The 144,179-nt window shown below is 44.8% G+C and overlaps 1 protein-coding gene and 1 long non-coding RNA gene across 6 annotated transcripts; one reads left to right on the forward strand and one right to left on the reverse strand.

Annotated features, from left to right (window-relative positions):
- Window positions 1–5,253: 5,253 nt before the first annotated feature.
- Window positions 5,254–86,556, forward strand: TMCC2 (transmembrane and coiled-coil domain family 2). 5 transcript variants are annotated; one of them, XM_073587197.1, is made up of 7 exons: window positions 5,254–5,927; window positions 11,875–12,462; window positions 56,194–56,334; window positions 58,030–58,293; window positions 61,558–62,249; window positions 72,621–72,756; window positions 84,584–86,556. In XM_073587197.1, the coding sequence occupies exons 1-7, from the start codon at window positions 5,742–5,744 to the stop codon at window positions 84,893–84,895; spliced, it is 2,319 nt and encodes a 772-aa protein (XP_073443298.1). In that variant the 5' UTR covers window positions 5,254–5,741; the 3' UTR covers window positions 84,896–86,556. The 5 variants fall into 5 exon arrangements, with proteins under 5 accessions (XP_073443298.1, XP_073443299.1, XP_073443302.1 ...); XM_073587198.1 differs by lacking the exon at window positions 56,194–56,334 and having other exon boundaries at window positions 5,257–5,927; XM_073587200.1 differs by lacking the exons at window positions 5,254–5,927; window positions 11,875–12,462 and adding an exon at window positions 47,032–47,105 and having other exon boundaries at window positions 56,190–56,334.
- Window positions 54,728–65,623, reverse strand: LOC141099101 (uncharacterized). Its single transcript, XR_012234411.1, has 3 exons — window positions 65,603–65,623; window positions 57,724–57,922; window positions 54,728–56,501 (listed from the first exon to the last, which is right to left on the reverse strand). It is a non-coding gene; the product is annotated as an uncharacterized lncRNA (long non-coding RNA).
- Window positions 86,557–144,179: the final 57,623 nt, after the last annotated feature.

The raw sequence follows: 144,179 nt of genomic DNA on the forward strand, positions 1-144,179 counted from the left end.
GATACATTGGACCATTCAAGGTCCTTGAGCGACTTAGCTCGGTGGTCTACCGCCTGGCTCTTCCTCCACATTTGGCCATCTCGGACGTGTTCCATGTGTCCCTCCTCAAACCAGTTCACATGGCCCGGTTTTCCGAGCCATCTGCCGGAACATCAGACTTATCGTCTGACGAGTTTGAGGTTAACGCCATCGTGGGGCGCAGGTTTGTCCGTGGCAAAAAAATTTTATTTGGTGGACTGGAAGGGTCATGGTCCCGAGGCTCGGACCTGGGAGCCGGTGGAAAACATTCACGCACCGCTCCTGATCGCGGCTTTTGAGCGCGGTGGTGCTCAGAGGGGAGGGGGCCCTGGGGGGGGGGGTAATGTTAGGCGTCGGATTCCTGGCACTGCACAGCGGGAATCCAGAGCCAGACATCCTGCGGTCTCCCATTCTCCTCCGACCGCTCAGACTCCTGCTCAGCATTCTCGGCGAACCAGGCATTTTCCTCAGACTTGCTCTGTGAGCCTGGATGTTGCTGCCACCTCTGGTGCAGCAATGGTGGCGCAACCTGCTTTGCAGGGAACTGCTCCGGAGGCTAAGTCCTCGTGCCGTGCTACTGGGCATGCCCACAACTTGTCTTCTCAGTGGAGAGCAGGGGTCACATGTGCAGGTCCTATGTCGGATCTGATTGGTCCTTCCTATAGTACTGGAAGGTCCCGGAAGCGCATGGCTATAAAAAGCCCGCATGGCGGCTCGGCCATGCGCTAGTGTAGCATATTATGCTGTGTGTGTATGGTGATGGATGCATGGACTGGTGGCTGACTTATTTGAAACCCCTTCCCTCGGTTATTACGAATGGTGACAGATTGTTGGGTAGTCAGCTCCAGATTGTGGCAAGCTACACGCCACTGTGCCTCCTGAACTGCACACTAGCGTCCGACGGTGCTCGGTCATTCCGGCGCCGTCGTTCAGCGGCCATAGTAATTGCTGCGCTGCAGTAGCAGCGTCCTTGGCGTCTGCGTTTGCAATGTCACTCGCTGGTTAGCCTGTGGAGTGAACAGGGCCAGCGTCCTCATAAGTCTTTTGTGTTAGCGACTCTGTGTGTGAACAGAGCCGCTCTTAGCGTTCGGGTGACGTTAACCCGAGCGCAGTACTTCACCTTTTGGTGCATTCGCCATTACTCAGCAGCGGTCTTGTCACCTACCGCACGGTGGACCCCGGGCGGAGAACGCACCCCCTATTATTTATATCTGGTTCGTTCCGCCGACCCTAACAGTCGCACTGAAAGGAACCCTGACAACTACAGTTCCTTCAAGCTGGAGTTCCTCGCCATAGTCTGGGCTGTGACTGAACGATTCAAGCATTACCTAGCTTCAGCCAAGTTTACCATCTTCATGGACAACAACCCGTTGACTCACTTGGAAACTGCAAAACTAGGTGCACTGGAGCAGCGATGGATGGCCCGGCTGTCTAACTATGAATTTACCAGCAAGTACTGAGCCGGGCACAAGAATGCCAATGCTGATGCGCTGTCCAGAATGCCCAATCTGCCAGATGCAGGAGAAGACCCTGAGGCACTCGAAGAAATAGAGTTACCTGCCTTCCACCGGCCAAGTGCGGCCCAACGTGCCCAAGGAGTGAGAAACAGACGGTCTGTCATGAAAGAGGCCACCCTAAATCCATTGCCTCATCATGACTGGGCAGAAACCAAGGATAGCGACCCCGCAGTCCGCCTGGTAAAGGAGCTACTGTCACAAGCTGACTCATGCCCAGGTCCAGATGCTCCTGAAGAAACCCAGCAGTTGTGGAAGGAAAGAGGCAGGCGGTTCCTCTATGAGGGAAAGCTGTGTCGGAGGAGTATCAATGCCCGCACTCATGATCTGGTCTGGCAAGTGGTAGTCCCAAAGAGGGAGGCATCAATGGTCTTGGAAGCATACCACAATGGAGCTGGACACTTCGGATAGGAGAAGTTGGAGGCCTTGCGACGGGAGAGATTCTATTAGGCTGGTATGAAAAAAGCCATTGAAAATTGGTGCCGGGAGTGTGGAAAGTGCAACCTGCGCAGAAAGGACTGTAACAGCCAGTGTGCTCCTTTGCAGCCAATAATAACCAAACAACCACTTGAGTTGGTCGCCCTGGACCATGTGAAGCTGGTTCCAAGTCGTTCAGGCTACATTTATGCTCATACTGATACATACTGATACATCTTAATTATATGGGTCCACTGTATCCTGGAGGCCTGTACGGGTAAACCTCTTTGCTCTTTTTACATTTATGCTCATACCATGGTTGACCACTACTCGAGATTCCTGGTAGTCGTGCCTGTCAAGGATCAAACAGCCAGAACAGCAGCCAGAGCATTCCAACAGCACTTTTGTCAACCACACGGATATCCCGAGCGAGTGCTTACAGATCAAGGTCCAGCCTTTGAGGCAGAAGTGTTCCAGGAATTCTGTAACTTGTACGGTTGCAAGAAGATCAGGACAACACCGTACCATCCACAGACCAATGACATGTGTGAAAAGATGAATCAAGTGGTAATCGATCTACTAAAGACCTTGCCTTTGGAAGAGAGGAATCTGTAGCCAGAGAAGTTGCCAGATCTGGTCGACCTCTACAATCACATTCTTGTGAATTCCACCAACTGCACTCCAGCCTACCTAATGAGAGCGAGGCCTGGCAAGTTGCCTATTGATTTGGATATGGGAGTCCTGACACCTGAGGTAACATCACCAGATGCTGACTGGGATACAGAACGGCAGCAACAGTACCGTAGAGTACAAGAGTGTGTTGAAAAGAGTCTAGCGCAAGCAAGACAAAAACAAGAACTACAATCAACATGCACCTGCAGTTCCCTTGTCACCAGGAGAACAAGTCCTAAAGAGAAAAAGGAGGATGCATAAATTGGATGACCAATGGGAAGCTGAACCCTACACCGTCTTACCATCAAACTTTGACAACACCAAAGTGTGCCTTATCAGTAAGGATGGAGGAGAAACCTCATCAGCAGTATCGAGGGATCATCTGAAACTGTGCCCTGACCAACTAAAGGACAAAATGGAAGAACGAAACAACCTTGAACCCATAGAGGAAGAAGAACAAAAGGTCAGTACTGTACTCGGAGAATTCCCTGCAAATTGGACTAGAGCGAATCAAGCCATAGTGGTGCCAGTTTTGACCTTTCCCCAACTGGTAGTGCAAGAAGAAGTGACTCAAGACCACTCTGAAAACCAGCAAGTACAAGCAGCGGAAGCTACACCAGCAGTGGAACAACAGAATTCTCATCCTGCCAGTGGTGAATCTGTCATGCCCACAGTGAGTAGAAGTGGTCCTAGGAAATCTAGCATCCCTGTTCTATGCAGAACCAGCAGAAGTGTAGCCAGTCCAACACACACTACACCGGTAGTTAACACAAGGCATTCAGTAAGTTCTCCAACAACACCAGTGCTACGTAGGTCTGTCCGTAGTACCCAAGGTATTCCACCCTTAAGGTTCCGCATATAGATAAGTTTTGTAAATGTTAATCTGTAAATATGCAACGTTTCAAGTTTTGTGCCTACAGAGACTCTGTAAGACTTTTTGAATATTTTATTTTCTTTCAATGGACAGTTGGACCACAGGACTATGTGTGGTCAAAACAATCTTGTATATAGTTACCAATTGCTCAGGAATTGGACCATGGACACTGACGCATGGACTAATCGTCATCAGGACTATTTTTGAGCTTTGGGTTTTCCTTTTTTTTGTGTTTTTTTGTATTTTTTCACTTTTGGAAATCTTGTTGCATTTATAATTGTTTATATGTTTTTTCTTCAGTCCGGGAGTACTGAATTGCACTAGGGGGGAATGTGGAGCTCCCAGGTGTATGGTCGCCACAATGGCATTACCTTCCTCCTAGGGAGTGTGATGTCATGCTTGCAAGCAATAAAGGATCTCTCTGGCAGTTAAATACAACACACAACACAGCTCCCACTCCAGGCCAGCAGAGGGAGCTCTGAACCCAAAACTGGGGGAAGAGCTGCTCTCTGGGGGCCAGGAAGGGGAAATTAGGAGTTCGTGTGAGGAGGGCAATGTGTGTGGATGTGAGGAGAAGAGCTGGGAGATAGAGCAGAGAGTTCAGGCTCATTCCCAGCTATAGCGCATGATCTGGAGCCCGGTATCCAAGGTTGTATGGATACTGATGTTCCTGCAACAGAAACCGGAGGAATAGGAAGCTGTAAATGCTCTATTCCCACATAAGACTTGGAGGCACAACAGCGACGTGTGAGCCAGAAGAAGAAGGCTACAGCTGTCTGCCATACGAGGGAGTTCTAAAGAGGATAAACAAGTGGAACTTCAGTGTAACACAGTACTGCAAGTACCTAAAACTAAGCTCTAGGAAGAAGACTACACAACCCATCTGCCTAGAGAGATTCCTAAGTTGCTTCCAGGCTAGCCAGCTCCTGTGCCATCTGTAATCTGGACCCTGGACTGCATTTGCCAAGCAAAGTAAAGGTAAAGAAACTGCACCCTGTTGTGTCCTTGCCTTCTTCCTGCAAACTCTCCAGCACTGCTACATCTCTGTGCCAAACACTGCACCCTCTTCCTCAACACCTATCCTCTTCATCTACTCTGCCCTGGGACTGCAGCCCTGCCTGTGGAGAGCTACACCATCATTACTGCACCACACCATCTGTCCCAGAGGATCTGTCCGCAGCGTCGGCTTAACATCTTCATTGCCGAACACCACAGGTGGCGTCATGAATCATTCACTCATAAACTTTATTCCATCACTTCATCCCTTTTACATGGGCACCCAGGGCCACGGACCGGGTCACCGCTGCTGTGACATTCCCCTCTGAGAGACCGGCCCGGTTACGAATACCCCACAGCCCTGGGAGGGCAACCCATAAGCACACCTGTAGCAGCCAAAATGAGGTCCACTGGGTTGGGAAACCTGGTTTCCTGTGCTATCTAGCGCCCCCAAGCTGCTTCTTCTGACATGTCAGCCAGCTAGCCTTTTTTGGTTGGCTGAGGGAGTTATGCCGTTTGCCTTATCTGTTCCCTGTGAATAAAGCAGGGGCTTATTCCTGACTGTTATGAGACCCTATAAATTCTAGTGTCGCCCTAAATCCCATAATGACCCTCGCAGTCCGCACAGAATCCTTCTCACTAAAGCCCGTACAGCACCACCTTCTTGTGACAGCTCCCGCATCTCAACCCACCTTGAAACGTGCCAAGTTCCCGCCCTCATTCTTGATTGGACGAGCTCAGTAAAGCTTTCTCTTGCCATTGGGTATAAGCAGTGTCGCTCTCTTGTGGAAGTTAGGTTGAGCGCTGGTCACCCCAGGCTCTGCAGAGAGAAGTGTGGACGTAGGAGCCGGGGCCCCCGGGAGCCGTTGGGGCCTGGGGGGCATGGAGTAGACGTCAGGGCCTCTTCCGCCTTCCAGCGCTCCTATGGCCTAGCCCGCCGTGTGTAGTGTCTGCTGTGTGTGAAGCATCTGTGTGACGTGTGGATGCAGCGGAGCACATTGCACATAACGGATGTGTGTTACTGCTGGCAGCCGGGAGGGCCACTGTGCGGACAGTAGTGCTGAGGTGTGTGGCTGAGCTGGGTTTGTCATGTGAACTTGTGGCTGACCCCGTTTCTTCCCCCGTGCTGTGACCTTCTCCCCTTCCTTTGTTGTCCTTCTACCTGTGCATTGCTGGCCTTCCTTCTTTCATGGTGCCCTGCTCCATTGCGTCCCCCACCTGCCCCTCTACCCTGAACCCCCTCCGGATACATGAAGCGCTGCCAGTCAGACGAGCTGCACCCTGAGGAGGTGGCTGCACAAGATGCTCTTTTGCCACCTACTGTCATGGAAGTGCGAGGCTCAGACAGCCCAGTTCCTGGGGATTCGGGCTCTGCAGGAGCAGCTGTCAGCCCAGCAGCCCCTGTCATCACTAGGAACAAACCTCCAGACCTCAAGGTAATGTGACTGCACGAACTGCATAGAATGCAAAGTATCGGGGCGGGAAATCAATAAACTAGCATGTATAGGGCTCCAGTATAGGACGTCTGGGTAGTGCGCCTGTATAGTGCTCCTGTGTAGTGCTCCTGTGTAGTGCTCCTGTGTAGTGCGCCTGTGTAGGGCTCCTGTATAGTGCGCCTGTGTAGTGCGCCTGTTTAGGGCTCCTGTATAGTGCGCCTGTTTAGGGCTCCTGTATAGTGCGCCTGTTTAGGGCTCCTGTATAGTGCGCCTGTTTAGGGCTCCTGTTTAGGGCGCCTGTGTAGTGCGCCTGTATAGGGCGCCTGTGTAGTGCGCCTGTATAGGGCGCCTGTGTAGGGCGCCTGTATAGGGCTCCTGTATAGAGCGTCTGTATAGGGCTCCTGTATAGAGCGTCTTTATAGGGCTCCTGTATAGAGCGTCTGTATAGGGCTCCTGTGTAGTACATCGCTATAGGGCTCCTTTATAGGGCGTCTTTATAGGGCTCCTGTATAGGGCGTCTGTATAGGGCGTCTTTATAGGGCTCCTGTATAGAGCGTCTTTATAGGGCTCCTGTATAGAGCGTCTTTATAGGGCTCCTGTATAGAGCGTCTGTATAGGGCTCCTGTGTAGTACATCGCTATAGGGCGTCTGTATAGGGCGTCTTTATAGGGCTCCTGTATAGAGCGTCTTTATAGGGCTCCTGTATAGTGCGCCTGTGTAGGGCTCCTGTATAGTGCGCCTGTGTAGGGCTCCTGTATAGTGCGCCTGTGTAGGGCTCCTGTATAGTGCGCCTGTGTAGGGCTCCTGTATAGTGCGCCTGTGTAGGGCTCCTGTATAGTGCGCCTGTGTAGGGCTCCTGTATAGTGCGCCTGTGTAGGGCTCCTGTATAGTGCGCCTGTTTAGGGCTCCTGTATAGTGCGCCTGTGTAGGGCGTCTGTATAGGGCTCCTGTATAGAGCGTCTTTATAGGGCTCCTGTATAGAGCGTCTTTATAGGGCTCCTGTATAGAACGTCTGTATAGGGCTCCTGTGTAGTACATCGCTATAGGGCTCCTGTATAGAGCGTCTTTATAGGGCTCCTGTGTAGTACATCGCTGTAGGGCTCCTGTGTAGGGCTCCAGTATAGGGCTCCTGTATAGTGGGTCTGTGTAGGGCTCCTGTGTAGTACATCGCTATAGGGCGTCTGTGTAGGGCTCCTGTATAGGCGCCTGTGTAGGGCTCTGGTATAGGGAGTCTGAATACATAGAGATTACTGCCAAAGTCTCCATAATACACACTGTGGAGTCTTTGGTAAACCTACTTTATACCAAAACATGCTTCGTAGTCCCCAATCCATATACCTAGATCAGCGGAGGGTAACTCGACTTCAGTACCAGTATACAGGTGTCATGATGTGATGAGTTACACAGATTATAATGCACTAATAATTCCGTACTAATAGTGACTTTTATCTTTTGATGACCCAAGTTCATTAATGTTTGTTTTGGTAAAATCTGTACTTTATCCAACAAAGCCGAACAATATAGCAAAGGAGACGCTTCAGCACAATTGATCAAGCACTCTCTCTACATTAAATGGCGATCAATGTTTTTCTCTGCATCTAATATGAATATATAATGACCAAAGACGTACAGATTAACCAGAAGGAGCATTACAACCATACGGTAGACAGTTGTCAGGAAATGCATTCCTCTGCAGAGCATCGCAAGGTGGTGGAGTGCTGAACTTATTTGGCTCTGCAGCTGTTTCCATAGAGACGCTGGAAAGAGAATAAAGTTTTGCTGGCTGTCTTTGGTGTGAGAGCTGTGGAGTGGGCTGTTAGTAAGATGCATGATATGGAAATCAAGTTAATAAATATCATGCTTATTTTTTTTCTTCTTTAATTTATGTATTTTTGTACGTAAACAAGATATCGCACAAAAATCGTATCATCATTATGTTTGAGGTTTTTTTGTCATATTGCAGTGCCACCAGAATCAATTGGGCCTTATCCCTTCATTTTGGAGGAGAATTTCAATGCAATTTTTAGCACTTGTGGTTGAAGATGCATAGTTCGCTTGGCCTGACTGAACCAATAGACTGAATCATTAAAGTCACCAATTTCTGCGCTAACTAGTCATGCTTGAGGGTGTTACAAGCTTAGGCCACGTTCACACGTTCAGTATTTGGTCAGTATTTTACATCAGCATTTATAAGTCAAAATCAGGAGTGGATGATAAATACAGAAGGTTTAACCACTCTGTCATAACAGTTTATTGGCCCTTACGCCAACCACTAGCCCGTAATATCCAACACAACATGTAACATGTAGGCAGATATGAGTCGCTAGGTCTGGAGCTTTTCTAATCCTCATACATCAGACTGAAATGGGGGAAAAAGTGCACGTGAAAGCAAAATATGTAATTTTTAATCTTATTGCAAATGTATACTTCCAACAAGATTTATTAAAGGGGATCTGTCACCCTTTTTATCCCCTATTAGCTGCCGGCATAAACATCGGGGGCTTATCTACAGCATTCTGTAATGCTGTAGATAAGCCCCCTATGTAACCTGAAAGAGAAGAAAAACACGTTATATTATACTCACTGAGGTGGGCAGTCCAGTCTGATGGGTGTTGCGGTCCGGTCCGATGCCTCCCTTCTTCATGAGATGACGTCCTCTTCTCCCATCCTGAAATGGCTCCGGCGCAGGCGCATTGCTCTGCCCTGTTGAGGGCAGAGCAGAATTCTGCAGTGCGCAGGCGCCAGACCTCTCCCGATGCCTGCGCATTGCAGGACTCTGCTCTGCCCTCAACAGGGCAAAGCAGTGCGCCTGCGCCGGAGCCATTACAGGATGGGAGAAGAGGACGTCATCGCATGAAGAAGGGAGGCGCCGGATGGGACGGCGACACCCATCGGACCGGACCACTCACCTCGGTGAGTATAATATAACGTGTTTTTCTTCTCTTTCAGGTTACATCGGAGGCTTAGCTACAGCATTACAGAATGTTGTAGATAAGCCCCCCGATGTCTATGCCAGCAGCTGCAGAGCCAAAAAAAAGGGTGACAGATTCCCTTTAAATCTGGATGAAGCTTAGTTGTCGCACAAGGTGCCGTATTCAGCTAGATGCAGATAGAAACTGTAGGAAGAAAGCCAACACTCATATCTAACACATTTTTGCGTAGGGAAATGTGACAAGGAAATTTCTGCCATAGGCTGTTAATATGTATAACAATTGTGTAATACTAAATATACTTGGCACAGCAAAAATTGCACATCCAGAGCTTACATAAAGCGCAGTGTGACAGTAACGTTGTCAGCCTTCCAGTCTAAATAGTGTCCGTGGAAAAAAATGGATGTGTCCATGATATTGGAAGGAGGCTGTGAATATGATTAATTTACAGATCGCATAAAATGCTGCTAATTGGTTAATACAAGGGCCGTATGCATGTCACTTGGAGTCTGCACCCTTCATTGATTTAATATGTCCATACAAATATTGCAAATACTGCACGTTTCAGACAGATTTGTACTGGAGAAAGCAAAAGTACCTATAAATATCCCTGTACTTAATGGCCAGGACTTGTCAGAGAGAATCTGTAACATTTCAGTCCTTGCTTAGTATCCATACTGTGGTCACACTTGACTAGAGAATGTCATTTATTGTAATGCTAGGAAGCCAATGACCTGCAGTGAAATTGCCATTCTCACAAATCGCACATGGCTGTAATGCTATAAGCACGTCTAGTTTTCATATAACACTACAAAATTATATCAGATAGGACATATTAGGCTTAAAAATGAACACTAATTTCTGAGATATCCTTCTATCCCATGTGACATGTTCACGGTGAAAAAATGCACCATATAGTACTAGTAAGGCCCTGTGCACACGGTGCAGATTCTGTGCAGTTCTGCAGCAGATTTAGCCCTGCAGAACCGCAGCAGAACTGCACGTGATGTACAGTACCATTTAAGGCTATGTAAAACAAAAAAGGCTGTGCACATGCTGCAGATTTTTCTGCGCAGATTTGGTGCAGAATAAAAGAAGCAGCATGTCGCTTCTTTTGTGCGGTTTTGCTGCAGTTTTCCACCTGCTCCATTATAGAAATCTGCAGGTGGAAACTGCAGGGGAAATCCGCACAAAAACTGCACTAAATCTGCACTAAAACTGCAGGTAAAACGCAGGTCATTTTACCTACAGATTTAGCAAAATCTACACGGAAAATTCCACAGCAGAATCCGCACCGTGTGCACATAGCCTAAGAGTTTTACCTTATAATTTCATGCATCAATTACAAACTTTGGATTATATGAAACTTGTTAAGTGATACATGCTGCCCAAACCGTGGTCAACATGTACAGGTGCTTCTCACAAAATTAGAATATCATCAAAAAGTTAACTTATTTCAGTTCTTCAATGCAAAAAGTGAAATTCGTATATTATATAAAGTCATTACAAAAAGAGTGATCTATTTCAAGTGTTTATTTTTGTTAATGTTGATGATTATGTCTTACAGCCAATGAAAACCCAAAAGTCATTATCTCAGTAAATTAGAATAATTAACAAAACATCTGCAAAGGCTTCCTAAGCATTTAAAAAGGTCCCTTAGTCTGTTTCAGTAGACTCCATAATCATGAGGAAGACTGCTGACTTGACAGATGCCCAGAAGGCAGTCATTGGAACACTCCACAAGGAGCGTAAGCCACAAAAGGTCATTGCTTTCTTGACTGGTCCACTTTTGGCTTCCTGCACACTGCTGGATTACCGATGATGTGTACCTGTACAATACTGCACCCTCAGACTCCGAAGGGCTTACTTATTTATTACGAGGCACAGAGATGCTTCTTCTTACAAATTTGATTTGACAGAAATAGTGGCATGTTCCAACATGTTCCTTATTAAGGTTTTCCTTGCTCAAAAGGGCCCATACATTCAGCTGTAGCGCCTTATTCTAGCAGAATAGACGCTAATCCTACTTCCATTTTCTAATTCTTTCCGTGGAACATCTAGTTTGCTGCTAAGAAGGATGAGATGGGTACAAAGAGATGATTACATTAATGTATGCACAATATATTTTTAATATATATTTTTTGTATTTAATAGAAATGCACGGTGACCTTTAATGTCTGAGTGCTGGGGAGCAGGAATCCTGTTGAACTGCTGCTTTCTTGACCAAGCCATCATGATGTATTAATTATTCATGTGTGCTTGTCTGTGGTTTTTTTTTTTTTCTCGTCACACAATCCTGTGTTCTTTTGTCATACAATTAATCTCTCGGCTCACTATCACTTTCTCAGCTTTTCTCGCACACTTCCTCACACTTGCTTTCTCAGTCGCTAGTGCTATATCTTCCTGTCTTCCTTGCTTATGTTCAGCTTTTTCCACTGATGCTCTGTTTCGCAGACTGTCACGCCTTGCTTTACATCCCTCTGCTGTCCTCTTCTGTCGGCATCGCAGGTTAGCTTAGACACCAGACTGGGAATTTGATAGCTGACTGTAAATTTTTCATGGATGTAATGTGACATTCTCTTGCTGACTCTGGCCAGCTGTAGACTCTCAGACTGCAGGATTTCAGGTCTGACAAGCTCCAGTGCGTATGGAGCTTAAACAGTTAGCACTCTAGTAGGGCACTATATTGCAAGAAATAGGCCTTGTTATTAGAGTTAGGGTCTATACCAAAGCTTAGCCCAATTTGAAGAGCACATTTTCCAGACTTGATAGCATAGGAGTATGTACACTGTATTGTAGTGCAGACTCAGCTTCGTAGCTCAAACCAGTGTTCATGTATGAGGCTGTGCTTCTTTGTACCCGATGTAATGGGCTTCTTGTATATATGGAACTGTTACTGCTTAAATAGACTGTAGTTCTTATTGTGTCATGCGTGGAGCTTATTAGCTTTGGTTAATTATCTTATAATACATCATTGATAAAACACTAACTGTCTAACAAACCATGCTTCCCTACAGAAAATCCAACAGCTTTCTGAAGGATCCATGTTTGGACACGGACTGAAGCACCTCTTCCATAGCCGTCGTCGTTCAAGAGAGCGTGACCATCAGGCAGCTTCAGAACCCACTGCCGTTTTCTCAACCCCTGGACCTCAAACTCCACAAGCATCCATAACGGCCCCCCTGTCTTCTTCAGACCACGACTCGGCAGATGAAAAAGAGCGATCTCCAGAAATGCATCGAGTGTCTTATGCTGTCTCTTTGCATGATTTACCAGCACGTCCAACTGCCTTTAACCGTGTACTACAACAAATCCGCTCCCGTCCATCCGTCAAAAGAGGCTCTGGTCAGCATGGTGGAGGACGCCGGAGCAAGAGTGGTCCTGGGGACACAGCTCACCATCATCATCATCAGCAGTTGCGTGGAGGAAGCCCTCATCTTCCTCGACGTCCACCACCCATGGATGTCGGCTTAGCTGCGGTGTTACACCATCACCAAGGTCGACCTAGATCATCTTCTACTACTGATGCTGCAATGTTAGCTGGAGGTGATGCTGCTGGAGCTGGAGGATTTTCACATGAAGATCAGGATAGAGCAGCAGAAAAGGTATGGTGGGTGTGATTCTATAATAAGAAGTTGTATGTATTCACATCACATTTTGTGAACACATTTGACACGTGCAACGCGAAGGACCCAGGTTATACATGGTCCATAGCTATCTGCCCCATTCACCTGTTGGAGACCATAAGACAGCGCTTTATTTTTGATAAACTGGACATTCGTGGAAAAAAAAGTGTGTTGTAGGTATTTGATTATTTTTATATTGTGACAGCGATTCTTGGGTCTCAAAAAAAAAAAATGTCTGTTGCCCATGGCATGCTATCACATATTGGTTTTAATCTTCTAAACTGCACTGTAAAAATAAAACCTCAATATCTGTTTGGTTACTACGACTCAGGAGCAGGCACAGACAAAGATGGCACCTATGCCAGGACATTTGGGCCTTTGCAGTCCAATAGCCCATATAATGCAGAATTTCACCTGCTTTAGAGATGTCAGTGGGCCTCCTTACCTGTTATGCCCCTGTCTGATGATTTGAGCTTCAAGTCTCCTAAAGGTACTATTAATCCAAGTGAAAAGTTAAAAAAAAAAATAGTTTTAAAAAAATATATTTATAAAAAAAAAACAGACGTTCAAATCGCCCCTCCTTTTTTTACCCCTTTTATTTTTGAAACAGTGTGAAATATGAAAAATTCTTTAAAAAGTTTTGATATTTTAACCCCTTCCTGACGTTAGACATACTATTCCGTCCATGTGACCCAGGCTAATTTGACCATGGACTGAATAGTACGTCATCACGATCGCCCGCGCAAAAGGGGGGCCGAGTGTCAGCTGATTCTCACAGCTGACACCAGGCACTAAATGCCAGGAGAGGTCACAGACCGCTCCCAGCACTTTAACCCCCGAATACTGCGATCGAACATGCACGCAGCATTCCAGGAGCAGGCAGAGGGCTAACAGCCCCTCTGCCTTTGGATCGGAGACCCAAATTACACATATTTGGTATCGCCGTGTTTGTAATGACCCGACCTACAAAACTGTCCCACTCCTTAACCCCTTTAGTGAACACCATAAAAAGGGCAAAAAACAATGTTTTATCATCATACTGCTGAACAAGACTGATAAAAATAAACATGGTACCGCTGAAAACGTCATATTGTCACGCAAAAAAACGAGCCACCATACAGCATCATTAAAATAAGAGTTATAGCTGTCAGAATAAAGTGATGCAAAAACAATTATTTTTTCTATAAAATAGTTTTTATCATATAAAATCGCCAAAACGAAAAAGATATAAATGAGGTATCGCTGTTATCTTACTGCCTTATCAATTTAACAACACTTAGAACGGTATAAACGCCCCCCCCCCCAAAAGAAATTCATGAATTGCTAGTTTTTGCTCATTCTGTCTCCCAAAAATTGGAATCGCAAGTGATCAAAAAATGTCATGTGCCCGAAAATTATACCAATAAAAATGTCAGCTCATCCCGCAAAAAACAAGACCTCACATGACTCTGTGGGCCAAAATACGGAAAAATTATAGCTTTCACAATGTGGTGATGCAAAAACTTTTTTGCAATAAAAAGCGTCTTTTAGCGTGTGACAGCTGCCAAACATAAAAACCCGCTATAAGGCCTCTTTCACACGTCCTGGTATTTCCGGTATTGGAGATGTCAGTGTCCGTGTGTGTAATACTTGCAGCACAGGTGTGGCATGTGTGTGCCGCATCAGTACTACACGGACGGCCGCCAGGGAAGAAGCGTTGCAGTGAGCGCTGTTCCCCGGCACCAGGTGCTGAACACAGCTCTCATCATTCTCCCCTGCTCTGCCGGCGATCAGCACGACCAGGGGAGAATGACGAGAGCTACATTTAACCCCTTTACGACTGCCGATACGCCTTTTAGCGGCGGCAGTTAAGGGAACATGATTTGGGTCGGTTTTTACCAAATCCGGTGTTGCAAACAGTATAACGGCGCCCCATTTAAGTTCTCTCTCCTCTGATGTGATCACACAGATCACCCCTCGTCCACAGATCACCCCCTTGATATCTCCATTGTCCCTGCAGGCCCCCCGGGCTGCCGGCTTCTTCCGGCGGGTGCATGCGCAGTGCGCCCGGCGAGATCTGACTGCCGGCACTCGGCAACATTAGGAGATTTTTTTTCCTATTGGTTCATTTTGAGCACTGTGATAGGGTCTATCACAGTAATCAAAATAAAGTAGTAAATCAAACACCCCTTTATCACCCCGTTAGTTAGGGGAAAAAAAAATAAAATGTGTATTTATTTCCATTTTCGCATTAGGGTTGGAGCTAAAGTTAGGGATATTGTTTGGACTAAAGGTAGGGTTTAGATTAGGGTTGGGATTAGGGTTAGAGGTGTGTTTCTCCTGTTACCCTTGGGAAAATAAAAAATTGGGGACGAAAAGATCATTTTTGTGAAAAAAAAAATGATTTTTTTTTAATTTTTACGGCTCTACATTATAAACAGCACTTGGGGGTTCATAGTGCTCACCACACATCTAGATAAGTTCCTTAGGGGGGTTTACTCTCCAAAGTGTTGTCAATTGTGGGGAGTTTCCACTGTTTAGGCACATCAGGGCCTCTCCAAACGCGACATGGCATTCGATCTCAATTAAAGCCAATTTTGCATTGAAAAGTCAAACTGCGCTCCTTCCCTTCCGTGGTCTGCCATTCGCCGAAACAGTGGTTTACCTGCATATATGGTGTATCAGTGTTCTTAGGACAAATTGTACAACAACTTTTGTCATCCAATTTCTCCTGTTATCCTTGGTAAAATAAAAAAAAATTGGCTCTGAAGTAATTTTTTTTTGTGAAAAAAGTTAAATGTTCGTTTTTTTTTTTTTTTTTTAACATTCCAAAAACTCCTGTGAAGCACCTGAAGGGTTAATAAACTTCTTTAATGTTGTTTTGAGCATCTTCAAGGTTGTAGTTTTTAGAATGGTGTCAATTTTGGGTATTTTCTAACAGACCCCTCAAAGTGACTTCAAATGTGATGTGGTCCCAAAAAAAAAAAAAAAAAAAATGGTGTTGTGAAGATGAGAAATCGCTGTTTAAAAACCCTTATAACTTCCTAACAAAAAAAAATATTTTGGTTCCAAAATTGTGCTGATGTAAAGTAGACATGAGGGCAATGTCACTTATTAAAGGGAATCTGTCACCTATTTTTTTCGTATATAAGCAGCCGTCACCGCCATCAGGGGCTTATCTACAGCATTCTGTAATGCTGTAGATAAGCCCCCAATGTAACCTGAAAGATAAGAAAAATTAGTTAGGTCGGCTTCACATTTGCGGTTTAGTCCGCTGCACTTGATGCGCATACATCTGCATGCATCCTGCGTACCTATCTTTAACATGGAGTACGCAAGGATATGCGTTTGTATGGGTTAAGGTGCGTTTGTGTACTGTAGCGCCTTTTTGCGGTATGCGGCGTCAAATATCCGCAGTCATCCGCATGGCAGTTGACCGCGGATGACGTGCATAAAAAAAGGCATTACTGGCTATGTAAACGCAAGCGTACGCAATGACATGCGTACGCTTTGCGTTTGCGTACGCAAGAATTTGCATAAGACACACCTATTGGGCGTGGCTTGTGTAAATTCAAAAATTTGCTGGGAAAATGGCACTTGCCTATCGTCCGCAAACGCATGCCCACTGAATAACCCACTGTGTGCCCACTGAATAACTTAACACACAGACATTAATGAAAAAAAACGCTGGCAACAAAAGTTAGTACACCCCTAAGTGAAAATGGCCAAATTGTGCCCAATTAGCCACTTTCCCACCCCAGTGTCATGTGACTCATTAGTGTTCCAAGGTCTCAGGTGTGAATGGGGAGCAGGTGTGTTAAATTTGGTGTTATTGATCTCACACTCTTACTGGTCACTGAAAGTTCAACATGGCTCCTCATGGCAAAGAACTCTCTGAGAATCTTAAAAAAAAAAAAAAAAAAAAAAAAGAGACTTGTTGCTCTACCTAAAGATGGTTGAGGCTATAAGAAGATTGCCAACACTCTGAAACTTAGCTGCAGCATGGTGGCCAAGACCTTACAGCTGTTTAACAAGACTTTTTTCACTAAGAACTAGTATTTCCATGGTCAGCTAAAAAAGTTGAGTGCACCTGGTCAGCGTCATATCCAGAGTCTGTATTTGCAGAATAGATGTATGAGCGCTGACACCATTTCTGCAGAGGTTACAGGAGTGGTGGTGGTCAGCCTGTCAGTGCTCAGACCATACACCGCACAGTGCATCAAATTGGTCTGCATGGCTGTTGTTCCAGAAGGAAACGTCTTCTAAAGATGATACACAGGAAAGGCCACAAACATTTTGCTGAAGACATGCAGACTAAGGTCATAGACTACTGAAACCATGTTCTATGGAAACGTATTTGGTTCAGATGGTGTCAAGTTTGCATGGCAGTAACCAGGTGAGGAGTACAAAGAGTCGTGCGTCATGCTTACAGTCAAGCATGGTGGAGAGTGTCATGGTTTGGGTCTGTATTAGTGCTGGTGGCTGTGCATTGCTGCAGTTCATTGAGGGACCCATGAATGACAACATGTACTGTGATATACTGAAGCAGAGCATGATCCCCCACCCCTCCCTTCGGTAACTGGGCTGCAGGGCCGTATTCCAACATAACAACCACAAACACACCTCCAAGACTACCACTGCCTTGCTGAAGTAACTAAGAGTAAAGGTGATGTACTGATCAAGCATGTCTCCAGACCTAAACCCTAATGACATCTGTGGGGCCTCTTCTGACGGAAGGTGGAGAAGTGCAAGGCCTCTAACATCCACCAGCTCTGTGATGTTGTCATGGTGGAGTCGAAGAGGATTCCAGTAGCAACCTGTAAAGCTCTAGTGAACGCCATACGCTTGAAAATATTGGTGGCCACACAAAATACTGGGCATAATTTGGCCATATTCACTTAGGGGTGTACTCACTTTTGTTGCAAGCGGTTTAGACATTCAAGGCTGTATGTTTGAGCTATTTAGAGGGCACACCAAATTTATACTGTTACACAAGCTGTACACTGACTATTTTATATTGTACCAAAGTGTCATGCCTTCATTGTTGTCCCTTGAAACGATATAATAAAACATTTACAAAAATGTAAGGGGTGTACTCACTTTAGTGATATACTGTGTATGTATTGTAGGGATCCTACTCGCTTAGGTGCGACGGGAGACAGGAGGCAGGTTCCATTAAAGTTCATGCGGTTTATTACATCATAAACCAAACAGCATGTCACCAAAATAAACAGCCTTCTGTTCAGGAGACAAAATAACATCAAATGTCCTTTCCTTCAGGCTCAGTCCGCGAGCCTCAGCGCACACAGGAGGTGTATAACCCCATCACATACAGCTCCTTGGTTCAGCAGCTGGCCACATTATAAGGGTGTAGCCACACCCACGAACCCAGCAGCTGACTGGTCACATGACTGTGACCTCACCAAAGGTCCTTGCAAACAATAATAATATCTGTTATGCCTTATATTATGGAGACAAGCCATCTATAAGACATATCTCCCATCGATTTCATGACCCTTAGCCCTGCCACATACCTCCCCCCTCTGCCTAAAGCCATGGGGCTTGGCACTTTCACCTACCAGGCAAGGGATTCTGGAGAGGGCATTGGCTTTCCCATGTAGCTTCCTGGCCCTATGCTCTACATGGAAGCTGAAGTCTTGTAGGGCTAAGAACCAGCGGGTGACCCTAGCATTCTTACCCTTTGTTTCCCTCATCCACCTGAGTGGGGCATGGTCGGATATTAATCTAAACTTCCGTCCCACCAGGTAGTATCGTAATGTATCCACTGCCCATTTTATGGGCAAACATTCCTTCTCTACAACTGAGTAATTTTTCTCACAAGAAGACAACTTCCTACTCAAGTAGAGAACAGGATGCTCCTCCCCACGTATCTCTTGGGAAAGGACTGCTCCTACCCCGACATCTGAGGCATCTGTCTAGAGGACAAATTCACGTTTAAAGTCTGGGGCCACCAAAACAGGTTGCTTACAAAGAGCGCCCTTCATTTCTTGGAAGGCTGACTCTGCCTCTTCGGACCAGCTAACCATCACTGACTTTGTCCCCTTAAGCAGATCAGTTTGAGGTGCAGCCATTGTGGCGAAGTTAGGGATGAACCTCCTGTAATATCCCACGATCCCCAGGAAGGCTTTAACTTGCTTCTTTGACAGAGGTCTCGGCCATGTTTGAATTGCCTCCATTTTATTGACTTGGGGTTTGATCTCGCGACGCCCCACTACATATCCGAGGTACTTGGCTTCCTCCTTACCCAAGGCACACTTTTTCGGGTTTATTGTAAACCCCGCCTCCCTTAGAGTGTCAAACACTGCTTGGACCTTTTCCAGGTGAGACTCCCAGTCTGGGGTAAAGATGACTATATCATCCAGGTATGCAGCAGCGTATAGCTTATGCGGTGCAAGTATTCTATCCATAGCCCTCTGGAAGGTTGCTGGAGCTCCCTGCAGGCCAAACGGAATCCAGACATACGTGGAAGCACCCGTCTGGTGTGGAGAATGCCGTCTTCTCCTTGGCTCCCTGTGCCATGGGAATCTGCCAATATCCCTTTGTCAGATCCAAAGTGGTTATGTACCTGGCAGGTCCAAGTCTCTCGATGAGCTCATCAACGTGTGGCATGGGATAAGCGTCGAACTTGGAGACCTCATTCAGCTTCCGGTAATCGTTGCAGAACCTCCATTCACCATCAGGTTTTGGGACCAGGACAATCGGGCTCGACCAGCTGCTCTTGGATTCCTCAATGACCTCGAGCTTCAACATACGCTGCACCTCCTTGGAGATTACATCTTGCCGGGCCTCAGGTATGCGATATGGTTTCACGTTCACCCGCACATGTGGCTCGGTCAGAACTTCGTGCTCCACCACCTTCATGCACCCCGGCAACTCTGAGAACAGGTCCCTGTTTTTCTGGAGTAACTCCCGGCACTGCTGTTTCTGGGCCTTCTATAGTGTCTCCGCTATGGTAACCGCTCCAATCTCCCCTTCTAGGTTGCCTAGCAAGCACGGAGTTATCGTTGGCTCTATCTTGCCACGGCTTAATGAGGTTGACATGGTAAACCTGGTATGGCTTCCTTCTTACGGGTTGGTGGATCTTGTAGTTTACATCTCCCAGCTTTTCCACCACCTCATACGGCCCTTGCCACTTGGCCAAGAACTTACTCTCCACCGTCAGGATCAGCACGAGAACTCGGTCTCCCGGATTGAACTGCCTCACTCTGGCTGACCGGTTCTAGACCCTGGCCTGAGCCTCTTGTGCCTGGTGGAGATGTTCTTTAACAATGGGCATCACCTTCGCAACCCTCTGCTGCATCAGTGCCACATGCCCAATGATGCTTCTGTGGGGCGTGACTTCGGCTTCCCAGGTTTCCTTGGCTATATCTAGGAGACCTCGCGGATGTCGGCCGTACAGAAGCTCGAAGGGCGAGAACCCCGTGTAGGCCTGGGGGACTTCACGGATAGAAAACAGCAAATACGGTAAGAGAGAATCCCAGTCTCTACCATCTTTATGATTTTTCTCAGCATGCTCTTCAGTGTCTTGTTAAACCTCTCAACAAGGCCATCTGACTGTGGATGGTACACTGAAGTCCTCAACTGGGAGATTTGCAAGACTCTGCACAATTCCCTCATCACCTTGCTCATAAAAGGTGTCCCCTGGTCAGTCAGGATCTACTTCGGCAATCCCGTCCGTGAAAACACATGGACCAGCTCGCGGGCTATACTCTTCGCAGAGGAGTTTCTCAGGGGAATGGCCTCAGGAAGCGTGTGGCATAGTCCAGGATGACTAATATATACTGATTGCACCGAGCTGATTTAACTAAGGGACCGACCAAGTCCATGGCAATTCTCTCAAATGGCACCTCAATAATGGGCAGTGGCACAAGGGGGTTCTGAAAATGAGATGTGGGGGTAGTTAACTGACATGTCGGGCAGGACCTGCAATAGTTTGCTATTTCCCGGTGACACCCAGGCCAATAGAACCTCTGCACAATCCGTTCCTGTGTTTTTTCCACCCCCAGGTGTCCCCCCAAGAAGTGTGAATGGGCCGTGTCCAACACTTTCCGTCTATAGGGGCCTGGTACTATTAACTGCTTTACCACCGCCTCCTTTATTTTCGTGACCCGGTATAACAATTCCCCACTCAACATAAAATAGGGAAACCGTGTGTCTGCTCCCGGCTCTTGTGCAACCCCATTAATGACGGTGAAATTGTTAAAGGCTTCCCTCAGCGTGGGTCCCTATGTTGGGCCATCCCAAAATTCTCCCCAGCCACCCCTAACTCCGGGATGTCAGGTTCAGGGGACCCTTCCTCCTCATCCCCCAACAAGGACACATAAAGGAAACCCGTCGGCCTCTGGTGGTGGCGATACCTCAGTGGGGTGGATTGGTTCCCTGCTCTTGCTAGCACACTCAGAACCCTTCCCCCACAGATCCCAAAACAGACAGAAATCCCGTCCAATAATTATAGGATGCAACAAGTCTCGAACAACGCCAACTTCATGCTACTCGGTGCCATAAGTCGTTTCAATATTCACCCTGGCCATAGGGTAGTCCTTTGCATCGCCATGTATGCACCGAACGCCAATCTTTTTACCCAGGAGTATGTTGAGAGGAAAACTGGCCCTGACAAGGGTCACCAAGCTCCCGGAGTCCAGAAGCACCATTACTGCTTGACCGTTCACCTTCACGGGACATGCTTGTGGCCCCTCGTTAGGTGGTGAGTTCACACTGCAAGCCGGATATGCATACTATGAACTACGTCGTCCCATGCTGCAGTCCATCTGCTCAGTGGTCTGGAAACAACGGGCAGCTATATGTCCTGGCCCGTGGCACTTCCAGCAAATAATATCACCCGTGGAGACCTTGGGCACCGCCTCCCCCGCCCCTTTTGACCTTGGACACGCCGCCCCTTTTTGGGACTCCGCCCCCTGCTGGGACCCCCAATACGGAATGGACTGCTTCCCCAATGAACCTTCCATCCCCTGGTATCTCTCGACCAGCCCAACCAGTTCATCGGCATTTTGGGGATCGCCCTGGGCAACCCAAGTCTGTAGAGGTCTCGGCATGGCATGCACAAACCGATCCATCACCACTCGCTCTACCATCTGCGCAGGCGTAGAAGACTCGGGCTGCAGCCATTTCTGGACCAGGTGCACCAAGTCGAACATTTGGGAGCGAGGCGGTTTGTCCCGGTGATAGGCCCAGCGGTGAACTCGCTGTGCCCTGACAGTCATTGTCACCCCCAAACGTGCGAGAATCTCGGCTTTTAGTTTGGGATACCCCTTGGCATCTTGCAAAGTCAAATCAAGGTACGCCTTCTGGGGCTCCCCCGTCAGGTATGGGGTCAGTACCTCTGCCCACTGCTCTGGCTGAAGTTTTTCCCTCTAAGCCACCCTCTCAAACACTGTCAGGAAGGCCTCAACATCATCCTCAGGGGGTCATTTTTTTGCAATGTGCGTCTTACCGCCTTCCTGACGTGGGTGTCATCAGCCGGACCTGTGGTTGGAGCGCTCGTCCTGCCCTCGTGTATGGCGGTAGCCAGAAGCTGCATCTGCTGCCGTTGCTCCTGCTGGCTCTGCTGGAACTGCTGCCTTTGCTCCTGCTGGCTCTGCTGGATCTGTTGTAACAGCCTGTAGTTGAGACTGCCTGGACCAGGTGTTTCAGCAGGTCCTCCATTTTTCCAGGCAATGCTTGCTGGCTTGTTGCAAACTTGAACCAAGACAAGCAGCAACAGTCTCACAGCTCTGCTGGGAACTCTGCCCGCACGTCTAGCACCAATTGTAGGGATCCTACTCGCTTAGGAGCGACAGGAGGCAGGTTCCCTTAAAGTTCATGCGGTTTATTACATCATAAACCAAACAGCATGTCACCAAAATAAACAGCCTTCAGTTCAGGCGACAAAATAACATCAAATGTCCTTTCCTTCAGGCTCAGTCCGCGAGCCTCAGCGCACACAGGAGGTGTATAACCCCATCACATACAGCTCCATGGTTCAGCAGCTGGCCACATTATAAGGGTGTAGCCACACCCACGAACCCAGCAGCTGACTGGTCACATGACTTTGACCTCACCAAAGGTACTTGCAAAACAATAATAATAATATCTGTTATGCCTTATATTATGGAGACAAGCCATCTATGAGACACATCTCCCATCGATTTCATGACCCTTAGCCCTGCCACAGTATATACATATCAGGATGGGGGGTAGAAATCTTGCATTGGGGCCCATCACCACTGTAGAGACCTGGCAATCACCAGAAGCTTTGCGTGGAGAAACTTCAAAATATGTTTTCTGTGGCACACATAAAGAGAGTCCATTAAAAGGATCCACCCTCTTTAAGCTGTCTATATGGATATGTAGCTGTTAGAAGTGTTTAATATGACAAAGCTCAGTCCTGTTGTACTGCCCCCTAACCCCCTCCACTGTCTGCCATGATGAAAGCTGAACAAGTGTTAATACTCACACTCCTCTCTGCTCTACAGTCATTATGTTTCACACTGAGAAACCCACTCATGTGGGTTATCATGGGGGCGTGTTCTTTTTCCCTGCGTGTTGCTACTTGCTTAGGATTGGGCAAGTTCATACAGGGGAAAGAAGTACATTATCGCAGAGGCAGTCATGTCCTGCCATAGATTTTATCAGCTCATTTACATATTAAGAAAAACATGGATTTCTTTGGAATAAGACATCAGATTGCAGATATCAATGTATCCTCTCATTCATCTCTTTATGAACTTCATGCCTATGTAGACAGCTTATATATTTGATCCATCCCTTTTAGACTACGTTCTCACTTTGAGCTTTTGTTGAGTTTTAGACGTTGCACCATTTCTGCACCTATTTTGATTAGGCTCTTTTTTTTTTTTTTTTTTTAAATTGTGCTTGTGTGCAGATTTCATTGTGTTTGACGCTGTGGTTTATCTTTAGTTGGTGTGTTGTTATTATTATTATTATGCATTTATATAGCGCCATTTATTCCATGGCGCTTTACATGTGAAAAGGGGAAATATAGACAAGTATAATAAACATGTGCAAGACAAGGAACACACAAGTACATAAGGAGAGGGGACCCTGCCCGCGAGGGCTCACAGTCTACAGGGATGGGTCAGGATACAGTAGGAGAGGGTAGAGCAGGTCTTGCTGTGGTTCAGTAAACCGAGGATCATTGCAGGCTGTAGGCTTGTCAGAACAGGTGGGTCTTCAGGTTCTTCTTGAAGGTTTCTGTTGATGGTGAGAGTCTGATGTGTTGCGGCAGAGAGTTCCAGAGTATGGGGGAAGCACGGGAGAAGTCTTGTATGCGGTTGTGGGAAGAAGAGATAAGGGGGAGTAGAGAAGGAAATCTTGAGATGATCGAAGGTTGCATGCGGGTAGGTACCTAGAGACCATGTCACTGATATATGGAGGAGACAGGTTGTGGATGGCTTTGTATGTTAGGGTTTTGAATTGTAGCCTCTGGGCAATAGGAAGCCAGTGAAGGGCCTGGCATAGGGGGGAGGCTGGGGAATAGCGGGGAGACAGGTGGATTAGTCTGGCAGCAAAGTGTAGGAAGGACTGGAGCGGAGCCAGAGTGCTAGAGTGGAGGACAGAGAGTAGGAGGTTGCAGTAGTCAAGGTGGGAGATAAGAGCATGCACTAGTGTTTTTGTGGTTGAGGAATGAGCGCATCTGGGAAATATTTGAGTTTGAGGTGGCATGAGGAGGCGAGGGCTTGGATATGTGGTTTGAAAGAGAGCGCAGAGTCGAGGATCATCCCAAGGCACCGAGCGTGCGGGACTGGGGAAAGAGAGCAGCCATTGACATTGATGGATAGGTCTGGTGGAAGGGGTAGAGTGAGATGGGGGGGAAAGATGATGAATTCTGTTTTGTCCATGTTCAGTTTGAGAAAGCGAGCAGAGAAGAAGGCTGAGATAGCAGACAGACATTGGGGGATTTCAGTCAGTAAGGAGGCAAGGTTGGGTCCAGATAGGTAGATCTGCGTGTCATCGGCATAGAGGTGATACTGCAAACCGTGGGATTCTATGAGCTGTCCCAAGCCAAAGGTATAGATGGAGAATAGTAGGGGTCCTAGGACAGAACCTTGAGGAACACCAACAGACAGGGGGCGAGGTGAGGAGGTGGTGTGTGAGAGGGAGGCACTGAATGTTAGGTATGATGAGATCCAGGGTAGGGCCAGGTCTGTGATGCCAAGAGATGAGTCCGTAGCAGGATGGAATGGTCTACAGTGTCGAAGGCAGAGGACAAGTCCAGGAGAAGGAGGACAGAGTAGTGTCGCTTGCTCTTGGCGGTTAGTAAGTCGTTAGTGACTTTAGTTAGGGCAGTTTCAGTTGAGTGATGCGGTCGGAAGCCAGATTGTAACCGGTCAAAGAGGGAACAGGAGGAGAGGTGGGAGGACAGTTCAAGATATACATGCTGTTCCAGTAGTTTTGAGGCGTAAGGGAGAAGAGATATTGGGCGATAGTTAGACACAGAGGATTGGTCAAGGGAGGGCTTTTTGAGGCTGGGTGTGATTGAGGCATGTTTGAAGGATGAGGGAAAGACACCATTTGTAAGTGAAAGGTTGAAGAGGTGTGTTAGAGATGGGATGAGGACTGTGGCCAAGTTAGGGATGAGGTGAGACGGGAGTGGGTCGAAGGCACAAGTGGTGAGGTGTGATCTTGACAGAAGGGTGGAGAGCTGATCTTCTGTCATGGTGGAGAAGCTGGCTTTTGCAGAACAGGGCTGAGCGGCTAAGAGGGGCATTGGGGACTGCAGGCCAAAGTTTTGTCTGATCGTGTCGATCTTCTGCTTAAAGAAAGAGGCAAAGTCTTCAGCAGAAATGAGAGGAGGGGGAGGAGGTGTTGTGGGACGGAGTAGAGAATTGAAAGTGTTGAAGAGCTGTTTAGGGTTGTGAGACAGGGAGGATATGAGAGATGCAAAGTAAGTTTGTTTTGCGGCAGAGAGCGTGGACTTAAAGCTGGCAAGGAACTGCTTGTATGCGTTGAAGTGCTCAGTAGAATGGGTTCTCTTCCATCTCCGCTCAGCGGCCCTGGAAACTCGTCTCAGTTCTTTGGTCAGGCTGGTCAGCCAGGGCTGCCTGTTGATTGTTCGAGTTTTGCTCTGCGTGGGGGGGCAGCCGAATCAAGTGTTGCTGTTATTGTGGTGTTATAAAAAGTGGCAGCAGCATCTGTGTCACGAAGTGAAGCTATGTCTGTAAGAGGGAGAAGGGACTCAGAGTGATTTGTAAATTGAGGTGTTTGAGATTCCTGCGAGGGTAAGCTGCTTCATTTTTGATGCTTTCTGGTATTTGGCTTTGAGAAAAATGTATTGACATACTTTAGGTGTGGATTAACGTGTTTTTGATGCTTTCCTGCCGCATGTGCGTTTTTTACCTACGGATCTTCCGCATTTAATGCAATTAGAGAAGGGAGGGAACAATTCAAATGAATTTATTTGACTCAATAATTTCAATATAGTGAGCACTTATGTGAACAAAGTGCCCTCTCCCAGACAAGTGGATGGCAGACCACCCGGTATTGATAAGAAGAACCAACTGAAGATGGTGAGTGAAGAACCTGGTAAGGACCGTGAATGTGGATGGAAAAAAGTGAGGAGAATAAAATATTCAATAAAATTGCCTTTATTAATTAATGTTTTTTTTTTGGCACAACAAGATAAGTTATATATAAAATATCATGAAAAATTAGTGCGTAAGGCAGTTGAACCGCTGAAGACAAATGAGTGTGTATAAATAGTCCAATTTATACAAATAATTAATTTGACAATTATTTACTCAAATATTAGTAATCTCTGTGTACCACACAACCTGTCAGTTTAGAATGAACCCATAGTAAATTAGTAAGCAGCATGAGGTTGTGTAAGGCACAAAAAGTGCAAGAAATGGTGCTAAAAACAATAACCTTGAAGATGCATGAACCTGTATCTTGAATGGATACAGCAATAGATTTTTTGCAAAATATGCAAAGTATGCTGGAGGTGCCAAAAACTGCTGAAATGTGCAAATTGTGCAAAAATGTAAATAATTGTTAAAGAAATGTGAAATGTATACCACAAAAGAATATATATGCAAATTTCACAAAGTGTGCAATGGTTACAAAGTGCAAAGGATCTGCAGAGTTTACCTGTGAATCAAAAATATGTATATCCGGGCAAATCACAATAGTGAATATCACATGTGCAAGGAATATGCAGAGTTAACTATAGTTAAAAGCATATATATCCAGGCTAGTAACAAGTGTGAAAGTCACATATGCGCGGCTGCCTTGATAACTGGGTCAGTCAATAGGGCCATGAAGGGCTGTAATAATAGAAATGATTACCTGCAAATGCCAGGAGGGTGGGAGAAGCGGTGTGCCAATGGAACGCGCCCCGACGCGTGTTTCGGAGGTCTCCATCGTCATATATATTCTTTTGTGGTATACCTTTCACATTTCTTTAACAATTGTTTACATTTTTGTACAATTTGCACATTTCAGCAATTTTTGGCACCTTTTGCACAATTTGCATATTTTGCAAAAAATCTTTTGCTGTATCCATTCAAGATACAGGTTCATACATCTTTAAGGTTATTGTTTTTAGCACTTTTTGTGCCTTACACAACCTCATGCTGCTTACTAATTTTCTATGGGTTCATTCTAAACTGTGACAGGTTGTGTGGTACACAGAGACTACTAATATTTGAGTAAATAATTGTCAAATTAATTATTTGTATAAATTGGACTATTTATACTCATTTTTCTTCAGAGGTACCGTTCCACTGCCTTATGCACTAATTTTTCATACTATTTTATATTTCATATATATAACTTTTATCTTGTTGTGCCAAAAAAAACATTAATTAATAAAGGCAATTTTATTGAATATTTTATTCTCCTCACTTTTTTCCATCCACATTCACGGTCCTTACCAGGTTCTTCACTGACCATCTTCAGTTGGTTCTTCGCATTTAATGCAAGTCTATGAGGAAAATCCGCATAGAAAACTCAGGGTACCCGCAAGAGAAATTGACATGCTGTGGACTTGAAACCTACACCGCAGGTCAGTTTACGCCGAGTTAAAAGCAATAACAATGGGCAGGAAATTTATTTAAATCCCATCTACTTTTCTGGATGCGTAAAGCGCTGTGTTCTTGACGCAGCAAAAATATGCATCAAAAACTCATTGTGGTAACGTAGCCTTAAATGTGCATTGTCACAAAATAGGTGCAACTGGGTACTAGGTAAATATTTGTTTGACACCTCCATCTACAAAAAAGTATAAAATTGGAATACTGTTGACATATATACTGTAATTGTCATACTGTATTTCGCCCTTTTTCTCAAATGGATATAAATGCCTGCTTTGTAAAAAACATACCTAATACATTTGCATCTTTCTGGATTTCCATAAAAAAGCAGTATAGTTTTAATGGAAATATGTCAGTAGGATCATCCCTCCTAAGCCGTCTATATGGGAATGCAGGACGGACATAGGAAGCTGAATAAAATGATACCTTTATCTGTGATCCCAATGTTTTATTCCAGAAAAATTGACGTTTTTCTTTCATGTAAATGAGCTGGAGAGCTCTGTTATCTTTATCGTAGGTACACTTCACCTGTGAGACACAGAAACTAAAACTAAAAAACCAGAAAATCACGTATGATTTTTACTTTTTTTTTTTCTTTACGATTAATTTGCATTTTATTGCATGAAATAAGTATTTGATACAATAAAAGAACAGAACTTAATATTTGTTACTGAATTGTAGAGGTCAGACATTTCCTGTAGTTCTTAACTCACACTGGTATTGTCCCCTTTTATTAAAAATAGTCCTTGGAGACTAAATCTTAAGGAGATCACAGTGCTGAGCAGCTCATTTACATATAAGAAAATCGTACATTTCTCTGGAATCAGATCAAAGATATCAAGGTAACATGTTATTCAGCTTCCTATGACCTACACGCTCATATACAGTAGACGACTCGGGAGGATTGAACCTACTGACAGATTTAATGGTAACGTGTTTGTGTTTCAGAAAACAGAGCCATACCTTCTGGGGTTGAAAAATGAAGAGTGTTAGACATAAAGCTGCCACACCTTTTGCTGCCATGTGACAGCACAGTATATATTTGTACATAAGTAATTGTTGTATACACATCTGTTACATGGGCTAAAAATGTGATGTGGAAAAGTCTGAAAGACAGAGGTTAACTCTGCATACTTGTAGTGTCAGTCCGTTGATTGGCGGAGAGGCTGTAAGCTGTAATATATGGAGTCTGCCTGTTCTTCACTCCTGTACGTAATCCCATGTAGAAGTGTGTTTTTTACCGCTACCAGACTAATTGACAATTAATAATTCAGTTGTGTATACTTGTCAAGCTACTGCTGAAACACTCCATGTCTACATGCATGATGGTGTTTCACCTATTCTCATGTAGGTATGTTGGGTATGGTGTCAGCGATGGATTCAAAGAAACGCAAATGTGTTCTACTTCATTTAACCTTTGCCAGACCACCGATCCTTGAATTTGATGCATGGACAATTTGCACATCTTATATTTTTTTTCTGCATAACCATTTTATTCAGTATTCATTGTGAATGTACATTATGAGTGATGGACAAAAATAAAGTCTAACATGATGGCTTCTCAGTTTCTATAAGAACATGTCGGCAGTTAAAAAGCACAAATTCTCATTCATGGATCCGTGTGTACTCCAGATTATGACTTGTGCCTGAGAGGCACCATGTGGCCTCATCTGGAGTACCACCATCATTTACCTGCTGTTTTGGTGATCATACAGTTCCTTTGGGCCAAATACACATAATCGGCATGCTCTGCACTTTTCAGGTGCAGCTTCATACACTTTTTCGCCTGTTGGTATATCCTGCTGGTGATAGTCTCATTCAGATGTCCAGGCAAACTGCTGTAGTTTAACCCAGTCAGGGAAAGACAAGATGGTGTTTATGTTGCTGCTGTTTATGTTTTGTTCCCTGCACCTATTTTCTGTTTCTTTTTAGGAAGTAGACAACATATTCTCTAACAGTACATACTTAATTCTTTATTTTGTATTTCGTGGTTTGTTTTACTCACTCTGGAAACTTTTTCTATTTCTGCACACTTTCCTTTTTGTAGGTATATTGGTATGTAAAAGTTTGGACATCCCTGGTAAAAATGACTGTTATTGTGAACAGTTAAGCAATTTGAAGATGAAATATTTGATCTCTAAAAGGCCTACAGTTAAAATTGATATTTATTCGGTCGTCCATGACAGCACCACCTGAGAGGGGATCCGCCCTTTAGGAACAGGAAACCTACAGATACAAAATGGGCGGCACCTCTCCCACGCATCAGTTGGTTTCCTGTTCCTAGAGAACAGGACTCCCTACAGATCGTCCGTCATGGAGTCGATGAGGGATTCCCAGGCCGGCTGACCGACTCAGGTAGCGGGGGGGATCTCCTACCTCGGTCCAGTTCGGGGCCCCTGGAAGCACGGTGGGGCCGGGTAGGTGGCCATGGCTGTGGTTGGAGCAGGTGGAGCATAGGGTCCGGTGGACAGCCGTCTCCAAAGTGCGGGCACCAGGTACGTATGCAGGCCCCTCCTGAGTCTGCCGGCTCAGTTCCGCGCGCTCCCGCGGTCTCTGACGCATGGCGGAAGTGACGCGGCGGAAGGGGCGGGGAAGGGGACGCCGAAACCGGAAGTCGGGTGCCGGCCGGCTTTCCAGTGTGCGCGGCTGTCCGGGGGGACGCGCTGTGCCCGTGGCGGGGGGGGGGAGGCGGAGCATGCGGGGGGGTCTCGGATGCTGGGGAGGTGCCGCGCCAGAACCCTGCTGACCCGGGTACAGGGAGGCCTTAAAAGGCAGGAGACAACGCTGCGGGTGTGCTTCTGAAGGCCCAGCGATGGATACGACAGAAGCCCCCATAGAGCAGCAGGACGAGATACAGGAGAGGCCACAGAAGGAGGCCGTGGCGAAGCCTCATGTGAGTAGCCAGCAGAAGAAAAAACGATCGAGTGAACAGAGCCGTGGAAGTTCCTCCCGGCTAAGGCCTCTTTCACAGTGGTTTTCGCCGTCAGGCGCGATCCGGCGGTTTTGACAGAAACCGGATCCGGCGAAATGCAATGCCGGATCCGGTTTCCCCCCCATTGACTTGCATTTGCGCCGGATAGCGCCGGATGGCCATGCGTTTCATCCGGTTTTCGCCGGATCCGGCAATGTGTCGCAATGTGTCGCGATCCAGCGTCTGGAAAAAACGTCTACTGTAACGTTTTTTGTCTCCGGCGAAAAAGCCGGACACGCCGGATCCGGTGCGTCCGGCTTTTTCACACAATGAAAGCCTATGAGCGCCGCAATGCGCCGGATCCGGCGAAAGCCTGATCCGGCGGCCGGATCCGGTTTTTTGGTCTGAGCATGCTCAGTAGCTCTGCCCACAAGACATATATAAAAGCAAGACAGTGGGACCCACAGCCACACCCAACATGCCACCCAAGACAGCAACTAGGCGCAGGAGAAGGCAGGAGACATCTGCAGCAGCACCATAAGCACCACCCCAATTGGAGCAGCATGCTGAACAACGGGAGGGGAGTCCAGCAGCAGATGAGAGACGGTAATTATCAAATCACCCATTCCTCCAAACTAGGGCTATTGAATATCAAGATATTCATTGGCCCTTTGTTTCTCTTTATTCAACAGCCGCCCAATAGATGCAGCAGCAGCAGCAGCAATGGCAGCAGCTGGAACACCACCCACAGGCATGGAGTGTGGCCACCAGGAAGACAGCACATCATCTTCTGGGAGCCCTCCCTCGCATCGTCAGCGTTTGACGGTAAGTTTTTATTTCCAAAATCCATCTTCTCTGTAATATATGTCTATTCATGGCCTTTTATTTCAAAACAGGAATCACAAGATGAAGAGGAGCTCCCAGAAGAAGAAGGAAGGGGTGGACAGACACCTGGAGTGGGCTCACAATTGGTAAGTTTTTTGCATCAAACGCAGAAACACAACATCACACTACACACAACACATAGAAAACAATGTTCTGCAGACCACACACAGCAAACAAATGCCTACATCCAAAGACATAACATTTTTTGTTTTCTTCTCTAGTCTTCCCAATCTGGTGCTTGGCCAAGAGGTCCTCGCAGTGCCTCCCAGGGTCGTCGGCGACAGCAACGCGGCGGTCACCAGCGTGTAAGTATAAATATTTTTGCTTTGTTTTTTTGCACTTTTTATTTCATTTCTTTTGTGGAGGCTAATTATGTTATTTTTGTCTTTTTCTTTAACAGCCTTCACAGCGTGCTCCCGACTCTGACGTTGAGGATGGAGGGATTGATGTGGACCGCCTCATCGATCTCGTCAGAGAAAGGGAGCCGCTCTGGAATATGGCTGACCGCCGCCACGCTGACCTGATCGTTACCCGACGACTCTGGGAGGAAATCTGTTCGCTCCTTGTGGGCCGCTGGGAGGACCTCGATGTTCGGGCCCAGATTACAGAGCGTAAGTATATACAGTACCGGTTGCTTGATTTAAACCAGTGTTTCCCGAACTCCAGTCCTCGTGGTCCCCACGGATCATGTGTTCAGGATTTCTATTTACTATGGAAATCCTGAAAACATGACCCCTGGGGACCATGAGGACTGGAGTTTGGGAAACACTGATGTTGTATACTAACCACTCCTTTCTCGTTTCAGGGAACAGAATTGTGAATCGGTGGCGGTCTGTGAGGGATCGTTTCAAGAAGGAGTTCAATAAAGAGATGCGGGCCCCGAGTGGATCTGGAGGAAGCAGGAGCAAGTACAAGTACGCAGAAGCCCTGTCGTTCCTCCGGGAAACAATGGTCACCAGAAGGTAAATATTACACACCACATGTGAAAAAAAAATGTTAGATGTAAATTTTTTTTTCAGCCAGGGCCATACCATGTCAGTATTTTAATTGTTTTTTTTTCTCTTTATTCCACAGCACGGTGAGCAGCACTCGGGAGCCGGCACGATTGGACCCTTCTGAGGCGATCCCTGAGGAGACCGGCACCGAGGGACACTTCGACCGCCCCGGTACATCTGCACCTTCCCAGCCTTCCCACACATTCGACCCATCTGTCCCATCCACCAGCACAGGAGCATCGTGGCCGCCTACATTACATGAAGCTGCTGGTGAGGAGATCGCTTTCCCTTTACCCCACCCTTCTGCCCCTGCCACCTCTAGTACACCTGCGGGTACTGGGCGGCAGCGGCAGAGTGGTCAGGAAAAGACTTATGCGCCAGAGTTCTTGCATCTGAATGCATCTTTCCAGAACTGTCTAAAAGTCTTGTCAGAGCAAATCTCCGCAGGCTATCAGCAGATCAACTCCAGCATTCTGGAGGTGAAGACACTTCTGCAAACCATAAGACACTTCTGCAAACCATGCATTCAGAAGCAAGATCTTCGCCAAACCACACCTTTTTCAGGTCTGTTGTGGAGCGCATGGAAACGCTCTCTCCTGCCCAGCAGATGCATGTAATGCATTCATGCCACGCTGCTCTCCAGCAAGTTACCTCCCAACCTCCTCCTCCTCCCACCACAGTAGTTCCTCCACCTGCACCCCCTCCAGCCACTTTCCATCCTCCCCCTCCTATTACATCTACACCCCCTCCAGCCACTTTCCATCCTCCCCCTCCTATTACATCTACACCCCCTCCAGCCACTTTCCATCCTCCCCCTCCTATTACATCTACACCCCCTCCAGCCACTTTCCATCCTCCCCCTCCTATTACATACCATCCACCTCCAGCCACTTTCCATCCTCCCCCTCCTATTACATACCATCCACCTCCCCAGCACCATCCACCTCCCCAGCACCATCCACCTCCCCAGCACCATCCACCTCCCCAGCACCATCCACCTCCCCAGCACCATCCACCTCCCCAGCACCATCCACCTCCCCAGTACCAGCAACCTCCCCAGTACCAGCAACCTCCCCAGTACCAGCAACCTCCCCAGTACCAGCAACCTCCCCAGTACCAGACATCTCCCCAGTACCAGCAACCTCCCCAGTACCAGACATCTCCCCACTTCCAGCAACCTGCCCCGTACCAGACATCTCCCCACTTCCAGCAACCTGCCCCGTACCAAACTCCTTCCCCATACAACTTGCCATCAACATCATCTGCTCCTACAGTCCCTGCCCAACCCTCCACTCCACCACACACCACCTCTTCTGCTTCCCACATGTCCACCCATTCTGTAGTTTTTTCCACACCTTCACCTCTAACTGTTCCTTCCCCACCACGATCCCAGTCCTCTCTCCACACTCCCAGTGTCGAAGTGTCCCGCAGCCCCTACAGCAGTATTTCCACCACACACTACACCGAATTATAATGTGTGTATTTAAATAAAAATGACCAGTTTTATGGTTTCAAAGCTTTATTAAACAAGTTTATTAAAATTTTAAAAAAGTTTACTAAAAAAAACATTTTTCAATAAAAGTTAAATTATTTTACACTGGTTGTCTGTCATTTCTTTCTGTGGCGAAAAAGGTTAAATACAGGGTATTTAAAAGGTGAAATGGTATTCAAAACTAGGTATATAACTGTGGGTAAATTTTAGCTTTTTGCCACAGTTGTGTTCCTGGTTGTGTTTGAAGCAAAGTATTTCACCTAAAAAGTTGTGTTTATTGTTGGTGATTTCCTAACAATGTACACAACTTTTGTTAAAAGGTGAAATACTTTGCATAAAACACAACCAGGTACACACCTGTGGCCTAAAGCTAAAAATAGAGACCATGACAAGATAGCCAACTTTGGTTGGCAAAGGTATATACTGTTGGTACAGAAGGTACACAAGTTTGGTTAGGGCACAAATCTTTCACACTCTGTCATCCTGCCAGTGTACTCTGCCTTGAGGTGACAAAGTATAGTGCAAAATTGTCCCTCATTACTGAAACCGTCACAGAACTTCTAGTGGTAATGTCATGGTAATCTTGCAAGGTGGTTTCTTCAGAGGTGTCCTCAATGGAAATGGGTTCCTTGCAGATAACAAAATTGTGGAGTACCACGCACGCTTTGATCACCTCGTCCACAGTTTCTGTCTTGAGGTTGATCGCAGTCAATAGGACCCGCCATTTGGCTGTCAGAATACCAAAGGTACATTCAACCATTCTTCTTGCTCTTGTGAGGCGGTAATTAAAAATGCGTTTTGATCTTGTCAATCCTCTGCTAGAGTACGGTTTCAAAAGGTGTTCTGACAGCTGGAAGGCTTCATCCCCTACACAGACAAGTGGCATAGGTGGACCAGATGTTTGCGGCAGCGGTCTAGGTGGTGGGAACTGGAAGGTGTTTCCATACAGTTTACGCCCCATGGCAGACAGTTTGAAAACTTGAGAGTCATTGGAGCGGCCATAGGCCCCAATATCAACCGCAATAAATTTGTATTCCGCGTCAGCGATGGCCATGAGGACAATTGAAAAATATTTCTTGTAATTGAAATATTCCGATCCCGATCCAGCTGGCTTTACAATGCGGATATGTTTCCCGTCCACAGCGCCCAAGCAGTTTGGAAACTGACATATCTGAAACTTGTCAGCAATTTCAATCCACCTCTCTGTTGTGGGCTCTGGTAAAAACTCTTCAGCTAAGGAGTCCCACAGTGCACGGCATGTGTACTTCACAATTCCAGATATGGGGGAAATCCCGAGTCTGTACTGGAAATGCAGTGACGAAAGGGATTCTCCAGTTGCAAGAAATCTGTGGGGAATTAACAAACAATAAATTAGTTTTAAATCACAGCATTACATACCAAAACTGACCTATAACACTTGGAGATACAAATTACCACCAACAAGATTGCAGTGAAAGTGTGCTCTGATGCGATCATATCCAATAAATGTGGCTTACCTTAAAGTCACCATCAGACGCTCTGCGGGTGAAACAGAGAAGCGGCAATAGGTGTCCGCTTTTCTTATGAGGTGTGCAATGCGCTCCACCAAGTAATCAAAATTCTCCATTTTCATCCTAACATATCCAAAAAATTTATCCGGGTTTCGTCGAAGGTCCATGCATAGTGTAGAATAGACCCCACGCGTCATTCTCTTGGCTGTGATGGGGTGGATCCACAAACGTCGTCTACGATGCCTGATGCGCTGCTGTCTCGCTCTCTCCTTCTCCAGAACAATCGCCCTCAAACGATTTGCCTCCGCTGTAAAATCCGCCAAATTCTTCAAAATATTTCCAATGACAACATCCATCTTCGCCAGTACTTGCTCTTCTCTCCAACCTGCACTTTGTCCTCTACAACCTGTCAAAGAAGGGCTGTAGGAACATGCTATATATAGTTTTCCAGTAGCCAATCCCGTTCGGAAGGCCACAAGGGTCAATTTTAAAAACCGGATCCGGCGTAATCCGTCGAAAAACGGATAGAAAAATGGATGAACCGGATGAGACGGATCCGGTTTTGTCTGTCAAGAAAAAGACGGATCCGGCAGAAAACCGGATCCGTCACATCAGGTTTTACTAAACATTTGCCGGATCCGGCGTTCCGGCACGACGCCGGATCGCGTCTGACGCCGAAAACCTGATGTGTGAAAGTAGCCTAAAGGACCCTCCTGCCTCCCTCCGTGATCCGGTACCTGCCTCATCTGCATGGGTAAGAGATCTTCGTGAATGTACCCTGATGCAGTGTTCCCTTATGTATTTTTCGCAGGGTAGGAAAGCTACGGGAAAACAGAAGCACAGGGAATGTGCCCTCTGTAGTTGTCTCTTGCCAGACGGCCACCCCAAAAGATTATGTCAGCCATGTGTGCGACAAACGGTAGGGGTTGGAAGGGAACGAGGGCCAGGGATAGACTGACAGGCCCTTACATTCTCCCCCGTCCTTACAGGTAGCGGAAGAAACGCCGGATTTCACCACAAGCCTGAGAGAAATAATCAGGACAGAAATGAAAGCCCTGTCAAAAAGGGATTCTTCTAGGGGGAGAGAAGTTAGCTTCTCAGGTTTGGAGTCCTCGGTTGCTCCTAGGAACAATGATTCCTCAGATTCCCCGGCCTCCACTTTGTCTTCTTCGGAGGAAGACTCGAGCCGTTTCTGCTTCCCGTTTGACCAGATGGACAAACTAGTTAATAATAATAATCTTAATAATAATCTTTATTTATATAGCGCCAACATATTCCGCAGCGCTTTACAGTTGAACAGTTTCAAACACAACAGTCATAAGTAACAACGTTAACAATACAATAATTAAAGCGAAATAAGACGACCCTGCTTGTGGAGCTTACAATCTACAATGAGGTGGGGGAGATACAAAGCATAGGTTTGTATTTACAATGATGTATTTACAATGACGGTCCAGCCATCTTCAGGGGGTGGGGGTTAGATGGAGATAGTGAATGGGCTACACACACACAAACATAACATGACTTTGATTACTGAATGTGATAGGCCGCTCTGAACAAATGCGTTTTGAGCGAGCGCCTAAAACTATGCAAATTGTGGATGATCCTAATATCTTGGGGTAGAGCATTCCAGAGGATTGGCGCAGCACGGGAGAAGTCTTGGAGTCGGGAGTGGGAGATACGGATTAGGGCAGAGGTTAGTCGAAAGTCATTTGCAGAGCGCAGCGGTCGGTTAGGCCGATAGACAGAAATGAGGGAGGAGATGTAAGGGGGTGCCGCACTGTGGAGAGCTTTGTGGGTGAGAACAAGTACTTTGAATTGTACCCTGTAATGAATTGGCAGCCAGTGTAACGACTGGCGAAGAGCGGACGCGTCTGAGTAACGATTAGCCAGATGGACAACCCTGGCTGCTGCATTAAGGATAGACTGGAGAGGGGAGAGTCGAGTGAGAGGGAGGCAAATTAATAGAGCATTACAGTAGTCCAGGCGGGAGTGGATCAGGGCGACAGTGAGAGTTTTTGTTGTTTCCATGGTGAGAAAAGGGCGGATTCTAGAGATGTTCTTTAGGTGTAAGCGGCATGAGCGGGCAAGAGATTGTATATGGGAGGTGAAGGAGAGATCGGAGTCGAACATAACACCCAGACAGCGCGCCTGCTGTCGGGGTGTTATTATGGTGCCACCCACAGAGAGGGAAATGTCAGATTTAGGGAGGTTGGTAGATGGTGGGAGCAGAAGAAGTTTAGTTTTGGAGAGGTTGAGTTTCAGATAGAGAGCAGACATGATGTTGGAGACTGCAGACAGACAGTCAGTGGCGTTCTGTAGTACAGCGGAGGTAAGGTCAGGGGATGATGTGTACAGTTGTGTGTCATCAGCATAAAGATGGTACTGAAAGCCAAATCTGCTGATGGTCTGTCCAATTGGGGCCGTATAGAGAGAGAAGAGAAGGGGGCCAAGGACTGAGCCCTGAGGTACCCCAACAGTGAGAGGAAGAGGAGATGAAGTGGAGCCAGAAAACAGAACACTGAAGGAGCGGTCGGAAAGATAGGAGGAGAACCTGGAAAGAGCAATGTCCTTAATGCCTAGTGACTGGAGCCTAGAGAGTAGGAGAGGATGGTCAACAGTGTCGAAAGCTGCAGAAAGGTCGAGAAGAATGAGCAGAGAGTGGTCACCATTACGTTTTGCTGTCAGAAGGTCATTGGTCACTTTGATGAGTGTAGTTTCTGTCGAATGTAGGGGGCGGAAACCGGACTGTGAAGGGTCTAGGAGGGAGTGAGTTGAGAGGTAACGGGTAAGGCGTGAGTATATCAGGCGCTCCAAGAGTTTAGAGATGAAGGGGAGATTGGAGACTGGTCTGTAGTTGTTTGTGCAGGATGGGTCAAGGGTGGGTTTCTTTAGTAATGGAGTAATGATAGAGTGTTTGAAGGAGGAGGGGAAAATGCCAGAGGAGAGGGAGAGATTAAAGATTGTAGTTAGGTGAGTTGTGACGACTGGGGAGAGAGACTGGAGGAGATGTGTGCATGTAGTCGGACGAGAAGAGGAGAGGAGCCTGGAGACTTCTTCTTCTGTGATGGGATCGAATGTGGAGAGTGAGCCAGGGGGAATGCAGGGAGGGATGGGAGTCACTGAATTTGGTGATTGGGAGCGGATTTCCTGACGATATTGTCTATTTTCTCTATAAAGTGGGAGGCAAGGTCATCAGCGCAAATGTCTGATAGGGGCTTGTGCTTTTGGCCTGAGGAGGGAGTGAAAGGTGTCAAAAAGTTTCTTGGGGTTGTTGGGATAGTGAGGAGATCAGGGTGGTGAAGTAGGTCTGTTTGGCGAGGTGAAGGGCAGAGTTATATGTCCTTAACATAAATTTGAAGTGTATGAGTGTATAGTTAAAACAATAAGGCCCCTATCGCTACTACCCTTGGTGTTGAGAAAGATCAGGAAAGACAGAGCAAGGGTTATAGTCATCGCCCCATTTTGGCCCAGGAGGACTTGGTTTTCTTGCCTCAGGACCATGTCGGTGTCCGATCCTTGGGTTCTTCCGGACATCCCGGATCTCCTATCCCAGGGCCCAGTCTTCCATCCTCAGGTGGCTGGCCTACATCTGACGGCGTGGAGTTTGAGCGGGCACTCTTAAAAGATAAAGGCTTCTCCCCAGACTTAATTAATACCCTTCTTAAAAGTAGAAAGGCCATTACTACCAAAATCTATGTTAGAATTTGGAAGAAATTCCTTCAGAGCTCGGGAATAATCGCTGGGGGTTCAACACCTATAAATCAGATCTTAGAATTTCTTCAGAAAGGTCTGGACATGGGGCTTTCCACTAGTACCCTTAAAGTACAAGTAGCAGCCTTAGGGGCCCTCTTTAGCTGCAACATCGCGGGTAATTACTGGATCAGTAGGTTCATTAAAGCAGCAGGAAGATCCAGGCCGGTAGTGAAGGATGGATTCATGCCATGGGACTTGAATCTAGTCCTCACGGCCATGACGGAAGCTCCATTCGAACCTATTTCATCAGCTTCCATAAAAAAACTGTCCCTCAAAGTAGCTTTCCTGGTAGCTCTAACCTCAGCTCGCAGAGTTAGCGGCATCCAGGCATTATCTAGGCGTCCTCCTTATATACAGATTAAAAATGATAGGGTAATACTCACACCTGATCCAGCGTATTTACCTAAGGTGGTTTCTAACTTTCATAGGACTCAGGAAGTAGTCCTTCCATCCTTCCTCCCTAATCCGGCTAATAAGAAGGAAGAGAAACTACATACCCTGGATGTTAGGAAGTGCCTTATAGAATATGTGGCAGCTACCGATCCTTGGAAGAAAGATGATGCCCTGTTTATTTCCCACCAAGGCCCGAGGAAAGGTTATAGAGTATCAAAGAATACACTAGCCAGGTGGATTAGAGAAGCGATTGCCTTAGCATACACCTCAAAAGGCAGGTCGCCACCCGGGAAGCTGAGGGCACATTCCACCAGAGCCATGGCGACCTCGTGGGCCGAGAGATCAGTAGTCTCCATCGACCAGATATGTAAGGCGGCTACTTGGTCCTCTCCGAACACCTTTCATAGTCATTATAGGCTAGACTTGGGTGCTTCCACAGACCTCTCTTTTGGGATAAGGGTGCTGCAGGCTGTAGTCCCTCCCTAAAGTAGTTATTACTCTCTGTAATTCTCTCAGGTGGTGCTGTCATGGACGACCGAATAAAGTCTTAGTTACTCACCGGTTAACGGTATTTTTCGGAGTCCATGACAACACCCGTATATTCCCTCCCTTTAGTTTAATTTGGGTGTGCACTTCTTCCTCTTATATACGTACACGGGTAATTTAAATTGTGTATAGTATTATGGATAAGTTATGCTATTAACCATGGTGGTCCTCTGTGCTCTGTAATCCAACTGATGCGTGGGAGAGGTGCCACCCATTTTGTATCTGTGGGTTTCCTGTTCCTAAAGGGTGGATCCCGTCTCAGGTGGTGCTGTCATGGACTCCGAAAAATACCGTTAACTGGTGAGTAAGACTTTCCTTTCTATTTTAACAAAAGAAAACATATATTGACTTTTTTTTAGATTTTTAAAAAATACAAAAAAGAAAATACAAAGGTTTGGGCACCCTTGGAGGTTTGTTTGCTCAGATAACTTTGACCAAGGTTTCAGACCTTAATTAGCCTGTTAGGGTTATGACTTGTTTACTATCATCGTTAGGAAAGGCCAGGTGATGCAAATTTCCCATCTTTATAAAAACCCGGCCTCCTCTAACCTTGTACCAAAAAACAGATGAAATGGGTACTTCTAAGCAGCTACCTAGCACTCTGAAAATGGTGGAGGCCCAGAACCAGGAGAAGGCTATAAGAAGTGAGAGCTGCCCATGGAATTGCTAGAGAGACAAATCAAAATCACTGCTTGAATGCAAAAGGCCTTTAGAAATATGTAGAAGACTCTGGAGTTGTGGTCCATTGTTCTACTGTTCAGAGACACCTGCACAAATATGGCGTTCATGGAAGAGTCATCAGAAGAAAACCTCTCCTGCATCCTCACCATAAAATTCAGTATCAGAAGTATGCAAAAGAACATCTAAATTGATACATTTTGGAAGCTAGTCCTGTGGACTGATGAGGTTAAAATAGAACAATTTGGCCACAATAATCAAAGGTATGTGTGGAATAAAAAGAGCACAAATTCAGGAAAAGAGCATCTCAACAATCATTAAGCATGGGGGTGGATCAATCATGCTTTGGGGTTGTGTTGCAGCCAATGGCACGGGGAATATTTCACGGGTAGAGAGAAGAATGGATTCAATGAAATTTCAACAAATTCTTGTTGCAAACAACACCATCTGTACAAAAAAAGCTCAAGATGAAAAAGAGGATGGCTTCTGCAAATGGATAATGATCCTAAACACACATCAAAATCCACAACAGACTACCTCAAAAGGCGAAAGCTCGAGATATTGCGACGGCCCTCAGTCCCCTGATCTGAACTCCATTGAAAATCTTTGGCTAGACCTCAAAATAGCAGTGCATGCAAGATGACCCAGGAATCTCTCAGAATTAGAAGAATTTTCCAAGGAAGAATAGATGAAAATCCCTCAAACAAGAATTGAAAGACTCTTGGCTGGCTACAAAAAGCATTTACAAGCTGTGATACTTGCAAAAGGGGGTGCTGCTAGGTATTAACCATGCAGTTTGCTCAAACTTTTGCATCTTCCCATTTTCGTTTTTGGAATTTTTAAATGTAAAAAATGACAAAATATAGGTCTGAGTTGCCATCATCTAGTCTGTGGTTTGCGCTATATCGGCTCACACAGGAACCTCTGGGAACTGCGAGGTCAGGATCTCTAGTCTGTACAGTAACCGGCAGGGTCAATTGCAGTTTGTAGTGTATCTGTTTTCCAGACTGAATTGTGTATCCAGTGATGTGTGTTTGCTTGGTGTCTAATGTGTGTGTGTTACATGTGTTTTGGCATGCATTTAATGTGTGAGTGACACGTGTGTGATGTATCTGTGTGACTGATGTGTGTTGGGCATGTATTTAATGTCAGAGACGAGTGACGTGTGTGTGTGTGTAAATGGGTGAGAAGTAAGGCAGGTAAGTAATCCCTGGTCATACTAGTGGATTAAATTATATAAAGTTTTAATCAGTTATATTTTTTGCAATGGGAAATGTAAGGGAGTGTTCCTTCCCGTTGAACTCTTTGCCCTGGATCTGCTATAGCCCTTTCCCTCTGCTCTTGAGTGACAGCTCTAGCTATTGGCTGAATTGACATGACCGTCATCACACGAGGGAATTCTCTTCTTTATTTTTCGGCCTGATAATTTGCCTGTGCAGACATAGTATCTGACCTTCATGTGGTCGCTGCATGGTAGTAGTATTTGTTGTATTGGTGCTTTTATAGTAGTAGCGTGCACTTGACACCTACTGAAATAGCCAGCATACCTTTATCACTGAATGTCTTGTTAGGTGTTCTGCTTTTATGTTCTGTTTCCTTGATGGTGTGGTTACATATGCTATTTAAGGGCAGTTTCACACGTCAGTGTCTCCGGTACGTGTAGTGACAGTTTTCTCACGTACCGGAGACACTGACACACATAGACACATTCGAATGAATGTGTCTATGCAGATGTCAGCGTGATTTCACGGACCGTGTGTCCGTGTGCAAAACACGCTGACATGTCCGTTTTTGTGCAACAGCACGGATCACACGGACCCATATAAGCCAATGGGTCCGTGTAAACACGTACCGCACACGGATGCTGTCCGTGTGCTGTCCGTGTGTGATCCCTGTGCGTTTTTAAAAGTCAGAGGGTTAACATTGAAAATTTTTCAAAGACACGGACAGCACACGGATGGTACACACGGACATACGGATAGCACACGGATGGCATACGTATGCACACGGACAGCTCCGGTACCGGTTTTTCCGGTTCCGGAATTATCTGGACGTGTGAAACTGCCCTAAGGGAGAGGTGAGGGGCACGACAAAGCCAAACATGCACTTTGCTCTGCTAATTTTGGGAGGCAAATCCAGCTGTTAGCCATCCATTTATAATGCAGAGATCATTTGATGGGAAGCTCAGCAGGTGGACCCTCACTAATCTAAGTGATCAATCGGTTGGCATCCGGTCAATGTGATCCCATTGATTGCTACATTGGATAAGCATGTACTCAACTTATCCCTTTAGCCCCTTAATCCCATATGACGTACTATCCTGTCCATGTGCCCTGGGACTTAATTCCCAGGGACGGGATAGTACGTCATAGCGATCAGCGGCGCCCACGTGGTGAGCGCTGCTGATCGCGGCCGGGTGTCAGCTGATTATCACAGCTGACACCCGGCACAATGTGTCAGGGGCGGTCACAGACCACCCTCGATGCGTTAACCCCTTGCACACCGCGATCAAACACGATCGCGGTGTACCGGGGATTAAAGGGAAGCATCGGCAGGGAGGGGGCTCCCTCCGTGCTTCCCTGAGCCCTCCCACGGCAGCGCAATGTGCAGCGCTGCTGCGGGGGGCTCCTTCCCTGCATGCCCCCGAATCCAAGATGGCGACGGGGACCTTCGGGGGCCTGCAGGAAGCCGGCTTCCTCAGTGCCTGCAAAGTGCAGGCACGGGGAAGCCTGCTGCACTGCCTGTGACAGATCACTGATCTGTCACAGTGATCTGTGATGTGACAGATCAGCGATCTGTCACAGGACAGTGATGTCCCACCTGGGACAATGTAATAAAGTTTAAAAAAAAAAAAAAAAGAAGGGAAATAATTAAAAAAAAAAAAATCACCAAATAAATTGGAAAAAAAAATATTCCCCCAATAAATTCATTTTTTTGGAAATAAAAAAAAAAACAAATAAAAGTACACATATTTGGTATCACCGCGTCCGTAACGACATGCCCTATAAAACTCTCCCATTAGTTAACCCCTTTAGTGAACCCCTTAAAAAATAAAAAACAAAGCAAACAATAATGATTTATTATCATACCACCGAACAAAAAGTGCAATAACGCGCGATCAAAAAGACGCATATAAATATCCATGGTAACGCTGAAAATGTCATCTTGTCCTGCAAAAAACGAGCCGCCATACAGCATCATCAGCGAAAAAATATATAAAAGTTATAGCTCGCAGAATAAAGCGATGCAAAAATAATTATTTTTTATATAAAATAGTTTTCATTGCATAAAACCGACAAAACATAAACGACCTAAATGAGGTATCGCTGTAACCGTACTGACCCGAAGAATAAAGCCGCTTTATCAATTTTATCGCACGCAGAACGGTGTAAACGCACCCCCCAAAAGAAATTCATGAAACGTTGATTTTTGTTCATTCTGCGTCCCAAAAATCGGAATAAAAAGCGATCAAAAAATGTCACGTGCCCGAAAATGGTACCAATAAAAACGTCAACTCGTCCCGCAAAAAATAAGACCTCACATGACTTGGTGGGTCAAAATACGGAAAAATTATAGCTCTCAATATGTGGTGATGCAAAAACTATTTTTACAATAATAAGCGTCTTTTAGCGTGTGACAGCTGCCATAAATAAAAACCGCCATAAATAGTAAATCAAACCCCCCGTTATCACCCCCTTAGTTAGGGAAAAATAATAAAATTAAAAGAAAATGTATTTATTTCCATTTTCCCATTAGGGCTAGGGTTAGGGCTGAGATTAGGGTTAGGGGTGTGTTGGGGTTAGGGTTGGAGTTAGAATTGGGGGGTTTCCACTGTTTGGGCACATCAGTTGTTCTCCAAATGCAACATGGCGTCTGATCTCAATTCCAGCCAATTCTGAGTTGAAAAAGTCAAATGGTGCTCCTTCCCTTCCAAGCTCTGCCATGCGCCCAGTGTTTTACCCCCACATGTAGGGTATCAGCCTACTCAGGACAAATTGGACAACAACTTTTGGGGTCCAATTTCTCCTGTTACCCTTGGGAAAATAAAAAAATTGGTGACTAAAAGATCATGTTTGTGGAAAAAATACGATATTTTTTTTTTTTTTTTTTTTTTAATTTTCACGCCCGGGCGTTATAAACTGTGAAGCACTGGAGGGGTCAAAGTGCTCACCACATATCTAGATAAGTTCCTTGGGGGGGTCTAGTTTCCAAAATGGGGTTACCTGTGGGGGGTTTCCACTGTTTAGGCACATCAGGGGCTCTCCAAACGTGACATGGCGTCCGATCTGAATTCCAGCCAATTTTGCATTGAAAAAGTCAAACGGCGCTCCTTCCCTTCTGAGCTCAGCCATGCGCCGAAACAGTGGTTCCCCCCCACATATCAGGTATCGGCGTACTCAGGACAAATTGCACAATAACTTTTGCAGTCCAATTTCTCCTGTTACCCTTGGTAAAATAAAAAAAATTGAACCTGAAGTATTTTTTTTGTGAAAAAAAGTTAAATGTTCATTTTTTTTTTTAAATATTCAAAAAATTCCTGTGATGCACCTAAAGGGTTAATAAACTTCTTGAATGTGGTTTTCAGCACCTTAAGGGGTGCAGTTTTTAGAATGGTGTCACTTTTGGGCATTTTCTATCATATAGACCCCTCAGAGTGGCTTCAAATGTGATGTGGTCCGTAAAAATAAAATGGTGTTGCAAAAATGAGAAATCGCTGGTCAATTTTTAACCCTTATAACTTCCTAACAAAAAAAATTTTGGTTCCAAAATTGTGCTGATGTAAAGTAAACATGTGGGAAATGTTATTTATTAAGTTTTTTGTGTGCCGTATCGCTGTGATTTAAGGGCATAAAAATTCAAAGTTGGAAAATTGCGAAATTTTCAAAATTTTTGACAAATTTCCATTTTTTTTCACAAATAGACGCAAGTTATAGGAATGAAATTTTACCACTACCATGAAGTACAATATGTCACGAGAAAACATTGTCAGAATCACCAGGATCCATGGAAGCGTTCCAGAGTTATTACCTCATAAAGGGACAGTGGTCAGAATTGTAAAAATTGGCCCGGTCATGAACGTGCAAACCACCCTTGCGGCTTAAGGGGTTAAGGCTGTGTGTCCACATTGCTTATTTTTAAGCGTTTCCGCAGTGCTTTTAGACGCGCGTTTCTTCCGCAGAAACGCTTAAGAAAAGCATCCCATCCTCATAATTGAATCCGCACATGTTGTGCTAATGGTGCGTTTTTTTCTGCTGCGGAAACGCTTAGCAGAAAAAAACGCAGCATGTTCATTATTTTGCGGAAACGCGTGTGTTTCCGCATACATACAATTGTATTGCAAAAATGCTTAGGACAACGCATGCTAAAACGCTTAACAAAAGCGCTTCATAAAACGCTTACAAAAGCGCTTCATAAAACGCATGCGTTTTCCCGGGAAGAGGGTGTGCGTTTCCGCTCAGGAATATTCTGCTTCAAAAAGCAACATGGGCACATAGCCTTACAGGCTGTGTTTTTGACATATAACTATTTGTTCTATTAGTCATGGCAGTTATTGGATACAGTATATAAAGTAATGGGCTTTCTCCAGTGCAATGGGGTTTAGAAAATGAATTTTCTAAGTCAAATAAAGTAGGAAAACCATCCAGATCTTTTTGTGGACTTAAAGGGATTGTCCACTTTTTGGGCTAATTTGTTCATGTATTTGGGGCTAAAAATCACTTTTGGCAATTCAGTTTCATCAAAGATTTTGGCATTTACAGGTTCTTTGCTTCCCCGCACCTTTGATTTTGATATAGTCTATGGTCATAATTTAGCTGAGAGGAGCCCAGAAAAGCACAGAACAAAGGGTTGCAGTCAGAATGAGCTCACTGACTGTTTCTCAGTTAATTCATTCTGCAGGCAGTGCCGCACTGAGGCTATAGAAGGCAAACAATTCATTCGGGAATGAGCTGAAGACATGTAGGAGTATAAAAGATAACTTTTTCATTTTTCTGATGTAAATACCGATCTTTGAGTTTGAAGATATTGTGAGAAGTGTGGAGTACAGCCCCAGTACAGCTCGAGTACAGCTCTTGTCATTGCGGAGTTATTTGCTTTTTATTCATTCCATAGACAATTGCTCCACCTGGTGGTTGCAAATAGATACTACGTTTATAATGTCAGCAGAGAGGATACTGTTGTCTCTACACTAATCCAGCCTTGGTGACCTGCCAGTCAATTCCCATGAGTCTATAGCGGGGATTAAAGGTTCCCAAGCTCGGTGACTGTCTACGAGGAGGAGACAGGATTGTTGTTTGACTCTATATAGGGAGGTAACAGAGACAGAGCACAGTCCTCTCACTGTGGACCAGCAGCGGTTCTGTCTCTAATGATCATTAGTGGATCCAGCTTTGGTTCAGGAGCTACCTCAGCATGGTGCACCTACTGGTAAGGACATCATAGACGTAAAGCACTAATATAACTGCCGATTACCTATGGAGATAAGCATTAGTTTCGGCCTCCTGTAGTAGACATATGGCATGAACCTTGTCTGAGATATCATGCAGTGCCATTGTGTGTCTGGGACAACCTGGCTGAAGTCAGTGGCAGGTCAGCTCCATGATTGCTGGCATTCATTCCGTGAGCCACAAGGTCACAATGTTACAGCTGCGGATCAAAATTTGTACCGTTCTGTGCTTTTACCACATGCCGTCCTCTTATCAGTCATATGGGAAGATATTCCCCTAGTACAGAGGAGTAGGAAGCAATCATTATAGTATGTATATTTTAAAATCATCATTTTTATCTAGCTGCATAAAACTTAAAGGGAATCGGTCGCAGTGTACCTGCAGTCTGTGGACAGCGCCATATAGAGAAGAAGCTTAGCAGAATGATATACGGTATATATGTTGGAAAAGATTCAGTATAATTTGTATTTTATTCAACGAAATCCTGTATATTTGTATGCCTGAGTCCTACTCAGTGATTGCCAGCTATCTATACAGGGAAGATTAATGAATACCACCTCCCACTGGACTCCTTTAAAAACACCATGGATTTCAATGAAGAAAATAAAAGTTGTGCTGAAACTTTTTTTCCCCTCAAAAACGGGTATCAATCTGATCAGCTTCTACTTCTGTTATATCCTGCCAGCAGACTAGATAGCATTTTCAACAAAACAGGTTCCCTTTAATTGTGATTAAGTACTTTAGTTGACTGTTGGATTGCATGCTCATCTGATACCACAGTGCATCACAACATATCTGTGATTGGCAGTGGAAAGAGTTTAGACACTGAGATGGTGGCCTAAAAATAAAACCGCAATTAAACATATTGGGATTTTGGCCATGCCAATGTGAAGAAATCCAAATTGTGGCAGTGTGTGACTTTTATGATCCAGATAAATCTTTCATCATTTAAGTTACTTAAAGAAGATATATATAACCCACCTCTTCAAGAAAGCCTACAGCCTGCAATGACCCCGCTACCACCTTCTCTCTCACCACTACCGGTGATATCACCTCAACCAACACCGGAACTGCTGCAACCCACCATCCTGTAGCGTGTAAGCCCGAAAGGGCAGGGTCCTCTCCCCTCTATCAGTCTGTCATTAGTTTGTTTACTGTAAGTGATATCTGTAACTTGTATGTAACCCCTTCTCATGTACAGCACCGTGGAATCAATGGTGCTATATAAATAATAATAATAATGTGTGTATGTAATATATGGTGAGCGTATTAATATACTTTCCTACCACCACTTTCTCCAGTGTCCATCGCCAGTCTTCTCCTCTTCCCAGTGGCGTCACCGCAATAACGACTAGCTAGCTCACTCTGTGCTCAGTGTCAGCTGGAATTCTTTTACAGTTTAGGTCTAGGGGCTACTCCCCAAGAAAAACATCAAGAACATGACAGTAGTACCCAGCTTCACTGACTGTGTGCGCATACGCCAGAGCCGCTCATCACGGCACAAGTATGGTGAGCCGCTCGTCACAGCGCATGTGCGTCTCTCCGATCTACACTGCGCAAGCGCGGCTCCCCGATATAAATTGTGCAAGTGTGGGATTTCACCCCCCTCCTCCCTCCCAGACACTGCCATTCACAGTTTTGCAGCATCTGAAACTGAAAGACTGCTTGATCATCGGCTGAGCTGATATTGACAACCTCTGGAAGGGAGTGGTGAAAGCGCACGCCCCAGAGAAGACTCTGAAGAAACGCCCACTTGGTCTGCCAGCAGAGATATCACATATTGCACTGTATAAGCAACAGTTGTGAATATCTCCTACAATGGAGTGCTGCAGCGCAAACTAGAAAAGAGCGGCAGAATACGGGAGGTCCAAGATTGTCACAGGGTAGTTAAAGAGGACCTGTCACTTGCTCAATAAAATGTAAATTTATATCTGACCACTTTCTTCACATTTAGTTTTGCCCCTATCATCAGGTGTTCCATCAGAATCTCCAAAAATCAGGATCCAAATAGAACCCCTGATGGGACCATAGACTACAATGAGAGAAATGAAGTTCAAGTGGACTCTGGAAATGTTTCAAGGTAGTCTACTACATACTTGTACCTGTCTGAAAAGACAGACACTCCTAGAAAAAAAGCAGATTCTTTGAAGTCCATTTGTGTAACTGTACTTTATAGCTCCATCGGGGGTTCTGTCTGAATTCCATTTTTTTGAGATTTTCTCCACTGTGTACTATACCTGGTACAGACTTGTGGAATGAGCTAAATTGACACTTTATGGAATTTTCTGAAATTTCCTTTAACAGCGTAGGTTCACTTTCAGAATGACTTTTACTAAATCCAGAAAACACATGTTCCTTGCATTCTCACCCTCTTACCAGCATTCACATGACAAGTAGATGCAGATTACATGACAACAGTATAAGGGTCCACATGGAATTGTGGAATCTTTACCTAGAATAAAACATTTGTTATCTCACTGGTTCATTGTGTTCTAACTTTCCTTTTATTATAACTTTCCTTTTATTATGCTGAACTATTCCTCCTTTGAATATTGATTATAACCCGCGCAGCTGGATAATGTGGGCTTCATGAGTATGATAAGGATTTAGAAACGGCTTATGTTTTTACTGAATTTAGTCATATTGGGCAACTACAGTTAGGTCCAGAGATATTTCGATAGTGATCGAATCTTCGTGATGTCGCCTCTGCATGCCACTATTTTTATTTAAAACTAGCTGAAGAGCCCGGCGTTGCCTGGGCATAGTAACCAACTGTGGTTAGTTATAACAAATTATAATGATTATATTGCACATAAAAAAACGTGCATCTTATCCTATCCGTGTGATACTGACTGCTGAGCTGTGTATCTAATCCTATCCTGTGATACAGTCTGCTGAACCGTGTATCTAATCCTATCCTGTGTGATACTGACTGCTGAGAAGTGTATCTAATCCTCTCCTGTGTGATACTGACTGCTGAGCCGTGTATCTAATCCTATTCTGTGTGATACTGGGCTCCCCCTGCAGTCTGTGTCAGAGGGTGGTCTGTGTTGGCACGGTAATAAATTGTGTTATTTCCAGCTTTACAGAAGGAGGATAGCACCATAGAAATGATAAGAAGAATAATAGGCCTCAGTTACCACAACTGTCTACAAAGAAAACTGTTGCTGATTGCAACCAATCACAGCTCACTTTTCATCTTTTAAACAGCTCTGGGACAGCGTGGTGAGTTTTGAGTGGCGACTTTTGTGTTTCGAATTTTATGTGGCGAGGTTGGTGTATGTGTGCTGAGGGTGGTATATGTGTTGAAGCACGTGGTAGTGTGTGGTGCATTTTGTGTGTGTGTTCATATCCCCGTGTCTGGTGAGTATCCCATGTCAGGGCCCCACCTTAGCAACTGTACAGTATATACTCTTTGGCGCCATCACTCTCATTCTTTCAGTCCCCCTTGTTCACATCTGGCAGCTGTCAATTTGCCTCCAACACTTTTCCTTTCACTTTTTCCCCATTATGTAGATAGAGGCAAAATTGTTTGGTGAATTGGAACGCGCGGGGTTAAAATTTTACCTCACAACATGGCCTATGACGCTCTCGGGGTCCAGACGTGTGACTGTGCAAAATTTTGTGGCTGTAGCTGCGACGGTGCAGATGCCAATACATACACTTTTTCCCCATTATGTAGATAGGGGCAAAATTGTTTGGTGAATTGGAACGTGTGGGGTTAAAATTTCGCTTCACAACATAGCCTATGACACTCTCGGGGTCCAGACGTGTGACTTTCAGGTTGAATTAAAGGGATTGTATAAAAATAACCTGTGAAACATGGAGGAATTGCAAGCATTTTTTTCTACAAAGCCTCCTCATTTCAGGGGCTCAAAAGTATTGGATAAATGAGCTTAGCCATAATAAAATGTAAATTTTTAATCCTCTGCAGGCAATGACTTCCCGAAGTCTGGAAGGCATGGATGTCACCAAATGCTGGGTTTCCTCCTTTACTACAGCTGACAGTTTCTTGTTTGTGGGTTTTTCTGCTTTTAAGTTTTGGCTTAAGCATTTGAAATGCATTCTCAATAGTTGAAATCTGGTAAATGACTCGGCCATTGCAGAATATTCCACTTCTTTGCCTTAAATTCCTGGGTTCACAATATGTTTTGGATCATTGTCCATCTGTACTATGAAGCGCCGTCCAATCAATCATGCTACATTTGGTTGAATCTGAGCAGAAAGTATCGCACTGTACACTTCAGAATTCATCCGGCTGCTTCTGTATTAAGTCACATCATCAATAAACATTAGTGACCCAGTTCCATGGGAAGCCCTGCCTGCCCATGTCATCACACTGCCTCCACCATGTTTTAAAGAGGATGTGGTGTGCTTTGGATCATGAGCCGTTCCAAGCCTTCTCCTCATGTTTTCTACTTCACATCATTCTGGTACAGGTTGATCTTAGTTTCATCTGTCCAAAGCATGCTTTTCCAGAACTGGCCTATTTTTAAGGCTGCTTAATGGTTTATACCTTGTAGCAAATCCTCTGTATTTGTTCTCATGAAGTCTTCTCTTTATGGTAGACTTAGACTGTAGTTGTTGTGAAGGGGTTTTTCTTCACCCTGGAAAGGATTGTGCAATCAACCACTGTTCTCTTCCGTGGAAGTCCAGGCCTTTTGAGTTTCTAAACTCAAAAGTGCAGTCTTAAATTTGCAGTTTGTACCAAGTTGTTGACTTGGCCACTCCTAACATTTCTATTTGTCTGATATTTTTTTTTTCAGCCTACTGATTGTCTGTTTCTCTTCCATTGAGAGATCCTTTAGCCACATGTTGTGGGTTCTCAGCAACAGCTTCCAAATGCAAATGTCACATCTGGAATCACCTTCAGACCTTTTACCTGCTTTATTGATGATGGATTAACGAGGGAATAGCCCAAGCAGCCCATTGCGTTGATAACTGTTCAATATCTTTTGCCCCTTGAAAAAGAGGCAGATACATATTAAAGAGCTGTAATTCCTAAACCCTCACTCCAATTAGAATGTGATTAACCTCCAAAGTAAAGAGGAGAGTCTGCACTTTAAGCCCATATTGATGATATAGCAGTATCTTGAATATGTGTCACTGACCAAATTTCTGGACCTAACTGTATATTGAAAGTAGTACAGGACTGTGTCTGAGTTTGTGAACGATTTTGATGACTTTGGAGTTGGTCATCACCAAGTCTGATCTGTTTAAGCTTCATTTAATATGTTTTGAAGGAAATATAATGGGTAACATTGCTCTTGCTGAATGTCACCCCGTATCCCTGTTTGTAGCCCTGATTTTTAATATATTTTGATTGCTTTTATTCTTGGTGCGCTTTCTTCTGCTATCTTAACCTTTTCCAGCGAAGTCCTCCAGTCTTCTAAAGGTTACATAGATACATATTGCTGTTATGCGCTGCAGTATATGAAGGGAGGGGAAGCAATATGATGCCACTCTGTGCCACTGAATCAGCAATGCCATATCACTCAGTGTCTTGGCTGCCAAGATTGAAGTAAGCATCATCTATTTAGAGGATTTATCATCATGGAAGCACGGAAAGCGCTCCATTAGTTGCTGTTAAAATAAAGTCCCCCAAACTAATATAGTGATCTCCCAAGTTCCAATATTTAGCTTCATTTTATTAAAGATCCTCAATAGTATAATCAATTTTAAAAAAAAATGATATTAAAGGAGACCTAGTAGTAAAATAGGGCCGATGTAAAAACCTTTTTTTTTTGTAGTATTTTACTTCTATGTGGAGATAAAGCCTTAAAGGGACTGTCCACCTTTGCAGAATGCAGTAGAGCTGAGAAAGCTAACCCCGCCCACACCAGGCTATGTACATACATAGTCTATTAACAATGGGCTGCTTATCACGGGGCGTGATCGGACAACTTGGCACAAACAAGGTTTTATCACTAGGACATTATTATTGCTGTGACTAGCTTAATTGTAAATAAACAACACCACAGCTTGATAAGTGACACATCGTTGAGTTAGGTGTTTTAACCCCTACCTCATGCTGTCCTCAGACTACAATGCAAACCACTGCTGACCAATTCCCTTTGATTCATCTGAAATATTTTATTTTAAAGTATACATTTTTATCCTTACCGGGATATACTCTTCTATTTTTATTCCCGATTGCAGGGAGAATAGCGTGGGTTATCATTAGGGAACAAATAATTAATGTTGTGTGCAGTGTAGCAATGAAATAACATATTTACTTGTTTGTTACAACCAAAACTGAAGTAGTCTTCAAACCATTAGGACATGTAGTTACACAAATTTAATTAAAAATAAAAACCCAAGTCCTACAATTCATAAGAAGAATCTGAAGCATTGAGGTGAAAGGTGGCTTGTGGCCTGGATTCTGCCTTTTCGTTACGCTGTGAGACGGGTGTTGAATGGGTTATATGAGGCATTCAGGCATTGGCATGTGAGACATGGGATTGTGTTACAAGCACTTGTCACCATTATACCAGCTGTTGCCTTCCCTCCTCTGGGCGAGGCTGAATATGTAACAGGACCTCCGATACAGACTTTATATTTGCAAAACTGATCTACAAGCCGTTGGCAGCCAGCTGTACCTGCTTGGGTGATGTGGAGCAGCCATATTCTACCAGTATCCTCCATTCTTCGGATGTTTGGCACATGAGTTTTTAGGGACGTTGGTGGCACGGATTTGGCAGTGTCCACTCTTAACCTTTTTCTATGGGAGGTGTAATTATTGCGCTGCGCGGACGGTGGAGAGGAAGCCATGTGTGCCCAGGAGGTTTGGGGGAGCTGTCAATAAGTTATTGGCCTAATAACGTTTAAGGTGCCACTTTCTTTTACTCCTTGGATCTAGATAATGGGATATTTCGGATGTGTTGGCTGACGTGCTTTCATGGATGGTGTCACATTCTGAGTGAAATGTAATATCTTGGTTTTTTTTGTGTTTTTGTTTCCATTTATTCTGCTAAATCCCCCTACAAAACTGCTTAATTAGTTCAGTTTGCATTTCTTGGGGGAGACAAATTCTCTTTAGAATTTGCATTAAAACCAATGGGCAAACCATATAATGTAAAGTCATTTTTGTTTTTTGTTAATCTATTTAAGAGTTAGTTTCTAGACAGCGGAGCCTCCTTCTGTTAACCCAGAAATCCATAATAGGTTATTTATTTTATATTATCCACCAAAAAAAAGTCAATTTTCAGAGAAAAAATAAGTTTTCAGAAAAACCATGTCACCAGTCGCAGATTTTATTTAAAAAAAACAAAAAAAAACCAAGCTAAAAATGCTATCTTTATTCACCCTCCCTAGGTCCATATCACTGAGTCTACACCTCAGCCCTATGTGTCTGTTATTGTCTGCAATGCTGATGTTCTGTTGATAGCTCTGCAGCCAGTGAGCTCAGCGCACTACCTGTGTAAGTGGCAGGAGCCAATCAGAGTTGCTGCGCTCACTGATTGCCTGCAGCTCTGTCAATATCACGTCAGCGCTGCAGACAGTTAGGCTGGGTTCACAGTAATTTGGACCAGGGGTGCCCAAATTTTATCAGCAAAACTTTGTATCAGCAAAAGTAACAAGAAAAGCAGCACTCACCCGATCCTTCTTTCAAGATTTGGTTTAATCCATTACATAGATGGCATTAATACTTGCAGAGGTGCAGGTGTCAGGGGAGTTTTTCATGAAAAAATTATATCTGCCGGACTATGGCTGTTTCACGCCTTGCTGGTGCTTCTATGGGTGCCTAAACTTTTACATGCTACTGTAAGGCTATGTGCCCACGTTAGCGTTTTTAAACGCTCAGGAAACTGATCCCCTTCCCAGAAAACGCGCGTCTTTTTTCCGCGTGTTTCTTGCGCGTTTTTTGCACAAAAGACGTGCTTTTTTTCCGCGCGTTTTCTGGGAACTTTGGGGAAGGCTAAAAACGCTCAGCAATGCGGAAATTAATGAGCATGCTGCGTTTTAGCCGCTAAGCGATTCCTGAGCGGTTAAAAACGCATGCATTGGCACAAAAAGCCAAAAACACATGCAAATTAATTTGAAGCTTCTTTTAAGCGTCTCTGCAGCGTCTGAGCCGGCACAAACGCTGCAGAAACGCTTAAAAAAACGCTACGTGGGCACACAGCCTAACATTTCAAGTTTTTATTTGCAAGGTTGCTTATCATTGTGGCCTAGGAATGTAGTAAAGTTACAGTCATACTTTAAGGACAAGGTTACCCTGCAATTTATTTGAGAGAAAAAAAAAATTGTTGGGCTATTGTGTCGCCACTGCATCGATCAATTTCCTATGGCTTAAAGAAGTAAAGGAGATCTTGTGACATTTTCAATTTGTGTGCCTGACCACATAGCACAGTAGATTATAAATTTACAATGTATACTTCAGCGAAATCTTTTCCAGCAACCTCTTTTTCTAATCGGTTTCCAGACATGAGTAATTTGCTCTTATCTGTAAAACCAAGATGATTATTTTTATTTTTTTTTTTTTGTCATGGTATTCTTTTTGAGTCCTGACAATGGATCCTTTTAAAAGAAAATATATCTGAGAATTGCACAAAGAACAACCTCCAGGCTTCCGAGAATGTTTCTCCATGTCAGGCTGCTCTACACTACACACATCATTCATAGATGTACTTTCCCGGCAGCTAAATGGCCGCACATTGTACGCAGCGTGGTTAAGTGTTGGCACCACTTGGGTTTTGCTCTGATAATTCTGGCAGCTGATGTCCTGATTCAGAGCAATATAAGGGGACGGCTGTGTCCATGTGTCCCCTGAAGGCTGATAAATCAGTCATGCGATGACCATTGAATGGCAGGGAATGTTGGGAAAAAAACATTCTGTGCTTTACCAATCTGTCATGTCGGAGCGGAGGACAGAATGCTACACCGTGGAACCATCGGGCTTCCTCTTATGCTTCCTTTTATCATCTTCTGCATATTGACAGTTTAAAATATTTAATTTTATGTTCATCTGCTTCCAATTAGGCTTTTATTTATCATTTTTTTTTTTTTTTTTTCATCCATCTTTTACCTTTTGGTTGTTCCTTAACTTGGGATTCATCATGAGGGAGGGAGAAGAAGAATTTCCATTTGTGGGAGCATTTGGACAGACTCTGTACACAAATCCTGTGGGTCTTTTATTGCCAGAAGTATTGCCCGCTGAGACTGGACCCATGAAGATGCAACTTGTAAATCCTCCCATTGCAACTGGTGTAAGTACAGTCGTATGGTAGAGCGTACGGGTAATGCAACACACAACTGAAGTTCCAGATCCGTAACTTGTGTTCTGGAGGATCTTCTAAGGTAGATCATTGCTGGTATAGCCGGGGACCAGCATGGTGGCATCGAGCAGATCAGCACTGTAGTTCCCGTCTGTATTCTGTAAAACGGTGGAGATATATAGGCATTAACATCCCACAATTGTACACTGTGATCTGATTACTTCTGGTTGCATCTAACCACAATTACTGCTTGTAGGTTCTATAATTATTTCTATCGTAATGGAAATTATTGGTAATGCCTAAAATTTCAAATGCAAATTCCTTGTTATACTATGTTTACAAAGGCACATGTGTCTGAAATTGACAGCAGTGCTGTATCCCACACTTCATGTGTACAAGCTGTAGGTAGCGTGCTCCATTGACTGTAATGGGGTGCATAGGGTCTTTGGAACACAATAAATGCTATAGTCTTTTTGGCCAGATGTATCGAAATTATGGTGACTGACGGCAGCTTTTCTCCCTCTCCTTACATACTGATATGAACACGCCTGCTTTGCCCGTGTTTGGGTTTGCGGATTTTTAGGCGAGTCTGGAAAGATCGCCACGATCTGTTGTGCAGGGCCGACCTAGGTATAAAGCAAAGGTGTCGATAGACTTTAAGATAATTCCACTGACTGTAAAGGGCGGTAATCTGTGCTCTTATTGTAACATTTTCTCAGGCATGCTGATTTAGGAGATACAGTGCTAGTGTTCAAGGACCATCTGTCACTGGCAAATGACAGGCCAGTCTGCTGTCAGCATGTAGAGCAAGCTGCTACATAATGTGGGCTGGAGAGGCAGAGCCTCTAATGAATATTAATGAGAGAACAGCTCTCAATATATATATTTTTTTGACTATTTTACAAAAGCGATATTTTTGAGAAATCAAACCAAATTTTCCTATAAGGGCTTAATAATACGATCAGCAGCTCGGGAGCCAGGAGCCGATAGGAGCAGTTTGGGTCAAAGTAACAGGGATTGTGTCGGATGCCACATTTGGATGCTGTGCGATATAGCATATTGCCTGTAGGCAGTCATGCCCTTTTCTCCGCTTTCTTTCTTATTTTTAAATAAAAAAGGAGAAGTCTGCAACTATGTACCCAGTTCATTTCCTGCCATCCAGATTAGTGCAATAGTTCCCCTCTCAGCTGAGCTTCTGTCCTTGGTTCAGCAGTTTTACGTTACATCCACTGTCACCATCACAGCTTCGTTCTGTGCTATACTGATTAATCTGGGACGTGGACAGGACATGAGAAAGAAGCTCAGCCAGGTACCTGTCCTGTATTCTTATTGATAAGAAGATGGAAGATGCAATTATTGATTCATTAGATGCTTACTTACGTTTTTAAATTCTTCTTTTTTTCCTACGAGCTCCACATTCAATGTTCTGTTCAGCAGCCAGAAATCTTTTCCCATTGTCTAAAACGAAATGAGGACACGGCTGCCGGTCACGAGGTCAATGTGGAAGGGATTACCTCCATAGACGGAACCTCAAAGTTATTGGAATTTTCTGATCATGAAATGCAAACTGCTCCTTGTACTAGATGAGATGGAAAGAATTTTATGTTCATTTCTGACTTTATAGTAGTTTTGGTTTGTGATCATTTCATTTATATTCTCATTTCTGTCTTTCTTATGATTGTTCAGCTGCCGGATAAGGGGGATTTAAGTAGCCTGAGTCTCCCCCCAAGTGCAATTCATGGAGGTTCAGAGGGAAACATCAGTCTGGAAGTCCCTGAAGGGGCTCCAGATCCCCAGCGCACCAAAGCCGCAATGGACCATTTACATCAAAAGATCCTCAAGATAACAGAACAGATTAAGATTGAGCAGGAGGCGCGAGATGACAACGTTGCCGAGTATCTAAAGTTGGCTAATAACGCAGACCGACAACAAGCTGCCCGCATCAAACAGGTATTCATTCTTCATCATCATTATTATTATTATTATTATTATTATGCTTTGCCTATATAGCCCCATTATATTCTACAGCGCTGTACAGATATCATCATCATCACTGTCCCCATTGGGGCTCACAATCTAGATTCCCTATCAGTATGTCTTGGAGTGTGGGAGGAAACCAGAGAACCCGGAGGAAAAACACAAACACGGGGAGAACGCACAAACTCCTCAAATGTTTTGTCTAAAAGAAAGATACTAAACCTGCTTTGGTTATTCTTACAAAAATATACGTGGTGTCAGTAGGAGAAATATATCCAGTCATGAGAAAAGTATACAAACTATGAATTCTATGGGTTTATGTATCAGCACGTAATTAAACATACCAACCTTATAAGGCTAAGTTCCCACTATGAGCTTTTGGTGATTTCTTTCTTTTTTGCAGATTTTTTTGGACTATTACTGCACCTGTTATGTAAAATACATTACTTGCATTTTCTTTAAATACGCTGCATAAAAACTCACTAAAAATGTATCATAGGAACGTGGCCTAAGGGCTTACAGTTACAACGCGTACGGAACGTGTTCAGATCCCTTTACATATTTTACTCTGTTTCATTGCAGCCATTTGGTAAATTCAAAAAAGTTCATTTTTTTCTCATTAATGTACACTCTGCACCCCATCTTGACAGAAATAAAACAGAAATGTAGAAATTTTTGCAAATTTATTAAAAAAAACAAAACTGAAATATCACATGGTCATAAGTATTCAGAACCAGGCATCACCAAATGTGGCACAAGGCATTATAGCCAGACTTCACCAAATTTGGCACAGGGCATTATAGCCATGCTTCGCCAAATGTGGCACAGGGCATTATAACCAGGCAGTGCCAAATGTGGCACAGGGCATTATAGCCAGACATCTCCAAATGTGGCACAGGGCATTATAGCCAGACATCTCCAAATGTGGCACAGGGCATTATAGCCAGACATCTCCAAATGTGGCACAGGGCATTATAGCCAGACATCTCCAAATGTGGCACAGGGCATTATAGCCAGACATCTCCAAATGTGGCACAGGGCATTATAGCCAGACATCTCCAAATGTGGCACAGGGCATTATAGCCAGACATCTCCAAATGTGGCACAGGGCATTATAGCCAGACTTCACCAAATTTGGCACAGGGCATTATAGCCATGCTTCGCCAAATGTGGCACAGGGCATTATAGCCAGGCATTGCCAAATGTGGCACAGGGCATTATAGCCAGGCTTTGCCAAACGTGGCACAGGGCATTACAACCAGACATCTCCAAATAATGTGGCACAGGGCATTATAGCCAGACATCTCCAAATGTGGCACAGGGCATTCTAGCCAGACATCACCGAATGTGGCACAGGGCATTATAGTCAGGCATTGCCAAATGTGGCACAGGGCATTATAGCCAGGCATCTCCACTTCTCATGTCTCATCTGTTCAAAGGACATTGTTCCAGGAGCCTTGTGGTTTATTCAGATGCAACTTTGCAAACTTCAGCCATGTTGCCTTTGTTTTTTTTGTTTTTTTATATAGAAAAAAGTTGCTTTCCCCAGGCAACAATTCTAAACAAGTCATACTTGTTCAGTCTTTTATTAATTGTATTGTTGTGCTGGGGCCTTCAAAGTCTGAGCTGTAGCTCTTTGGGATTTTTTTTGCTGTTCCTCTGAGCATTGAACAGTCAGATCTTGGGTGAATTTTCTGGGACGTCCACTCCTGGGAAGTTTGGCCAACTGTCTAGAATATTTTCCTTTTTATAAATAAAATAACAGGTAATCAATGGCATTTGATTAACAGCCCCGGCTTCTACATACCCTATTAACTCCTATGGATGCCATCAGGCCAGGTGCACACGGCTATCAGTTCTCCCATGTGAGAGAATTGAGACGATTATGCAAATGACCCTCTGTTCAAACTGTGATGGCAGATTGAGCCAAGTGTCGCCAAGCACACTGTGAGGAGAAGATGGAGAATAAAATTTCTCCATCTCCTCTATTGTGTAAGTGCACGGAAATCTGACTGCACTCGGATGTCATCTAAATGCAGTCCGATTTCCATGCTCTCTTTGACTGGCAAGGCCAAGTGCTATTCGAATATTACATCAAACTGTTACATACTGCAATGTTTTTATTTTTATTTTTTTTTCCTCAAACCTTTTTGATCTGAGGGAAAAATTGGACATGTACATGGCCCTACAGAATAACATTGGTCTGAGTGCAATCCAGTGTTTTGTGAACCTGGCCTAAGGGTGTACTTAATTTTTCTGAAGGTGTGTTTTTTTTTTTTTTAAACTATATTCTGATACGTAAATCATAGAATCAAATATTATGTAATTCACTTTTCTCATACCAATAAGTCTGGTTTAAAGGATATTAGCATCTTCAGGGCAGGTATTTTTTTATTGAATACATTTATTTCAGGCTAAAAGTAATTTTTGCAATGGGGTTTCATTAAACATTTTGCACCATTTGACTTTTATAGACACTTTGTTATTGGCTGCATCTGTCTTTTTCTTAACTCTGATCAGTTGATTTCTGATCACACCGGAGTTCAGATTAGTTTTGATGTGGCCGAAGGTCAAAAATCAGAACAGAGGAGTTTAGAAAAATACAGATAAGAGTTACAAACTCCCTTTCAGATCAAGGTCACTAACAGATCGTCTGTTAATTGCAGTTATAAGTAAAAAAATAAAGTGGCACCAAGTTGTCCTTGATACTTTAAAGGGAACGTGCGAGGCAATATGTGCCACATGAACTGCAGCCTGGCTGCATGATTGCAGCAAATTCTATGATATAATTTGAGGATCTGGTCCAGGACCATAGCTGGAAAGCAAAGCAGCTGATTGACACGTCTCTCCCTACATACACTACATATTAATAATCATATATGGACAATATAATGAGTAAAGCTGTGCTTTATATGGCATATGCACTGTCATTATCTATCATAGGGTAGTTTGAGGAATTTGTTTTATTGTATTTCTTGCATATTCCATAAAGGTAATTCACTAAAGAGTTGTCCAAGATTAGAAAATAATGGCTATTATCTTCCAGAAACACTGCCCAATCTATTCCCTGTATGTTCAGTTGCATTCACGTCAGTGAAGCTGAGCTGCTATACCGTTTACAACCTGCAGGCAGGTGTGGCACTGTTGATGGAAAAAAGTTCCAATTTTTTTTCTGGTGTTTTATTGCGTGTATAAGGCTTTACGTTTTCTTTACTTCTTTCTCTTATTTCACTTCAGGTTTTTGAGAAAAAGAATCAGAAATCTGCACAGACCATCGCTCAGTTGCACAAGAAGTTAGAACATTATCACAAGAAACTAAAAGAAATTGAACAAAATGGCATATCACGGCAGCCAAAAGATGTTTTAAGGGACATGCAGCAAGGGCTAAAAGATGTTGGAGCAAACGTGCGAGCAGGCATCAGCGGCTTTGGTGGAGGTGTAGTGGAAGGCGTCAAAGGGGGCCTTTCTGGACTATCTCAGGTCACTCATACTGCCGTAGTGTCAAAGCCTAGAGAGTTTGCCAGTCTTATCCGAAACAAGTTTGGCAGTGCTGATAATATCCCACACCTCAAAGATGGTATGGAGGAAGATGGGGAGGGCCAGGGGGGCGCAAGGGCACTAAGTGGCAGTGCAACATTGGCACCAAGCCCCAAATATGGGAGTGATGACGAGTGCTCCAGTGCTACTTCGGGGTCCGCAGGGGCGGGGAGTAACTCTGGGGCAGGACCTGCAGGACCTGGAAGCCCAAGGTCAAACACTCTAGATGGACATCATCACAGTCACCATGGAGGCCTTGATGCTATTCTCGAGGAATTATGTGAAATCAAGGAAGGACAGAGCCACCTTGAAGATTCAATGGAAGATTTGAAATCCCAGCTACAGAGAGATTACAGCTATATGACGCAATGTCTTCAGGAAGAACGCTACAGGTTAGTGCTACCTGATGGCATTGCTGATGGTCGTATTTCATGAAAGCAAAGTATCTGTCACCTGCTGATCATTTTCCATTCTTATTCAGTAGTTAGACCTTCAAGCAGACCTTTTTCTAGGTCTAGTATCTATAATCTCTGATTAAGGCCGGGGTCACACTGGCGAGGAATACGAGAGAGTGAGAGGCGCTAAAAGCACGCATTAGACACGGACCAATGATTCTCTATGGGGTCCCTCGCACCAGCCGTATATTTCTCATCCGTATTCTACGCTCCATGCCACTCGCAGCATGCTGCGATTGTCAGCGTACTACGCCCGTTATACGCCAATGCAAGTCTATGGGTGCGCAAAAAATACGGATTACACACGGACCACACGTGTGACTTGCGAGAAATACGCACCAGGTGTCTTTGAGCAAAGCCGGCAATTCAGTGCGCTATACAGTAAACTCACACTGACAGGTTTAATAAAGATAGAAAGAATAGATATAGACACATTGCGCATATATATATATATATATATATATATATATATATATATATATATATATATATATCTCTCTATTCTTTCTATCTTTATTAAAACTGTCATAGGACTCTTCATTATATGTCCATTTTGCAAGCCTGCGAGAAAATCTCACCATACGGATGCCATACGGATTACATACGGATGCTGACATGCGCAAAATACGCGACCACACCTTGATTACGGATGAAATACGGAGCACTGTTTAGGGGTCTGTCATCCGTATTACGCATGTAAAATACTGACCGTATTTTGCGCAGGTTAGTGTGACTCCAGCCTTATTCTCCTTCTCTGCTAGTTGGGGAGAGAGCGTTTCTTTTATTTTACACATTGAAACTGCCTCGCAGAGGGAAATTTGAGCTCAGGTTGCATTACGTAGTTTTCTTGTAAAGGAGACTTGATTTTTCCATGGTAAACAGTTTAAAGGGAGTCATCACTATTGCACGCCTTGTCATTTTTTACTCCTTCAATCTCGGCTGGTTTCTTAACATATCTCAAGGGCTGGAGCTCTCTCTGATTATAAGCTCTTCATCCGCTGCAGGCACATGAAGTGAAGTGATAAAATTCAGTACTTAGGTCTTTGTCTATGCAATGTGCTCTATACCCGAAAAACTCAGCTCTAGCGAGTATAAGGCCGGGGTCACACTGGCGAGGAATACGGACGAGTGAGAGGCGTTAAAAGCACGCATTACACATGGACCAATGATTCTCTATGGGGCAGCTCCCAACAGCCGTATATTTCTCGGGCGTATTCTACGGTCCATGCCAATCGTAGCATGCTGCGATTGTCAGCGTAATACGCCAATGCAAGTCTATGGGTGCGCTAAAAATACGCATTACACACGGACCACACATGTGACTTGCGAGAAATACGCACCCGGTGTCTTTTAGAAAAGCCGGCAATTCAGTGCGCTATACAGTAAACTCACATTGACAGGTTTAATAAAGAAATGAAAGAATAGATATATACATATACATATATATATATATATATATATATATATATATATATAAAATATTTCACAGAGTTCTTCATAGCAGAATAGCCGCTAATTAAATTGCCGGCTTCTATCAAATCATTCCCCAACCCGACATGAAATGACACATGGTTTACATTCAGTAAAGCATTTCATTTCATGTTTTTTAATATGTCCCTGACTAATAATTAGATGAGCGTTTGTGTGCAAAATTTGGTAGTTGTAGTTGTTATTTTAAGGGGTTAATTCGTTGTTAAAAAATGCGTGGGCTTCCCATTGCCCTATAGTGGTGGCGAGTGGGTTAATCTAACAAAGGGTTAATGTCACCATTCAATTGTAAGGTGACATTAACCCTTTGTTAGATTAACCCATTCGCCACCGCTACAGGGAAATGGGAAGCCCACACATTTTTTACCAACGAATTAACCCCTTAAAATAACAACTACAACTCCCAAATTTTGCACACAAACGCTCATCTAATTATTAGTCAGGGACATATTAAAAAACCTGAAATGCTTTACGAATGCAAACCATGTGTCATTTCATGTCGGGTTGGGGAATGATTTGATAGAAGCCGGCAATTTAATTAGCGGCTGTTCTGCTATGAAGAACTCTGTGAAATATATATATGTATGTATGTATATATGTTTGTCTCAATGACGCGTGTGTGTATGTATATGTGTGTGTGTGTGTGTGTGTGTGTGTGTGTGTGTGTGTGTGTGTGTGTGTGTGTGTGTGTGTATATATATATATATATATATATATATATATATATATATATATATATATATATATATACACACATACACACGTCATTGAGACAAATATATATATATATAATTTCGTTTCTGTTAGAAACCCTGTCATAGGGCTCCATTATATGTCCATTTTGCAAGGCGGCGAGAAAATCTCGCCATACGGATGCAGACATGCGCAAAATACGCAACCACACCTTGCTTACGGATGACATACGGAGCACTATTTAGGGGTCATTCATCCGTATTACGCCTGTAAACTACGGACCGTATTTTGCGTCGGTTAGTGTGACCCCGGCCTAAAGATACTCTGTATTAGGTCTTTGTCTATGCAATGTGCTCTATACCCGAAAAACTCAGCTCTAGCGAGTACAAAGATACTTTGTATTAGGCCGGGGTCACACTTGCCAGAAACTTGCACTCGGGTCTCAATACCCGGCACTCTGGAAGGGAGTGTGTGGCTGCATGTGTTTCTATGCAGCTGAGCGCTCCGGTCCGAGTGCCGGCGGCAGTGCCGGGTATTGAGACGCAAGCCTTGTGCGAGTTTCTCACAAGTGTGACCCCGGCCTTAAAGGCCTTAACCTATCATGTTAAAGATGGTATGTGATCAGCATGCAGAGGAGCTGATCAGATTTTTATGGGAAGAGCTTCAGTAAAATATTCATAATGTATTTATTGAAATGTCAGGAGTCCAGTGGGCAGTCCTGTTCAGTAACTGACAGCCTACCTGGTATGACTATGTATGGAGAGATAGCGGTCAATCACTAATAGGACCGCCTACTGGACTCTTGCATAGGATTGGACTCTTGCATATAAAATCCTAGGAATTTCAATGAATAAAATACAAGTTACCGTATACAGATTTTTTTTCCAACACACCCACCGTATATACCATTCTGCTCAGGTTCTTTTTCTCTGTACCATGCTATCTACAAATTGGATCACATGTACAACGTGACAGGTTTCCTCTAAGAAATTAATCAGTGTAGAATTTTAAACTTGTCTGATGGGAGAAAAATATATTTATTGTATTTCCAAGGTAGAAAAAAGTAATTGTGTTATCAGTTTTGCACATCTTATTTCTAATCCTCTCACCTCTTCCAGAATCATTTCTTTCAGCAGAGGCAGGGAGCTTTCTCTCACTATTGGTGAAATATATAAAGAGGACTGACCGTCTGGCTAGGTTTAATCGCTAAACCAGCCCCCTTCTGAGTCAACGTATCAGTCACAGAAGGTAAAGGGTGTGGTTTAACTAGTGAAATTAGCCTGACTACCAGCTCTCATTATATTCATGTTTATCACTTGCACATTTGTATCATAAGACCAACAAACATTTAAAGCAATGCAAAATTCAGTTTTCTATACAAAACGTAGGATTCAGCTTTATATAAACACTCACAACACCTAGATAATAACAAGACAGGAGAACAAAAGACGAGGAGCGTACCTTATATTTCATAGTGACGGGACAGTTGTTTTGTTTGTTCTATTCATGTTTCTGCTGTTTTGTTCTTTTTCACGGCCGGGCAATCCTTTTATCTTTGTCTATGGCGGGAATCTGGAGCTTTGTGTCCGAAAAGTGAAGCAGTAAAGATATAGAAAGAAATGAATCACCCCAAAATGTTTAAACTAAAAGCAGCTGGGTGTTAAGAGGAACCTGCCACATGATTCCTACTACTTGAGCAGCATGAATCAGAGTATGGCTCCTGCGTTACAATCGTCAATGTTTGATGCTGAAATGCTGCAATGTTTTACAGAAAAACCTAGTTAAAAGTGTAGCCAGGGAGGAGATGACTAGTCCAAGGAAGGAGGTCACCACTGACTTCTTTCTGTCTACTCAACTTGACTGAGGCCGCTTTCACGCATCAGTGTTTCCGGTACATGTGGTGATAGTTTTCACACGTACTGGAGACACGTACACACGTAGACCCATTCAAATGAATGGGTCTGTGCACACGGCAGTTCGTTTCCACGGCAGTTCGTTTCCATGTCAGCACATGTCCGTTTTTTACTGTCCGCACGGATGGCAAATTGTTCCCCACACGTGCACACAGAGAACATACATAGATGTCCTCTGTATGACGTGCATCAGTACTGGGGAAGAAGCGTTACAGTAAGTGCTGTTCCCCCGCAGCAGGTGCTAAAGATGCTCTCATTCTCCCCTGCTCAGCCGGCGATCGGCGCGAGCAGAGGAGAATGAAGAGAGTTATATTAAAGTCCGAAAGATGACAGCAGGTGGGGGCTTTTGAAACAATTACTCCCATCATCCGACACTTGCTGTCGCTAATAACAGTGACAGCAGGAGTGGATGATCGGGGTATTCCTTAGCCGCCGCCTGCGTTCTAATGAAATAAATGAATGGAAAACCTGATGTGGGTTTCCCCCTATTTTCTTCAACCAACCAACCAGGCAAAACTCACAGCTGGGGGCTGCAACCCTCAGCTGTCAGTTTCAGCAAAGATGGTTATCAAGAATAGATGGGTCCCCATGCTGTTTTTTAAATAATTTAAATAAAAACAGCGTGGGGTCCCCCCCCATTTTTGACAACCAGCCTTGCTAAAGCTCACAGCTGGGGGCTGGTATTCTCAGGCTGGTAAGGGGCCATGGATATTGACCCCCCAGCCTAAAAACAGCAGCCCGCAGCTGCTCAGAAAAGGCGCATCTATTAGATGCGCCTTTTCTGGCGCTTTGCCCGGCTCTTCCCACTTGCGCTGTAGCCGTGGCAAGTGGGGTTAATATTTGCGGGGTTGATATCACCTTTGTATTGTTGGGTGACATCATGCCCACAGCTTAGTAATGGAGAGGTGTCTATAAGACACCTATCTATTACTAATCCTATAGTTATATGTTAAGTAAAGACACAGCCAGAATAAAGTCCTTTATTTGAAAAAATGACTCAGAATCCTTAATCTCAATAAGCCATACTTACTGCATCGACTAATTCCAGCGAAGCCCTCGATATCCTGTAATAAAAATATAATAAAATAAAAAAACAACAATATACCATACCTGTCCGTCGTGTCCCACCCCGTAATCCATGTCTGGGGGATAATTACTTTTCAACCTGGACGGTGCCAAGATGTGACCGCCCCAGCTGAACACCACTGAGCGCAGCATCATTCACCAGCGGTGACATCATCTTTGGCATTTTCTCACAGTCCTGAGGTCACCACTGTTCAGCCTGGCCTCGATGATGTCACCGATGGTCATTGAGGCTCACTTACTGTAGCGATTCTTCCCTAGGCAGGTGTGAGGAAAAATGCTGCAAAGTAAGAATACTTTCAAAAATAGAAGTTTATTTAGAAATTAACACAGTGCAAATTGAATGAACAAAGAAAATTTAAATTCAGATCTGTATTTGGTGTGACCACCCCTTGCCTTCAATACAGATCTTGATACAGAAAGTTTTGAAACCAAAGGATTCATGAACGTGTCATTAAAGTAAATCTGTCATCAGGTTTTTGCTATTCCATCTCTGAGCAGCGTAATGTAGGGACAAAGACACTGTTTTCCAGCGATCTGTCACTTACTTGGCTGCTTTTTGTCATTTTGATACAAAATGTTTTATCTGCTGCAGATCACGTAGTTACCTGAATGTGTAACGTGCCCACACCACTGATAAAATGCTGCCAATCAGTTTTACTACTCCTTTTAGTGATAATCTCCTTTTGATAAAGTTGTGATTTTCTCAAAATTACACTAAGCAGCTCAGTAAGTGACACATCACTAGAATTGGAGTCTCTGTCCCTACATTATGCTAATGATGCCATAAGGGAAAATAAAGCACAAATAGGGTCTGATCCATGTAGGCAGAATTGGTAAATATATAGGCTATGCTTCCCTGGTGTGGCTGTGTGTGAGGCCGGGGTCACACTGGCGAGGAATACGGCCGAGTGAGAGGCGCTAAAAGCACGCATTAGACACGGACCAATGATTCTCTATGGGGTACCTTGCACCAGCTGTATATTTCTCATCCGTATTCTACTGTCCGTGCCAATCGCAGCATGCTGCGATTGTCAGCGTACTACGCCAATGCAAGTCTATGGGTGCGCAAAAAATACGGATTACACCCGGACCACACATGTGACTTGCGAGAAATACGCACCCATTGTCTTTTAGCAAAGCCGGCAATTCAGTGCGCTATACAGTAAACACACTGACAGGTTTAATAAAGAAAGAAAGAATAGAGATATATATATATATATATATATATATATATATATATATATATATATATATATATATATATATATATATATATATATGTGTGTGTGTCTATATCTATTCTTTCATTTCTTTATTAAAACTGTCATAGGACTCTTCATTATATGTCCATTTTGCAAGCCTGCGAGAAAATCTCACCATACGGATGCTGACATGCGCAAAATACGCGACCACACCTTGATTACGGATGACATACGTAGCACTATTTAGGGGTCTGTCATCCGTATTACGCATGTAAAATACTGACCGTATTTTGCGCAGGTTAGTGTGACTCCAGCCTCAATCTGCTTTCCTGGTATTCTGGCATGTTGATTCACTGTGGATGCTGCAGCAGCGGATATCAGACGCTGTATATTGTTTGTGTCAGGCTGGAGTCACACTAACCTGCGCAAAATACGGTCAGTATTTTACATGCGTAATACGGATGACAGACCCCTAAATAGTGCTCCGTATGTCATCCGTAATCAAGGTGTGGTCGCGTATTTTGCGCATGTCAGCATCCGTATGTAATCCGTATGGCATCCGTATGGTGAGATTTTCTCGCAGGCTTGCAAAATGGACATATAATGGAGAGTCCTATGACAGTTTTAATAAAGAAATGAAAGAATAGATATAGACACATATATAGAAAATATATAATGTATATATCTATTCTTTCTTTATTAAACCTGTCAGTGTGTTTACTGTATAGCGCACTGAATTGCCAGCTTTGCTAAAAGACAACGGGTGCGTATTTCTCGCAAGTCACATGTGTGGTCCGTGTGTAATCCGTATTTTTTGCGCACCCATAGACTTGCATTGGCGTACTACGGCCGTAGTACGCTGACAATCGCAGCATGCTGCGATTGGCACGGAGCCTAGAATACGGATGAGAAATATACGGCAGGTGCGAGGGACCCCATAGAGAATCATTGGTCCGTGTCTAATGCGTGCTTTTAGCCAGGGCTGTGGAGTCGGTAAGCCAAACCTGCGACTCCGACTCCTCAATTTCCCTTACACCGACTCCGACTCCCACACATATTGCTTATATTTAAGTGAAAAATTTATTGTAGTACAATGTGAACCTCAGACATTTAATCATTTTTATGATCCAATAATCAAGATATTTAGATAGAACAGAATATATATTGGTGTACTACCCGGTTTTCATTCTTTTTGGTACAGATACAATATGGATAGACAGATATGGATAAATGGATAGATAGAGCAGATTTCTAATCTGCTTTTGCTATTGAAAACATTATCTATGAGCTCAAAAACCTTTCAGGTGATGCAGTTTTTTAAAAAGATGATCAGCTTTTGCAGCTGAAAAACTTATCCTCAAAAACACAGGAAAAACGCTGTGTGTGAATGTAGCCTTAGATCAGGAATATAACAGCCATTTATAGGACATTTCATAACTTTCCCAAACTCCTATGAAAAAATATTCAGCACATCCTGCATTGAATTACTGTACCCAATTTATTATATATTTTAGGAGTCGGTCCATTTTATACCGACTCCGACTCCACCAAAATGAGCACCGACTCCGACTCCACAGCCCTGCTTTTAGCGCCTCTCACTCGGCCATATTCCTCACCAGTGTGACCCCGGCCTGAGGGTGTGTGCACATGTTGCGGATTCTGCTGCGATGTACAGTACATAAACTAAAAGTTTATGTAAAAAATGCAGTGCACACGTTGCATATTTTTCCACGCGGATTTGCTGCGGATTTAAATCCGCAGCATGCCACTTCTTTGTGCGGATTCCGCAGCGGTTTGGCACCTGCTCCATGACTGTTGTCAAACCGCAGGGCAAAACCGCAGGCTAATCCGCTGTAAATCCGCAAATAAACACACCTTAGGGCAGTTTCACACGTCAGTGTCTCCGGTACGTGTAGTGACAGTTTTCTTACGTACCGGAGACACTGACACACGTAGACACATTCTCATGAATGTGTCTATGCAGATGTCAGCGTGTTTTCACGGAACGTGTGTCCGTGTGCAAAACACGCTGACGTCCATTTTTGTGCAACAGCACGGATCACACGGACCTATACAAGTCAATGGGTCTGTGTAAACACGTACCGCACACGGATGCTGTCCGTGTGCGATCCATGTGCGTTTTTAAAAGTCAAAGGGTTAACATTAAAAATAATTTTTCAAAAACACAGACAGCATACGGACAGCACACGGATGGTACACACGGATGACCTCCGTATGGACACGGATAGCTCCGTTACCAGTTTTTCCGGTACCGGAATTATCTGGACGTGTGAAACTGCCCTTAGGGTGTGTTCACACTGGGCGTTTTTGCTGCGTTTTTTATGCTAATTTTCTGCTACTTTTTACAGTACCAGCAAAGCCAATGAGATTTCAGAAATCTCACACACACACATTGTTTTTTTGTGTCATCAGGATTTTGTGCTTTGCTGCGTTTTTTGGACATAGAGCATGTCACTTCTTTCAGCGTTTTTTAACCATTAACTTGAATGGGTGTTGAAAAATGCTGCAAAAATGCAGGTATCATTATTTACAGCATTTTTTTTCTGCAGAAAATCCTTAATTAGAGCACAACATTTCAATAAACAAACAATGAGCTTGAAGATTAAGGGACATAAGCAGTCCCGAAAGCTTGCTTTGTAACAACATTCACTATTATTTGTTAGCCATTAAAAGGTATCATACCCACAAGATTCCTATTTTGTTTCTCTCACTGAGAACACTTTATATATTTTTTTTCTACTGGCTAACATGGCACCAAACCACTTTTTTCGTTCTGCAGAAAAGTCATGGACATTAGCATGTACAAAGACACAAAAAACGCACCTAAACCTGCGTTTTTGCCGCAGCTTCTTTCCTGCCAAAAAGATTAGGTTTTGCTGCAGAAAAAAAAAACAGCAGAAAAACCCCCCCCCACAAAAACACCCTGTGTGAACTTACCCTTACTCTGTGCTGCTCTCTCAGATTAGGTGGCAAAGACCTGTTGACAGATTCCCTTTACAGAAGTTTCCAATACATATTCATCAGCATTTTGGTAGGGGTTCACTTTTAGTGTCCCTACTATTTGTTACCGAGAGTTTACATGGGTTTTCTAGGTTTGGAAAAACCTTCTTCTGCAGCTACAGTTCAGAAAAATGTAAATGAACTGGTCTTTACTCACCTTTCCCTGGTCTAGTGCCGAGACTGTTAGGGTATGTGCACACGCTGAGGATTCTGCTGCGGATCCGCAGCGGTTTTGACCCTGCGGATCCGCAGCAGTTTCTGCAGCGGTGTACAGTACCATAATATCCTATGGGAAATGGAAACCGCAGTGCAGACGGTGCGGATTTTTCCTCGTGGATTTGCTGCAGTTTCTAATCAGCAGAAAGAATTCACATGTGAATTCTTTCTGCGGATTCCGCTGCGGTTTGCCATCTCCATTGTAGAGGTGATAAACCGCAGGCTAATCTGCAGTTAAACCGTAGGTCTTTCGACCTGCGGATTTACCTGCGGATTTTTGCAAAATCCGCACGGATCAATCCGCAGCAGAATCTGCAGCGTGTGCACAGCGGCTTTGCCAAAGTTGACAGCATGAGCCAATCAGAGCTCACTGATTGGCTGCAGTGCTTTTAATGTAACAGTAACAGACACTGGCAGCAGCGGAGTGTGTCAAGTACAGTTTGCTTTTTTTTTTTTTTTTAAACAAACTGTGTCCAGGGAAAGAGTGGCTTGCCAAAATTGGGAAAACGTTAATCCTTTAAACATAAAATATAAGACTCACTATACTCTTACATCGCCATATCTTAGTATGACTCTTTAAAAGAAGAGAATGTCTCCTATTCCAATCACTATGGTAACTGGGGAGGCTGTAAATAGTATGAAGTCAAGAAATGATCCTTGTTTCATCAGCAGTTTTTCATTCCATATAGGTATGAACGTTTGGAAGAGCAGCTAAATGACCTGACAGAGCTTCATCAAAATGAAATGACTTTGCTTAAGCAGGAGCTGGCCAGCATGGAGGAGAAAGTTGCGTATCAGTCATATGAACGGGCCAGGGACATTCAGGTACAGATATGGGACCCTGTGTAACTAACGGATAGATTAATCTGGAAACCATTCCACATAACCCTCCATATTTAGACCAGATTTTTTTTATTCGATTTTCACTTTTGACGTATGTTGTAATTACTGGCCATCTGGCTACACTTCTAGACAACCATTTTTCACTGCGGTTGTGGATGTTTACTGGATAAAATACTACGCAAGGACCCTAATGTAGTCAACTATTATATGTTTACCAGGAATCTATACTTTACGGCCCATAAAAGCTGCCTGATGTGGCTCATGGCTAAAGTTCGGCTATTTTTGTTCTGTTTCTTTATTACAATTGGCGTACTAGTAATTGAGTATGTGGCCATACATCTCTATTTTGCCTCAGTGGATAGCACTGCATCCTTGCAGCGCTGGGGTCCTGGGTTCAAATCCCACCAAGGACAACATCTGCAAGGAGTTTGTATGTTCTCCCCGGTGGGTTTCCTCCGGATGCTCAGATTTTCTCTCACTCTCTAAAGATGTACTGATAGGGAATTTAGGTTGTGAGCTCCAATGGGGACAGCAATACTGATGTCTGTAAACCGCTGCGGATTATGATGGCGCTATATTAGTGGGGAAAATTTAATAATCTAGTAAAGTTTTAGCATATCCAGTTGTATAGGCATACCATTAAGACTTGCTTCCAGATACAAAGCCATCCATTTTTTTTTTTTTTAACCTCTCGAATAGTACAGATGCCAGAAGGAAATTGATGCTGGAACTGATCCCTTAGATTTCTATGGGAACAATCCTATTCATTTGGTTCATTAGTTGTTGCCCTGCATTGTTCCTGGAGTTAGGTTAAAAGTTGCAGCAACGCATGAGTTTGGCATCATTATGCCTGGCTTAGGCATAAAAATATTCCCAGACACATCTCATATATGGACACCAAGCCATACATGTTTCTAGGGCATAAGTTCACAGTAGGAGCAGAACAGTATACAACCCCAATTCCTAGAGCAAACAAGAAATTACAATTGAAAAGTGTATAAAACTATGAAAATGGAATCTCGTGACTAAGGAAAGGCTGGGCTTTTCAGCCTTTCGTAGGCCACCTCAATCACTTTCCCCCTCCCCTCATCAACCCCACCTTTATTCCCCTTACCAATAATGACAGATAACTGAGGATTAGGATAAATGGCCTCCGCACCCTTTATTTACAGTGAGAGCCTGAAATCTTGCATGTTTTTAGGTGGCCAAATACTTATTTCCACCATAATTTGCAAAATAAATCTTGCCAAATCAGGCCAGGTGATTTTCTGGTTTTGTTTTCTCATTTTGATTCTCACAGTTGTGATCTACCTATGATGTCAATTACAGGCCTCTCTCATCTTTTTAAGTGGGAGAACTTGCACAATTGGTGGCTGACTAAATACTTTTTTTTCCCCACTGTATAGCATTAACCTAATTAAGATTTTATCAACCCCTTGACCTGACATAATTCGGTTTTTGCAAGCCACCCCTTGAAACCCTGGTGCCATCAGCCGTTCCTCTTTGCCTTCAACCGCAAGACGCCTATTTAGGGGCCCTCCTGCTGAATGGTGCCCCATACAATTTTCCCTCCGAGACCTTAGTCCAGTAGGGATCCCTTGGGTGTTCTTTGCCATTTACCAAAACATGGGGGGTAGGTGACCCTCCCAAATGGCTTCCTTCCCCCCCTTTCACCATACCACCAATGGCTATCCAAAAACTCGATCCCTCCACAACATGACTGAATGAAAGTTCATGAATGCATGTCCGCCGTCCAAACCTACACCACCTTCCCCAGACTATCTTTTAATCCCAAGGCCCAAATATCAATCCCGATAGGCGACAGATGAATCAATCATGACGCAATTGTTCCTGCAAAGGTATCTCCAACTTCTGGTGCCTGATCAAAATGGCACCATTTCTTGACAAGAAATAGGCTACCTCTCTATGGACTTTAACCTGGGTCCTTATTCTAGAACTCTCTGGAATGGCTAAGTTTTCAAGTGAGCCGGGCTACAGTATCTGACCAAACCAAATCTAAGCAGGAGTAGGGAGACATGAGCCTCAGACATTCATATTTAATATGGCGGATCAAATCCATGGATATCCTTACACCCAGGTAGTTTCCACCCATGTGAATTAATAAAATGTCTGGTGGCCTATTCAGACTTACCAGGAAATGAAACTTGAGAATGAGCCTGGAACATGCCACTGATGCAGATCCACCGAACCGTCACCTCTTCTCTCAGAAAGTCAAGTTGGTGACCAGATAGTCCAATAGCAGCCCTTAATGCTCCCCATGTCATCAAAGAATGTCTACACACCCAACCCAGCAACGGTCTTATCTGGAGGAAGAGAAAAAATGAACAACGACGTTTCTCAACATACCTACTAAGCTACCCAAGGATAACATTTAGAACAACTTTGGAAGAACGTAAAACCTGAATCTCTCAGACCCCCAAAGTCCATGTTGGGGGGCAGGCCCCATCTGGATGCCACCATCACCGCCCCTATCCTAAAAGAATGGGAACCAAATTTTCATCCATCCACCCCACAAGCCACCAAGCACCTCTTAAAGGGAATCTGTCACCCCTTTTTTGAGATATATAATGATATTCAATTGTGTGTCACATAAGGATTCTCTTAGTACTTTTGCTTCCCCCTGACAACGCACCCTTCATGCATAAATACCTTGTTTATATCGGTTCAGATGTATGTAAACTGCCGCTGTCCGGTCCGCTGGGCGGGGCTTATTCACCTGCTCCCCCCCTTCCTGTCTTGCTCTATGCATTTCTTCTTGTGTAGAGCAAGACAGGGAGGGGGGGAGCAGTTGAATAAGCCCCGCCCATCGGACCGGACAGCGGCAGTTTACATACATCTGAACCGATATAAACAAGGTATTTATGCATGAAGGGTGCGTTGTCAGGGTGAAGCAAAAGTACTAAGAGAATCCTTATGTGACACACAATTGAATGATATCATTATATGAGATCTCAAAAAAGGGGTGACAGATTCCCTTTAAAGATTGAGAAAAACTGGAAACACGACAGGGCCCACCCATTCTCATGAATGAGCAAATATTGCATTTTTGCCCCCTTTCCTGCAAGTACTGTCTCATGCAAATTACTGGGCACTTCGCTAATCCTTCTACTGCCCGTAGCTGAAATAATCGGCCTCTGCCACAACAATCCGTCTTGGATTTTCACAACCAACAGTACAACACATCTGCTTCACAAACCACATCCTCATATTGTAACCTACCCTGACTACGTGTGTTATTACTTACCAACTCGCCAGTTCTGAAAGCCCCAAAAAACAATTGGTTAAAGTACAGCTGAAGCAACAAAGTCTCGTACCCAGAAAAACAAATCTCCTTCAACACCTGCAACATTTTACCTAACAATTCAAATGATACCGGCCTTCTTCAATCCCTAACGGTCTTCCCTTTTCTATAACCCTTCAACGCCTGCCTAACCTTGTAATCTTTAGTGACGTCCTTCCTCTTAGTTAATTTAAATATGAAGGCTACTGCAGCCATGCGACCATTTAAAATAGACCCATAAATGCCTTTATTAGATGCTTTCCCAATCGTGCAACAACAAATCCAACCTCTCCCCATCCGACTCGCACCCTCCACTCCCTCCAGCCGATGCCACAAATCCCATACAGCTGAATACTTCACCCAAACTCCTAGAGTCACCGAATGTCTGAACAACCTTAATCCCTTACTAACGGATGACGTACTATTGCGTCATCTGTAAGTATCCCCTGCTTTGAGGTGGGCTTCGGCGGTGAGCATCGCCTATATGTAGCAGAGCTGATCAAGTATGTCATGCTTCTAGCCTCCTGTGGAGGCTATTGAAGCATGCCAAAAGTTAAAAAAAAAAAAGTGTTTAAGAATTAAAAAAAATAAAAATAAAAGTTTAAATCACCTTTTGCCCCAATCAAAATACAATAAAAAAAAATCACACATATATTTGGTATCGCTGTATTCAGAATCGCCCGATCCATCAATAAAAAAAAAAAAAGGATTGACCCGATCGCTAAACGGCGTAGCGAGAAAAAAATTCAAAACGCCAGAATTACGTTTTTTGGGTCGCCGCAACATTTCATTAAAATACAATAAAGGGCAATCAAAAGAATGTATTTGCACAAAAGTGGTATCATTAAAAACGTCAGCCCGGCACGCAAAGAATAAGCCCTTACCTGACCCCAGATCACGAAAAATGGAGACTCTAAGGATCTTGGAAAATTGCGCTTTTTTTTTTTTAAAGCAAACTTAGGAATTTTTTTTCACCACCTAGATAAAAGAGAACCAAGACATCTTTGGTGTCTATGGACGCGTAATGACCTGGATAATCATATTGGTAGGTCAGTTTTAGCATTTAGTGAATCTAGCAAAAAAGCCAAGCAAAAAACAAGTGTGGGATTGCACTTTTTTTTTTTTTTTTTTTTTTTTTGCAGTTTCACCGCACTTGAAATTTTTTTTCTCATTTTCGAGTACACGACATGGTAAAACCAATGGTGTTCAAAAGTACAACTCGTCCTGCAAAAAAAAACTTCAAATGGACAAATTGACGGAAAAATAAAAAATTATGGCTCTGGAAAGAAGGGGAGCGAAAAACGAAAAATCTAAAAAAGCTCCGGGAGTTAAGGGGTTAATGTTGATGCCGTACCAGATTCCATGGTCATTTGGCCCCATGCTGCTCCGCAACAGGTCTTGAAACCGACCTCACTGAAATTAAGAGAGCATCAGCAATTGAATTAGCATCCACGGTCACATGGATGCCCACAACTATATATTCAACTCCAGACAGTGCCACTCCAAATGCCTGCTCAAGTTCACCACCATGGGATGGTTTTGAGACTACATATTATTGATGCATTGTACCACCGCTATATTGTCACATAAAAACCGAACTCTTATTCCTCAAGAACCTGCCCCAAATTTTCACTGCCATCACAATTGGAAGCAATTCCTGCCCCGTCAAGTTAGTTCCTACAACCTGTTAAGTACCCATTCCTCTGGCCACTTCCCCACACAACATTTTCCTTTAAAGTGCACGCCAAAACCATGTGACCCCACAGCATCCATTACCAGTTCTAAATCTACATTAGAGGTGACCTCGTCCATCCAAACGGATCGTCTGTTGTAAACCTCTAAAAACTGTGACTACATATGTAAGTCGGCTTTCTGTCCTGCACTTAAACAAATAAAATGCAATGGATGAGAAGCTGTAGCCCAAGCCATCCTCCTAGAAAAAAATTGCCCTATCTGCAAAATCCGGCCAGCAAAGTTAAGATTGCCTAATAATGACTGTAGCTGGCGCAAACGTATCTTGCGGGCCTCCCGAATGCAAGCCTAAGATCCTCCAACTTTTCTGCCAGAAGACAGCACACTATTGACACTGTGTCCAATTCAATACTCAAAAAACTTAAGGCAGTTGTCAGGCCTACAGTTTTTTTGGGGAGTAAACAATCCCAAACTTATGAGCTGCATGTTCCGTGTTCCTTAAAAGAATAGCGCACATAGGAGACTCGGCTGGTCCAATACAAAGAATATTGTCTAGATAATATACAGTTGTGGCCAAAAGTATTGACACCCCTGCAATTCTGTCAGATAATACTCAGTTTCTTCCTGAAAATGATTGCAAACACAAATTCTTTGGTATTATTATCTTCATTTAATTTGTCTTAAATGAAAAACACAAAGAATTGTCCTAAAGCCAAATTGGATATAATTCCACACCAAACCTAAAAAAGAGGGTGGACAAAAGTATTGGCACTGTTCGAAAAATCATGTGATGCTTCTCTAATTTGTGTAATTAACAGCACCTGTAACTTACCTGTGGCACCTAACAGGTGTTGGCAGTAACTAAATCACACTTGCAGCCAGTTGACATGGATTAAAGTTGACTCAACCTCTGTCCTGTGTCCTTGTGTGTACCACATTGAGCATGGAGAAAAGAAAGAAGACCAAAGAACTGTGTGAGGACTTGAGAAACCAAATTGTGAGGAAGCATGAGCAATCTCAAGGCTACAAGTCCATCTCCAAAGACCTGAATGTTCCTGTGTCTACCGTGCGCAGTGTCATCAAGAAGTTTTAAAGCCCATGGCACTGTGGCTAACCTCCCTAGATGTGGACGGAAAAGAAAAATTGACAAGAGATTTCAACGCAAGATTGTGCGGATGTTGGATAAAGAACCTCGACTAACATCCAAACAAGTTCAAGCTGCCCTGCAGTCCGAGGGTACAACAGTGTCAACCCGTGCTATCCGTCGGCGTCTGTATGAAAAGGGACTGTATGGTAGGAGATCCAGGAAGACCCCACTTGTTACCCTGAGACATAAAAAAGCCAGGCTGGAGTTTGCCAAAACTTACCTGAAAATGCCTAAAACGTTTTGGAAGAATGTTCTCTGGTCAGATGAGACAAAAGTAGAGCTTTTTCGGCAAAGGCATCAACATAGAGTTTACAGGAGAAAAAAAAGAGGCATTCAAATAAAAGAACACTGTCCCTACAGTCAAACATGGCGGATGTTCCCTGATGTTTTGGGGTTGCTTTGCTGCCTCTAGCACTGGACTGCTTGACCGTGTGCATGACATTATGAAGTCTGAAGACTACCAACAAATTTTGCAGCATAATGTAGGGCCCAGTGTGAGAAAGCTGGGTCTCCCTCAGAGGTCATGGGTCTTCCAGCAGGACAATGACCCAAAACACACTTCAAAAAGCACTAGAAAATGGTTTGAGAGAAAGCACTGGAAACTTCTAAGGTGGCCAGCAATGAGTCCAGACCTGAATCCCATAGAACACCTGTGGAGAGATCTAAAAATGGCAGTTTAGACAAGGCACCCTTCAAATATCAGGGACCTGGAGCAGTTTGCCAAAGAAGAATGGTCTAAAATTCCAGCAGAGCATTGTAAGAAACTCATTGATGGTTACAAGAAGCGGTTGGTCGCAGTTATTTTGGCTAAAGGTTGTGCAACCAAGTATTAGGCTTAGGGAGCCAATACTTTTCTGGCCAATTTTTGGAGTTTTGTGTGAAATGATCAATGTTTTGCTTCATTTTCTTTTGTGTTTTTTCATTTAAGACAAATTAAATGAAGGTAATACCAAAGAATTTGTGTTTTCAATCATTTTCAGGAAGAAACTGAGTATTATCTGACAGAATTGCAGGGGTGTCAATACTTTTGGCCACAACTGTATAATAGACTCTAAGCCCGTTTCATGCTTAACAACCCACTCAACAAAAGAACTGAACCTTTTCAGAATCCGCACATGAGATTGAACATCCCATAAGCAAACAACAATCAGCATAAAAACTCCCTTCCTTCCGACTGGCAACCTAAAAGGTAAAAACTGTCCGGATGAATGGGTAATAAATGAAAAGCCGCTTCAATGTCCTTTTTTGCCAATAAAGATTCATTTCCAAACTGCCTAACCCAATAAATCACCCTGTCAAAAGAAACATTCCCAACTCCACCACCTTAAGAATCCAACAAGGGACAAATTAAAGCAGACTTCAAGTTCCGAACAGCATAAACTCTTTCCACCTTGGAGGGACTTCTGAACCCAAAATGAAAGCTGCCAGTTCCATGTCAGGGCACCTATTTAGGTGCTGTTCTGTCTTATCTCCTTTCATTGGAGTCATCTCTCTTATTTGAATCTTCCCCTGACTTGCCCTTTCCTTCTTGAAACATCGGGAATAGCTATGGGTTCCCCCGCATCCTTAACACTCGTGTTTGAATTACATCCTCATTGAAGAGCCAACACACTCTCTTACGAGCACCCGCCAAAGGCCCCCTTGCACTGGATTAACTGTCGGCAATCCCCAGAGTGGACTGTGAGGCGGCTTGCAACGCTGTCATCAACCGCATCCACAAACGAATTTTCTTTATGATCCAAACACAGATTAAGTTGAACCAGTTTCCTTTGCCTGTACTGTTCATTGTACTGCAACCAAATAGTACCCCTAGAAGTACGATATGCTTTGCCTATACCATCTAACTAACAAAACAAAACCAAACAATTTACTGGAACCTTTTCACCCACTACTCTAGCTAGAATCGCAAAAGCCTGAAACCAGTTGATAAAGGTCCGAGGAATTAAACGATACCTCCTTCGCTCTTCATCTTCCTTCTCACACTCATCGGCTCCACCCAGTTTAAATTAAACTTCTCTAGACGCAACAAAGAAGAAATGTTGACTTTTTCATCTTTTCAAATCTCTTCTTATACCTCCTGTTTTAAGTAGGCTCCCAACGGTCCATCAAAACAAATATAGACCCCTCCTCTGGCTCTATCATCCATCTGTTCTAAATCCATGCTGCTCGCTGGCTACACTATAGGATCACTTGCTGAACGTGTTGCTGCAACTTGTGTAACAACCTGACAATCCACAACAGCAACATGCGCTGGTGTCGCAACCACAACCCCTGCTGTCCGTACTGGGGATACATAGCCTTGTCTCAGTGGGGTTGAGCCCGGCAATGATGTGACAATCAGTTCCTTCATCACCCATGATAACTGCGACATGATGCTGCCATTTGTATAGCCCTTATGTGCAGCCTGTTGCATAACATCCACATTCCCACTACATGCTGCTGCCAAACAGTGACCACATGACTCATCAGACTGACTGCAAGGCATGCTCAAAACAGCTGTTGCATTGCATCCCCCACCGATCCACTTCCAAAACCACCTCTGGTTCCACATCCCCTGGACATCGCTAACCACTGTTGTGCTGTCAGTGAAAGGAGCCGGAAAGGGTGATGGCACTTCAGCTGCACTCCTGCGGTAGCCATCCCCTTCCTGTCTCTTTGTCGCTGGCGTCCCAGCTCTGTTGGCCTTTTATCCCTCCGCCTGCCACTCGAACTGGATGCAGGGCGTCAGCGCCCACTGACATCATTGCGCTGACACGTACTCCGCCAGCTGGCTTGTCAGTCACCGGAGGGTCCCTGGTGGGGCTCCTCAATCTCTGCCGCACCTGGGGTTACTTTGGGACTCAGTCTTTCAGGAAGCCTCGACATTCTAGGGCGCTTGGGAGTTGCTGGTAACGCAGCTGCCTCTTTGACCCCACTGCTCCACTTCCTCAGCTGTTCTTGGAGCCAGTCTAGACCCTTCTCTACAGCTAAGGACTTCAAACATCATGGAGGCCCTCTTTAGAAGTGTGAAGTTGATGCTTCTCAACCTCCGGACTGCCCCTAACTGTCCATTATCAACTAGTATGTTCTGGCTCTCCCACCAATCCGCTATGTCCACGTTTTCACCGCACCCCCTCTATTCCTCTATGTCCTTCCCCCTTGCCTATACCAAACGCTATTTTAATAAACCTCATGCCATGACCTCTATAACATGGACTCGCTATATAAAAACACTCACACATGGCCTGGGCATGCCTCTTAGTCATGGGGCCCTACCTTTTATAGTCCCTTTTGGATCACAGTCCAGATCTTGCTTTTGCTGAAGTCACCTTTTGGTTAGAGATCTCTTTTATACTCAGTTCACATAAGTCTCCAACAGTAGTGTGAACAGAGCTGTCAAAGGAAACCGACACCTTCTAGTCTTGTAGATTATTACTATTTTCATGCTTTGATACTTTAATAATAACAGCAAACATTTTCATATTTGGTAATGCAATATGTCCTTCAGAAATCTATGAAAGACATTTGAAAGAATTTATAAATGTGCCCCTGCTGTATACTGTGTAAATGCTGCATCTGACCGTGCAGGGACATAGTCTGGTCATACCATATCTCCTACTCAGCACAGGGACATTTTTTTTCAACACATTCAGTTGTGGAACTTTTTTTTTTATTCCAAGATCTATTAAATAAAATGTACTTTATTCTTGGGAAAACCCCTTTACATTTGAGACTGTTAAATTTACTTTGGTAATCCATGTCACAATGGTTGTGTACTCCCATATGGATAATATTTGATGTTTTATTTTTTTACTAATACATTGCAATTCTTTAACATAGGAAACTGTAAATGTTCTTGTAAATTCTTAATTGCTGCTGTAAAAACTGAGTGTATTTGGCTGACAAGTGAGAATAAAAATCATCCGAGTTTTCTGGATGAAATGCTGACAATTTTTTATGTACTGGTGTGTACCCAACTTTTGGCTGAACTGTAAACTGCTGAGCTACTGCATCCATGTCCCCCTGTATTCAGTCAGTAATAGAGTATATACAGTGCGTACGGAAGGTATTCAGACCCCTTTAAATTTTTCACTCTTTGTTTCATTGCAGCCATTTGGTAAATTCAAAAAAGTTCATTTTTTCTTCTCACTAATGTACACTCTGCACCCCATCTTGACTGAAAAAAAAACATGTAGAATTTTTTGCAAATTTATTAAAAAAAGAAAAACTGAAATATCACATGGTCCTTTGCTCGGTATTGAGTAGAAGCACCCTTTTGCGCTAGTACAGCCTTGAGTCTTCTTGGGAACGATTCAACAAGTTTTTCACACCTGGACTTGGGGATCCTCTGCCATTCTTCATTGCAGATCCTCTCCAGTTCTGTCATGTTGGATGGTGAATGTTGGTGGACAGCCATTTTCAGGTCTCTCCAGAGATGCTAAATTGGGTTTAGGTCAGGGCTCTGGCTGGGTCAGTCAGGAATGGTCACAGAGTTGTTTTGAAGGCACACCTTTATTTTAGCTGTGTGCTTATTGTAATTGTCTTGTTGGAAGGTGAACCTTCGGCCAAGTCTGAGGTCCAGAGCACTCTGGAAGTGGTTTTCAGCCAGGATATCTCTGTACTTGGCCGCATTTGTTTCCTTCAATTGCAACCTGTCGTCCTGTCCCTGCAGCTGAAAAACACCCCCATAGCATGATGCTGCCACCACCATGTTTCACTGTTGGGATTGTATTGGGCAGGTGATAAGCAGTGCCTGGTTTTCTTATTTCTCATAGTCTGGGAGTCCTTCATTTTTTTTTTTTTTTAGCAAACTCTATGCGGGCTTTCATACGTCTTGCACTGAGGAGAGGCTTCCATCGGGCCACTCTGCCATAAAGGCCCGACTGGTGGAGGGCTGCAGTGATAGTTGACTTTGTGGAACTTTCTCCCATCTCCCTACTGCATCTGTGGAGCTCAACTGCAGTGATCTTGGGATTCTTCTTTCCCTCTCTCACCAAGGCTATTCTCCCACAATTGCTCAGTTTGGCTAATGGCCAGGTCTAGGAAGACTTATGGTGGTCCCAAACGTCTTCCATTTAAGGATTATGGAGGCCACTGTGCTCTTAGGATCCTTGAGTACTGCAGAAATGTTTTTGTAACCTTAGCCAGATCTGTGCCTTGCCACAATTCTGTCTCTGAGCTCCTTGACCAGTTCCTTTGGCCTCATTATTCTTATTTGGTCTGACATGCACTGTAAGGTCTTATATAGACAGGTGTGTGCCTTTCTAAATCAAGTCCTATCAGTTTAATTAAACACACCTGGACTCCAATGAAGGAGTAGAACCATCTCAAAGAGGATCACAAGGAAATGGACTGCATGTGACTTAAATATGAGTGTCTGAGCAAAGGGTCTGAATACTTATGACCATGTGATATTTCAGTTTTTCGTTTTTAATAAATTTACAAAATTTCTACATTTCTGTTTTTTTTTTTTTCAGTCAAGATGGGGTGCAGAGTGTACATTAATGAGAAAAAAATGAATTTACCAAATGGCTGCAATGAAACAGAGTGAAAAATTTAAAGGGGTCTGAATACTGTTTCTGTACCCACTGTATGAATTGTATGAGACAACTTTAATCTAGGTTTTGGATTATTTAATGGAGAGGCACATTGTCTATTGTCCCCTTATTTCTTTTTTTCTGTAATTTCAGGAAGCCGTGGAGTCTTGCCTCACTCGTATCACTAAATTGGAATTACAGCAACAGCAGCAACAGGTTGTCCAGCTGGAAGGTGTGGAAAATGCCAATGCTCGGGCTTTGCTAGGCAAATTCATCAACGTGCTGCTAGCCCTCATGGCCGTTCTACTAGTCTTTGTTTCTACAGCTGCCAGTTTTATAACTCCACTGGTTAAAACCCGTGTACGCCTTTTGTCCTCCCTACTCTTTGTACTCTCCCTGCTCACCCTGTGGAGACACTGGGACTGCATTACTTACTGTCTGGAACATGTTCTCCTGCCCAGTTGAGTCCTCACCCTTTATATCTATCTATCCTGCATTAATGTCTCCTCTCTATACATCTGAGATGTAGACTGACCTTGGCAGAAGATGATGCCCAGTTCCTTCTATACACGTATTTATCTGGACGGATCCGTTTATGCATACATTAATATACCTATATAGTTATTTTTTTTTTTTTTTATGTTTTACATTGGGCAGCTATTTGCCACTTATACACCCCCCCCCCAACATGAAAATGGAAGGGTCACTGGAAAAAGAGCTTGGGTATAAGCTGTAGCTCCACAGAACATAGAATGACAGTTGTGAAAATATGCCACAACATGGATACGGAGTACCAGTGGATAATGTATGAGATAAGACGTGCATCTGAAGGAGTGTGGCATCATTGTGACGTAGAAGTGATGGCTAATGAATAAGTGCAAGGCTCTATATCATTCTACATAGAAATCTATGGAGCCCGAGGCAAAGCATTGGATGGCGAAACAATTAAGGACAAATTATTGGTGTCTTGGAAAAGCAAAGCTGGATATGCTTAGTAGGAGAGCCATGTGTTGTAAGCTTTTTCAGCTTGGATACAGAATGCTTAGGTTCACTGGTTTAACTATATACCAGAACCATTAGTGGACTTTTAGGGAGAGAGAGGAAGGGGGGTGATGGGTTACCCTTCTTTACTTTTTTTTTTTTTTTTTTTTCCCTCTATGGTTCCCTCATTTTAAAGGAACCTACTTGAGGGTGGGTGCTGAATAACCAGCATTACAAACATCGTCAGTAAACTGTTTACATGAAGACAGGAAAGAGGACTTATTTAATTTTGAGAAGTATTCTGATTGTAACGCAATAAATAGGATAGTGTTATTCTGCATCCTTCTTGGCCTCCCTGCAAACACGAAGCAGCTGACATAGCCAGTTATGTTTTGTCCTCTTAGTGATTTAGTAGCCTGGCTATAACTCTTAGAGTACAGTATTTATGGGGAGGCCCATAAATTAAATTGCATTTCATGTATTTATTTATCCCTGACTCAAAAGAATATTGTATATTTATTTATTTATTGCAGGTCAAAGTGTACTTACATCCAATAAATAGTGGAGATTGTCGTGTCCATCCTTATCTATTTGCTGTGACTCTGTAGGGGGAATATTGGCTCGGCGTACAGCGGCTGCTTCCACTGTGACTAGATACGTGGTCATTTTTGAGCAGCCCTTTTTTTTTTTTTTTTTTTATATATTATATTAGAGATTTATTTTGTGGGGTTTTGTTTCTTGATATTTTTTTTCCTAGCTTTATGGTAATGCATTAACAAATGCACAAATGGAAAAGGGAGTAAAACTTTGAGATAGCCAAATAATTGCAAAACAACATAGACACTCCACGTCACATGTATGAAATTGTTTTATTTCACGTGTTTTAGATTCTATTTTTTACCAAAAGTATTACATGTACATATTTAGAGGTCTTCCCCTTTTAAGTTATGTGTACATATCTTGAATTTCACTGTCTCTGGCAAGATGGAGGCATTTTCTTTGTGCATTTTGGTAACATTTGGGACAAAAATAATGTTGATCTTTTCCTCGTCCCTTCTGCTGAATCGTGTAACAGTGCTATCACAAGGCAAGGTTTGTGTGCTATTCTCTTGCCTCTGTGTGAAAATAAAATTTACACATTTAAATGCGGTGTCGGAGTTTTAATAAAACAAGTGCCAATGACTTATTCTGTGGTGGGTTTCCAGAAATGTCAAATGAGACCATAGGGTTTATACATTCACTCCAAATTGTGACCTACTGTATCAGACACAGATGTTATAACATGTACATGCTTTAAAACAATTCACCGTGGATAAATAATAAATCAATAGTGACTGAATAGAATACTATGTGTTCTGCCAGTTACAGTGATGGTCTTTTGCTATTTTATGGTTATTGTATGTGAACATGCAAGTTTGTGCAGCAAATCCCTGGACGTGGTAATAGAGGAGTCTACTGCTCTGATAATCTGTCATGTCCCCAAACGCTATTAACTCACAGATATGAAGCTGATCTGCAGGTTAACCCCTTTCTGTCATGTGACGTACTATCCCGTCCATGTGCCCTGGGACTTAATTCCCAGGGACGGGATAGTACTTCACAGTGATCAGCGGCGCCCACGTGGTGAGCGCCGCTGATCGCAGCCGGGTGTCAGCTGATTATCACAGCTGACACCTAGCACAATGTGTCAGGGGCGGTCACAGACCACCCCGACACGTTAATCCCTTGCACACCGCGATCAAAAACGATCGCGGTGTAGCGGGGGTTAAAGGGAAGCATCGGCAGGGAGGGGACTCCCTCTGTGCTTCCCTTGAGCCCCCCACAGCAGAGCAATGTGCAGCGCTGCTGTGGGGGGCTCCATCCCTGCAGGTCCCCGAATCCAAGATGGCGACGGGGACCTTCGGGGGCCTGCAGGAAGCTGGCTTCCTCATGCCTGCAAAGCGCAGGCAAGGAGGAAGCCTTGTGCAGTGCCTGTGACGGATCGCTGATCTGTCACAGTGATCTGTGATGTGACAGATCAGCGATCTGGCACAGTACAGTGATGTCCCACCTGGGACAATGTAATAAAGTTAAAAAAAAAAAAAAAGTGTAAACATTTTTTAAAAAATCGCTAAATAAATTAAAAAAAAAAAATATTCCCTAATAAATTCATTTTTTGGAAATAAAAAAAAACAAAGTACACATATTTGGTATCGCCGCATCCGTAACGACCCGCCCTATAAAACTGTCCCATTAGTTAACCCCTCTAGCGAACCCCTTAAAAAATAAAAAACGAAGCAAAAAATGATTTATTATCATACCGCCGAACAAAGTGCAATAACGCGCGATCAAAAAGACGCATATAAATAACCATGGTACCGCTGAAAGCGTCATCTTGTCCCGCAAAAAACGAGCCACCACACAGCATCATCAGCAAAAAAATAATTATTTTTGCATCGCTTTATTATGCGAGCTATAACTTTTTTTATTTTTTATATAAAATTGTTTTCAATAAAATAAAAATGTATTTCTTTCCTTTTTCCCATTAGGGTTAGGGCTGAGATTAGGGTTAGGGGTGTGTTGGGGGTAGGGTTGGAGTTAGAATTGGGGGTTTCGACTGTTTTGGCACATCAGTTGCTCTCCAAATGCAACATGGCGTCTGATCTCAATTCCAGCCAATTCTGCGTTGAAAAAGTCAAATGGTGCTCCTTCCCTTCCAAGCACTGCCATGCGTCCAAACAGTGTTTTACCCCCACATATAGGGCATCAGCGTACTCGAGACAAATTGCAAAACAACTTTTGGGGTCCAATTTCTCCTGTTACCCTTAGGAAAATAAAAAATTGGGGGCAAAAATATTTTTGTGGAAAAAAATGATTTTTTTATTTTCACGCCCGGGCGTTATAAACTTCTGTGAAGCCCTTGGGGGTTCAAAGTGCTCACCACACATCTAGATAAGTTCCATGGGGGGGGTCTAGTTTCCAAAATGGGGTCACTTGTGGGGAGTTTCAATAGTTTAGGTACATCAGAGGCTCTCCAACGCACACGACACCCACAGAACATTCCATCAAAGTCTGCTTTCCCTTCTGAGCCCCGACGTGTGCCCATACAGTAGTTTTCTCCCACATTTGGGGTATCAACGTACTAAGGACAAATTGGACAACAACTTTTGGGGTCCAATTTCTCCTGGTACCCTTGGGAAAAAAAAATGGGGACTAAAAGATCATGTTTGTTTGAAAAAATACGATTTTTTTTTTATTTTCACGACCGGTCATTATAAACTTCTGTGAAGCACTGGGGGGTTCAAAGTGCTCACCACACATCTAGATAAGTTCCTTGGGGGGTCTAGTTTCCAAAATGGTGACATTTGTGGAGGGTTTCCACTGTTTTGGTACATCAGGGGTTTTCCAATCGCAACGGGGTGTCCGATCTCAATTCCAGCCAAAAAAGTCAAATGGCGCTGCTTCCCTTCCGAGCTCTGCTATGCGCCCAAATAGTCGTTTACACCCACATTTGGGGTATCAGGACAAATTGCACAATAACTTTTAGGGTCCTGTTACCCTTGGGAAAATAAAAATTGTGGGTGAAAAGATCCTTTTTTTGGGAAAAATGATTTTTTAATTGTACCGCTGTACGTTATAAACTTTTGTGAAGCCCTTGTGGGTTCAAAGTTCTCACCACATATCTAGATAAGTTCCTTGGGGGGTCTAGTTTCCAAAATGGGGTCACTTGTGGGGGGTTTCCACTGTTTAGGTACATCAGGGGCTCTCCAAATGTGACATGGCGTCCGATCTGAATTCTAGCCAATTTTGCATTGAAAAAGTCAAACGGCGCTCCTTCCCTTCTGAGCTCTGCCATACGCCGAAACAGTGGTTCCCCTCCACATATCAGGTATCAGCGTACTCAGGACAAACTGCACAATAACTTTTGCAGTCCAATTTCTCCTATTACCCTTGGTAAAATTAAAAAAATTGAACCTGAAGTATTTTTTTTGTGGAAAAAAAAAGTTAAATGTTCATTTTTTTTTTTTTAAATATTCAAAAAATTCCTGTGACGCACCTGAAGGGTTAATAAACTTCTTGAATGTGGTTTTGAGCACCTTAAGGGGTGCAGTTTTTAGAATGGTGTCACTTTTGGTAAGGGGTGCAGTTTTTAGAATGGTGTCACTTTTGGGTATTTTCTATCATATAGACCCCTCAGAGTGGCTTCAAATGTGATGTGGTCCGTAAAAATAAAATGGTGTTGCAAAAATGAGAAATCGCTGGTCAACTTTTAACCCTTAAGAAGAAAAAATTTGGGTTCCAAAATTGTGCTGATGTAAAGTAAACATGTGTGAAATGTTACTTAAGTTTTTTGTGTGCCGTATCTCTGTGATATAAGGGCATAAAAATTCAAAGTTGGAAAATTACGAAATTTTCAACATTTTCGCCAAATTTCCGTTTTTTTCACAAATAAACGCAAGTTATATGAATGAAATTTTACCTCTAGCATGAAGTACAATATGTCACGAGAAAAAAATGTCAGAATCACCAGGATCCATGGAAGCGTTCCAGAGTAATTACCTCATAAAGGGACAGTGGTCAGAATTGTAAAAATTGGCCCGGTCATGAACATGCAAACCACCCTTGGGGGTTAAGGGGTTAATAGCGTTTCATCGTCTGGCCGCTTTGCTAAAAGCGGAACTACATGGAGAAAATTAACTTTATTCTTCTCGGCTTTCAGTCAGAGGCTGTGCCCAGAAAGGCTAACAGTCATCACTCACCGCATCGCGAGCAGTGGCTGTAAGCTCACCCCGGCACTTTGACAGCTCACTGCACCAAGAGCGATAAAAGTGCCTGGGTGTTCTTGCAGACTTCGTTTACTATATACTGGACGGTGAGACATAGATTGGTTAGTTACAAAGAAAATATAAAACTTTGGGAAAAATCATTGTATTGAATTATACTAAATTATCTGAATCTTAAAAAAAAAAAAAGAATCATAATTACTAAATGAGATTGGAATTTCCAAATACTGTTCCAACAGTAAAAGTGTTTTGACAGGAGAGGTGGGGGTGGCAGAACAGGTGTTGCAACAATAAATTTTTGGGGAAATGTCATAAATATACTGTAAGAGAAAGATTGAAAAAAGCATACCAATACGTTAAATTGGCTGCTCAAGCCCATAGCACTTTGTCTAATATATAACATGAATATATATGCCAAGAAGGGGATGTGTTCTTCATGACTGGACCTTACAATACTGTTAATTTATAACGGGTGGGGGAGTATTTAAACTAGGAGTGAAGGATGGACAAAGCAGAAAATAAAGTGTTGCAGTTGTGCTCAAAAGTTTACATACCACGGCAGAATTTTTGCTTTCTTGGCCTTTTTTTTTTTAGAGAATATGAATGATAAAACCAAAACTTTTTCTCCACTCATGGTTAGTGGTTGGGTGAAGCCATTTATTGTCTAACTACTATGTTTACTCTTATTACGGTAAATCATAATGACTACCAAAAACATCCAAATGACCCTGATCAAAAGAACACATACCCTAGAGATTGTGGCCTGATAACATGTACAGAAGTTGACAAAAATGGGATTGAATGGCTACTAAAGGTAACATCCTCACCTGTTACCTGTTTGCTTGTAATCAGTGTGTGTGTTTGCATAAAAGCTGAGTGAGTTTCTGGGATCCAGACAGACTTTTGCATCTTTCATCCAGCCACTGACGTTTCTGGATTTTGAGTCATGGAGAAAGCAAAAGAATTGTCAACGGATCTACAGGAAAAGATAGTTGAACTGTATAAAACAGGAAAGGGATACAAAAAGATATTCAAGGAATTGATAATGCCAGTCTGCAGTGTTCAAACTGTGACTAACAAATGGAAAATCACGGGCTCAGTAAAAACAAAACCATGGTCACGGAGACAAACAAAAACAAATGCAAAACAGCACAGAGACAAGCCTCAAAACTTTGGAGCAAGGTAATTTTGGAGTGATGAGACTAAAAGTGAACTTTTTGGTCACAACCATAAACTGTTATGATTGAGTCACCGTAGGAGGCAAAAACAAATGCTAGCTAAGTCCAGAAAACCAGAGAAGTTGGCAGCTATCGGATTGCAGACCCCTGAACCTATCAACACAACTAGCAGTAGCCGTGGGGGGTTCCTACGATGCCCTAGACCCCTCGATCACAGCCGGAGAATTAAATAGGCCGAAAGAAAGGGGAAATCTAAACTGCCCCAGAGCAGACCCCAAAGCAATAGGCAGCCCCCAACATATAATGACGGTGAAGCAAGATGAAAATAATAACACAGACAGAAAGAGACTGAGCAAAGAGAGGCCAAAGCTAACTAAATAGAAAAGGACAGGAAGGCTGCTGTCTGCAATCCGTGAAAAACCCTATGAAAATAAGCCAACAGACTGACAGTGAAAAAGGCCCTGAAGATGCTTGGCTTCAAAAAAGCTATGTCAGTACTCAGTAATATACTGAAGACAGCTACAGGCAAAAGGAGATTCAGCTCACCCCAGCAGGGAATGGCAGAATACTGAAAAGCAAGGAAAACAAAACAAAAAGCAAACAGGCAAAACAGAAACTTAGCTTTAGAGGAGCAGGAATAAGACTGGTGTCCTAGAAGTCCACAGAGAAATCACCCGCAGGGCAGAAGGGCGTCGGCAGCCTTATATCCAGTCCGTGACTCCACTCAGCCAGTCATCCTCATTAGACAGGTGCCTGATAATCAGGCTCATTACCTTCCTTTACCAGAATAGGGAGTTCACCAGACCCCAGTGACGAAGGGGAAAATGAACTCCCAACAGTACCTCCCCCTTGAGGAGGGGTCACCGAACCCTCAACCACGCCACCAGGGCGATCAGGGTGAGCCCGATGAAATGCACGCACCAATCTTTTGGCATGAATATCAGAGGCAGAGACCCAGGAATTATCCTCCTGACCATAACCCTTCCACTTAACCAAATACTGGAGTCTCCGTCTAGCCAGACGGGAATCCAGTATTTTCTCTACCTCATATTCCATGTTACCTTCAACCAATACAGGGTCTGGAGGTGCCACCCCAGGAGCAACTGGTTCAACAAACCTCTTCAACAAGGACTTATGGAACACATTATGGATTTTAAATGTGACAGGAAGAGCCAAACGAAAAGACACCGGATTAATAATCTCCAAAATCTTGTAAGGTCCAATAAATCTAGGCTTAAACTTAGGAGAAGCCACCTTCATAGCAATATTTTTTGATGATAACCACACCATATCACCAATCTTAAACTGGGGACCAATGGTCCTATGTCGATTGGAAAACCGCTGGGCCTTTTCCTGGGAGAGAGATAACTTATCCACCACTTTGTCCCAGATCTGGTGCATTCTCTCCACCACAGTGTCAACACCTGGCCAGGAAGAAGGCTCCACCTGCCCTGAAGAAAATCGTGGATGAAACCCAAAGTTACAAAAGAAAAGGTGACATCTAAGTGGCAGAACTAGCTCTATTATTTAAAGCAAATTCGGCCAAGGGCAAAAACGAAACCCAATCATCCTGATCAGCGGAAATAAAACATCTCAAATACGACTCCAAGGTCTGGTTTGTTCTCTCTGTCTGCCCATTGGTCTGAGGGTGAAAAGCAGAGGAGAAGGACAACTGAATTCCCAGCTTGGAACAGAAAGTCCTCCAAAATCTAGACACAAACTGAACTCCTCTCAGATACAATGTTCTCAGGAATCCAATGTAAGCGAACCACCTGTTGCAAAAACAGGGGCACCAACTCAGAGGAAGATGGCAACTTAGGGAGTGGTACAAGATGAACCATCTTAGAGAACCTATCACAAATCACCCAAATAACAGTCATTCTTTGAGAGACCGGCATATCAGAGATGAAATCCATTGAAATATGGGTCCATGGCCTCCTGGGGACCGGCAAAGGCATCAACAACCCACTAGAGCGAGAACAAGATTTAGACCGGGAGCAAGTCTCACACGACTGCACAAAATTCCTGACATCATGAGACAAGGTGGGCCACCAAAAAGAGCGACTCACCAGCTCTCTAGTACCAAAAATACCTGGATGACCAGCCAATGCAGAGCAATGAACTTCAGACATCACTCTCTTCTTCCACTGGTCAGGAACATACAACTTTCCACTGGGACAACGCTCAGGTTTGTCCTCCTGGAACTCTTGCAGAGCAAGTCTCAAATCGGGCTGGATGGCAGAAAGAACTACCCCTTCGCCTAAGATGGTAGCAGGATTGGTCACCACAGGAGAATCAGCAAAGAAACTCCTAGAGAGGGCGTCTGCCTTGACATTCTTAGTTCCAGGAAGAAAAGAGACCACAAAATCAAAACGTGTAAAAAACAAGGCCCACCTAGCCTGTCTAGGATCCAAGCATTTAGCCGACTCTAGGTAAATCAAATTCTTGTGGTCAGTGAGGACCACAACTTGATGTTTAGCTCCCTCCAACCAATGTCTACACTCCTCAAATGCCCATTTCATGGCCAACAGTTCCCGATTCCCCACATCATAGTTACGTTCAGATGGAGAGAAGTTTCGGGAAAAGAAAGCACAGGGATTCATTTTAGATGTTACAGGATCCTTTTGGGACAAAACAGCTCCTGCACCAATCTCAGAAGCATCCACCTCTACCTGGAACGGGAGTGAGACATCAGGTTGCCGTAAAACCGGGGCGGAGGTAAATCTTCGCTTCAGCTCCTGAAAGGAAGCAACAGCCTCAGGAGACCAATTCAACACATCAGCACCCTTCTTAGTCAGATCAGTCAATGGCTTGGCAATACTAGAAAATTTTGCTATAAATTTCCGATAAAAATTAGCAAAACCCAAAAACTTCTGGAGGGCCTTCAAAGAAGTGGGCTGAACCCAATCATAAATGGCCTGTACCTTGGCCGGGTCCATTTCAATAGTTGACGGAGACTAAATAAATCCCAAAAATGAAATCCTCTGTACTCCAAAAAGGCATTTCGATCCTTTGACATACAGGGAATTCTCCCTCACGATCCGGAACACAGTCCGAAAATGTTCCACATGAGAATCCCAATCCTTGGAGAAGATCAAAATATCATCCAGATAGATAATCAAAAATTTATCGACAAAGTCTCGGAAAATATCGTTCATGAAGCACTGGAAGACAGAAGGGGCATTAGTGAGCCCAAAAGGCATCACCAGGTACTCAAAATGTCCCTCCGGAGTATTAAACGCCGTCTTCCATTCATCCCCCTGCTTAATGCGGATAAGATTATACGCCCCCCTGAGGTCAAGCTTGGTAAACCAGCAAGCATCTCTAACTCTAGAGAATAGATCTGAAATCAGGGGTAACGGATACTGATATTTAATAGTAATTTTATTGAGGGCACGATAATACAAGGCCTTAAAGAACCATCCTTTTTGGCCACAAAAAAAAACCCGGCACCTAAGGGTGAAGAGGATGGTCTTATATGACCCTTCTCCAACGCCTCCTTAATATAGGACCGCATAGCCTCGTGCTCGGGTACAGATAAATTGAAGAGCCGACCCTTGGGAAATTTACACCCCAAGCTTAGTTCAATTGCACAGTCATAACTCCTATGAGGAGGCAAGGACGCAGACTCATCCTCGCTAAATACATCATAAAAGTCCGCCAAATAGTCAGGAACATCATGCGACTGAGGAGAGGTGGAAAAAACCGGAGCCTCACTAAAGGCACACCGACAACCCCAACTCACCACAGACACAGATTTCCAATCCAAAACTGGATTATGAATTTGCAACCAGGGAAACCCCAGAACAACGGCATCATGCAGACCATGCAATACCAAAAATCTGCAATTTTCTTGATGGTCTGGGGCGACCCGCATGACCACCTGGGTCCAAAACTGAGGTTTATTTTTAGCCAAAGGAGTAGCATCAATCCCCATCAAAGGGATAGGCGTCTGCAGAGGTGTCATCGGAAATCCACAACGTTTAGCAAAATCCAAGTCCATTAGGTTTAGCTCTGCTCCCGAATCCACAAAAGCCTTGGCGGAAAATGTGGACAGGGAGCAGATCAGAGTAATTGCCAGAAGAAACTTAGGTTGAACACCACCAACAGAAAACGTGTGTGCAAAGCGTTTCTCTCGTTTAGGACAAACAGAAATAATATGCGAGGCATCTCCACAGAAAAAACACAGCTTATTACGCCTTCTGAACTCCTGACGTTGCGCCTTAGACAAAACTCTATCACATTGCATAGGTTCAGACGTCTGTTCAACCGGTGGCAACACCTCTCGTGCAATCCTGCGTTCACGTAAACGCCGATCAACCTGAATGTCTAATGACATAGAATCGTCCAGACCAGAGGGAACAGGAAATCCCACCGTAGTATCTTTTGCGGCTTCTGACAAACCCTTCCGAAAGAGAGCAGCCAAGGCATTATCATTCCAGGTAGTAAGGACCGCCCACTTTCGGAACTTTTGACAGTACAACTCTGCAGAATTTCGACCCTGGTTCAATGCCAACAGGGTCTTTTCAGCCTGATCAATAGCATTAGGTTCGTCATACAACAACCCCAAAGCTTGAAAGAATGCGTTCACATTAGTCAGAATAGGATCATCTGGTTTCAAAGAAAACGCCCAATCCTGGGGATCGCCACGCAGCAAAGAGATGACAATTTTAACCTGCTGCGCGGAGCTCCCTGACGAGTTAGGCTTCAAGGCAAAAAATAATTTACAATTGTTTTTGAAACTCAAAAATTTAGATCGATCCCCAAAAAATACATCAGGTGTAGGGATCTTTGGTTCAACAGCATGCGAACGAGCAAGGTAGGCGGAAATTCCCCGCACTTCCGCAGCGAGCTGCTCCACACGATCAGACAATTGCTTTATCTCCATTGAGAGAGAAAAAAAAATTCCCCCTACGGCCTCAGAGATATAGAGGAAAGAATATACACACACACCTTTTTATTTATTTTTTTTTAAACACAATTCTTTCCTGCTATTGAGTACCCTAGGATCTGCGGTATGGCGGGTGATTCTGTTATGATTGAGTCACGGTAGGAGGCAAAAACAGAAATGCTAGCTAAGTCCAGAAAACCAGAGAAGTTGGCAGCTATCGGATTGCAGACCCCTGAACCTATCAACACAACTAGCAGTAGCCGTGGGGGGTTCCTACGATGCCCTAGACCCCTCGATCACAGCCGGAGAATTAAATAGGCCTAAAGAAAGAAAGGGGAAATCTAAACTGCCCCAGAGCAGACCCCAAAGCAATAGGCAGCCCCCAACATATAATGACGGTGAAGCAAGATGAAAATACTAACACAGACAGAAAGATAGACTGAGCAAAGAGGAGCCCAAGCTAACTAAATAGAAAAGGACAGGAAGGCTGCTGTCTGCAATCCGTGAAAAACCCTATGAAAATAAGAGCCAACAGACTGACAGTGAAAAAGGCCCTGAAGACGCTAGGCTTCAAAAAAGCTATGTCAGTACTCAGGAATATACTGAAGACAGAGCTACAGGCAAAAGGAGATTCAGCTCACCCCAGCAGGGAATGGCAGAATACTGAAAAGCAAGGAAAACAAAAAACAAAACAAAAAGCTAACAGGCAAAACAGAAACTTAGCTTTAGAGGAGCAGGAATAAGACTGGTGTCCTAGAAGTCCACAGAGAAATCACCCGCAGGGCAGAAGGGCGTCGGCAGCCTTATATCCAGTCCGTGACTCCACTCAGCCAGTCATCCTCATTAGACTCAGGTGCCTGATAATCAGGCTCATTACCTTCTTTTACCAGAATAGGGAGTTCACCAGACCCCAGTGACGAAGGGGAAAATGAACCCACAACAATAAACTTTACATTTGGAGAGAAGTCAACAAGGTCTGGCATGAAAGGAACACCATTCCTACTGTAAAGCACGGAGGTGAATCGCTGATATTTTGGGGATGTGTGAGCTATACAAAGGTACAGGAAACTTGGTCAAAGTTGAAGGCAAGATGAATGCAGCACGTTATCAGCAAATACTGGAGGCAAATAAATTTGCAATCATCAGTCTGGAATCTACGCATGCGGCGTACTTGGACATTCCAACATGACAACGATCCAAAACACAAGGCCAAGTCGACCTGTCATTGGCTACATCAGAACAAAGTGAAGGTTCTGGAGTGGCCATCTCCGTCTCCTGACCTCAATTTCATTGAGCCACTCTGGCAAGATTTCAAGCACGCAGTTCATGCTAGACAGCCCAGGAATTTACAGGAACTGGAAGCTTTTTGCCAAGAAGAGTGGGCAGCTTTACCATCTGAGAAAATAAAGAACCTCATCCACAACAAACACAAAATACTTCAAGCTGTCATTGATGTTAGAGGGGGCAATACACGGTATTAAGAAATGGGGTATGTGAACTTTTGATCAGGGTCATTTGGATTTCTTTTGGAAACTCGACCATGCAGCCCATTTTTCTTTAAATGCCTCCTTATCGTGTATCTTGAACAATTTTCGTGGCATTTGTCACAGGTGAGGATGTTACCTTTATTAGCCATTCAAACCCATTTGTGTCAACTTCTGTGCATTTATCAGGCCAAAATCACCAGGGTATGTGAACTTTTGATCAGGGTCATTATGATGTTTTGGTTTGTCATTATGATTTAAAAAGAGAAAACACAGTCGTTTGACAATAAATTGGTTCACCCAACCACTAACCGTGAATGGAGAAAAGGTTTTGGTGTTATCATTCATTTTCTCTGATAAAAGGCCAAGAAAGCAAAAATTCTGCCGGGGTATGTAAACGTTTGAGCACAACTGTATATAGGTTAGAGATGAGTCAGATTTCAATATATTGAAGAGAAGAGGACTGGGGTAGATTATTATTTCAGAGAATAGGAAAATCCATGTGTTGCAAATAGTGAAGACAAATGTGCCCACTAAACTGCAAGAAATATAATTTGTGAATGTGAACTCTAGAAAGAAAACTGATCACAAATGGCAAGAGTCTAGTAAGCAAAATGAGAGAACTTGAGGCCTTGTTAGTGGAGGAACACATTGATGGTGTTGCTGAGACAAGGTTGTACTCTTCCTGTGATTGAGATGTAAATCTCCCTTGTTATACGCTCTTACAGAAAGACAGGTCAAATTCGAAAAGGAGGATGAGTATGTATGTTAGGAGGGATGTGAAAGATTTGGGGGAATTTGAAATCTTGTGGGTGGAATTACAAAGTGAAGTTGTTTTTTGGTATAATCTATAGACCTTACAAACTTCACTGAAGAATTGTAATTCGGCTGCATACTAAGGTGTTGTGGGCTGCACAGGTAGCTAAGTCGTGATTATGGGAGGTTCTAATTACCCAAATATTTACTGGGGTCATGGTTCTGCATCAATTGCAAGGGGTAGAAAATTCCTTCACTTATTACAGGATAATTTTTTGGGACAGATGTTGGAAGACCTGACAAGAGGTGATGCTTTGTTGGATCTGGGAATTTCTAACTTCAGAGTTTATTAGAAATGTCATTGTTCATGAAAACCTTGGTACCATTAACCACAATATCCCTTCATTTGACTTAAATTGGAAAAAAACTTACTGTACAGGGAAGGCAAAAACACTTAAAGGGAACCTGTCTCCAGAAAAAAATGCTATTAATTTGTAGATGTGGAGTTAATGTGCAGGTTAATAGTATTTAGTATATATAATATAGGGTTGTCAGTTCTAGCCTTTAAAAACTAAGAGCTACGGTAAAAAGATTTTTGTTAGAAAAAAAAAGTAATCAAAATCAGCTAAAGTACAAAATAAACAGCAGGGAACCCAAAAAAACAGACAAATCCCAAGAAACTTTTCTCTATGATGAGGATTCATCAAAGGATGTACTGGAAAAGATTAGGAGAACCAAGGCAATCAGGACCACTGCGGCAGGAACTCAGAGTCCTGTGTTGTGAGGTTATTTGGGGTACTGTGTTAACATTAGCAGCAGTCCTATACTTGGGCACTGCCCTTTAGGGGAGGGAGAAACACATTGGGCACGACCGACGGTTATGTTTAGGTAATGTATAAACCAGCTTTAACCTTCAGATCCCCTACTGGCTCCTGTACGTTACAGATCTGTTCCTGGAAATTGGGTGCGATCAAGCAATTTATTTTGTACTATTTTTCATGAGCACATTTTTGTACATTGTTGGATTGTTGCTGCTGCAATAGGAAGCCACAGTTTATTATTTTGTGAATCAACCCATCCTGGGAACACTGGTTTAGTTACCTCTAACCAAAGGCTTAGCTAGTGGTTTGGTTCAGGGAGGTAAAACTTCTCAGTGGGCCTCTAACCATGTAACCCTAATTACAAACATGGTGAAGAACCCTAAGGGTATGTACACACGGTGCGGATTCTGCTGCGGTTCCGCAGTGTTTCTGCAGCTGCGGGTCCGCAGCAGATTCTGCTGCGTTGTACAGTATCTTTATTTCCTATGGAAATTAAAAAAAGCTGTGCACATGCTGCGGATTTTTCCACGCGGTTTTGCTGCGGTTTACAATCCGCAGCATGTCAATTGTTTTGTGCAGAAACACTGCAGTTTTACACATCATCCATTATGAGGTGTAAAACCGCAGGGCAAAACCGCTGATAAACCACAGGACTTTTGTCCTGCGGATTTACCTGCGGTTTTCTCTCCAAAATCCGCACACCAAAAAAAACTACTTGTGCACATAACCTAATAGTGAATGTAGGAGAACCTCAGCAGATGACAGAGTTGGTACTATTAAAAATCTCGATGCAAAGAGCAACACTGATAATACCGCCATATGGTGACCATATAGGTGTAGATACCAGTTCTGCAGAACATATAAGAGATTACAGCACAGTTATAGATGGTGACTTACAGCTGATGTTCTTTCTGATGGGGTTGTTCACTTTTCCTTCTGGCCCAGACAGGCATGACATCTTCTTCCAGCCAGGACTCTGCTGCAGAGATTACACCAAAGACACATCCGCCTGCTCATATTTCCTGAACCGTCACCATCTATTCCCAACCTGCACAAATGCCTCATCCTGCTGATACCCCAATGCTGAGCGGCTGCTGCTGTATGTGTCCCTATTACTGTATCTGCTGTGTGGTATTGTATGCCCTCTAATTTTCATCTTACTGGAGCCCTATATTCCAATTTCATTGCACTCATAAAGTATAATGTCAACAAAAGTGCCCACAAACACTAAGATACCCCCACAGTGAATTCCTTCACAGTATCCTCTATGCGCACAGTATGATGATCTTACTGTACCCTACCTCAACTGCCCCTGAAAAGTATGGTGACCCCAACACAGTATGATCCCCCAACTGTGACCCCCCACAAAGCCCTCCATGCAGTATAATGAGCCTACATACAATACAAAGGCCCCACACCTTTCCACACTGTATAATGGCCCCCATACAGCACTGCACACAGTAGGATGGACCCTACACAAACCTTTACACTGTATAATTGCTTGTATACATTTTATAGGCTCACAGATTAGCCTCCAAATATTACAAAAGCCACTACATAGTCCTCCATACAGCATAATGCGCCCCATAGTCTATACAGTATACGGCATCCCATGAACCATACAGTATAATGCATCCTATAGCCTATACAGTATAATGTACCCCATAGTTATCCATACAGTATAATGCACCTGATAGTTATCCATACAGTATAATGCACCCCATAGTCCTCTGTATAGTATATTTCGCCCCATAGTCCATGCAGTATAATGCATCCCATAGTCCTCCATACAGTCTTTTGCATCCCATAGTCCATACATTATACTTCACCCTATAGTCCTCAATACAGTTTTATGGCCATCACAATGTTCTAAAAAATATAACAAAATACAGTACTTCACTTCGTTCTTCCGCTTCTCCGGCCTCCGCAGTTTCTATTCTGAAGCATTGCACATCTCAGTGTATCAGTGTAGAGGACACCATGTAGTGATGTCATCGTGCTGATACACCAAGGAAGAATGATGGGGAGGAAGTGTCAGCTGATGCTCCCTCCTCTGTCACTTCTTTTTAACTGTATTGACAGATGCATATATAATTGAACTTGCTGGGGGAGGGGCTGGGATCAGGCAACCTCTGGCTCACAGGCTCTATAGCAGCCACACGGCAGTCTTGGGAATTTGAGTTTCCCTGCTCTGCCGCAGAGTTTAACTGTATCGGCGCACTACACTAATACAGTTTAAAAGTAACGTAACCCTGGGTGGAACCATCAAAGCACGGGGCCCGGGCATCCGCATCATCTGCTCCTCGGTAACTAGGCTACTGCCTCTAACCATTTCTGTATTGCCCAAATAGGCCTTTAATCCCTGGGCCATTTTTCATTTTCGGTTTTTCCTTCCTTTCCTCCAAGGGCCATAACTTTTTTATATTTCCATCAATATAGCCGCGTGATTGCTTGGTTTTTGCCGGACACCATTGATCTTACCATATACAGTTGTGCTCAAAAGTTTACATACCCCGGCAGAATTTTTGCTTTCCTGGCCTTTTCAGAGAATATGAATGATAACATCAAAACTTTTTCTCCACACATGGTTAGTGGTTAGGTGAAGCTATTTATTGTCAGACTACTGTGTTTTCTCTTTTTAAATCATAATGACAACCCTAAACATCTAAATGACCCAGATCAAAAGTTTACATACCCTGGTGATTTTGGCCTGATAACTTGCACAGAAGTTGACACAAATGGGTTTGAATGGCTACTAAAGGTAACATCCTCACCTGTGACCTGTTTACTTGTAATCATAATCAGTGTGTGCATGAAAGCTGAGTGAGTTTCTGGGATCCAGACAGATTCTTGCATCTTTCATCCAGCCACTGACGTTTCTGGATTGTGAGTCATGGGTAAAGCAAAATAAATGTCAACTGATCTACGGGAAAAGGTAGGTGAACTGTATAAAAAAGGAAATGGATACAAAAAGATATCCAAGGAATTGAAAATGCCAGTCAGCAGCATTCAAACTGATTAACAAATGGAAAATCAGGGGCTCTGTGAAAGCAAGACCGCGGTCAGGTAGACCAACAAAAGTTTTGTCCACAACTGCCAGGAAAATTGTTTGGGATCCAAAGAAAAACCCACTAATAGCATCAGCTGAAATACTGGATTCTCTGATAACTAGCGGTGTGGCAGTTTCAAGATGCACAATAAGGAGCCACTTGAATGAAAATGGGCTGCATGGTCAAGTCGCCAGAAGAAAGCCATTACTGGGCAAATGCCACAAAGTATCTCGCCTACAACACGCAAAACAGCAGAGACAAGCCTTAAAACTTCTGGAACAAGGTAATTTGGTGTGATGAGGCCGAAATTTAACTTTTTGGTCACAAACATAAATGTTACATTTGGTTGGAGAGAGGTCAACAATACCTATGATGAAAGGTACACCATTCCTACTGTAAAGCACTGAGGTGGATCACTGATGTTTTGGGGATGTGTGAGCTACAAAGGCACAGGAAACTTGGTCAAAGTTAAAGGAAAGATGAATGCAGCACATTATCAGCAAATATTGGAGGCAAATTTGCAATCATCAGTCTGGAAGCTGCACATGGGATGTAATTGAACGTTCCAACATGACAACGATTCAAAACACAAGGCCAAGTCGACCTGTCATTGGCTACATCAGAACAAAGTGAAGGTTCTGGAGTGGTCATCTCAGTCTCCTGACCTCAATATCATTAAGCCACTCTGGGGAGATCTCAAGCGCACAGTTCATGCTAGACAGCCCAGGAATTTACTGGAACTGGAGGCTTTTTGCCAAGAAGAGTGGGCAGCTTTACCATCTGAGAAAATAAAGAACCTCATCCACAACTACCACAAAAGACTTCAAGCTGTCATTGATGTTAGAGGGGGCAATACACGGTATTAAGAAATGGGGAATGGGAACTTTTGAACAGGGTCATTTGCATGTTTTGGGTTGTCAAGATTTAAAAAGAGAAAACACAGCAGTTTGACAATAAATTTCTTCACTCAACCACTAACCACGAGTGGAGAAAAAGTTTTGGTGTTATCCTTCATATTCTCTGAAAAAGGCCAAGAAAGCAAAAATTCTGCTGGGGAATTTAAACTTTTGAGCACAACTGTAGTGCCCTGGAAAAAGTGAAAAAAAATTCCAAGTATGGCAAAATTGTAAAAGAGTGCAATTTTCAATTGTTTATTTATTTTTTTTTAATTTACCATGTTCACTGTACGGTAAAACTGATGTGGCAATATGATTCAACAGGTCAGTACGAGTACACAAGTACCAAACATGAATAGTTTATTTTTTATTGAAATGGTGTAAAAAAAATCAGAAATTTGTACAAAAAAAAAATTTTACTTTTGTCCGCCCATGGCAATTTTATCCTGAGGACTTTTTATTATCCTGATATACATTAAAAGTTATATCTTAATAGCATTCTTCTTCCTACACTAACATAGATACTTTTATAAAATAAAATTAGTGTTCTTGATGTTGATCCAGTCGATTGAAACTCAAGATCAGGAGCAAACAATTAGCACCGGGTGGCGCTCATAGTAATCAGACAGCAACAACCATAGAGGTCTCCAGTAAACCTCTGGTTGTTATGCGAACGCACTGCTGACCCCCGATTACGTGACGGGGGTTAACGATGCGCACACTTTTTGCCCGGCGGCCGGAAGTGCAGGTTAAATGCCGCTGTCAGTGTTTGACAGCGTTGTTTAACTAGTTAAAAAATCTAATTGATCAAATGACAGACAATGACACTACAATAGAAAGAGATTGGTAGATCAATGGTGAGGACTAGAGATGAGCGACTTTGCCTTTTTTAGGGTCGAGTCGGGTTTCATGAAACCCGACTTTCTCAAAAGTCGAGTCGAACGAAATCGGCCGACTATCAGGAAAAGTCGAAGGTCCGACTGAAACACGAAACCCAATGCAAGTCAATGGGGAAGCAAAGTCGGCAGGGAGTGGAGGACAGTAAACACACCTACATGCCGGACTGCTTTTTTAAAGTGCGCGAAAACTCTCTCTCTCTATGCGCTGCACATGTCATCTCGCTGCCCACAGTGTACATCCTTGCTCAGTGGCTGAAAAAAGTCACGTGCAAGCATTCTGGGAAATCCAACTTTGGCGCTCGTTTTGCCGACCGCATGGCCGACTTCACGCTGTGGTCGGGTTTCGGTTGGCGAAAACCGACTTTGCCATATGTCGGCGACTTATGAATCGGGCCGACCTGTTTCGCTCAACTGTAGTGAGGACACAATAAGGACGTCACCATGGGTAATAATATGTATGGGCAAAAACTTGTAAGGATAATTTGTTTTCACACCATATACCAAGGTTAATAGACAAGGTATGTATTACATCATTAAAGTGTGATCTAAAGAAATAGAAGTGGACAATAATATGGTAAAGCCACAAGATGGCACCCAAAGTACAGGAACGGTATTCTCACAATATTGTCCAAACATAGTCAGGCTATATGTAATTGCAAGTAATCAAGCCAAAATAATGATCAATTGACTTCAAACATAATAAGGTGCAATGCTGTGCTTACCCATGTGGTAAGTTACCCAGGTGTACTTGTGTCGCCCCAAAGCACGTTTTACGTTAGGCTTCCTTGGGGGGGGGGTGAGCTGGTGCGTGTGTTGTGATATAATTTATACACCTGTATGGGTTTCCAACCGATTAACTGAGCACATGGGTGTGGGTCCCTGGCCATGATGACATCACTTCCAGCAGTTTCGGGGACAGTGCGGGGTCAAAGGAAAAGTTTCCTGTGATGTCAGTGGCCAGCACTGTAACATAAGGATGCCTTGGGAAACGTGAGTGAAGCGGAGCTCCGATGCACGTGTGCACAGCAGCGGCCATTTTAGAGAAGGGACCAAGTGTGGGCAACCCTGGTGATTAGCGATGAGAGGAAATATGTAAAAAGCAATAGGTAAATGTGCATGTAAAGCAAGGAAGTGATAAAAAACTAAAACAAAATTAAGAAAAAGAGAAAGGAAAGATTGGAGTAGAGAGAAACAAAGTAACACATAATGTACTATAGGCCATTAACTTTTGATAACCAAAGTCTTACCAGAGTGTGGTACCCTCACCCTGTGCTGAGTAGTGGTCTGTCCATAGGGAAGGAGTGCGGACGTTCAGTGGGATGAGCCCCAATCCTTGTGGTCTCTCTAAAGACAGCAAGACCAGCGGATGCGAGCCCCCACTGATCATACTGTCTCGTGGACCCTAGAGGGGTTGAAAAGGTCCCTATGGCTTATATTAGACGACCATTGCCATTAAAGACGTGATAGATGGGGCTCATTGAAATTCAGCACTGGAGTCTACATTCTTCTAGTAATGAAACGGGGTATTTTCATTTTGGAGTATTGGGGATGTGTCCTATAATAAATCGGTGACACATAAAGCACAAAATATTCTATAACTTTGTATTTAAAGCTTAACTGTGTTTTCAAGCAACTATTGAGAATAAGGTTTCCTGTGTGTGCACATGAGGAATAGCATCTTTTCTTGACATTATGTGACTGATATCCTGCATTTTCTTCAGTTCTCCCTTCTTGATGTGCTACCTGTAACTTGCAATCCACTGGGAACTAGGGAGAAGAAATGAGTTGCTGTGATTTCTCCCATACACATCATAGTACAGAGTACAGAGTGGGCAATATCTGCTCTTCATTCACTTACTAGCTCACAGAGATAAGCTGCAGGAGTGGAGGACATTATACAGCGGAGCTGAGCTGTGTTAATCTAAATCAACCTCTGATGTGAGGGAAAACACTTATTACCGAGCTCTGCATAGTGTTTTTCTGTCTACCTCTGTCTGTTCCCTTTCCAGCTGCTCACGCCTCCTTCCCCTCTCCCCATAGAGCAGGGTTCCCCAACTCCAGTCCTCAAGGCCCACCAACAGGACATGTTTTCAGGATTTCCCTTGTATTGTACAGGTGATGCAATTATCACCTGGGCAATACTAAGGAAATCCTGAAAACATGTCCTGTTGGTGGGCCTTGAGGACTGGAGTTGGGGAACCCTGCCATAGAGGACAATGGCCTGCGTCAGATGATACCTGCAGACAGTCTCCTCTGAGCTAGATGGACTTCAGCTGCTTTTTTACATTGGATGATGAGTTCAGGAGGGGGGGAGGGAAAGAAGTGTCTGATATGTGGGGAAGAAAGCAGATTTTATTGATAAGATTTATTGCAAAGTTTCTTATAATCACTTGTACTATTAATTTAAATAAAATGTGTGATCAGATGTAAGTATATTGATAATTCTTTTTCTTTATTAGGGTTCGTGCACAAGCTTATAAATCGGACCCTGGCAATGCAGTTTTTTAAAGGATAGCACACTAACCCATGTTATTGAATCACTGATTTTTTTTTCATTGACAAAATCTGTCTGTGAAAAAAAATTGCAGCATGCTGCGATATGACTCAATTCTGTAATATCGGAAACTGTAAATGGTCCTGTAAATGATTAATAGCTGCTGTAAAAAAACGGATTGTGTATGGACTGCACACGGATGACAAGTGAGAAAAAAATTCCACTTTTTTTTTAAAAAATCGGACCAAGCTGGAATACTAATAAATCCCAACCTATTTGGAGAAAACATTCTTTCCTTTCTTGTTCAATGAAATATTCTATATTTTGGCTTTCATTTTCTTTTCAATACAGGTTAAAAATTGAATCAGAAGTCATAAATCAGGTTACATGACTTCTGTGGACAATTGCTGGAATTATTTGTTTTTCTTGGACTAAATTCAATGCATTCCAATTTCCATTTAGAATTTCTAGCGTAGTTATTCCTGTTGCCACTAGATGGAGATACAACATAAGGCAAAAGATCTCCCAGAGCACAGAAATACTGATACCTAATAAACTGCAATGTGGTTCAGGCAAAGTTAGGAAAAACAATAGTGAGATGAATGTAAGAGTGCAACAGACTCCAGACACTTAGCTGTGTGCACACATTGCGTTTTTTTTTTTGCGTTTTTCCGCTGCGGAATCGTCGCAAAAAAAGACGCATCCCATGCAATCCTATAGGATTCCGCAATGCTGTGCTAATGCTGTGGATTTTTCCGCTGCGGAATCACATATCAGAAAAATCCGCAGCATGCCCATTCTTTTTGCAGAATAGCGGCGATTCCGCACCCATAGGATTGCAGTGAAACACTCACTTTATGTATGTGGCTATGCCCACCATGCGTAAAGTGAGCGTCACATGTGCGGATGGTACCCAGGGCCTGGAGGAGAGGAGACTCTCCTCCAGGCCCTTTGTACCATAATCCTGTAAAAAATAGAATAAAAATAGAGTCTTTCCCGCCTCTCACCACACTCCCGGCATCTTCCGGTCCCAGTAATGCTTTGCGCGAATGACCGCGATGAGAGCGCGACATCATCTCAGGTCCTTCACGCAAAGCAGTACTGGGACTGGAAGATGCCGGGAGCACCGCAGAGCAGATCGAGGCCTTCGGAAGGTGAGAATAACAATATTTTTTATTATTTTAACATCCTATCTATCACATTCCAAGCGATGCTAATCGCTTGGAGTGTGCAAGCATTCCACAAGCAAAACACGCTTGCAAAACGCTTGTTTTCTGCGGGAAAAACGCATGTGAATTCGCATGCGTTTTACCTGTGGCGGGAGTGCGGAAATGTTGCGGAAATTCCCACAGCATTTCTGCAACGTGGGTACATAGCCTTAAACTTACTCAATTGTCAATAATTTGGCAAAAGACTATGTGTCTGACACCTGCTCTTTTATGTGAATGGCACGTGGTAGTTAGTGGCCCTGTTGGAGATTTTCTTTCAGTGCTGAGGATCGTATTCCTCTGGCTCCATGTTTAAGTAATATAGCTGTTCAAGAGAACCTGTCAGCGCCTCCTCTATTTCTTATGAAATAGTAATTATGGGGCATCGTTTTTAGGTGAATTTTCCACAATGAGTTTATGACGCTGTGCAGTCTTAATGAACAAAAAAGCGCAGCATCTTACAGTTCCAGTAAAGTAGATGGGATTGGAATAATAACAATAACAATACTCGTTGTTGCAGGGAGTTCACAATGTGGGGAGAAACCTTCAAATCTGCAATACTGTGCAGCTTACTACACATGGTGGTCAGGTAGAGATAGACAGACCCTGCACTACACATGGAGGATAGGTAGAGAGAGACAGACCCTGCACTACACATGGAGGGCAGGTAGAGAGAGACAGACCCTGCACTACACATGGAGGGCAGGTAGAGAGAGACAGACCCTGCACTACACATGGAGGGCAGGTAGAGAGTGACAGACCCTGCACTACACATGGAGGGCAGGTAGAGAGAGACAGACCCTGCACTACACATGGAGGGCAGGTAGAGAGAGACAGACCCTGCACTACACATGGAGGGCAGGTAGAGAGAGACAGACCCTGCACTACACATGGTGGACAGGTAAAGAGCAAGAGACCCTGCACTACACATGGAGGGAGGTAGAGAGTGACAGACCCTGCACTGCACATGGAGGACAGGTACAGAGACAGACCCTGCACTACACAAGGAGGACATGTACACAGAGACAGACCCTGCACTATACATGGAGGGCAGGTAGATAGTGACAGACCCTGCACTACACATGGAGGATAGGTAGAGAGTGACAGACCCTGCATTACACATGGAGGACAGGTACAGAGACAGACCCTGCACTACACAAGGAGGACATGTACAGAGAGACAGACCCTGCACTATACATGGAGGGCAGGGAGATAGTGACAGACCCTGCACTACACATGGACGGCGGGTAGAGAGTTGCAGACCCTTCTCTGCATATGAAGAGTAGGTAGAGAGTGACAGACCCCACACTACACATTGATAGTTTGTAGAGGATGACAGACTCTGCACTGATCAAAAAGAGTATGAAGAGAGTGACAGAACCAGCAACATACATTGAGGGCAGGTAGTGCATGACAGACCCGACACTACATCTCGAGGGAATGTAAACTGACCCTGGTTATATGTAGAATACTGTGTATTTTTAGTCTTATAATTGCACTTTTATCAGAATTTTTCTTTAGGTGTCACTTGTAGTCAAGGCCAGCCTTAGCTATGTGCGACCAGTGTGGTCGCACAGGGCGCTGGCCACTGTACTCAGGCTGGATTGGGTACCTCTCCTAATTGCCACTGATAAAGGTGTACAATTTACATTTCGCTTCTTGAGGGCTACCTGCAAACTACTGAATGTCACCTTGGATTTCTCTTCTGCCTGTCATCCACAGTTCAATGGCCAGGTAGAACAGGTCAATCAGATTATGACCACCTACCAGCGGCACTTTGTCAATGCTCACCACAGTGATTGGGCTGAACTCTTGTCTTGGACCGAATTCTCATACAACAATCATGTGAGTGGACCCTCAGCTAAATCATTGTTTTTCATGGTGTACGGTCAACACTCCAATATTCCGTTTCCTTTGTCTGCTACTACCAACATTTCTGCTGCTGAAAATTTCCTGAAAGGCTTCTCTAAGATCTGGGAGGACACCAAGACTTCTTTAACCGCTTCAAGACCTTGGGGTTTTCCGCTGTTGCGTTTTCGTTTTTCCTCCCCTTTTTCCCAGAGACATAACTTTTTTTTATTTTTTGGCAATATGGCCATATGATGGCTTGTTTTTTGTGGAATGAATTGTACTTTTTAGTGACTCCATTGGTTTTACCATATCGTGTACTGGAAAACAGGAAAAAAAATTCAAATTGCAAAAAAAAAGTGCAGTTCCACAATTGTTTTTTTTTTTGCTATCTTCACTAAATGCTAAAACTGACCTGCCATTGTGATTCTCCAGGTCATTACGAGTTTGCACATACCAAACATGTATAGGTGTTTTTTTTACTTATGTATAGGTTTACTTTTTTACTTGGGGTAGATACGATCTTTTGATCGCCTCTTATGGCATTTTATTGCAATGTTGTGGCGACCAAAAAATGTAATTCTGGTGTTTTGATTTTTTTTTCTGCTTACGCTGTTTACCAGTCGGATTGATTAATTTAATTTTATATTTTGATAGATCAGGTGTTTCTGAATGCGAAGATACCAAATATTTGTATTTTTTGTTAATATTCTTTTATTTTGAATGGGGCAATAGGGGGTAATTTGAACTTTTATATTTTTTTAAATATTTTTTTTCCCCACTTTTTACTTGTTTGCATGTAATCGATATCTTAGACTTATATACTATGCTGTGACCACAATAGAAGTGTTCTCAGAACAGCAGATAAGTGTTGTGAGCTCTCTTGATCCGACTTTTGAGGCAAGGCTCCCTCTGGTGGATACTGCTGGTAGTGGTCAACATGATGTTAACCCAACAGCTGCAGAAGATAATTGGAGGAGTGGTGGTAGTGACTGGGACTACATAAGCGAGCAGACTTCTCTCAGTGACTGCTGGTGATACTCCTTTCTTTGCTTACTGAGGAGGGCTGTCTGCAGCCTGATCCGGCATTTTTTCAGCTAAGTGTCATGTGTTAAACCCTTTGCATCTGTTTTTGCCTTGCTGTCAGGGGTCAGCTTGCTCCCCCTGGGACTCCTGCCCTGTATTTTTGCATCTTGTGTTTGTTTGCTCAGTCCCCTGCTGTATTAGCCTGTTGCTAGCCACCAGTTCACACCTGAGTGCTGATATAGTGGTGGCGAGGTTGTTCAAACCTCAGTATTTTTGTACTTCAGTTGTGTTGGAATTATTAGGGTTTTTGTGTGATTGCAGACAGTGCCTTTTCTGTTCTGTCCTGTCCTATCTAGTCAGTGTGGGCCCCATCATTTGCTCAGTCTATTTTCTGTTTGTGTCCGTGTTTCATCTTGTCTCACCCACAATATACCGTATTTTCCGCTTTGTAAGACGCACTTTTTTCCCCCCAAACTTGGGGGGGAAAATGGGGGTGCGTCTTACAAAGCGGACATGCCTTACCGGGTGTAGGCTGTAGGGGTGTCCGGCGGTGCTGTGGGTGTCTCCGGGTGCCCAGCCATGTCTCCACATGCCCACCGGTGTCTCCGGTTCCCATCCTGGGGTTCTGCCGACATTTTGTGACAGGCCACAGCCCCGGGGTTCTCTCTCGGCTTCCTCTGTATTGACTCCGGCAATATGGCGGCTGCCGCCAGGGGCGGCGCATGCACTGATGGTGATCTCGAGAGATGAGATCTCAGAAATCTCATCTCCCGAGATCACCATCAGCGCATGAGCCGCCCCCGGCGGCGGCCGCCATATTGCTGGAGTCAATACAGAGAGAACCGAGAGAGAGCCCCGGGGCTGTGGCCTGTCGCAAAATGTCGGCAGAACCCCAGGATGGGAACCGGAGCCACCGCTGGGCACGTGGAGACACGGCTGGGCAACCGGAGACACCCACAGCACTGCCGGACACCCCTGCAGCCTACACCCGGTAAATGTTGGCAGAGCCTCGGGCAGCAGCCCAGGCCCCCCCGGCAGCAGCCCAGGCCCCCCCTTGCAGCAGCACAGACCTCCAGCAGCACAAGACCCCCTGGCAGCGCGCTGCACATCGGAGCACCCTCTCATCCCTTCCTGCGGCATGCAGTATCACCCTACTCCTGCCTCCTCCAGCAGCGACCCTGGGACCCCGCTTCACCGCAGCCATCACCCCCGGTAAGCAATAAGATGCATGGATTATAAGAAGAAAATATTTTTTTCTTAATTTATTCCTCAAAATTTGGGGTGCGTCTTATAATCCGGAGCGTCTTATAAAGCGAAAAATACGGTATGTTTGGGGGCTGTCTATTCCTTTGGGGATCTGCTCTGGGGCAGTTTAGATTTCACCTTTCTGTCTTTAGGCTTAGTTAGTCCTCCGGCTGTGACGAGGCATCTAGGGCAATGTAGGAACGCTCCACGGCTATTGATAGTTGTGTTAAGATCAGGGGTCTGCAATCCGCTAAGCGACCAATCTCTCTGGTTTTCTGGTGGCATAGCCTATTGCGCTCTCCTCCTTGGTGACCCATTCATAACAGATAAGACTGGAGAGAAGGCAACATTGCGGCACCACTGACTTCACATCCTAATCTTGCCAAATTCAACAAATCAACTCATTACAAAAGCAAGATGTCTCTGGCATATTTGATTTATTTTGTTCCTGTTGCCTATGTAGTTATGTAGCACCAGCCTATTTCATTAGTGTAGCATGTTAACATGCCATTAGGGCTATGATGCATTATTTTTCTTTCCAGACAAATCTTGTCAGGTGGTTTTATTTTGTTGTGTCTCCATGTACTATTATTTCCTCTGGCGTAATCCTACCCATTTTTTTATGGCTATAGCCAAGCAAGTTTATGTAGACTAAGGATATTTGGGGCCTATACTTACACACAAAGGGAAAAAAAGTTATTTACTTTACAGTAGATTTTTGGTGCATGTCTGGTTTTTTTTCACTGAAAAATTTGTTATTTAGGTCTTAATATCGCTCTTGTTACTTAGGCTAAAAAGTGGTCAGGACTAAGCTGGAGGATGGGAATGGGTGTTGGCCTACACATCCAGAGTTTTATTTATGGCACCTATGTGGATTTGCTTTATAGGCAGATATATATCAAATTTTCTCTCTTAAGAAACTTGTTGCTTTGCACTCTAGCATTCTCCAAAGACAGGCATACATACATATGAAATACCAGTCTAAGTAAATTTCTGCTAAATGTTTTCTGACTCTTTTTATTTAAAATCTTTAACTTTTTTGGCAATAAATTGAACCTGATCATATGGACTACCACATTGCCTTTATCCGGGCCCTGATAAGAGTGTAGCGACAGCCACTGTGCGTCATATAGCAGGCATAACACATGTATTTTTTAATATAGTGTTCTGAACCAAATACAGTAGTAGATAAGAACAGAAAAGTGTAAGGTCTTTCCTTAAATCCTAGTTTCACGATCCACTACTGGCGTTTGGCTAAAAAAACCTGCATGATAACTTGCATATGTGCTTCCATCATTATCATATGTGTGTCTTAATGACGTAGAGTTTTCCACGGCGAAGCCGCTTCAAGTGCCGCATAGGCTACTTTCACATTAGTGTTTTTTAGCACAGCGCTTCATGCGCAATACAAATGCATGCAAAAATGCGTTTTGCATGCGTTTGCGTTTTTTAGGCGCAAGCGTTTTAGTCAGTTTCAAGCAAATGTTAACTCTTAAAACGCATGCAGTCCCATAGACTGTAATGCGTTACTTTGTCGCATTCCGTGCGCAAGTGTACGCATGCGATTTTTTGACGTTGGACGGACCCAAAAATGCAACAGGTTGCGTCTGGCGCGCCTAGGCGCACACCTTAAACCCATGCGCACGAAAACGCATGCAAACGCTAGACCATGCGCACGCCATATTAAACATGGGTGCGCACGATGCGCTGCACAAAAAAAAGTTAATGTGAAACCAGCCTTAGACTGTACAGAGCAGGTGGTTTCTAAATGAAGCTGCCCAAAGAATGAGCGTGTTACTTCTTTAAATCACTTTTACGCTTCTGAACCCTGAAGCAGCTAAAAGAAGTGACACAAGACGTAACAGTTTGGTTTTCTCGCTTTTTTGCAACACATTTTTGACGCCTTTTCTGGCAGATTTCAGTTGGAATCCACCTGAAATAATGTTGCATGCACATACTCTAAAAGTACCAACTGAAGTAATTGATAAATAAGTGGGCAGCAAGTGGTTCTCTTCCTATACTGAGCATAAATTATGGCAATAGTTTTTGAGGATACATGATGGTTTACACAGGGTGTGTGGTGATGTCAGTTATATTTAGTGTTAATATGGGCTTCATTTGTTTCTAAATGGTATTCAGAAACAGGCAGATTTTTTTTTCATATTTTTGGCTAGGTTCACATACATACAGTGCTCCTTGGGGTTTTGTCAGAATTCCTGAAAAACAGGATGTCAGAAACCTCGGTGTAGTACACAACAAAGAACACTATGTGTGTGTGTGTGTGTGTGTGTAGCTTTCCTTTTGATACAGGAAAGATATATATCTTTGTACCATGTTAGCCAGTAGATAGAAAAATATTTAGAATCGAGAATCCTCAGAGAGCTGAGCTCAGCGCTGAGATCTCATCTCCCGAGATCTTGGTGCCGAGATCTCCATCTGCACATGCGCCGCCCCCGGCAGCCATTTTCCCGGAGTCCACCGCATAGGAAACCATGGAACTGCAAGGGGCTCTGGCCTTTCACAAAATGTTGGCAGAGCCCCCGCAGCAGCGCCGGAGATACCCGCAGCAGCGCCGCACATCTAAACACCCATTATGCCAGCAGGCGGCCTACAGCAATGCTCCACTCTTTCATACGCCAGCCTCAAATATGAGGGGAAAAAAGTGCGTCTTATAATCCGAAAAATAAGGGTATGTGTGTGTGTGTGTGTGTGTGTGTGTGTATATACAGTGTATATATATATTCTTTATAATAGACACCTTACCCCCCAAGCAATTCCTTCTTATAATATACATCGTGTCCCATTACCAAGTAATGGATTATAATGAACAATATACTTTCCGTCAATTCTTTATAATATACATTGTGCCCTCTGCCCCCTGTAATTTTATTATAATATTCGCATTCCTCTTCCCCCAATAATATTCCTATAATAAACACTGTTGCACCTCAAGCAATTTCTTATAATACACACTTTGCTCTATTCAGCAATTCTTTTTAATATGTGGAGCGCCCCACAGGGCCTTAGGTTACTCGGTACCGGGCTGGTCAGGTTCTTTAACCCCTTTACTCCCAAGGGTGGTTTGCACGTTAAAGCCCGGGCCAATTTTTACAATTCTGACCACTGTCCCTTTATGAGGTAATAACTCTGGAACACTTCCATAGATCCCAGTGATTCTGACATTTTCTCATGACCTATTGTACTTCATGTTAGTGGTAAAATTTCATTCATATAACTTGCGTTTATTTGTGAAAAAAAAACGGAAATTAGGTGAAAATTTTGCAATTTTCCAACTTTGAATTTTTATGCTCTTAAATCACAGAGATATGGCACTCAAAAACATTTCCCACGTGTTTACTTTACATCAGCACAATTTGGGAACCCAAATTTTTTTTTTTTGTTAGGAAGTTATAAGGGTTAAAATTTGACCAGCGATTTCTTATTTTTACAACACCATTTTATTTTTACAGACCACATCACATTTGAAGTCACTTTGAGGATCTATATGATAGAAAATACCCAAAAGTGACACCATTCTAAAAACTGCATCCCTCAAGGTGCTCAAAAACACATTCATGAAGTTTATTAACCCTTCAGGTGCTTCACAGGAATTTTTTGAATGTTTAAAAAAGAAAAAAAAAATGAACATTTAACTTTTTTTCACAAAAAAAATACTTCAGGTTCAATTTTTTTATTTTACCAAGGGTAACAGGAGAAATTGGACTGGAAAAGTTATTGTGCAATTTGTTCTGAGTACGCCGATACCTGATATATTGGGGGGAACCACTGTTTGGGCGTGTGGCAGAGCTGGGAAGGGAAGGAGCGCCGTTTGACTTTTTCACTGCAAAATTGGCTGGAATTCAGATCGGATGCCATGTCAAGTTTGGAGAGCTCCTGATGTGCCTAAACAGTGGAAACCCCCCACAAGTGACCCCACTTTGGAAACTAGACCCCCCCCCAGGGAACTTATCTAGATATGTGGTGAGCACTTTGAACCCCCAAGGGCTTCACAGAAGTTTATAACGTACAGCCGTACAATTAAAAAAATATTTTTTCCACAAAAATGATCTTTTCACCCCCAATTGTTTTCCCAAGAGTAACAGGACCCCAAGAGTTATTGTGCAATTTGTCCTGAGTACGTTGATACCCCATATGTGGGGGTAAACCACTATTTGGGCGCATGGCAGAGCTCGGAAGGGAAGCATCTCCATTTGACTTTTTTGGCTGGAATTGAGATTGGATGCCATGTCGCGTTTGGAAAGCCCCTCATGTGCCAAAACAGTGGAAACCCCCCCCCCCATTCTAGCTCTAACCCTAATGGGAAAATGGAAATAGATACATTTTTTTTTATTTTATTTTTCTCTAACTAAGGAGGTGATTAAAGGGGGGTTTGATTTACTATTTATGGCGGGTTTTTATTTTTGGCAGCTGTCGCACGCTAAAAGACACTTTTTATTGTAAAAATAGTTTATACATCACCACATTTTGAGAGCTATAATCTTTCCATATTTTGACCCACCGAGTTATGTGAGGTCTTATTTTTTGCGGGACGAGTTGACATTTTTATTGGTACCATTTTCGGGCATGTGACTTTTTTGATCGCTTTTTACTCCGATTTTTGGGACGCAGAATGAAGAAAAACCAGCGTTTCATGAATTTCTTTTGGGGGGTGCGTTTACACCGTTCCGCGTGCGGTAAAATTGATAAAGTGGTTTTATTCTTCGGGTCAGTACGGTTACAGTGATACCTCGTTTATGTATTTTTTTATGTTTTGGCACTTTTATACAATGAAAACAATTTTATATAAAACATAATTATTTTTGCATCGCTTTATTCTGCGAGCTATAACTTTTTTATTTTTTCACTGATGACGCTGCGTGGCAGCTCGTTTTTTGCGGGACAAGATGACGTTTTCAGCAGTGCCATAGTTATTTAAATCCGTCTTTTGATCGCGCGTTATTGCACTTTTTGTTTGGCAGTATGATGATAAAGCTTTATTTCTCCTTCCCCCATGACGGCACCACGGAGAGAGGGGATCTGCCCCACGGGGACAGGAAACCTACCGATAAAAAGGCGTTATCTCTCTCCCGCATCAGTTGGTTTCCTGTCCCCATAGGGAACCTACAGACTTACCAGATGCCGGGGCCGACCAGTCTGGAAGATGGCAGCGGGAGCCCCCTGTCCCAGCTGGGGCAGTTACCCGTGGCGCCACTGCTGGGGTCAGCGGGCCTCCAGGGTGTGCGGGGGAGAGTCAGCAGCAAGAAAATCCGTCCTCCTTCAGGATGGCGTCCTCCATGGCGGCCGGGGCGGCCCTGGGCCGGAGCAGGTGCCGGGGTGGGAGAGCGCCAGCAGGCGCAGGTATCCCCCACCCGCGCCGGCAGCCGGGGGAGACGACGCCGCCCACGCAATGCACCATTGTGAGCCAACGGTGGTGTGCGGGGCGGACTGCGCGACGTCATACACGCCAGCAGGCCGGCGGAGACGCCGCTGCCTGCACAATGCACCACTGGGTGGTGCGCGGGGCGGAGCGCGCGACGTCGCAAAGCAGCTGGGGAAGCCGGGTGCGCGCTTGCAGGGAAAAAAAAATAAACTTTGCTCTTGAAACTCGCCCCTCGCTTGGCTTAAAAGCGCAGAGGGGGAAGAGCGCGGCCTGGCACCATGAGCACCGAGCCTCCAGAAGAGCAGCAGCTGCTGGACGCGTCCTCTGACACAGGACACCAGCAGCAGCCACGGATGTCACCGCAGCAGCACCGTAAGAAGGAGACCAAGGAGCAGTCACAGCGACACAGCAGCAGCAGCTGTACGGAGTACCAACGCAGCAAGGAGTCCGGGGGGCAGGGGTCCCAAAGGACAAGCCGCGTGCAGATCCGGGGCCCACGTCTGATTCGGTATCCTTCGGTCTGGCGGGTAAGTGGACTATGTGAACGTATATGCTGTTATTAGGGCATGTCCTCCTTCTCTTATAGGGGAAGAAGTGCACACAGAAGGCCAACCACAAGATTTGCCCACTTTGTAAGGAGGAGCTCCCCACGGTATGGGAAAAAAGGCTCTGCCAATCCTGCATTGAACATACAATATGCAAGGAATCCCCAGGGTTCGCTTCTGACTTTAGAGCCCTAATTGCCCACCACGTAGAGAACACCTTCAAAACCATTCGGGGAAAAAGCAAAAAGCATAAGAAAACCAAAAGAAAGGAACCTGAGTCAGATCCTAGTGATAGGGAGAGCGAATCTTCTTCATCAGACACAGATAGCCCGTCTTCCGGCTCCTCGTCCTCTGCGGATGAAGGTCGCAGCTGCTTCCCTATAGAAGAGACGGATAACTTAATAAAGTCTATCAGAACCACTATGGGGATAGTAGACACCAGGCCTAAAAGAACCATTCAGGACGCCATGTTTAGTGGGTTAGAGCAGAAGAAGAGAAGGTCTTTTCCCATGAACGATAAAATCCAGGTGCTCATACAGAGGGAGTGGAAAAGCCCAGAGAAAAAGGGCCTCCTAGCACCAAAAAGGAAATACCCCTTTGAGGAGCCAAGCTGTTCGTTTTGGGACAAAGCGCCAAAGGTGATCGTAGCAAAAGCCTCAAAAAAATTTTCTCTGCCGTTCGAAGACATGGGGACACTGAAAGACCCTATGGACAAAAAAGCGGATACATTTCTAAAAGGAGCCTGGGAAGCAGCCGGAGGAGGACTAAAACCCGCTATAGCTGCCACTTGCACAGCCAGAGCCCTGATGGTGTGGCTGGACGACCAACTAAGGAACAAACGCCAAGGGGAGCAATCCTGGACTCCGTCCCTTTAATGAAAGGAGCAGCGGCATTTCTAGCGCACGCATCCGCGGATTCAATCAGGTTGATAGCCAGGGCAGCCTCATTCTCGAATGCTGCTAGAAGGGCTCTATGGCTCAAGTGCTGGACGGGAGACCTGCAAACAAAAACAAAGTTGTGCTCCATCCCCTGTGAAGGTGAATTCCTTTTCGGGCCCACACTGGACAATATACTTGAGAAAGCAGGGGATAAAAAGAAGTCTTTCCCTAACCCATCCAATTTCCCCTTCAAACATTTTCAGAGCAGGAAATTTATCCAAAGGAAGCCACCTAAAAACTCCCAGGACAAGTGGGAAGATAGAAGAGGCAAAGGGAAGGGGTTCATGTTCGGGAAACCGGCAGACAAGAAGCAACCCCAATGAAGGTGTCTCCCAGGTAGGGGGAAGATTGGGCCTCTTCTTCTCGACCTGGGAAAAGATATCAGACAGTTCCTGGATCCTAAGCATCATAGAAACAGGTCTCAAATTAAAATTCCACACCTCACCCAAACCCTCTTTCGTAGTGACCCCACAGAGGCAGTCGATAGAAGAGCAAGCTGCAGTACAAAAAGAGATTCAGACCCTGGTGGAGAAATTGGTGTTGCAGGAGGTTCCCCACCAAGAAAAAGAAGGCTTCTATTCCCCTATCTTCTTGCGGAAGAAACCAGATGGGACGTTGAGCACGATAGTGAACCTAACAAGGTTAAACAAATGCCTAGTGATTCCTCCATTCAAGATGGAAACAATAAAATCCGCAGTAAAGATGTTGTTTCCATCTTGTTACATGACGGTACTCGACTTGAAAGACGCATACTATCATGTCCCCGTACACATGGACTACCACCGGTTTCTCAGGATAGCAGTCACAATAGGGGGAGAAATAAAGCATTACCAATTCAAAGCCCTCCCATTCGGGCTGGCCATCGCCCCGAGAGTATTCACGAAAATCATACCAGAGGTCATGGCACACTTGAGAGAAAAGGACGTACTAATAGTCCCATACTTGGACGACTTCCTAGTAGTAGGCAACTCCCCCGGTCATTGCAGAGACCAGTTGAACCAGACTATGGAATCTTTGTCCAACCTAGGTTGGCTGCTGAACCTACCGAAATCTCAGTTAATTCCGAGCCAAGTGCACGTTGCGCTGCTACGGGGGTCTCAGGTAAGCACATAGGGAGCCCCCTCCCTGCCGATGCTTCCCTAAACCCCCAGTGCACTGCGATCGTGTTTGATCGCAGTGTGCCAGGGGATAACGTGTCGGGGGCGGTCCGTGACCACCCTTGACACATAGTGCCGGGTGTCAGCTGTGATAATCAGCTGACACCCGGCCGCGATCAGCTGCGCTCCTCCCGTGAGCACAGCTGATCGCGCTAGCATACTATTCCATCCTTGGGACTTAGGTCCCAGGTCATATGGACGGAATAGTATGTCTAATGTAGCAAAGGGGTTAAAGGGGATGTGTCACAGTGGCAGTGACCTGGTGTAACAGGCCAGATTAACCCCACCGCCCAGAATATACCTGGGGTTAAAGTGGGCTAGGCCAGATTATACCCCGGGTATATTCTGGCCTAGGCCAAACTATACCCCGGGGTATAAATTGGCCTAGGCCAGATTATACCCCTCCGGGTCAGAATATACCCCAGCTGCTGTAGATCAGATTTTTCATGCTTTTGAGAAACATCAAAAATGGCGCAGCACTTGGGGCCCCAGGCAGAGCACAGGGGCCCCAGGCAGCACATGGAGGCCCCAGGTAGCGTACGGGGGCCCCAGGCAGCACACAAGAGGCAGAGACAGCACATGGGGGCCCCAGGCAGCACACAGGGGCAGAGACAGCAAACGGGGTCCCAGGCAGCACACAGGGGGACAGAGACTGTTTCTGCCCCCCTGTGTGCTGCCTGGGGCCCCGTGTGTGCTGTCTCTGCCCCTGTACTTTGCCTGGGGCCCTGTGTGATGCCTGTGGCCCCCGTGTCTTGCCGGGGGCCCTGTGCGCTGCTTGGGGCCCCATTTTTGTTGGTTCTCAAAAGCGTGAAAAATCTGATCTACAGCAGCTGGGGTGTATTCTGATCCGAAGGGGTATAATCTGGCCTAGGCCAATTTATACTCGGGGTATAGTTTGGCCTAGGCCAGAATATACCCGGGGTATAATCTGGCCTAGGCCACTTTAACCCCGGGTATATTCTGGGCGGGGGGTTAATCTGGCCTGTTACACTGGTCTGTGGCCCTGGGCATCCAGTAAAGATGGATGTTTAATGAAGGATGGTGGATGATAATGGGGAAAGATGATGGGAAAAATGATAGGGAAAATGGAATTGTGACGCCACCCGTGGTATTCGGCAAGGGTAGCCCACGCTGCAATGCAGATCCTCTGGGATGGTGTTAGGGCAGCAGAGATGATGAAGCTCTCCACGGGTAGAGCTGTGTCCCAGGGTTAAGGTGGTAACAGGTGAGTTGGTGACTGTGATGGTGTGTGCGGTGTATGGCAGGCAAGATGCTAATGACACGAGGAACACAGTTGGGTGCAGTTTCAGAGTTTTCTTTACTCACAATTCCTGTGTATACGATGGCCCACTTGGCACTGTGTCCTCTGGGTGAGGGGTCCAGCAAACTCCCATTCCTCCTTATGTTCAACTTTCTAGGCCGCCTCTCTGTGCTGATCTCTACTTTCTCTCCTGCCCTGCGCCTTCACAAGCAGTGTCCCCGAGCCAGCAGCCGCGGACCCTGTCTGGTGACATTCTCAAAGTCCCCTTGCTCCTATTTGGCTGCCTTTTTGGGAATAATTGTGGTTGCGGCTGAGGCACTTGGAGTTACCTCAGCCTCCGGCTTGCTAGCTGAGCCTCGTTTGTTATTCTCTACTAGGGGACCTAGGGGCCTGCTTCCCCTCTGTGGCCTGGTCCTTTCACATCTGGATACGGGCCCCATGGGTGGCTTTCCGCACTACCCGTGCCCCAAGGACCCCTTCTATTGTCCTAGGAGCTTCCTTCCTTCTAGATGTCTCTCTGACCCTTACTATCCCCTCGTCAGTCCTGCTCTTCTGCTGTCCTGCCACCGACTGACTGGATCTTTCCAGAACAATCTTTCTACCTCACAGTAACTCCTCCACCCAACTGTCACTGATTGGATGTCCTCTGTCACATCACTCACTAAGCTCCGCCCTTCTACCTACCTTTCCCCACTGACTCCCCAACATCCTTTCCTAGCCAGCCTGGAATGAGGCCATCCTACCAAAGGCTGCATCCACATGCCCTGACTGACCTGGTGTGTGTTGGGTGCAGGGCCGCCTCCAGGTTTTTGAGGGCCCCGGGCGAAAGAGTCTCAGTGGGCCCCCCCTTTAACACATACCACGATTCATGGCGTGTGGCATCCGTGGTGCTGGCCAAAAAACGGACTTATCTCCGTGTGGATCACACGGACACGCATGTGATCCACACGGACACACGCTCTGTGGCAAAACACGTTCATGTGAAGGAGGCTATTGATTAGCAGTGTACGTATGAAGGAAAGATGAGAGAGAGAGAACAGAGAGAAAGAACAGAGAAAGAGAGTAAGAACACAAAGAAAGAAAGGAAGAACAGAGAGAGAGAAAAAAAAGAACAGAGAAATAAAGAAAGCTGAGAGAGAGAGAGTGGACAGAAAAAAAGAACAGAGAGAAAAAGAAAGAGGGGAAAGAACAGAGAGGGAGAGTGAAAGAAGGAAAGAACAGAGGGAGAAAGAAAAGAGAGAGGAAAGGAAGAACAGAGAGAGGAAAAAAGAACAGAAAGAAAGAGGGGAAAGAAAGAACAGAGAAAAAAAACAGAGAAATAAAGAGAGCTTAGAGAGAGTGGACAGAAAAAAAGAACAGAGGGAGATAGAAAGAAGGAACAGAGAGAGAGCAAGAAAGAACAGAGAGAAAGAGAACATAGAAATAAAGAGGGGACAGAAAGAGAACAGAGAGAGAGAGAAAGGAAAAAAAATTAGAGAGAAAGAACAGGGAGAGAGATTCTATAGAGATACCATAGCAGCCCGGCTCCCATTGTAATGCTCACCTGAGCCTCCCGAAGCAGAACATATCCGCTCACATGGCCGACATCCCCGAGTCCAAGGCGATCCCGCTGTTCACGCTGTCGGAGGACACGATGATGGATCTGAAGCATTCCCTGAAGTGCCTCCATGGTTCCTTCACAATCTCCTCCCAAAATTACCTCATTTCCGGTCAGTTTCCAGCACGACACTTTTGGTAGAAAGTCACGTGCGAGTTTTAAAGTGCTCCTCAGGGTTCCACCGTGTACTCCTGTGTCCGTGGGAAAAGTAAACTCCCGGCTGGGGTAGTCTCTCTCTCTCAAAATCGGGACTGTCCGGCTGGACCTGGGATGGTTGAGAGGTATGAATGCTCCCCACCATACACCTCGTACACGTACGGCTCTGCTCCCCACACCTTTCACACACGCGGCTCCGCTCCATACACCTCGGACACACGCGGCTCCGCTCCATGCACCTCGGACACACGCGGCTCCGCTCCATGCACCTCGGACACACGCGGTTCCGCTCCGTACACCTCGTACACACGTGGCTCTGCTCCCCACACCCCGTACACACGCGGCTCCGCTCCCCCCACCTCGTACACATGTGGCTCCGCTCCGTACTGGGTCGCCCTCCCAGGGCTGTGGGGTACTCGGTACCGGGCCGGTGTCAGAGGGATGTGTCACAGCGGCGGTGACCCGGTCCGTGGCCCTGGGCGCCCAAGTAATGGGGAGATGTGGTTAGATGAATAGTTCGTGACGCCACCTGTGGTGTTCGGCAAGGGAGATGTCAAGCCGACGCTGCAGACAGATCCGCTGGGACTGATGATATGGTGCAGCAAAGATGTAATAGCTCCCCACAGGTGAAGCTATAGTCCCAGGGCAGTGTAGATGTGGTTGGCATGGGGATGTAGCAGTTCCGTAAGGGTAGGAAGCAGACAAGACACAGCGGGGTGCAATTTCTGTACCTTTACTTGATAACTGCAGTCCAGGGTCCTGATTACAGATGGTATTGGAGCAGGCTAGCCTGGAAGCAATTCAGGGATTCTCTCTCAGCAGACGGGCTGTGCAGTCTCCTTCCTAGCACCTATTTGAATGAAGTACTCCAAGCACTGAGTTACACTGAAGTTCCTTCGAACAGATGTTCCAAGAACCTTACTTGCACTGCAGACAGCTGTAGCCTATCTCAGGGGCTCCTTTCTCCTGAGTCCCGGTTCTCTCTCCAAGCTGCTGTTGTGCCCCCAAGTCTTAGATGGGAGTAGGCATTTATAGCCTCCTACTCCTCTGGTATCTGTTGTAGGACCGTTAGTATTCGTACAACCGTGGAGACCAGGCTCCAGTTTATGCGCTCACTGTGAGGGAGCTCTCCTTTCCTAGCTCAACCTCCAGCTTCTCTGTACACGTCTGCACACTTCACCCTCTGCCGACTAACTGACCACTCCTTCCTCTTGGGCCTCAGAGAGCACTCCTCCCCTTAATCCCGGTTCAGAGTTCCCCCTGCTGGCCTGGAGTGGAACTGTGTTGCATGCATGGATTGACTGCGAGAGAGACCCATCATTGCCTCCCAGCCTGGCATTACCCTCCCCTCGAGGAAGGCAAAGCCACTGTGGCGACCATACTCCTGGGGGCGCCACAGTACACCTCGTACACATGCTGCTCCGCTCCCCAGACCTCGTATACACACACAGCTCTGCTACATCCCCCCTGTAAACCCCTCCTGACCCCACACATAATAAACTTCACCTCATCCAGCAGCATGACAACAGCACAGCGGAGTCCTGCATACACTGAGGGCCCTGATCATGTGACCCAACTCCTCCCCTCCTGTGACCTCATCGTAGGTCCTGTGCATGCAGAGAAGCCCAGCAGGAGCGTTGTCATCGTTGGGATTTATCAGGGCTGCGGTGGCCGGTGGGGTCTCTGGCGGTTGTGGCTAAATCCAAGTCGGCTAAAGGACCTGGTCCCCCTGCCAACTTGGAAATAGCCGGCTCAGTATAGAGAAAGCTAAATCCAAGTCGGCTAAAGGACCTGGTCCTTCTGTGCACTGGGATTTAGCTTTCTCACACAGAGTCTGCTATTTCCTAGTTGGCAGAGGGACCAAGTCCTTTAGCCGACTTGGATTTAGCCTGCTCTATATAAAAATGCTAAATCCCAGTGGACTGAAGGACACTTAGTGTATATAGATAGATATGAATCATGTCATGTCATTTTTTGCAGTAATACTGAGCCGCAGACTATATCTGACAGCTGATTACACGTTTATATCTGACATTTATACTCCAGAATGTTCCCCTTAATTCCAGTGTGTACAATATTCTGCGCCAATCTCATCTGCGTCCCTGATCATTTTTATGGAAACACAACCACAGATTTTTGTTCCATGCATGCACCTAGGAGTGTTTCAACCCTCGGGCGATTTTCCGTTTTTTTTCATCCACATCGCCGTTGGTTTTTTTTTTTATTTTTGCGGGACGTTCTTATTGATACCATTTTGGCACGGATACCATGTTTTGATCACCTCTTATTTCATTTTATTGCAATGTTGCGGCGACCAAAAAATACGTAATTATGGCGTTTCAATTTTTTTCTTGTTAAGGCCTGTTTCACACTTCAGTTGTTTGCCGTCAGTTGCAAACCGCCAAAGTGTGAAAACAGATCCATTCCGTTTTGCAACAAACGGATGCCACCGGATCCGTTTCTTGGACGGATCCGCTGCTGTCGCTAAGTGCATGAAATTTAAGGAACCGATCGAGAGAGAGAGAAAAAAAAGTTACATTGTCAGTCTACTCCAGCCGGCGGACACGAAAATTCAAACGGATTCATCAAAAAACGGATGTGACGGAGGACCATCAGTCAAAATCCGCCACTAATGCAAGTCTGTGGGGAAAAAAATGGATCCGCCAAAAAAAATAGAATTAGACTTACCGGTAATTCGGTTTCTAGGAACTTTCCACGACAGCTACATCGGAGGATGTCTTCCCCGCCCTAATAGGGGACAGGAAGAGGTTAAATACCCCTCCCCTTTCCTGCAACCACCAGTGTTTTCCTGGACACCAGTATGAATAGTTACCACCAAAATGCAGGAATCATCCAATAAGAATATCAGATAGGGAGGGAAATTAGTGCTGTCGTGGAAGGTTCCTAGAAACCGAATTACCGGTAAGTATAATTCTATTTTCTCTAGTCACCTTCCACGACAGCTACATCGGAGTAATACCAACAGCTAATTTCTCTAGGGGGGAATCACGGCCTGCAGCACTCATCTGCCAAATGTTAAATCCCCATTGCAATTTAGCCTGTAACATCTGGTGAACGTGTGGATGGATGACCAGGGGCGGTTCTGCATATCCGCTCTGACTAAACATTCCCCTTTTTTGCTCATGATGTTGCTATCGCATGGGTAGAATGTGCCCTTAGTGAGGCGGGTGGATCCAGCTTCTGTGATGCGTAAGTCAGGCAGATTGTGTGATCCAATTCGCGATCGTGTTTTGACGCCTTCTTGCCTTATTTCGCCCTGAGAACTGGATGAACAAATTCTGGTGAATCCGCTAGGATTCACTCTATTGTCGGTAGACAGGACCACTCTGCAAATGTCGAGAGTGTGGAAGGTCTCTTTCTTAGGGTTGGAAGAGCTTGGGCCGAATGAGGACAGTACAATGTCCTGATCCCTATGAAATTTTGAGTAGAAAGGTGTGATCTAATCTCAAGATAATATTATCTGTAATGATTGCAAGGTAAGCTTCTTGAATTGACAGGGCCTGCAATTTTCCTATACGTCTAGCCGTAGTAATTACGACTAAGGGGACGGTTAAAGGGTTAGGTTTTCATGGTCAAGGAATCTTAGGTTTGAGCACGGTGTTGAGATCCCAAGGAAGCCCCTGACTGCGGAGTATAGGACGAATCCCGGCTGCCGAAGCCATAAACCATAGGATCCAGCGGTGGCTGGCCAGGTCAAGATAAAAAAAGGTGCTAAGAGCTGATATTTATACCTTTAGTGTGCTGGGGATAAGGCTCTGTTCCAGACCTTCTGTAAACGTCTAGGGTCTGTGCTGCACTGAGATGGAAGGGATCAGGGGTGCCTGGAGAGCACCAGGCCGTAAACCTTTCCGAGACCTTGGCATAGATGGCCTTGGTTATTGGTTTTTGGCTTTCCTGAAGGGTTTGGATTACACTATCCGAGAGCCATTTGGCTCTTAGGAATTCGGCCTCAATAACCATGATGCCAGGTTCCCTTTGCCTACATCTGGGTGTAGCAGGGGACCTTGGTGAAGGAGCTCGCCCTTTTTGGGTCAGAAGCCAGGACCTTCCTGGGCCATGGCAGGTAGGGCACTGTACCACTTCTTCCGGGCCACAGCGGGGCGATTAGTATTGTGGTAACTCAGTTCGTCTGGATTTCCTGTTTTTTGCCCACATCGGTATGGGTGGGCAGGTATATGCGAGGTTGGAATCCCACCATTGGGTGACGGGCAGCTATTCCTTGTACTCCGTCCATGTGGTTGAGGGAGACGAATACCCCTGTCTTCGCATTTTGCCTGTTGGCGACTAGGCGCACCTCAGCCCCATCTTGAGGCTAGGGACATGAATACCGTCTGGTCCAGGCGCCACTCCTCCGGATGAACGTCTTCTCGACTGAGGAAATCTGCCTGGGTGTTGTCTGATCCTTTCAGACGCACTGACCAGGAGAAGATCCTTGCTGCTATTGCCTTCACGCCGGCGTACTTTGTACCCCCTTGGCTGGAGATAGGCCACTGTGGTCATGTTGTCTGAGTAGATGCAGACGTGGCGACTTTGGATTAGCGATGACGACGCCTTTTAGTGCTTTCCCTACCGCCTTCAGTTCTCTCAGATGTGAGGAACTGGTGCTGATGCTCGGCAGCCATTGCCCCTGAAAATAGGATCTCTCTACTACTGCGCCCCAGCCTCGTTGGCTGGCATCTGAGCGGAGTGTTTTCAGGGTAAGCTGAATCTGGCTGACTCCCTTCTGAAGATTTTTGGTAGTTCAACCACCCCCTCAGGGCCGGTTTAACCGACCACGTAGGGGGAATCGTTCAGGACAATGGAATTTGTAGCCATGTAGGCCATGCGGATCCTGGAATGTAAAAGCATGTGGCTTTGTGGGCCTGAGCCTAAGAATCTGCCTGGGTGCATGTGGTCCGAGATCCTAGAGCATACATTGACTCTGAGGGTCAGTGCCCGCTAGTCCTGAACCAGGTTCCTGGTGGACAAGGTCGACCTGACAAACCATAGGTAGGAAGGATGTCTTTCCCCTTCAGTCCGAGAGAACTCCCAGAAGCTTCCTTCTCGTGGAGGGATAGACCAGGTTCGGTATCCAACCCAGGGATCTTAATGTCCCCGGGGTCTTTCCTACGTCCATCTTCTGTAAGGGGTGTACGGAGCAAAGCCATGTCTGTACGAGGTGTACGGAGCAGAGCCGCGTGTGTACGGAGCAGAGACGCATGTGTACGAGGTGTACAGAGCAGAGCCGTGTGTACGAGGTGTACGAAGCATAGTCGCACATATGCGAGGTGTATGGAGCAGAGTTGCACATGTACGAGGTGTAGAGAGCGGAGCCGTGTGTATGACATTGAAGGTTTGCACATGTACGAAGTGTACGGAGCAGAGTTGCATATGTACGAGGTGTACAGAGAAGAGCCGCACGTGTACGAGGTGTTCGGAGCAGAGCCGCACATGTACGAGGTGTGCGGAGTGGAGCCGCATGTATTCGAGGTGTACAGAGGGGAGCCGCGTGTGTAGGAGGTGTATGGAGCGGAGCCGTATTTGTACAAGGTGTACGGAACAGAGCCCTGTGTGTACAAACTGTACAGAGTGGAGCCGTGTGTTTATGGAGCAGGAGCCGTATTTGTACAAGGTGTACGGAACAGAGCCACGTGTGTACGAGGTGTATGGAGCAGAACCGCGTGTGTATGAAGTGTATGGCGCAAAGCCGCATGTGTACAAGGTTTACGGAGTGAAGCCATGTGTGTACAAGGTTTACAGAGCGTGGCCGCGTGTGTACAAGGTGTACGGAGCAGAGCCGCATGTGTACGAGGTTTACTGAGTGGAGCCGTGTGTGTGCGAGGTGTATGCAGTGGAACCGTGTGTGTACAAGGTGTCCCGGATCCAGTGGGACAGTCCTGATTTTGATAGTCTGCCCCGGCCGGGAGCTTGCTTTTCCCGCGGACACAGGAGTACACGGCGGAGCCCCAAAGAGAACTTTAAAATTCACACGTGACATTCCACTGGAAGCGACGTGCTAGAAGATGACCGGAAATGAGGTAATTTCGGGAGGAGATTGTGACGGAACCATTGAGGCACTTCAGGGAATGCTTCAGATCCATCATCATGTTCTCCTCCGATAGCGTGGACAGCAGGATCACCTTGGACTCAAGGATGCCGGCCATGTGAGTGGATCATGATATGTCCTGCACCGGGAGGCTCAGGGGGGCATTACAATGGGAGCCGGGCTGCTATAGTATCTTTATAGAATCTTTCTTTCTCTCATCTTTCTTTCTTTCTCTCTGTTCTTTCTTTCCCCTCTTCCTTTCTCTCTCTGTTCTTTCTTTCTCCTTTCTTTTTCTCTCTAATCTTTCTCTGTTCTTTCTTTCCCCTGTTCCTTTATCTCTCTCTCTGTTCTCTCTTTTTCTATGTTCTTTCTTTCTCTGTTCTTTCTTTCCCCTCTTTCTTTCTCTCTAATCTTTCTTTCACTCTCTGTTCTTTCCTATCTTTCTCTTTCTGTTCTTTCTCTCTGTTCTTTCTCTCGCTCTGTTCTTTCTTTTTCTTTCTCTCTCTCTCTGTTCTCTGTACCATCTTTCTTTCCCATCTCTCTCTCTGTTCTTTCTTTCATTCCCCTCTTTCTTTCTCTGTTCTTTAGTTCTTTTCTCTCTCTCCGTTTTCTTTTTTCGTTCTCTGTTCTTTCTTTTCCTCAGTACCAGTCAGTGTGCCCTCAGTACCAGTCAGTGTGATCAGCAGTGCTAAATGGGTGTGTTTTGGGCATGGACATGGGTGTGGCTAGTCGTGAAATGGGTGTGGTTGGGGCGTGGCCTAAAATTTGACGCGGCACGCCGCAGCCTTTGTCCCTCTTTCTCTTCTTCAAAAGTTGGGAGGTATGGATTTGGCCTGCTCTCTGTGAGAAATCTAAATCCCAGTTGGCTAAAGGACCAGGTCCTTCTGCCAACTTGGATTTAGCCTGCTCTCTGTGAGAAAGCTAAATCCCAGTTGGCTAAAGGACCAGGTCCCTGTGAGTGTTTTAATACTAGATCTAGCAGGCTAAAGGACCAGGTTCTTCTGCCCACTTAGATTTAGCCTGCTCACCATGAGAAAGCTAAATCCAAGTGGCCAGAGGGATCTGGACCTTCTGCCCACTTGGAAATAGCCAGCTCACACTGAGAAAGCGAAATCCCAGTGGGTTAAAGGACCAGGTCCTTTGGAGTAGTTTAATACCAACTTAGGTGGCAGCTTCCATGCTACCCTTAGTGTGTGTACGGCGCACATGGGCAGAGGTCATGTTTGAGGTTTCTGTGGCCTCTGTATGTATTGGAGCCAGGGATTGTCTTTGGACATCGATGTGGATTACACAAGACCTTGTGCATTATACTGGACCTGCAGGTGGTTTTTTGGCAAATAAATGGGGGAAAGATGGTGTCTGTTTTTATATTTAAAATACATGTTTTTAATCTGTGTTTCTTTATTTTTACTTACAATATTAATCGGGGTGTTTCATAGACACCTCTATTACTAAATCTGGGGTTGATGTCAGCCATGATTTTTTACAAATAACAGCTGGAATTATACTTTACCCCAATTGCCACTGCACAAAAGCTATCAGGAAGAGCTGAGGCAAAGCGCAAGAATCAGCACATCTAATAGATGATCCATTGATCATGCAGCTGAGGACTAGTTTTAATAGTGTGGGAAGGGGCCAATATCCATGGCCCGTCACAGCTTTTTAATACCAGCTCTTAGCAGTCTGTTTTGCTTTAGTTGTTTATTAAAAATGGAGGGGACTCTAATTAGTTTTTTTGCGGAGTGAGTCCATTCATTTTTTAATAACCAGAAAATAAAAAGCAGACAGCTGTTGACGGATTAATAGGCTGAAAAGGTTCATGTTTATTTGGCCATTCCCAGCATAATGATACCAGATCAAAGTCAATAGAGGACAATGTGGTCTCGAAATTTCGTGCTGTAGAATGGGGGTATTAAGGGGTAAAGCTGAAAAAGGGAACAAAATGGGGGTAAGCAGGACAATAGCCTTGAAAACAAATGTGGATATTGAGATTACTTTAAATAACAGAGTATATAAAAAATTTTTATAATTTAGAAAAAAAGCGTAGGTCCAAATGTAGGAAGAAGTATTGTAGGTGGATAAGCTTGAGGTGGACGTGGCGATGAAGGTGGAAGAGGCAGGGAATGAGGTATCCAACACAGTTTTTGTGGTTTTTTTCTTTTTTAATTTTTTTATTTTATTACTTTATATTTTAGGGACAGCACTTAAAAGAACATAGTATAAAATAAAAAAGAATAGATACGGTAGTCGGATGTCCAAGTGGAGGAGGAGGTGGTGTAGGTGGACGAGCAGTAAATGGACATTGCGGTGTACTGTAGGTGGAAGAGGCAGGGCAGATGGTATCCAACATTATGCATTGATATAGCGCCATTTATTCCATGGCGCTTTACATGTGAAAAGGGGAAATATAAACAGGTACCTTAAACATGTGTAAGACAAGGGACACACAAGTACATAAGGAGAGGGGACCATGCCCGTGAGGGCTCACAGTCTACAGGGATGGGTGAGGATACAGTAGGAGAGGGTAGAGCAGATCGTGTGGTGGTTCAGTAGACCGAGGATCATTGCAGGCTGCAGGCTTGTCGGAACAGGTGGGTCTTGAGGTTCTTCTTGAAGGTTTCCGTTGATGGGGAGAGTCTGATGTGTGGCGGCAGAGAGTTCCAGAGTATGGGGGAAGCACGGGAGAAGTCTTGTATGCGGTTGTGGGAAGAAGAGATAAGGGGGAGTAGAGAAGGAGATCTTGAGATGATCGACATTTTTTTTGTGGATTATTTTTCTCCATTTTTGGTGAGGCCCTAAAATAAAATGAATGGCAAAGAGAGTATAACAATGTCTGGGTGCAGATGGTACATTTGTCTAGTCAACCAAAGGTACAGGCAAGTCCTGTGTGCTCCACTCCTGGTTTATTTTAGCGAATGCGAGAGTGCCCACGTTGGCTTTGGACAGGTGGATGCACTTGCCTTGGGGCTTGCCAGCACTTCCAAGTAGAAAAGTACAAGCCTAGGCATGTGTCCAGTTTGGAAACCAACAAGCTAAATGGGCAGACCAGTCACTTAGTACCTGCAGACATGTGGACATGGACAAGTATTCTTCCACCATGTTGTTATAATGCTGGCACCTGGTTGTACGGACACCACATCAGATGGTGTTGGTGGATGGTGTGGTGTGCTGATGAAATTTTTTTTCATATTTCACCCATGCTAACCCTCCCTTCCGAGGTGGTGCCCCAGGTGCATTGGCGACATCCTCCTCTGCTTTGTATTTCCTCTGTCAGGTGGGAACGACTTCAGTAGTGTCTCTACCAGCGTGTGCTTGTATTCACACATTTTGCCATCCTGCTCCACTGAAGGAAGTAATAATGGTACTTTGTCTTTGCACAAAGGATCCAGCAAGGTGGCAACCCAGTAATCAGGAAGGGTACGACCGGGGCAGCTCTGCGGCCGTTACACAGGCACAGCAGCATGTATTGGCTCATTTGTGCCAGGCTGTCCAGAGGCAAAGACAAGCTGTCCTCTGTGGGAGGTGTATGGTCTGTGTCCTATATCCTCCATGCCATGCTCCAGTGATGCTCGTGAGCTACTTTGAGGGCCACCCTGTTGTGTTCACTACATGATGGTGAAGTGGTGTTGTTCCGCAGAGTGACTCACCCGTGTGTGCTGCATTTGAAACTCCATTATTGCTTGCTTCTACTCGCTCAGTGTCTACAGCGTATTCAACTCTTGACTTCCACCTTCTTGATACGTCGCAAATGAGGCGCTGAGCGAGAAGGCAGAAGTGAAGCTGCAGCGCAGACAGGTGGTGTCACGTCCGCCATGTCTGTTTGTCTCAAGAACTCCTGGAGCGATGTGCATGCGCATGTTTTGTCTGCTGTCCTGCATGTTCGCTAGAGCTGTGTGCAGACTCACCTCATGTCTGAGCTGCAGGATCCCTGCGTTTCTGCTCTGCCTTCTGTGATCTTCTCGTCATGTCTGGAGTCCTTGATCATGTGATGTTTCTTAAGATCCTGCACTGTCTGGTTCTGCAATCATCTCGTCATGTCTAGAATCCCGGATCATGTGTTCTTCCTAGGATCCTGCACTGGTTGGTTCGGTGATCATCTCGTCATGTCTGAAACCCTGATCATGTGACGTTTCCTAAGATCCTGCACTGTCTGGTTCTGCTATCATCTCGTCATGTCTAGAATCCCGGAAGTTCTCCCCTGGTCCTGACCTGGAGGAGGAGGTGCTATGCCCTATATCAGGCCGCCTCTTCCTATGCTCAGGGCCTGATTATTGTGTTGCTTCCCTGCAAGGCTCTGGGTCTGTGGGGTTGCTCCCTCTATTCTGTGCCCTTGCACTTTGCTCTGTAGTGCGTCTCTGCACACGCTCCGTGCTCGTATTCCGCCTCTTGTCTTGTGCCATGTCTTGTGTTGTCTCTCGTGCCATGTTTGTCTTTGCCTTGCTTTGCCTTGTAGTCCTTCTGCTGTTCTTTGTCTTAGTCTGTTTTGCTATGTCTCGCCTTAGCTATGCTTTGACTTGTAGTCCTTCCTTTGTTCTCTGCCTCGCCTGTTTTGCCAGGTCTTGCTTTTGCTATGCTTTGACTTGTAGTCCTCCCTGTGTTCTCTGCCTTGCTATTCCTTGCTTTGTGTTCCTCCCTATGGTCTCAGTCTTTGCTTGCTCTGCCTCGCTCTCTCCTGTAGTGCTCCCTGGCACACGCACCATTTCTCCTCTCCTTAGTGCTCGTTTCTTTGTCTAGTCCCAAGGTCTTCCCTTGGCCCGGCTCTGGGCTTCTGCCTACGCTCCGCTGCTAGACTCTGTCCTCGCTCTGACCTGGCTCTGTTTCTGCTTGTGTTCCTTGCCTTGTTCCCTGCCTTGTCCTTGCATTGAACCCCGGCGTGGGTTCCCCTTGGCCGTCTCCTGTGCCGTGGTAAGTGCCACGTGTTTGTGTACAGCCGTGTGTACTGGCCAGTGTGGCGTGCCCCCTGCGTGGCTCCTAGCACGCAGCCCTTCCTTGTGCCCTGGCGTGGCTCCTAGCACGCACCCTGCCTTGAACCCTGGCGTGGCTCCTAGCACGCACCCTGCCTTGAACCCTGGCGTGGCTCCTAGCACGCACCCTGCCTTGAACCCTGGCGTGGCTCCTAGCACGCACCCTGCCTTGAACCCTGGCGTGGCTCCTAGCACGCACCCTGCCCTGAACCTGGCGTGGCTCCTAGCACGAAGGTTCCTTTGCCCCCTCCTGTGCCTTAGTCGTGCCTCGTGCTGGCGTTACAGCCGTGTGCATTGGCCAGTGAGGTGTGCGTCCCTGCGTGGCTCCTAGCGCGCAGCCCTGCTCTGAACCCTGGCGTGTCTCTACACGCACTCTGTCTTGTGCCTTGGCGTGTCTCTACACGCACTCTGTCTTGTGCCTTGGCGTGTCTCTACACGCACTCTGTCTTATCCTATGCTTTGGCGTGGCTCTACACACGCACCCTGTCTCGTTTGTGAACCCTGGTGTGTCCCCTACACACGCACCTCGCTTTGAACCCTGGCGTGTCCCCTACACATGCACCTAGCCTTGGACCCTGGCGTGTCCCCTACACACGCACCTAGCCTTGGACCCTGGCGTGTCCCCTACACACGCACCTAGCCTCGGACCTTGGCGTGTTCCCTAAACACGCACCCTGCTTGGATATCTGTCGTGCCTCCTTGCCTGAACCCTGGTTTGCCTGCCGGATGCCCGGAACCTGCCGACCGTTGCCAGAGGTCCGGAACCAGATGACTACGGCCTGATGTCCGGAGCTGACGTCCGCAGCCTGATCCCTGGACCCTGTCGGTTTGCCAGCAGTCCGGAGTCCGATGCCATCTTGCCATTACCTGTGCCTAGGCGTGCCATCTGGCACGTACCATGTTATGGACCTTGGCGTGCCCACGCGCGCACCTTGCACGTTTGGCTTGTTTTCTCTGTATGTGATCTTGTGTTATTCTAATGAAGATACCTTGCACCTACGTCTAGTCTCGTCTTGCTTCCTGCTCGTCCTTGTCGTCAGACACTCGTCTAGTGTCCCCTGAGCCTGCCGTCTGGTCCCAGCAGTCGTGGTGGCTCACCCCCTTGGTCTTGCCCCTGACACTCCCTGTATAGGGGGTGGATTCTCACAAGGTCAGCTCGCCCTCGGTGGGTGGGTGCCACGACCCAGAGGGTCCACTCAAAAAATGGGCTCAGCAGGAGCTGAGTCCGTCACAGGTGGCAGCTGCAGGGTGTGAACGTCATAAGTGTGCACAGATGACCTACAATTTCTGCAGCAGCTCTCACATGTGGTTATTTTTAATAAAGATTTGCACCACTAATTTTAACACATGTGGCAGGCAAGGGATGTACATCAAACAGGCTAGGCCTAGAACTGCTATCAGATTTCGCACATTATCGCAGGCCAAGATTTATGTTCAGCAGCCCCAACCACTCATCAGTCTCTTGTTTAATCACTGTCCGCAGTAACGTCCCAGCCCGTGCTTACTGTTCCACGTATCGGTAGTTATCTCTACCTTGCCACTGATGGCATTGCGCAGTGCACACCTGATTTTGGCTGCAACATGTGTGTGCTGGACAGTGATTGCCCGCTTGAAAAATTAGTGGTGGATGGGAACCACGTACTTTACAACAGCCACCACCATCACTTTTTTAAAACTTTTTATCCATTTGATGGAATGGCAACGTTTCAAAGGCCATAAAATTGTAAATGCTGTTATTCAGGACCAGGGCCAGTGTATTTCGCTATAGGGTTTAGGTGACGGAGAGCTGAACACTTCCATGGGACGGGGTGGAGATGCTCGGTGACACTGCTGGTGGTGGTGCTGTTGTAAGGACGAAGATCGGGCTGTGGGTACCTGTACCGAGCCTGATTCGGAACTGTTGGGGCTGTCTCCCATGTTGCATGGGGAAATAATGAGGAGCCGGACCAAGCTCATGACCCGGGGAGGCGGGGTAAGATAAAAGGAAAAGCGCACGCTGCAGCAGTCAGTTTTGGCGATAACCAGAAGCAGCACACAGCTGAGAGAGCAGCACGCTCCGTCCACAGAGCATCGGCGCTGCGGCACGCTGCGTTCGCTGTCCACAGAGGGACCACGGGAGATAAAGGCGCCTTGCGCCCCATGGCAGAAACAGAGAAAGGTGCTGTTCACGCCGTGACTGTGAGCACCGCACACGTGCAGAGCAGAGAAAGCCGAGCACCGGACATATGCTTGCGGCCTTCTCTGCCAGTTTATGCACGGCCTTTTACACTTCACTCTGGGAGTGCTGCGGTTTTGTTTCGGCTGCATGTGTTTATGGACTAGAGGCTCAGCGGAAGGTGCCGGAGATCGACCGCTGCCGCCAGAAGATGGACCATCGTTTAAAGCAGGGGTCCCCAACCACCGGTCCGTGGCCCAGCACCGGGCCGTTGCAGTGCCCTTGCCGGTCCGCGGACACAAGGGGAGCCGGCGGCGGTGCAGCAGCTGATACTCACCTAGCGGTTCCTGTCGGCGCGGTGGCTTCATCCAGCGCTGAGCGGTCAAGTGTACCGCTCATTTAAGGTCATGAATATGGACGCCACTCATCTCCCATAGGCGTGGCGTCCATATTCATAGACCTTAATGAGCGGTAGCACGTGACCGCTCCGTATAGGAGCTGAAGCGCCGCGAGTTGCAGGGAGGGAAGTTCAGCGACGGGAAGGAAGGTCAGCGATGTGAGAGTAAGTATGAGGGGGGAGGATGGGGGAGCCATATATACAAGGGAGGGAGAGTGGGAGTGGAGCCATATATACAAGGGAGGGAGAGTGGGAGCAGAGCCATATATACACGGGAGGGAGGGTGGGAGCGGAGCCATATATACAAGGGAGGGAGAGTGGGAGCAGAACCATATATACAATACAAGGGAGGGAGAGTGGGAGTGGAGCCCTATATACAAGGGAGGGAGAGTGGGAGCAGAGCCATATATACACGGGAGGGAGGGTGGGAGCGGAGCCATATATACAAGGGAGGGAGAGTGGGAGCAGAGCCATATATACAGGGGAGGGAAAGTGGGAGTGGAGCCATATATACAAGGGAGGGAGAGTGGGAGCAGAGCCATATATACACGGGAAGGAGGGTGGGAGCGGAGCCATATATACAATAGAAGGGAGGGAGAGTGGGAGCAGAGCCATATATACAATACAAGGGAGGGAGAGTGGGAGCAGAGCCATATATACAGGGGAGGGAAAGTGGGAGTGGAGCCATATATACAGAGGAGGGAGAGTGGGAGCGGAGCCATATATACAGGGGAGGGAGGGTGGGAGAGGAGCCATATATAGAAGGGAGGGAGGGTGGGAGCAGAGCCATATATACATGGGAGGGAGGGTGGGAGCGGAGCCATATATACAAGGGAGGGAGGGTGGGAGCAGAGCCATATATACTGTACAAGGGAGGGAGAGTGGGAGCAGAGCCATACATACAAGGGAGGGACAGTGGGAGCAGAGCCATATATACAGAGGAGGGAGAGTGGGAGCGGAGCCATATATAGAAGGGAGGGAGGGTGGGAGCAGAGCCATATATACACGGGAGGGAGGGTGGGAGCGGAGCCATATATACAAGGGAGGGAGGGTGGGAGCAGAGCCATATATACTGTACAAGGGAGGGAGAGTGGGAGCAGAGCCATATATACAGGGGAGGGAAAGTGGGAGCGGAGCCATATATACAAGGGAGGGAGAGTGGGAGCAGAGCCATATATACAAGGGAGGGACAGTGGGAGCAGAACCATATATACAAGGGAGGGACAGTGGGAGCAGAACCATATATACAGGGGAGAGAGAGTGGGAGCGGAGCCATATATACATAGAATCATAGAATTGTAGAGTTGGAAGGGACCTCCTGGGCCATCTGGTCCAACCCCCTGCTCAAAGCAGGATTCGCTAAATCATCCCAGTCAGATGTCTGTCCAGCCTCTGTTTGAAGACTTCCATTGAAGGAGAACTCACCACTTCTCGTGGCAGCCTGTTCCACTCATTGATCACTCTAACTGTCAAAAAGTTTTTTCTAATATCTAATCTGTGTCTCCTCCCATTCAGTTTCATCCCATTGCTTCTAGTCTTTCCTTGTGCAAATGAGAATAAAGTTGATCCTTCTACAATGTGACAGCCCTTTAGATATTTGTAGACAGCTATTAAGTCTCCTCTCAGTCTTCTCTTTTGCAAACTAAACATTCCCAAATCCTGCAACCTTTCCTCATAAGACAGGGTTTGCAGACCGGTCACCATTCTGGTCGCTCTTTTCTGAACTTGCTCCAGTTTGTTGATGTCTTTTTTAAAATGTGGTGCCCAAAATTGGACACAATATTCCAGATGAGGTCTGACCAAAGAGGAGTAGAGGGAAATAATGACTTCACGTGATCTAGACTGTATGCTTCTGTTAATACATCCTAGAATTGCATTTGCCTTTTTTGCTGCTGCATCACACTGTTGACTCATATTCAGTCTGTGATCTATTAGTATACCCAAGTCTTTTTCACATGTGCTGTCACTTAGCCCTATTCCTCCCATTCTATATATGCTTTTTCCATTTTTATTGCCCAGATGTAGTACTTTGCATTTCTCCCTGTTAAAAACCATTCTGTTAGTTGCTGCCCACTTCTCCAGTTTATTTAAATCTTTTTGAATCCTCTCTCTCTCTTCTCTAGTATTAGCTATCCCTCCTAGCTTTGTGTCATCAGCAAATTTAATCAGTTTACCCTCAATTCCTTCATCTAAATCGTTGATAAAGATGTTGAACAATACAGGGCCCAGGACAGAGCCCTGTGGTACCCCACTTGAGACATTCTTCCAACTGGATGTGCAGCCATTTACGACCACTCTTTGGGTCCGATCACTAAGCCAGTTATGAATCCACCTAACAGTTGCCTTGTCCATTCCATACTTAATCATTTTTTCAATAAGGATTGTATGAGAGACTTTGTCAAATGCTTTGCTGAAGTCAAGATATACTATATCTACAGCATTTCCTTGATCCACCCAATCAGTGATACCGTCATAGAAGGAAATTAAGTTAGTCTGACATGACTTATTAGTTACAAACCCATGCTGACTCTGTTTAATCACTTCATTCTTATCCAGGTATTGACATACATGTTGTTTAATAATTTGTTCAAAGATCTTTCCTGGTATAGAAGTCAGACTCACCGGCCTATAGTTACCTGGGTCCACCTTCTTCCCCTTTTTGAAGATAGGAACAACATTTGCTCTTCTCCAGTCTTCTGGCACTTCTCCTGTTCTCCAAGAATTTTCAAAGATTATAGAGAGGGGTTCAAAAATTTCTTCTGCTATCTCCTTCAGTACTCTGGGGTGTAATTCATCTGGACCTGGAGACTTGAATTCATTTAGGCTAGCTAAGTGTTTCCTCACTATCTTTCTGTTTATAGATATCCTGGATTCTTCTATTCCCTTAATAGGACAGTGAATAACAGTTGATGTTACATTTCCTTTCTGAGAGAAAACAGATGCAAAATAGGAATTTAAAAGTTCAGCCTTCTCAACATCCTGTCTTACCATTTCATCATTTTCATCCTGTAAAAATCCTATAGCATCTTTGACTTTTCTTTTACTTTTGACATATCCCCAAAATCCTTTATTATTGCTTTTGACATCTCTTGCAAGCCTCAATTCATTTTCAGCTTTAGATAATCTGATTTGTGCCCTGCAGGTTCTGCAGACAGCATTATATTCTTCTTTAGATATGCCTCCCTCTTTCCATTTTATAAACATTTTTTTCTTCCTTTTTAGCATGTGCTTAAGTTCTGTGTTCATCCATCCTGGTTTCCTTAACTGCTTCCTATTCTTCCCTCTTTTCGGAATTGTTAACAACTGTGCTTTGAGAATTTCATTTTTCAAGATTTCCCATCCTTCCTGGACATTTTTGTCTTTAAGGATATCCAGCCATTGGATCCCTCCAATTCTCTTTCTGAATCCCTTAAAATCTGCCTTTCTGAAATCTAACCTTGACGTCTGAGTCTTCACAGGTCTTCCGCCTCTAGTTATCCAAAATTCTAAAATAGCATGGTCGCTACCTCCTAGGGTCCCAGCCACTTTTACCTCCTCAACCATTTCCTCCCTGTTTATAAGGATTAGATCCAAGGTAGCAGTTCCCCTTGTTTTCTCCCTTACCTTTTGGAAGATAAAGTTGTCAGCAAGAGAGGATAAGAATTTCCTTGACCTGTTAGTTTTGCCTGAGAGAGATTCCCAACAAATGTCTGGATAGTTGAAATCTCCCATGACAACTATGTCATATTTTTTGGAGAACTTGGCCATTTGATGCATAAAGAGTTCATCCATATCTTCAGCTTGCACAGGCGGCCTGTAGTAAATGCCTACAATGGTGTCCTTTCCATTGTTCTGTCCTTGTATTCTTACCCAAACAGTTTCCACAGAACTCCCAGTCTCTGAAGCTTCAATCTCTGTGCAGATATACGCGTTTCTAACATACAATGCGACACCCCCTCCTCGTTTATCAAGTCTGTTTCTTGCAAATAAGTTGTATCCTTCTAGTCTTGTATTCCAATCATGTGTATTGTCCCACCAAGTTTCAGTGATTCCAATGACATCATATTTCTTTTCCTGTGTTAGTAGTTCCAATTCTCCTTGTTTGTTGCCCATGCTTTGTGCATTAGTATAGAAACATTTTAGTTTGTGATTGGTTTCTCTTTCTCCAATATTTTTATTAATTAGATTCTTTCGTCTTTGTTCTTCCTTTCCACTTCTAATAGCAGAGTTCTCAATAGCATTTGTCAGGTGTATGGCTTTTTCTGGTCTTTTGCTTCCCTTCCCATGTTGTTCTAGTTTAAAGCTCTCCTTACAAGTGTAGCAAGGCGACTTCCAAATACATGCTTTCCAGTCTTCGTAAGGTGCACCCCATCTCTAGCAAGTAGTCCATCGTATAAGTAGTTCACTCCGTGATCCAGAAATCCAAATCGTTGCTGACGGCACCATCGACGTAGCCAGTTGTTCACCTGCAGAATCTTATTCCACCTCCTTGTTCCATGGCCATCCACTGGGAGGATGGAAGAGAAGACCACCTGCGCTCCCAGTTCTTTCACTTTCTTGCCTAAGTCTTCAAAGTCTCTGCAGATGGTTTCCAGGTCGTTTCTTGCAGTGTCATTTGTCCCCACATGTAGTAGCAGGAATGGGTAGTCATCTGTAGGTCTGAAGAGTCCTGATATCCTGTCAGACACATCTTTAATTTTTGCACCTGGAAGACAACACATTTCTCTTGAAGTTATATCCGGTCTGCAGATAGCGGCCTCTGTTCCTCTCAACAGGGAATCCCCCATGACCACCACTCTCCGTTTCTTCTTCACAACATTTTTCTTTCTCCATCCAGGAGGACTCTGAAGGCGTACAAGGTTGCTGTTTGTTGGCAAAGTCTTATCCTGATGTATTTCTTCATCGTTTTCCTGCGTGAGAGCCTGGTACTGGTTTCTGAGCAGTATGGGTGCTGACTGCCTCCTGATCCTCCTGCTTCTCTGGGTCACATGTCTCCATTCCTCTGTTTCTTCAGGTGCACTTCGAATTTCTTCTCTTTCTGTAACATGAAGAGATAATTCTGCTCTGTCCAAGAACTCTTCACCTTCCTTAATGATCTTCAACGTAGCTAACCTCTCTTCGAGATTTTGCAACTTTTCCTCCAACAGGGACACAAGCTTGCATTTGTGGCATGTGAAGTTTGGCTTTTCCACTGGTAAATCTGTGAACATGTAGCAAGAAATGCAGCTCACCAAATGGCTCCTGGCCTCTTCCATCTTGAGATTTCTTAAAAACGATGAAGGATGAGCCCAAATTCGCGCGCCGATAGGCGCGCGGTTTTTCCGATTTCCTCTTTTCAGCTGCAACGGCCAAAACCCAGTGATCGTTGAGCTCGCGGAGACTCTTCACTTATCCCAGAAGGCACTGGGAATATGCAAATGATCTCCTCAAGACTCTTCCCCTGGTTTTCCGATTTCCTCTTTTCAGCTGCAACGGCCAAAACCCAGTGATCGTTGAGCTCGCGGAGACTCTTCACTTATCCCAGAAGGCACTGGGAATATGCAAATGATCTCCTCAAGACTCTTCCCCTGGTTTTCCGATTTCCTCTTTTCAGCTGCAACGGCCAAAACCCAGTGATCGTTGAGCTCGCGGAGACTCTTCACTTATCCCAGAAGGCACTGGGAATATGCAAATGATCTCCTCAAGACTCTTCCCCTGGTTTTCCGATTTCCTCTTTTCAGCTGCAACGGCCAAAACCCAGTGATCGTTGAGCTCGCGGAGACTCTTCACTTATCCCAGAAGGCACTGGGAATATGCAAATGATCTCCTCAAGACTCTTCCCCTGGTTTTCCGATTTCCTCTTTTCAGCTGCAACGGCCAAAACCCAGTGATCGTTGAGCTCGCGGAGACTCTTCACTTATCCCAGAAGGCACTGGGAATATGCAAATGATCTCCTCAAGACTCTTCCCCTGGTTTTCCGATTTCCTCTTTTCAGCTGCAACGGCCAAAACCCAGTGATCGTTGAGCTCGCGGAGACTCTTCACTTATCCCAGAAGGCACTGGGAATATGCAAATGATCTCCTCAAGACTCTTCCCCTGGTTTTCCGATTTCCTCTTTTCAGCTGCAACGGCCAAAACCCAGTGATCGTTGAGCTCGCGGAGACTCTTCACTTATCCCAGAAGGCACTGGGAATATGCAAATGATCTCCTCAAGACTCTTCCCCTGGTTTTCCGATTTCCTCTTTTCAGCTGCAACGGCCAAAACCCAGTGATCGTTGAGCTCGCGGAGACTCTTCACTTATCCCAGAAGGCACTGGGAATATGCAAATGATCTCCTCAAGACTCTTCCCCTGGTTTTCCGATTTCCTCTTTTCAGCTGCAACGGCCAAAACCCAGTGATCGTTGAGCTCGCGGAGACTCTTCACTTATCCCAGAAGGCACTGGGAATATGCAAATGATCTCCTCAAGACTCTTCCCCTGGTTTTCCGATTTCCTCTTTTCAGCTGCAACGGCCAAAACCCAGTGATCGTTGAGCTCGCGGAGACTCTTCACTTATCCCAGAAGGCACTGGGAATATGCAAATGATCTCCTCAAGACTCTTCCCCTGGTTTTCCGATTTCCTCTTTTCAGCTGCAACGGCCAAAACCCAGTGATCGTTGAGCTCGCGGAGACTCTTCACTTATCCCAGAAGGCACTGGGAATATGCAAATGATCTCCTCAAGACTCTTCCCCTGGTTTTCCGATTTCCTCTTTTCAGCTGCAACGGCCAAAACCCAGTGATCGTTGAGCTCGCGGAGACTCTTCACTTATCCCAGAAGGCACTGGGAATATGCAAATGATCTCCTCAAGACTCTTCCCCTGGTTTTCCGATTTCCTCTTTTCAGCTGCAACGGCCAAAACCCAGTGATCGTTGAGCTCGCGGAGACTCTTCACTTATCCCAGAAGGCACTGGGAATATGCAAATGATCTCCTCAAGACTCTTCCCCTGGTTTTCCGATTTCCTCTTTTCAGCTGCAACGGCCAAAACCCAGTGATCGTTGAGCTCGCGGAGACTCTTCACTTATCCCAGAAGGCACTGGGAATATGCAAATGATCTCCTCAAGACTCTTCCCCTGGTTTTCCGATTTCCTCTTTTCAGCTGCAACGGCCAAAACCCAGTGATCGTTGAGCTCGCGGAGACTCTTCACTTATCCCAGAAGGCACTGGGAATATGCAAATGATCTCCTCAAGACTCTTCCCCTGGTTTTCCGATTTCCTCTTTTCAGCTGCAACGGCCAAAACCCAGTGATCGTTGAGCTCGCGGAGACTCTTCACTTATCCCAGAAGGCACTGGGAATATGCAAATGATCTCCTCAAGACTCTTCCCCTGGTTTTCCGATTTCCTCTTTTCAGCTGCAACGGCCAAAACCCAGTGATCGTTGAGCTCGCGGAGACTCTTCACTTATCCCAGAAGGCACTGGGAATATGCAAATGATCTCCTCAAGACTCTTCCCCTGGTTTTCCGATTTCCTCTTTTCAGCTGCAACGGCCAAAACCCAGTGATCGTTGAGCTCGCGGAGACTCTTCACTTATCCCAGAAGGCACTGGGAATATGCAAATGATCTCCTCAAGACTCTTCCCCTGGTTTTCCGATTTCCTCTTTTCAGCTGCAACGG

The sequence above is a fragment of the Dendrobates tinctorius genome, unplaced genomic scaffold (assembly GCF_039654945.1).
Source record: "Dendrobates tinctorius isolate UK_male_01 unplaced genomic scaffold, ASM3965494v1 ptg000098l, whole genome shotgun sequence".
NCBI classification, from domain to species: Eukaryota; Metazoa; Chordata; class Amphibia; order Anura; family Dendrobatidae; genus Dendrobates; species Dendrobates tinctorius.

Bases quoted from the DNA above. Each gene is read 5' to 3' on its own strand.
- TMCC2 (XM_073587197.1), top strand. From the start codon at position 5,742: ATGAAGCGCTGCCAGTCAGACGAGCTGCACCCTGAGGAGGTGGCTGCA. The intron at 5,928-11,874 runs GTAATGTGACTG...GCTTCCCTACAG, and splicing joins ACAAACCTCCAGACCTCAAG to AAAATCCAACAGCTTTCTGA. The intron at 58,294-61,557 runs GTATTCATTCTT...ATTTCACTTCAG, and splicing joins AAGCTGCCCGCATCAAACAG to GTTTTTGAGAAAAAGAATCA.